The sequence below is a fragment of the Artemia sp. Qi Xiang Cuo genome, chromosome 4 (genome assembly GCF_049724085.1).
Source record: "Artemia sp. Qi Xiang Cuo chromosome 4, ASM4972408v1, whole genome shotgun sequence".
In the NCBI taxonomy this organism is placed as follows: Eukaryota; Metazoa; Arthropoda; class Branchiopoda; order Anostraca; family Artemiidae; genus Artemia; species Artemia sp. Qi Xiang Cuo.
Window position 1 is genome coordinate 39,563,477 of NC_142797.1, and position 144,179 is coordinate 39,707,655.

Here is a 144,179-nt window from a genome sequence, read left to right on the forward strand (position 1 = left end):
GAAAATTTTAAGTTTCTTTGAGTCAAGACTATGCATATTTCACACGACTGTGACAATATGTGGCTGACCCACACTAACAACTAATCCCAATGGAGGGGGGCTACCATTCAATCCGACTGGTTCCCCAGACATCTAATTCCGTCGAGTCCCTAGAAATTAATTCCAGGGGTCCCTAGCAACCTTTCCCATCCGCGGGGGAGGGGGGGCGAGAAAGCAGTTATAGCGGAGAGGGGGTTTGTTATTAGAGATAAATTTAAGCCATATTAAAAATATTTATGTGAGATCTTAATGAAAATGTATCGTTTTCTTGACTTTGTGTTAGATTTCACCCATCCAAAGCCGAAACCTCTCTGCTTAACTTTAAACTGTAGAACATGTTAGTCCGAGCAATTCACTCCACCATGACAATATGTGGCTGGCCAATGTCAGCCCTGTGATACATATTATCATTATAAAGACATTTTTACTAGAAATTATTGATATTACTCATAATTCGACCAATATTCTACAAAAATTCTAACGTAATTCTACCCGAATTCAATAATACTAATCTCTTAAATGAAGACATAATTAGAGTCCTATGTTCCATGTTGGGGCCTTTATGTTCCTTCCTGTGTTATTTGGGGCCTTTACGTTCCTTGGCACCTTTCCAGAGCATGTACTTATGGATTTGCTTGCCTTATGTTCCTTGGTGTCTTTCCAGAGCATGTACTTATGGATTTGGGTGAATTATGTTCCCTCCCATGCTATTCTAGGAGCTTATGTTCCTTCCTATGCTATTACAAGGGCTTATGTTCCCTCCCATGCTATTTTAAGGGCTTATGTTCCCTTCCATGCTATTCTATGTTCCCTGTCATATTATTCTAAGGGTTTATGTTCCCTTCCATGCTATTCTATAGCGCTATGTTCCTTCCATTGTTATTCTATGGGACCTCTACACGTGATTAAACACGTTATGAAACTATTTGCTATTTTTTATGTCCCGTTGGTACCATTCCAAACGAGCGGGGATTCCCCGCCTGTTCCTAAACATTGCAAAAAAGATAGCAGTATGAACGGGGATTCTCCCCACAAATTTGTTTCAACTCCAAGTTTTTCATCCAGGGTGGTTTTTTTTTCGAGCTGACACCTGTTGTTTAGGCAGCCAATCAGAGAACTGCTTACATATGATTTTCCCTTTGCATAACAATTCGTCATTGAAATTTCGTATAAAATGTTCTTGCACTACAATTTAATTTCCATTATGTTTTAACATATCGAGCATAGTACACTGCATATTATTAACTTTGAAAACAATCGATATTTCTATTTTCAATGTGAGTATAGTTTACTGAATTTCTCAGATAAAAAGCATGTATTTCCAGATAAAAAAATCTTTTTTCCAGTCCATTCAAATTTCAGAGGGACTTAGCCCCCCTCCCCCCACCCCCAACAATAAAAAACCCAAACAATAGTATACTCGTTAGAAAACGCTAAGTATGCTTTTTTCTAATATGCAAAACAAAAACCACCCCCACCCTGCTCTGTAGAAATAGTTATTTCGTTTTAAAAAAAAATTCCCTTTTTCCAGTTATCAAAAATCTTTTTCTGATCTAAATAGAAGCTTCTGTGTTACAAGCAACGGTCACTTTTGGAGGACAGTGCTCATTTTATCACAGAGATTAAAACCATATGTGTTTATAATTACAGAAAAGGGTCCTTTTTTGGAACCAAAATTTCAAACGTGTCGTATCTGAAAACAAAAGCTTGGTGATTAAGACGGGCTTTGTCAAATTCTAGCTGGAAACTCAGAATTGATAGGGGGCAAGATAAAAAAAAGGGGTAATTAGTGATTGGATAATTTTTTAACGTGAAATCTCTGAATAGAATATTTTTGGAGAAATTATTGAAAAGGTATAGTTTATTTATTCTAAAGATAATGTCTTAGGCCTCAACAGCAAATCATTTTAATACTTTTCCACAGGGGGATTTCCACTAGGTATGTTAAGATTCAAGCTAATTCTTGTAGGCTACCTTTTAAAATAGCTTTACGGGGGGGGGGGAGGGAGATAAACACTAAACTCTTCTCATAAATTTGACATCGTGTCTGAGCTTTTTCTGAAAGACTTTAGACTACTGTAATTATTTAAAAGGTATTATTTATTTATTCTAAAGATAATGCCTTAGGCCTCAACGGCAAATAATTTTAATACTTTTCCACAGGGGGATTCCCACTAGGTATGTTAAGATTCAAGCTACTTCTTGTAGGCTACCTTTTAAAATAGCTTTACGGGGTTTGAGAGAGACTCTGTTCCCTGATTCCGTGTGGTTAGAGGGGGATTATTTGCGCAGACTAATTTTCTCTTCTGTAAAAAAAAGGGAATTGTTTTTTCCATGCTAAATTTTGCCTTCTTTTTAAGGAAGAGGATTCCTACAATTACTCCCCCCCGGAAAAGAGAGCTAAGACTAACGGCGTTGCTCCAAAACAACAAGTGGAGATAGGCGGTCCATTGGGGGCCACTCACATCCATTCCAGACCGGTGCTGCCTGCCCAAAACCCACCAGTTCGAACTCCTATGCAGCCAGGTAGAAAGCTGAAAAGAGAATGGATGGTTGCTCACATGATGGGGAACCCCACTGGCTCATCTGTACAAGCCAGTGACATCACCGCCACATCTATGCAAGAAGCGGACGGCACTCAACAGAAGTCTGAATTTGGAAATGTGAGTATTTTCACCTCTAGCTTCTACCTATTTCTATCCAGTTTTTTTTTGTTTTTTTAAGTATTTTCTTTTCGTCATTTTTCCACACCGTAAAAGTGTATGTCAGAGATATTAAAATGTTAATCCCCCGCCCCCCGACCATTGTTTTAAATTTCTCTGCTCCCCTCAGAGATAGCTGAATATATTGCATTTTTTTATTAGCAAAGAAAGCATTGTTTTGCGTCTTTCTGAACTTTCTGAGGGTGGGGGGTGGAGGCAAGTATTTATTTTAAATAATTCTTGTAGGATTTGATTTTTGAGGATGGGGTGAAAAAAATTAACATGTTTTTTTTTGTTTTTTTTAACTTTATAAAATAATCGCTATTTCACATAGAAAATAAAACCCTTTTTTTCTATAGGTTAATGAATTAGCCTTTTCGCCATTTTTTTCAACATTGTAAAAGCGTATGTGTGTGCTTGTGTGTGTGTGTGTAAGTGTGAGTGTGTGCGCATGTGTGAGTGTGGCGCAAGTGTGTGTGCGTGTGTGTGTGAGTGTGTGCGCATGTGTGTGTGAGCGCATGTGTGTGTGTGTGTGTGTGTTTGTGTGAGCGATGCATGCGCCGCGTCTACTCGATAATTCATTGAGATAGTGCAAATTCAATATCGATGTAATGATTGAATGGCATATATTTCCATATCATTATTTCTTATGTTTGATCCGAGTGCTGTAATTTTTTCGATATACATATAAACTGAATTGTACTTTAATGCTGATTTTGAATATCTTTAAATTATTTCGTTTACCTTAATCCATCAACAGTTATGAGAAAAATAAGAATGCTTAATTAGAAAATTCTGATATCACGTAATTTGTTTCCGCGGTGCGTTCAGAGACATTGTATCTTACGCTGTTTCCGCAGCGCGTTCTAGGATAATGGAATATAGGCTAAGGGGTTAGAAACATAATTTCAACCTGTAAGAATATTTCAGCGTGTGTGCGCATGTGTGTGTGTGTGTGTGTGCGTGTGTGTTTGTATGTGTGTGTGCGTGCGTGTGTGTGTGTATGTGTATGTGTGTCTGTGTGTGTGTGTGAGCGGTGCATGCGCCGCTTATTTTTCTGTCTACCTGATAATTCATGGAGATAGTATAATGAATATTGCAAATTGAATAACAATGTAATGATTTTCATTATTTTATTGTGTGTGTTTGTGTGTTTGTGTGCATGTTACTAACAAAATTTGTAATTTATTATGCATTTGTTTTGTAAATAATGCTTTAAGCAAAAAAGTATTTAGTTTAAATAATTCTAGGAGGAATTGAGTTTTATGGGATGGTATGGAAAAAAATTAACATGATTTTTCAACTTTATGAAATAATGCTTATTTCACATAGAAAATAAAACTTTTTTTCTATAGATTAATGATATAGCAGCGCCATTGGGTGATGATACATCAGCATTTACTGGACCAATTCTATCACCACCAATGGAGTTCAGTGATGAACCTACATTAGTTCTGGATAATATGGAATGGCATAGGGGTTTTCTTAATGATGTTTTTGGGGAAATGGCTAGCCTAGACGACTTAAATTGTGATATTGACATGATTGAGGACCCGGAATGGGTAGATAGATTTATGCTTGAGCATTTAGGAGGTGTTACTAGTGCATCTGAAACGGGTCCTCATAAAGAAATTATATCACAGGACAATACAGGCTGGCTCGATCAATTGTCTCCAAACACCTTGGAATATGTACTAACAGGCCTAGGGGACCTCATGCCATCTCCAACCAATGTAATTGAACAGACTGGGGGTGATGTTATTGACAATTCTATGTCACCTCCCACCATTCCGCTTATTGATACAGCAACAACAATGCAAATTGTTGGACCTAATTTTTCCGGGGACACTTTTGACGATAGATTTATAATTAGTGAATTGGGACCTGTGAAAATAGGTGCAGGACATAAAAATAGTTTCACCTCCCCGGAACAACGTGAATTTTCTTTGCTAGCGTCTGCTCTAGGTCACTTAAAAACATATAGGGTAGATTTTAACCCCCTCGAGGAAAACGTGATTGACGGTAGAATTATTTTAACAGACCCTGTAAATGTTCTCCACAGCTACATCGACAGAATTCGAGCACAAATTGAGATTCAGATTCAGAAATGGGAGGGTCAAGGGGGGATTAAAGCGTCAGTTAATCAAAAAGTTTATATACAAAAGGGAACATCTGGGGAAATTTTTTATTTTCATTTTTCAACTGGCAACCAGACTTTTTACCCTGGTCTAAATGAATTTGAGAGCAAATTTTTCAACTGGGTAAATAAATTAATATTGACTTTGAACACGTTTAATGAGAGGGGAAGCAGGTCCACCATTTTATACATTTAATACATGGATCTGAATATCAATAGATTTAAAAAAAAACTTTAATTTATAAGAATCGGGTAATCCAAAAAAAATAGCCAACCATTGTGGGTGACTACGGGGAACACTCAGGGTTTCGGTTTCAGAATGGGAATTAACTGTTTTAAGTACGCATTTTTATCAGGCGCCCATTAGATGTTTTGAGGAAGGTCATGAGTAAAAAATATCAATAGTCTTGCACGTAACAGTGGAGAAAATTTCCCTAAAGAAAATTTTTATTGTTTAGAGGGAAGTATCTAGTGTCCTTGAAAGAAATAACCATATTCGAGAAAGCAAATGAAAATCTTGGGGTGGGGGTGGTTGTTCTCCAGTATGACACGGAATTTGTAGATGGGGGAAAGAAACCAAATAAAAAAGGGGTTTTGTATTCAGTTAGGACATCGATGGTGGAAAATGTTAAAAATTGGGTTTGGGTTATTTACGAGCCTCCCAAAGATGTAAATTCCTATGGTAATTTTTCCCCGTTACAGCAATAAGTCGACTCCTATCTCAAGGCGCTCGGAAAGGGAAACGTTTCTATTGCCCCATGTGCCTTTCCCCATTTAGATCTGAGCGAACATTCTCAGATAAAATGAGGCATTGCAAAATTCATGGCAATCAAAGAATTGAAATGCCGGCAGAAGGCAAAGATAATTTACAATTTAAAAATTCCCAAAAGTCCCTGCTCCAAGTTTATAAAGTATGTTCGGACAGTGAATCGAGACTGGTTGAGGTATCAGCCCCATCAAGGTCAAATTTAGACAAGGAACTCAAACTAGTTGCGTGTTACTATGAACTTACTCTTCGCGATTTCAATAATAAAATTCAGTTGGAAGTTTTTGTTTTTGGCTATGGATGAGGAGAAAAAGTAATGGAGTATGGAAAAGTTATTGATATCTTTAATAAAAACTGCAAACACCGCAATTTCACGATTACGTCACACCAACCACCCAATGATATTCTCAGATAAGGAGCAACTGGCACTAGTAAAGGGGAAAATTTGTTGGGTTTGTAGAGGTGTTCTTGCCCCAAAAGACGCTGTCCAGGATCATAATCACCTTATTGATCCCAATTCAACGGGAAAAAGTAACTTTTGGGGGTGGGATCACAATTCATGTAATTTAAAAATGAAACAGCAACTCTTTCTTCCGTTTTTTATACATAACTCTAACTACGATCTGAAGTATGTGCTACCTGCAATGGCACATCTTCAAAGAAATGGAACAGTGGATGATACACGGGTGATAAACAGCTTTTCCTACAAAATCATTCCTAAATCATCGGAAAAGTTGCTTGTTCTGGAATTTATGTGGAAATTTGTTGAAGCTAATGTTGAGTACACGAATAAAATTCGCTTTTTAGATTCCTACAGTTTTTTCCTCAAATTATTGAGCGAATTAATTCAAGTGCAGAAAAACAATGACGGCTGCAACGCTTTCCCCCTTCTCAAGCAGCAATTTCCAAATGATTTATATGATTTGTTGACGGTCAAGGGCATATATCCTTATGATTATTATTGTTCCATGTCGAGATTCGCCGAGGAAACTATTCCTTGTATTGAATCTTTTTACGACAGTCTACACGATCGTAGTTGCACCCCCGATGAATACAGTTTTGCTAAAAAAGTTTGGGCAGAAGGAGGTTCTAAAAATTGGTTTGACTACTGCAAGCTGTATTTCTCGAGTGAAGTGTTAACTCTGTTAGACATTATGTGTAAAATTACGGACAAAATATATGAGGAATTTTAGTATCGATTTGTGCTATTATTTTTGATTTCCTCATCTAGTGATGGACCTCATCCTAAAATTTAGCGGGGAAAAAATTGGGCTAATCAAAGACATTGATCAGCACCTGTTCATCGAAAGGTCAAGTGAGGGGTGGATACGTTTTTCACGGGGATCGTATCTTGGAAAATGATCCAACTGGAGAAAAGACAGGGACAAAATCGGATGCAGTTTTCCTTTATATGAATTCTCTCTACCACTCGGCCATGTCCCATTATGCGCTACCTTGCGTTGACTATAAATGGCTCAAATACCCTCAAGCTCCCCATTTCCCTAACATTGCCAACAACAGTGTTGAGGAGAATGGACCGGTTGGATGGTTTTTTGAAATTGATGGGGAGATACCAGTTGAGCTTCACGATTCAGTAAAGGATTTTGTTTTCCCGTGCATAAATAGAACTGTTACTACGAACCGTTTGATCCCCCAAAATAGGTGTTTAGTCGAGGTGGAAGAATTGTATTGGTAACCATCAAAGCAAAAACTTATGGCTGAACTTCTGTCAAAAATAATTTTTGTTGTGAATTATATTGCTTTAAAATGGATATGCAACAACATTTTCAACGTCACAAAGGTTCATAGAGCGCTCAAACTTAGTCAAAACCCCTATCTGAAAACATTTGTTGACACCTTTGTCAAGAAACGTTTTGAAGTGCAGACGAAAGCCGAAAAAGAAATTTATAAACTCATTTTGAATTCGGCTTTCGGCAAAATGTGTGCGTGTTTACAATAGGAATAGTTGTGACGTCGTGACCCACCCCGAGCAATGTTCTCAAATTATTGCCGATCCAAATTACACTTCCTTCACAAGCATTGGCCCGGACATGGTACTATTGAATAGGAAAAAAAGAAGCATTGTCCCGAATAAAAATATTGCAGCAGGTAGTGCGATCTTGGAGATCTCTAAAAAGCTCATGTTGGAATTCTACTACAATTTGGCTAGGGTACAGTGGCCGGAATAGGGGCAAGTAGAGGTCTGCTACGGGGACACAAATTGTCTACTGTTGAAAGTAAAAACCCCAAATCTACTTGAGGATTTCGTGCTCCTTTAAAGTACTAGGTCAAGCTTCGATTATTCCATTGGGTGGGGTACATACTCAGAGATTTTGACACGTCGGGCGCCAAATCCACTTTTAGTTTTTAAATTAGAAACGGGACGTGAATTAATTTCCAGTTATAAGTTTTTAAGTCTTAATGTGTACTTCATGCAGACACAAGAAGAGGAAATCAAGAACCGTTGCAAAGTACCCACGCGCTATGTGGATAAAAATTTCGACATGGACATCTATAGGAATTGTATTGTTCAAAATACAATTCCACGAGCCAAATTGCTGGCAATTCGTTCTCTCAACTACAGGAACTTTACTGTAAATGTAGAGAAAATTGCCATGAGTACCATCTCCGACAAGGTCTATGTTTGTCAAGACGGTGTGACTACCCTCCCCCTTGGGCACTATTTAACTTCAGACCGGGCTGAATGTGCTATCCATAGGGAAAGTCTCGGTTTGAATAAAGTCCAATAAATTTTTTCCTAAATTTTTTTTTGGGGGGGAGGGGGCCTCGCGGCCTTTGGGGGGGGGGGGGCTCACGGCCCAGGGGGGGGGGGGCCGGCCGCCCGCAGAGGGGCGCACCGCCAGCCACTACCAAAGTTATCTTTTTTTCGGACTTAGAGCAGATTTTTTTTTGTGCTTTTGTACATGTTGCATTCAAATTTTAAAAAGTGATATTATTTTAAGTGCTTTATTCCAATAAATGTTGTGTTTTTTTCTATAAATAAATAAACAAAAAAAGTGGTATTTATTTAAGTGTTTTTTTTTCTCTCTCTGTGCCTATGTAAATGTTGTATTTTTTTTTAAGTTTAATGTGCTTTTTTTTAAATGTAGTATTTTTTTTTTAAGTATTTTTACTTTTTTATGCATATAATAAAAAAAAATATGATCATTTTTTTGTCTTCTTCTTCTTATTATTATTATTATTCTTGAACGGAGTAGTAGTAGGGAAATTATTTAGTCATTAGATAACTACGGTCTACAGTTAGTTGTCCAAGTGAACTGTTGAAGGGAACATGTATCAATTTAAAACACCATTCAGATCGTTTCTGTGTGGGCCGTCAAGGTCAGGCAAAACAACACTCTTAACTAAAATAATTAAAAATTGCGATAAAATGTTTGTGGAAAAGCCGAAAAAATCTACTATTGTTACAGTATTTGGCAGGAGTCATACGATAAAATAAAAGCAATTGCTGCCACCACGGGATCGGTGCAGATACAATTCATACAAGGACTTTATGTTTTCAGTATTATTGAATGACACTCTATGCAGATTATTCAATAATTAGCTGAATCTATTGAACAATAGATTTGGTAAATGATGTATTACGGTCCTCTTCACTCCAATCGCGAATTTATTTCCATTACATTACTGCTGAATAGCGTCTTCTATCAGATCAAATGTATGTAAATATTTGCGTTGAATTGCACAGACTATATCATATACAGGGTTGGTTGTGATTATAGTTCGCTAATAACCCTCAATAAACAAATACATAGGCGCACCTAAACTTTTGCTCTCAGCATACAAACAGGCACCTAATAAACCTCACGGTTATATCCTATTGGATCTTAATCAAAATACACCCGAGGATCTGCGTGTAGTCACAGATATTTTCGACAATGAAATTACAGTATATCTCCCCGTGAACACTAAAAAGACCTATTAGTCGGTATCATGACACTGAAGAAACAACATGAAAATAGACATCTGTTTTCAGTCCTAAGTACTTCAAAACCTCTGCTCAAGAAAGCCATACTCAAGCTTGGTATTGATAATGATTTCATTGATCTAATATCTGAACTTTGTTTAAATTTGACGGAGGGCAAAGTTCAATTGACAGAATTAGATAAGAAATAAGCAAAGAAACATCGTTCCATTGTACGTACATTGGCCTCTAAAAGGAAAGTGAAGAATTTTAAAAAGAAACGACTTCTTCAGGCGGGCGGTAGCTTTTTCACACTCTTACTGCCAATAATCGCAGGACTTGTAAGCAGTTTTCTCTAGGTGGAAAAACCCTATAAATTGACTCCAATAGAACTGGCTCTCTCACCCATGGAACACTTTGAGAAGATGCTGAGTAAATTCCTTGACAATATTAATATTCAGGATGATAAAAAACTACTTTTGATTCAATATGCAATTTACCGAGTTGTAGAAAATAAGCCCCATCATTTGAAGGTCACTGCTGCTGCTGCTATTGATTGCAAAAAATAATCATATCCTCAGGAGTCTGCTGCTGCTGCTGCTGTAACAAAATTAAAGAAGGATTATTTGTTTTAATTTTTTTGGAAAATTTTAATTCTATGTCCCCACTATTTTGTTTAACAAAGAAAACGACTCCTAACCTATCTCTTGGAAAGTGGTCAAGATCATATTCAAGTTGAGAGCAATGGGAATGGGATTATATGTCAGGGCAAGAGCTATAATCTTCTTGATTTAATATATGATATGGTTACAAATCGTAAAGGACTATTATCATTTGACACTCATCTATACAACTTTCTAAATACATTAAACTACCCCAAAAGTCTTATTAGCAATACACAAATTCTAAAAAAAATTAAATGAACATGCATCATTGTCAACACCACCACCACCACCATTAAAATATGAACTTGAAGAAGAAGAAGATTTTAAATCAATTTTGGAAAATACTAGCACACCGATGATAGCTAGACAAAGGCGAAGACGTATCAACTCAAAGTCACCACCACCACCACCAACAGCTAGCATACACAAGGTTAACGGGCATTACACAACGTGTTTAAGTTCAAAGTGGTTGAAGTTCTGAAACATACATTTAGAAATAATTGTGAGGCGGAGAATTTAATTTCACTCGCCACTCTTTCCAAAATCATTGGTATTCAAGCTAAAAGTGTACAAGACTCTCTACAAAATGAATCAAGTTAGACTCTGCATAGAAATCATAGACTTCGTGCCAATCAATATCGAAAAACTAAAGCATTTTTCCGATTGCATATAATGCAAGCAGATCTCCTGACTCTAGATGAGGTTCAACGACGTCACAATACACCGTACAAGTACATTCTTCTTGCAATCAGTGTTTTTAGTCGCTATGCATATGCAATTCCATTGCGATCAACGAGAGGCGTTGAAGTTGCTCAGGCTATTGAAAGTATTCTCTAACAGGATTCATATAAAAAAATTCAAATGGATCGTGGTAGTGAATTTGTTAACCGACATGTTGCAAAAGTTCTAATGACATATAATACACTGCACTATCATAGTCACAGTCCTATAAAGGCTGCATTGGCCGAACGATTGATAAAAACTATTCAACTTTTAATTTTAAGATATTGTACATTAAAAAATTAACATGCTTTTATTCATAATTTAGATAAAATCATGTTGTTCTATAATAAACGACCTCATCGATCATTGTCCAGCTCTACGCCAACGGAAGTTCATCATTCTGATCATGATACAATTGACACCTTTCTTAAACAGTATTCCGTTGTATCGTTTGTCAAGAAGAAAATAAATTCAAGGTCGGCGATACTGTTAGACTTAATAGGACAACTTATGTTTTTGAAAAGGGGAATTACTTGTATTCCACCGATATTTTTAAAGTGGAGAAAATCTTAGACACTAAACCCATAGCTTATCGTTTGCGCAATACCAAAGATGAAGAGATTCTCGGCGGCTCTTATGACTATGAACTACAAAAAGTTAAAAATAATAGTGGAATCTATCAAATTGAAAAGATATTGAAGACTCGTGCTCACAGGGGTAAGAAACAGTTACTTGTTCGGTGAATAGGATACAACTCTGGTTTTGATTCTTGGATTGGTGTTGAAGATATTGACAATGCCCGGTGATCTCTATGTAACTTTTATGTCCAATGTTTCCGATCCTCTATACAACAACTTGAATACGACAAGTGATTTTTGGACAAAACTCTCTCCCGCCATCAAATTTGATGGTGCGTATGAAGTGGCTCTTTTCGACTGTATTCTCAAAAATACCTATGACATCCTGAGAAAGGATCGTGTGTATGATATAAAAGTTATACCATTCGATTGGACACTCTTTATCGACTATGAATGGGTTGAAGCACTTAAATCTAGCGAATATCCACATGCCAAATTGAAATATATTGAATACGATAATATGACAGATTTGTGTCGTACAATCAATAGAAAAATCTCATATCGTAAGAATGGTAAATTCCATTTTAATTATTCATTGGAACACGATAGGATTTACATTACCTCACCTGTTGACACTGAAATAATTATTCTCAATGATAATCTGAAAGAAGTTCTTGGCTTTAAACAGAATACGATCGATGGGAAAAATACTGGCGACGTTTACGGGATGGATCAAGTTATTTTTGCTGATTATCCACCAGGTTTTGCCTCAGACTCTTTCATAATTGTCTATGCATCTTTTGTGGAAACATCGAGAGTCGGTAATTCAAATGTCCCCCTCAAATGAGTTCTTGAACGAAAAACAATTCATGAACTTGTTCATCACTATAATATAAAGCATCTTCAGTATGTTCCTGTAAACACTTCGTATTTGGAACTCTGTCAGTTAACACTAAGAAGTGAATTGGGTGATCCTCTAGCAATAACAAAAAGCTTAATAGTGATTACATGTCATTTTTGACCCATTGTTGGCGACAGCACAATCACCTAAAATGAACAATAGAAGAATTCCATTTGTCTGCCCCGATATCGATTGCTATGTTGATGCTTTGAGTCCTCGTCAAATAGGCAATGGCTTGGACTACTACAAGGGTCATACTACAATGTCTGGCTATGGTAGCTGGTTTGCTAGGCTATTTCGTTCTGCACTACCCCTTGCCAGAAAATATCTTGTGCCTGCTGCATCAAATTTTGCTGCCTCCACACTACAGGACTAGGGGTCGGGCAAGAATTTCAAGGAGAGTGTTAAGAAACATATTAGATCTTCAGCAAGAGCCGTTGGTGAGCAATTAAAATCTCGTCAAAATGGGGAGGGATTGAAAAGGATGCGTGCACGTCATTCACTGATCAGTCTCCACCCAGGCGGGAAGCGAAGGACATCAACAAGAACTTTGAGGAATAAAACAAGGAAGACCAATAAGCAGAAGAAGAAAAAGAAAAATATTGTTAAATCAAAGAAGGATTTTTTCTCTTAAGATGACTTATCTCCCCCACAAGGAAGCATATCCATCAATCAGTTCCTCACTGAATCTATTCAATGCTGAAAATGTTGATGTCAGTGTCAAGCATGGCTACTATGAGCGATTTCATCCCCAACTGCTCCTTTCGGAAAATATACACTTTCAAATATTTTCCAATGAAGACTATTTCATTGATTTGTCATCAATATTTATTGATTTAAATGTAGCGGTGAAGAAAAAGTAAAATAATACAACTCCAACTTTTGGCCAGAGTCTATCTTACGAGAACTGTATTCAACAAAGTCTATTCAAACAAATAAATTTATTTATTACTGGAACATAGGTGAGCCCTAACAATAATTTATCAAAATATGCAAGCTAAATAAAATTTATGATGATGACAAGAAAGGCATACAAGGAGTTGAGAGGACAATCATTGGGCTATGAATATCGATCAGGTGTTGATACTGATGGTGAGTTGACTACTGCAGTGACCCAGGAGTATCATCTGGTTGGAAAATTAAATCATGAGATATTCAATATATCCCAATGGCTACCCCCCAATTTCAAGATTGACATAAAGTTACAGCTGGCCCCATCGAATTTCATTTTGAGAAAAACACTTCCTGCAGAACCCGATGCAAATGTCATTATGAAATTGGTAATTCTCCACGTCCAAAAATAACAGGTTACGAGCTCTGTTGCATTGGCTGGGGAAAAGCTAATAGCCAATGGCAATATCATTAAACTTCTTGTCCCCCAACCGATCAGCAATCCACGTCAAATTGCTACCGGCTCTCGTAACTACAGTGATTCATCATTTATCAATGGGGAAATCCCATAAAAACTGGCTTTGCCCTTTGTGAAGAGTGGCAGTGCCGTTGGATCCTGGACTGAATCTCCCCATGATTTTAATTTTTTCGGTCTATCCAGCCTTGTGTGCAAAGTGAATGGTATTCCACTGTACAGTCTATCGTTTGACAACAAATCCTATAGAACTCTGTACGAGTTGACCATGCAATCCCTAGATCATGACTCTCAACTATTTGAAACTGTAATAACCGATTCAAAGTTTTCAAAAAATCATGGGTTAATTATTTTATACTTGTCGGGGACTCCGGATATGAGCATAATGCGAAAAGGGAATGTAGGTTTAGAGTGTACATCTGCTGATGCTTTGACCGAGTATGTCACGCTAATATCACTGAGTCAATTTGAAACCTATTGGGAAATCACTCCCGACGGCAGTGTTTTACTAGACCTAGCACCATGAACACAAACCAAATAATCAATGTATTTAGTATGGATCCATACATGTCCCAGTACAAGTCCTATTGCATACCTTCGGACTTAATTGAAAAAATTCCCAGTGTTAACAATAACCTAATTATTTTTAATAGCAGTCCATCGACTTTGAAGACCGGCCATTGGCTATGCATCTTTCAAACGGGGAAGAATAATGAAGATGTTTATCCTCTTGGCCTATCGTATAAATTCTACACTCCATACAACAGCAGCTTCGTTGAAAGCAATGGAGATACCATTCAAAATCAACGAAGAGTACAAGATTTAACGACTAAGACATGTGGCTTTCATGCACTACTCTTTTTCATGTTCAGATGTTGTGGCTACACCTACAAGTAGTTTCTTGACATCTACGTTGACTTACCTTGATTGAACGACTTTCTAATGGAAAATATTCTTACAAGCGTGTTTAATATTGATTTTAGTGCCCTACGAATAAAATGTTCTAAACATGTATGTGAAATTGTTTATTAATAAAAATTTATATACATGATAAAACGACCTTTCTACTCTTTAGATTTCATCTTCTACTAGGTATTTGTCGACAACAACTAGTGCAGGTAGATTATCTTAATTCACAGTGTACTGATCCTGATGTACTGCAATGTCAGGGTCACATTTTCTACAATAGAGTGTAACTTCACTCTTGTCATATCTCTTTGTATAGTCAATGATACTATTCTCATTCATTCTATAGAATTCACATATTTCAATTTGTTTATTTGAAGTAATGTCACAAATAGTGTCCTCAAGGGGCGAATCACATTCCGTCACAGCCAAATAATAATCAGTGGGCTTATAATCATAGTAGTCATTGTCTTCACAACGATGACGTAGAAACCAAGTTCTTTTGTTGTTCCAACAGTTGAATCGTTGACCCGTTTTCTCCTCCCAGAACAATCTAAAACCACGACGATACCAATCTCTTAGCAATAAACTAAAATCACGCTTAGGATTCTTTCCAATCATACCGGGATATGTATTCTCCCACTGACTACATTTATCATAATGACAATTGGAACATAGGTGGCCTCTAGGATGAGTCATACACCTCTTCATGACAGGAATTACAACCTTTAATTTGTACAGCATATCCTTTATGCAATTTACACGGGTTGCATAATCTACACTTTTCATCATACTCGTCAATCATTGTGCAATTCTCACATGATGACCAGCTGCCCAGTGTGTATATACATAGGGGACATGTATGGAACATTTTTTCATTTGTTGATAGTCTCACTGCCACAATGAATCTGAGCTAGCAACATAAAAAAATTGAGAGAGAGAGAGAGAGAGAGAGGAGTAAATATTTCCGTTGTCTCTGATTGGCCCCCTAAAAAAACAGTTGTCAGCTCGAAAAAAAAAAACTCTGGTTGAAAAACTTGGAGTTGAAACAAATCTGTGGGGGGAATCCCCGTTCATACTGCTATCTTTTTTGCAATGTTTAGGAACAGGCGGGGAATCCCTGCTCGTTTGGAATGGTACCAACGGGACATAAGCAAATAGCACATAGTTTCATAACATGTTTAATCACGTGTAGAGGTCCCATAGAATAACAATGGAAGGAACATAGAATAGCATAGAAGGGGAACATAGACCCTTATAATAACATGGGAGGGAACATAGAATAGCATGAAAGGGGACATAGAATAACATGGGAGGGAACATAGAATAGCATGGGAAGGAACATAGAATAACATGGGAGGGAACATAGAATAACATGGAAGGGAACATAGAATAACATGGGAGGGAATATAAACCCTTAGAATAACATGGGAGGGAACATAAGCCCTTAAAATAGCATGGGAGGGAACATAGTCGACTAGAATCCATAAGTACATGCTCTGGAAAGACGCCAAGAAACATAAGGTAAGCAAATAACATGGGAATTCCTATGGTAGCAAGCAAATAACATGGAGATTCCTATATGTCTCCGCAAATAGCATGGAGATTCCTATAGGTCTCCGCAAAGTATAAGTTAGCCCTCTACTGATGTAAAAAAAATTATCACCAGAAATTATCGACATTACGCTTAATTCTACCAAAATTCTACCGTAATTCTAACTGACAGCCAATGATACGGATCTCCTAAATGAAGACATAAACAAGTTATCATTAGAAATTATGGACATTACTCGCAACTCTACCCAAATTCTACCAAAATTATACCGTAATTCGAACCAAAGCCAATGATACTAGTCTCTTAAATGAAGACATAAATTATCACCAGAGATTATTAATGTTATTCGTTCTCAAAAATCTCTCAAAGTATCTTAATAGGGCTCAAATTTACCTTTAATATCACCCCCCCCCCCTTCTGGAATTGGCTGCTAGGACCACCCACCTTTCTTTAATCCATGGTTCTTTTTGCTTATATTTTATCCTTTATAAGTTTTTCTCGTTTTGTTTTTCGTTTGTTGGGTTTTTAAGTGTTTTTTTCTCTGTTTTGATAGTGCTTGTAATGTTTTTTATTAATACAACTTTTATTTACAAACGTTTATTTCCTTTAGATTTATTGATCTAGGATAAAACTTTAATGGATTTCAATAGCGAATAAAAACTTCAGCGCCAATGTTATGTAACACCTGGTATGAAACTTAACCTGTCTAGGTCCTTTTGGAACACTAGTAACTCTGTAATAGGCAGGTGTAACTAGTGGAGCAAAAACCAATTTGATTGGAATGCTTTGCCCTCTCTTGTGTAGCTCTCAGGCTATCATGAAGAATGTATTCTTCAAAACAGAATATTTGAAAGGGTTTCAGACTCCAGATGATTAAGGCACAGCTCTATTAGATGGAAATGTCCTTTTGAGTCCTGATGGGGACAGAAATCATTAGAATATAAAAGTTACCTGAGGAAAACATATTAAAAGAAAATGAAATCTCAAAAAGTATTATGTAACACCCCGCGTGTACATCGCCATTACATAACATCTCGCATGTGTGTCCTTCAGAATTAAAAGCGAGGTCCCCTACAGGGCCTGAAGAAACATGTCACGCTAGAGTGTCTTATCCGTAAAACTGCAAAACATTCTCCATTACGTAGCAACTAAAGAAATTTTGAAAAAAAACCTCTTGAAATATTTTGAAATGTCTTGAAACCTCCTGAAAAAAACGTCTTGGAAAAAAGGAAAAACACCTTGAAAGAAAAAAAAAACAACGTCTTGAAAGAAAATGAAATCTCTTGAAGTATTATGTAACGTCCAAGATGTGCGCTGTTTTTAAATACATGTTCTGCTACAGCTGATTCAAACATATCCGGTTTTTGATTATGTCTTAGCGAGCCATCTATGGCTTTTTTTTGTGTTGCTCTAGCCTATTTTCTAAATTCTGCTGTGCTCTTCCTATATAAAATTCATCAAGAGATCTTGGAATTTTGTATTTCAATCTCTGCTTGGAATTTTTGTCCCGCAAGAGCACAGCAAATATTTATATAGAGTGTGTAGAGACCTTATTATGTAGAGCTATAGAAACATATTTTTCTAAACCTAAATTTTGGAGCAGATATATGGATGACAGTTTAGTTATTTGGAATAATGGGGAATCACAAACTGAAGGTTTTCTGGAAGATTTAAATAATTTGGGAGGGGAATTAGCTTTTACAATTGAAAAAGAAACAGAGAATAAGTTACCATTTCTTGATATTTGAATTCATAGAAACAATAATGAACCAGCTTTTTTAATTTACCGTAAACGGAACATCAACAACCGTTTTTCGCATCAAATCATATGATCCAAGTAAAAACTTGGATCTTAAAAACTTGGGTATTAAAATTAGTAGGCCTATCACCAGAATACATGAGTAGTGAACTATTTTTTATTAAGGATATTCTAATAGGTAATGGATATCCCAAAAATATGATTTCTCAAATAATAAAAAAAGTAAAAAACAATCAATGGAACCTGTAACATTAGAAGAAGATGGGTCAACTCAAAAATCAAATTAAATAACTTTGCCTTCCATCCTAATGTTGTCACAGAAATTAAGAAGAGAATTAAAAAAAAAATTGATATAAAAACAGCATCTAAATCAGGACAAACAATAAGCTCTTTGTTAAATAATGGAAAAGACAAGGGACCGAGAAACATACAAAAGAGTATACAAAATTCTATGCTCTTGTGGTAGATTTTATGTAGGAAGGACACAGCAGAATTTAGAAAATAGGCTACAACAACACAAAATGCCATATATTGATCGCTAAAATATAATCAAAAATTGGAAACGTTTGAATAAGCTGTAACAGAACGCGTATTTAATTTCCTCATCATAGTATTTTATTGGCTCAACCTGCTAACCTGCTAGACCTGAAAAAAAGAAAAAAAAAACGGGTGACAGATCAGTGCTATCCATGCAAAAAAGTGATTTTCCTTGTTGTTCAAGGAGGGGGCTGCAATTTCCCCACAGATGGTTTTCGACCATGCTGATTCCAAAGGTGCACTTTTGATTTTGATCTGACAGCTTTTTCGAGGGGTTTCGGTTTTTTTTCGAAATCACCATAAATTTCTTTTCGCAATAAACTTTTACTTTTAAGACAAACCGAAATAATAGTTACCATTCCTGAATCAGTGTCAGATGGCAATTTTTTTCACTAAGCAGTTTTTTTTAATGTGTTTTTTTTAGTTACTATGAACTGTGGTTCGCTTTTTACTAGGTTCCAGCTACTGCTGTAACCATGATAATCAACTTATAGAATATTTTGAGAGGAGCTTTTAGGAAGAGATATTTTGGATTTTAGTGCCATTAAAATAAACAAATAAATAAAGGTTTTGATGATTATGCCGTTTTCAGCAGCAAAACAACAATGTTGGCACAAATACAGGCAAATTCTGTTGAGTAAAAATCCTAAGATTGTGAATCGGTTTAGAACTGTCGAAACACTTTGTAAAAAGCTAAATAAATAAATTCCAAGTCTAAATTCCATTCTTCCTTGGGATGGTGCATTTATCCCTGATAACATATACATTCCAATCAAAGAATGTTTTTTTATATATTTGTCTTTCTGTCCTAAATTATGAAAAATACCTTACTAATACCGTGGAATCAATGAAAAATATCTTTTTTGCAATTTGCAATGCAATTTGCAATTTTCATCGGAGGATTCCATAGGCGCGTTGTTAAATTGTAGTGAGTTTAAAAATATTTTTTTTGCCTTTATTGTTTAGGTACAGATCAAGAAATTTCTTTTCAATGTCTATGGATTCAGAGACTAATATAACAAATTATTGGTAAGAGTTTAAAAATTGTTGTGGTGGGGCAAGGTTGGGCGTCCAAAGTATGACCTAATGTCGTCTTTTTACATGCCAAACTGACGTCTCGTGCATCGTGATTGCCGTCGATACATTGAGGAACTACTAGAATATTGTGATGGTTGGGCTAGTACTCATCTTCTTGACACTACTGGCACTGGAATGACATGTATACACAAATTTGGATGCCCCATTTCGTTGAGAGGGGAAAAGGGGTGTAACCTTCCCTCCGCACTAGATGGGGGAGGGTTGAGATATGTCACTCGTACTGAATAGCCTAGAGATCCAATGTCGAGGCTTGTAAGTATTAAAGAAAAAAAAACATTGGTCTGCAAGGTTTCAAACGCTTTCCCCTCTCCCACTCCTTTTGCACAAACTACGAACATTTTAATTAAATTTTTCGGTTCCTATGCGTAGGCGCTGAATTTTAGTTTCATTAAAATAAAATTATTACCACCAATAAAACAAATTTAGTCAATTTACTGAGTTATGGATAGTCTGTTTTTAGTTCGTATTGTAATATTTTTTTAACAAATTATTGTAAAACAAAATCTAATATCAAAAACCGTAAATTACTTCTAGTTGTAAGGAATTGAATAGTAAAAAACATTCAGTTGATGAATAGTTCTACAAGATAAATATAAATGTCGTTTATTATTTGAAAAAAATATTATTTGTGTAGTCACAAAAGAATCTTAAAATGTCATTGCAAATCATCAATTATCAATCAATGAAAAAATTTGGACGTTGGTCACTCTACACAACTTTGCAAACTACAATTGATTACGTCTTCGGCAAACATTCACCACCAATCCTGTATCTGTAGGCTTAAGTGAACTTGAGCAGATTTCTAAAAAAAACCGGACCAAATTGATTGTTTTTAAATTGTTGAAAGTTACCTTTTCCTAGTAATCGGACGGTATGTTCTACGGGACCTTAATGAAATTTAAATAAAAAATCCCCAATAATATGAAAAAATTGAGAAGATTAAAAAAATAACAATTTTTTTCTTGTCTTAATTATAATCTGCTAGGGTATCACTTGACTCTGAAGATTTAATTAATGGCTAATGGAAAAAAATTAAAAGTAAATGCAATATAGGTCTATATCAACACAAGTCATCTAAACATTCAGCTGGACAGTCGACACGCCGAGAAACAGACGAAGACCAGGTTTAGTATTCCAAGTGCAAGCTTAGTTCTTGATTACGATTCACGATAGTAACTAACACACGAGACGAATAAAAAAGTACCCCATGATGAAGATACTCGATCGGTCTTCCGACCACTTAGGATCCCACAGAAATTGTATTTTACAAAACTTACTTAACTGGCACGATAGCATGTGCAAAATTTTGTATGACCATTCTGTATACATTTATTCATGGACTTTAAATAGGGGACATGTAAAATTTATCTCTTCCATACTAAAATTTAATGAAGGTGCTACTTTTAGAGAATGTCCTTAAAAATATATCAATAATAAAACCCAACACTATAAATTTATATTTTTAAATATAACTTTTTTTAATCTAACTAAATATTGACATCATCGATTTCTATTTTAGCATCCGAAGACGTATAGAAGGGGGGCCGACCGGAGCTACGTATAATCACTTATCACACAACACCCCCGAACCCATAAAGCGATTCTTAAAATCGCTCTATAATGTAGTGAACAAATAGAAAAATTAATTTTAATATGTCGAATTTAGTTGTTTCGTTCATTAAAATTCGTTAGATTGTTACGTATCTGTAAGTATGTTTAAATTGTTTTTGTATTTTCATTTAAAATTATAAGTAGCAAACACACATGAAAAGACAGTAGATGTACTTTCCAATCTATCCAGAACTATTACTAATAGCAAAAAAAAGTATACGACAATGTTTATAACTACTATAATTAAGGTTTTTTTCTGTAAAATTAAAACATTTTGAAAACTTGTATCTATTATCCAAAAATGTTCTTTAAAGGTGAAATTTTTTTATCAATGAAAAAATATAAAACTTTTCTACTGTAATTATCAGACGGTATCCAAATTTAACTTCATCTAGATAATAACTCCTCCTAAAAACTCAGTGACAACCCCACAACGTAGTTATCAATTCATGATAACGCGAAACTAGAAATGTTAACCGTTGGAGTTTGGGGACTCTTTCGTTGATATGTTAGGGGGTGTCTAAATACCCCCCACAGTGATGGGGGAGGGGTGTAGAAACGGCGCTCTGAAACACACTGACATCACTCCAATTGCTCGTAGTTGCATTTTGTAACACATCACAGCAGAGGAAATATAGTGTTAACATGCTGTCCACTTAAGAATGAATCTCTAACAAACTCCGACACTCGTACTGTTTTTAATAATTTAAAAAACGAAAGACTATACCACGATTTAAAAACGTTTAAACATAAAATTACACCTACAAAAAAGTGTTAATATTGACTTAGTTCCTGAGAGACATTTGTTTGCTTGATTTATGCTTTAAATCTGTATCTGCTACTTATAACAATCAAAATCGTTCCAAGTTCATTTCTTCCAGAAATTTGCAATAAAATGAAGAGTAAAAATACTAAGATTACTCTGATAATGGACCGAAAGAGTAGAAAGTCGTTTTTTATGATTGTCAACTCTTTGATTCTATGATAATAGATAATATTAAAATGATTGTTATAAAAATCACTTATAGTTACCGTACACTAATATGTACGTATAAAATAAGGTCAGTAATACAATCTGGCATCTGATATATTCAAAAAAATAAATCATTATCCTGAAATATTGGAATAGGACTTCAAAACACCAACACTTTAGGCCCAAATTACTGCTCACTATCACAGAGAGAAATGATCAAACATGGAAGGTGTGGCTGGGAACAATGGTTGACCAACTGAAAATCCGACTGAACTCAATAGGGATTCGTGTATTGTATCTTGATACTACTCAGATGTCTTTGTAATTTCTGAAGTTGAAGATTTAGAATACAATACAAATGCAGTGAAAAAGATCAATGAATAAACATTAAAGCATGACCATCACTCGCCTTATCACTCCACAGATCAGTCTGAAAAACCTCCCGGGGATAAACAGACAAACACACCATCACCACCCAAACCATACCCGGAAATGGTTAAATCATACGTAGCAGAAACTGCCGAAAACACGGGACTGAAAAGTCTCTATCGAAAAACGGACTTCCGGGCCCATGTTTAGTTCTACAATGATTCAACAGGGTTGAATAGGCACCTTAAGCACGATTTAAAGCGTTGCATTGAACACGTAATGGTTATAAATCCAAAAGGTACTGGCGTAACTGGTTCTTTCAAGCAAGGGTCATTTCTACTAACATATACATTCCAATCAAAGAATGTTTTTTTATATACCTTGTAAATAGCACTACTTACGGTCATAAGGGACTCCATATTTGTGCACCAGCTATTAGGGTAATGTTAAGCAGTATTTTTGTAGCGGGGATTGCTTAAATCTTAAAAAGAAGATTTTCTTATCCAAAATTTCAAGAAGAGATAATTATATAATATAAATATAAAGAAATCCATTTGTCCTAGTTGATTACGTCATTCTATGCCCATAAATGGATTCCCGTCATGATCTTCTGATAGGGTTCTACCGATTATGTAATCAATTTCTCGGGAATTCTCTCCCTTTGATTACACAATCAATATATCTCTTTCCCACCTTTCCCTTAGAAACATCAAATTATTTCCCCTTTCGTGAATCAATAATTCCCCTTAGAAACAACAAATTAATTCCCCTTTCTTGAATCAATAATTCCCCTTAGAAACAACAAATTAATTTCCATTTCGTGACATATCAATCAATCTTGACATCACCTGTCAGACATTATTAAACTTCGCCTGGAAACAATTTGATTAATGATTGACAGTACCTGTCAGACATTATTAAACTTTGCCCGGAAACAATTTGATTAATGACTGACAGCACAGGTGTTCCAAATTCCCAATCGCTTTAATTAACCACGTGTTCTCCCTAATGACTCTATGCACATGGCCAAAACAACAACAACAACAACATCGATCTTGGAAATTTAGGTCATTGACCCCATTAACCGCGTGTTCTCCCTAATGACTCTATGCACATATTTGGTGTTAAAAAAAATTGTAGGTGGCAGCAGGGGTGAGTTTTCGGAGTTATAGGGTCATTTCTACTAACATATACATTCCAATCAAAGAATGTTTTTTTATATACCTTGTAAATAGCACTACTGACGGTCATAAGGGACTCCATATTTGTGCACCAGCTATTAGGGTAATGTTAAGCAGTATTTTTGTAGCGGGGATTGCTTAAATCTTAAAAAGAAGATTTTCTTATCCAAAATTTCAAGAAGAGATAATTAAGGTAAATAGAAACAAAAGTTTTACATATTTTTGGAATAAGGCTAGAGTCCTATTCAACAAGGTTCTTTCTTATCTTATCTTAGTTTGTGCTATATAGATGACTAGGACACGTTCTAAGAATGAAAGATGACAGATTGCCAAAAATAGTCCTTGTCAGCCAATCGTCTAGGGCCAAATAAAAGCAGGTCGTCCTTGTATGGGTTGGGAGGATGTCGCGAGGAAAGATTTAAGGGGAATGGTAACTTCTTGGGAGGTTGTAAAGAGAAAGGCTGTAAATAGATAGGGATGGAGGAGTAGCTTGCGTAGATGTGTTGGCCTCAGGCGGCTTGGTGCTCCAGTGAGTTGTTAGTAGCAGTAGTAGTAGTAGTATATTTCTGCTACACCAGTGAAGAAACTGGAACAGTTATTTCAGTTTCTAGCCATGTGCATAGAGCTTTTACAGACACGTGCAAGGATAATCCGTTCAGGCATTTTACTAAACCAAAGCTAGCAGTTTTTTTTCGTTTTTCGTGTTAAAAATAAAGTACACCTTCAAATTGAATTGAATAATTTATTTAAAACATCTTTGAATTTCTTGTAACGTTTTACCTTTTGTTTCAGGTACATAAGATATCACATAAATCACTGACAACAATGAAAAGGAGCCGAACATCCAAAATACACCAGATTGTCCCATTAATTCAATAAAACTTTCAAAAAAGAAAGTTACCAGAAAAGCTAAGCCCCAACTAAAACCAGATATTATAGAGCTTACTGTTCCTTTTACATGCACTGGTAGTATTTCTCCCATAATTGCCCAGGGCAAAGGACCAAAACCAAATGAATAAAATGTAATATATACAATTAGAGAAGCCAAAGGTAACCATCCTAAAGACAAAATACTCTCCGGATTATGAGAATTTAAGTAGAAATAAGTTCCTAACACTGCATGTGATATGGTCATAAAAACACCGGAGGCAGAGAGAAGAACTTTTCTCCCAACAAGATCGGCAATAAACACTGTTGTTAAGGTAGCAGTGAGCTGGACCAATGCAACAATAACTGATTGAACGTTACTGTTTAAGTCACCACCAGCTGCACTGAATATTGAAGCTAAATTATAAAGGGCGGCATTAATACCACTGAATTGCTGAAAGAACATAAGAGACATGCCTAGAAATAGGGGTTTTAGTACTTCCGCTGAGATTAAATCCCTAAATTTCACTTTTATATTTCTTGTAGCTTCAACACTTTTCCTTATGTCTGAAAGCTCTATTTCATGAGGATATTCTTTTCCCCGTAGCCATATCAGAGAATTTCGTGCTTGAGTGTCTTCATCTTTTATTATTAGGTAGTTTGGTGATTCAGGCACAACTAACATACATACGAAGTTGCATAATGGAAAAACAATAGAAATTAGTGAAAGGGTTGACCAAGACGTGAAAATTCCAACAGTATATGTAACTGTAATGCCCAAGACTATTAATAGCGTAAAACCAGATCCGAATGCACCTCTATATCTTGGCGTTGAAATTTCGGCAACATAAATTGGTGAGGCTACAGATGCAATTCCTCCTCCTACACCCACAAGCAGTCTCCCAGCAACAAACATAGTTAGATTACGGGATAAACCTACAAGCAAAAATCCCGATACAAAAATTGGTGAGGTTGTCATGGAAAGCCTTTTCCGACCCAGTTTATTGACAAGGAAGCCACCCAGGATGGAACCCAAAAAAGCCCCAAAATTTAATAATGAGCTTATTAGTGACAGTTCCAATTTAGTGTAGCTTCCATCCAGCTGGGGTATTGACGGAGAAGACCATCCAATGCCAGCACCAAGTGTGAAAGCTCCAAGGTGGGCTGAAAAATAAGAAAACAATACAATAAACTACTAGATATTCTGCGGTGGAATAATACAACAAGAACAGACAGAGAATCCTTTTTTAAAAGAAAAAACTAAAAACACTGCATTGTAATGTTTATCAATGAGCTACAACAAACGGTCTAGCAACATCTTTTTGTTTGACCATACATTTCAAAAGGCGATGTTAACCATATATCACTGTCGGTCATTTTTTGGTGAAGGAGGTCGGATATATTTCTTCAGAAAGGGTAGGGGGTGGTGTAAGAAACCAAACAAGTGATTTTTTAGCCTAATTATTATCAGTTTCCCTCCCACTAAGTGCAGGTGCAATGTAATATATTTTTAAGATGCACTTACTTAGACTGTGTTACATTTCTGTATAATTTTCTCAAAATATCCCTACCAACACTTCTTTGACCAATTTTGACCCCCCCCCCCCCCAAGGCTTAGACGCATTTACGCTTCTTATTTGCTCAAGTGAACTATCATTTTTATATATCAATAATCTTAAAATATTTATATAATGGAAAACAAAGTTTAGTTGGTAGCTATGACTTCTGGAGATATAATTCTCCTTCGGAAGATTCATTTTTCCTAGTTAAAAAAGAGAAAAAAAAAACTAGGAAGGAAAACAAATGTTTAAATGAAAAACAAGCCTCATCGTAAGACATGAGCCTTGCAGTTTTAATATTATTTGCTTTAGTATTTATGGCTACAGGGTTTCACAAATTCCTATTTTTGCTTGGAAACTCTATCAACAGCCTATTTTGATGAATTTTCAAAAAACCTAGAGTCTATTTCCTGTATGAAATACTAAATTATCTTTCTCCAAATCAAAAGAAAATAAATCGTCTTTTTGCAATACTAGCTTGAGATTTGGTAGCAGTAAGCTCAAAACTGTAGACTGTCAACTTCGATTGAACTACACACCAAATTTGAATTATGTATTTCATGTCTTTTAATTTTGGAATCATTCATCAAAATATCTGCCTCAGATTTGTCATCAGCAGGCCCTATGCTTAAGTACCAACTTCCGTGGAAATTGAGCACCTGTTTTGAAAAATGTACTTAATGTTTTTGATTTGAAACTTCTCGGTTGCAATATTAGCCATAGATTTTAGATCGGTTCATTTCAACAGTGGTCTCAGATTTCTCAGCACCCTTGAAAGCTTCACAATACTTACTATGGGGCCAGATCACGAAAGTGTGGGGGTGTCAGAAATGTATTTTTCAAAATCCAGGGTGGCGGTAATTTTGTTGTTTAATCCATTTTTTTATGAAATAAAAAACAATTTATTTTTAAATAAAAATCCTTTAAAAATAAAATTTTTCAAAATTTAAAGGGAAGGTGCAATTTGTTTTCTTTTTCAATCAAGTTTTTTCGATGAAAATTCCACAGAATTTTTTTTAATTTTAAATATTCTAATCTTTTTCAATGATAACAAAAAAAGGCAATTTTCAAGATCTAAGGGGGTAATTTAGGAAGGTAACATTGTTTTTTTCCTATACGTCTCTGATTAAAATAAAAAGGCCAATATTTATTAGATAGATGTTAAAAAATATGTCTTTAAGTTGTAGTAAGCAATTTGATATCCTTTCTTAATGATTTGCTAATAATTTCTATTTGGTGAATTGGTAGCAAAATAATTTCTATTTCTTTTAAGATTTGGTAACTATCCTTTCAAACATTCTTTTGGGGATTATAAAGTGTAAAGTGTATAAAGAGCATATAGGTGTATTGTCAATGTTAAATAGTCACTAGTAACGCAATTCGAGTAAAGAGGTGCCCGAGGTAATTGTACCCGGAACGACAAAATTGACAATTTTGAATGCAATATACAAATTAAAATGTCACAGTTTCGATGTGTATTAAAGGTACATAAAATTCCTTACGTCTTGGGAGAAGGATTAGCACCACCCTCCTTTAAAACCTTGATTAGCCTTGCAATATTCATTTTGTTGTATTATTGTCGATATTATGACAAATAAGAAGACATTACTCGAAATACAGACCGTTTTCAGTTTTAAACTATTGCAATGCGTTTGTTCAGTGGCTAAGAAAGTGGATAAAATTGAAGCCAAAAATTTAGCATTATTTTAATAGAAAGCAATTTTCGTTGGATGTAAAATAAACAATGATGGCATTAAAACAGATTTGCATACTGGAATTTTTGATTTGATTTTTGAAACAGATTGGATTTTTCGAATTAATTAATTCGAAAAATCTGTTCTTTTCCCACTTACCAGCTAAGGCTGCAAAAAGCTGAGGCGCAAGTTTTGCTTTTGCCTCATTATTTTCGATTCTTTTAACTTGCTTCATTTGGAAGGTTTCATCAATTTTTTCGATGCTTTTCATCTTCAAAATTGATACATCATCCTAGAAAAACCTATAGTTGTTATTACCAAAATACAGAGATAAATTTCAATTAACACTAATCCATATTTACAAATAACTTCTGTGTTGTAAGAAACCCAATTATATATCAGATAAGCCCTCCCTTTTCGTAAATGCCTTATAATTATTTGACAGACTGTTCATAATTACAAAGCTAAGTTACCTATAGCTTGGCTTTGCAAAGTAATTAAATTTCAATGCTTTGACTGCAATAGTATGAGTCACCTTTCCACATTTAAGCCGAATAGTTAATAGACTGACCTTCAAATAATACGTTTTCTTTCTCCAATTGTAATTTTATAGTGAGGGCAAAAAGTGTCAAAAAACAACAGAATACTTCCGTGCTTGAGGAAAGCACCAAAATTGGCTGAGATGTACTTTTGAGCATGCACTTTAATACGACTCAATTACACAAGCGAAATATTTCCTCGGAACGCCACCAGGTGGCTTGAAATCCAAGATGGCTGGCGAAAACACGAGTTTGTAAACATGAGAAAACATGGCCGTTCCGTAGTTGTACGTAGTGCAGCTGGGTGCCTCAAATCCAAAATAACACACGAAAATACGAGTTTGTCAAAATGAAAAGACATTACCGATCAAATAGGCTAGTATGCGTTAATCTATGGCATAAGTTCTGAATATGAACGCAAAAATAACATAAGTTGAATGCTCCAAACCAACAACAACTCCGTTGGTCAAGAATTGCATTGCTATATTTGGGGGGTCTAAGAAGAAAAGACCAACTTCAGCGAAAATTCCGCTCAGCGAAACAAAAAAATATGCATCACTCTTTGGAGCACTTTACGTGGGCTGTGCTGCTCGAGGAGGTGACATAGACGCCTTCTTCAAACACGAAAACAGTCGGTATCCGCCGGCTTTGACGTCAAGTAGCCAGAATCGTGTTGGTAACAACGCTTAACTTGCAGATATCTTAATCAGCTTAACCCCAGCTGCTGAGATTAACTTTCCAAATATGACAGCGAAACTGATTGACAGAGCTGCTCTTGTGCAAATGTTGAACCCAAGTAATTCCAGGATCTTCGGAGAATATGCAGAAAACATGTTTTCCCATGATATACTAGCAGCTCAGATTTGTCGAGAGATTTGACCTCGTATTCGATGTTTACAAATTAGATAGTCTAAAGTCGTCTGTCAGAAGTCAGAGAGGCAAGGGTTCACGACTGAAAGTTGTTCCAAACACACAAATCCCATTGAAGCGGAAAGAATTCCTGCAAGTAGATGCCAACAAAACAGACATGTTTAACCTGCTGTCCCATGCTGTCGTGAAAATGTCTCCAACGTCAAAACGAGTACATTGCACTACTGGAGACACGTGCATAGCTAACCAGGCATTCGAAGAGCAGAACCTCATCCAGTTATGTTCACACGAAGAGGCTGACACCCACTTTTTGCTTCACGCTTGTGACGCAGTCTTACAAGGACATTCTCGATTCTCATACGAACGGTGGACACAGACTTGATTGTGATTGCAATCTCATGCTTTGATCGCACTTGAGTATCTGAACTATTTATTGTGTTTGGTGTCGGTACCAACCTAAACTACGCTCCCATTCACGAAATAGTTCGATCGCTCGGGCCGATGAAATCACAGGAACTTCTGTTCTTCCACGCGCTTACAGGATTTCATACCGTTTCTTCTTTTATTCACCACTCAAAGAGGCAGTTCTTTGCGACTTGACAAAATATGCTAGGACTGAAAAAGACTTTCCTTCAACTGACTAACCAGCCTTCCCAAGTGACATAACTGCTCTTGACCTTTAACGACCTTGAACACTTCCATGACAAAAGACCAAGAACATGCAAAGACTCCCTCCGGCTACTGCTTCACTTTTACAACATATCCTTAGAGCTGCACTACAGTCAGGTCATGACATGACCTGACTGACATGACATGACTCCACACATTGTGTGGAGTTGCAGCCTGAAATCAACACCCACCCTTCCCAGTTTTTCTGACTTTGACTGGGTCAGAGATATCGAGGGAAAGCAGCTTCCCAATTGGGTGGGTTCCCTTCCGCTAGCATCAAATGTCTGTTGTGAGACAGGGCTTTGGGGCTGCAAAGAAGGGTGTGAAAGAAGATGCCGCTGCAGAAAATTTGTACCTTAACTATAGCCCACTATGCAGGTGCAAACCTAAGTGATATAATTGTTGAACATGCGATTTTTTTTTACCAGAAAATTCGATTGATCTCTTTGTGTTACTGATAAAACTATAATTCTTAAATGCTTTAATCTGTCCGTTTAGCTTCTGTTGATTCATTGAAAATAAATATAGAGATAAAGAGTTAACAATTATTTACCTGGTTTTGGTTTAGCAAATGTAAACAAAGGCCATAAATTGGACGCGTCATGGTCTCATACTCAGGCAATTTGTACTGTACCGACTTTACTACTGTAAGGCGTTTTTCGGAATGACAGGACGATATTTAAAACTGCTGCATTAATTACTCCACTCCAGCCTGTTATATCGGGATCATGACCCTCGCGCGATTCGGAAAGCTGACATTTTCTTCTGCCATCTTCGATTTTAGACCCCAAGCCGCTCAACGGTTCAACTAAGCTTAGACCCCAAGAGGATCAACGGTGTAACTAAGGTATATTTATGTACATATACGTGCGTTTTCAGAATCTGAAGTATCGATTGCTCCTAGTCCGCCCGTTTGAAGTTGTTACTTCTTCTTTTAATAAAACTTGTCTTCTTCAACCGCCATCTTGAGCCTGAAGCGCCTGATAACACTACGGTACGATTTTGATTAGTTTTACGTTCAAATTCGGAACTTCTGCCATCGATTACTCCATACTGGCCTATTTGAGTCGTCATATCTTTTTATTTTGACAAACTCATGTTTTCGACCACCATCTTGAATTTTAGGCGCCAAGTCGCGCTACGGTACAATTTCGGTTTTTTTTTAAGCTCATATTTGGAACCTGTGCAATCGATTACCCCATACTAGCCTATTTGAACGGCCATGTTTTCTTATTTGGACAAACTCGTATTTTTCATCCGCCATCTTGAATTTCAAGCCATCTAGCGGCGTTCCGAGGAAAAATTTTGCTTGCGTAACCAATCCATATTAAGCAACATGCTCGAAAGTACATCTCAGCCAATTTTGGTGCTTTCCTCAAACACGGAAGCGTTTTGGTGCTTTTCGCCCGCACTATTAGTAAATCATGTAAAAAGCTCGTGGTCACTCCCGGTTAGTCGCTAGCCTAACATTATGGGCATTGGAGTGTGTAACTAATATCATAGTTGGTAAAATTATACTTTAGCTACGTTTGGCTATCTTGGAAAGGGGTTAGGTTAGGAAACTGAAACTTTTAGGGATGGGACTACTTGCTAAAGTATGTGGCGGGAAGGTATTTTGAAGTACCTACCTCCACCCCATCTCCCTCTAGATGGTTCTGAAATTTTCCGACATGACAGGTCAATTATACCTATTGAAATTTTGACAAAACAGCATTTTACCTTAATTTTCAGTTATCAGTTTTCTTTTCTCTGGCTTTAGTTCTAAAATGCAATTCCTGTTATTTGAGTAGAATTTTAAGCCATATCAATTGTTAGTTTTTTTCCAAAATTTAAGAAATGTATTTGCATATCTTTAAAACCTTACAAATTGGGATTGAGCAAAGTTGTGAAGCTGAAAACAATTCTGTTATACTTGATTTAAGCAGAAGAACTATTCTGAAAGATTTCAATTTTATAACAGACAGATTTTTAAAGGTCATCAAAGGTCAGGACCCTTTTGAGGGAGAAGGAATGGAGGTAAGTACTTCAAAATACTCTCCCGGGACATACTTTAACCTGTAGACCCATAATTGAAAGTTTAATTTTCCTAACCTAACCCTTTTCCAAGATAGCCAAAAGTACCTAAAGTAAAATTTTACCTCTTAGTTTTATACTATGTCAAACAGTTCGTGGTAACGAACTGTAAGTAAGGAGCGACCCGGCTCAATGGTAACCGAAACTGTAGAAAACGGAATTTAGATACCAAGAGATAATCAAAAGAATCAGATTTTAATGCTGATTTCAAATATATAAGTTCATCAAGTTTATTTCTACCTATCAAAAGTTACGCGCCTGAGAAAATTAGGCTGATTTTCGAAAAAAGGGGATAAGACCCCCTAAAAGTTATAGAACCCTAAAAAATCACACCATCATATTCAGCGTATCAGAGAACCTTACTGCGGAGGTTTCAAGCTCCTATCTACAAAAATGTGGAATTTTGCATTTTTTTGCCAGAAGAAAGACCCCGGATGCGTGTTTATTTGTTTGTTTGTTTGTTTTTTTGTTTTTTTCCCCAGGGTTGATCGTATTGACCCAGTGGTCCTAGAGTATCGTGGGAGGGCTCATTCGAACGGAAATTAAAAGTTCTAGTGCCCTTTTTAAGTGACAAATAAAAATGGAAGGCAACTAGGCCCCCTCCCACGCTAATGTTTTTCCCAAAGTCACCCGATCAAAATTTTGAGATAGCCATTTTGTTCAGCATAGTCGAAAATATGATAACTATGTCTTTTAGGATGACTTAATCTCTCAAAGTCCCCGGGGGGAGGGCTGAAAGTTATGAACTTTACCCAATGTTAAGATATAGTATTGGTTATTGGGAAGTATGCAGACGTTTTCAGAGGGGATTTTTTCTGGTAGTGGGGGGGAGTGGATCGGGAGTCATGTGGAAGGATCTTACCATGAAGGAGGTTTTCATGGGAGAAGGGATATTGCTATAAAGGGGGTGTCGGATTTCCCAGCATTATTTTAAAAAAGATCAGAAATTATATGTAAAAAAACAAGATTTTTAACTGAAAGTAAGGAGCAACATCAAAACTTAAAACAACAGACAACATTACGTATATGATTGGGTTCATCCCCTAGTCAATACCTTGCTCTTTAAGCCAAAGATTATTTAGTACTTTCATAAGAGCTATTTATTCTAATTAACGGAATTTGTGATTAAGGGGTCATTTTTAAGGAATTGGAACAAAATTAAAACTTTAGCTTAAAGAGCAAGGTATTGACTAGGGGGCGAACCCTCTATTATATTGATTAAAAATAGAAGACCACTGAGTTCCATTGCGTAAACTAATTTGTAAGTAACGTATATCTATTACAAATAAAAACATTAGTAAATAAATTTAAACAGGTATCGAAAAAGTTATTTAACTAAATAGAATCAAAATTAATATTACAATGTTTTTATTATTCATGCACGGTGAGCCAAAATCAAAACCTGCATTAATTCAAAAACGTTCAAAAATTAAAAAAAAAATCAAGTTTTTTTTAACTGAAAGTAAGGAACGACGTTAAAACTTAAAACGAACAGAAATTATTCTGTATATGAAAGGGGCTGTCCCTTCCTCAACGCCTCGCTCTTTACGCTAAAGTTTGGCTTTCTCACAACTCTATTTTTTTTAAACAATGAAAAACTTCACGGAAATATGGCTCCCCTTTCCTGGAAATGTCCCTTCCCCCAAGGAAACATCCTCCATGGAAATATCCTCCGACGTAACAAAAGTAGAAAGGGGGGTAAAGGTCGTGACGGGAGTCCATATATGGGCATAGAGTCCCTAGGGAGAACACGTGGTAATGTCAGTCGTGATGGGGCACCAAATATGGGCATGGAATCCCCAGGGAGAGCACCTATGCTGTCAGTCCCGACCCCACACCAAATATGGGCAAGGAATCCCCAGGGAGAACAGGTTTCCGAGAAATGTCTCCGGGCAAAGTTAATTAACGTCTGACAGATAATGTCAAGGAGAAATGTCTCGCGGAGAAGTTAATTAACGTCTGACAGATGATGTCAAGGAAAAATGTCTCCGGGCAAAGTTCATTAACGTCTGACAGATGATGTCAAGGAGAATTGTTTCCGGGCGAAGTTCATTAGCGTCTGACAGATTATGTCAAGGTTGATTGTTTCCGGGCGAATGTTTTGATCTTAGAGATGAAGAGATTAACGTGGGAAAGGGTTTCCTAGTAATTTCAAATGTGATAGCGCAGGGATGCCAAAACAAAAGGAACACGCAGAAATTACGTTTAGGGGTTATTTGGGCGAAACCGTTTTAGACATTTTAGGGAATTATTTCGGCAAAACAGTTAGAGACATTTTAAAAGATGATTTTAGAAAATGTTTTAGAAGAGGATTTCAGGGTGAAACTCTGGGGTCGTTATAATACACAAGTTCCATTTGAACAGTGTCGTGAGGTCCCCTACCCCAACCCCAAAGGGCTCCGATCCCCTTACCTTAACCCCAAAGGAAACCCCCGACCCCCAAAGGTCCCCCGGGCTCCCAAAGGGCCCCCGGCGCCCCAAAGGCCCCTGAGCCCCCATTTTTTTATATTTTTTAATTTGTGCATTTTGGGGCACAAAAGGGCACCACCCCCCAACTTTTGACTCCCCCTCACAACATTAGTGTTTTGTCATGGTGTATCGTGTCTCAGTTACATTCTCTTGATTTTTGAATGTTCTGTTTGGATTTTTTTCGTTAAAATGCAAGTGTTGGAATATTTCAGTAGTGGTTTGTCATGGTTTACATTGTCACAGTTACATTCTCTTGATTTTCAAAGTTTATTGTGGATTTCTATCTTTAACATGCAAGAGTTGGATTATGTCATTAGTGTTTTGTCATGGTTTACCTTGTCGCAGTTACATTCTCTTGATTTTCAAGTTTCATTGCGGATTTCTTTCATTGAAATGCAAGAGTTGGAATATTTCATTAGTGTTTTGTTGTAGTTTATCTTGGCACAGTTATATTCTCATAATTTTTAACGTTCATTGCGGATTTCTTTCATTGAAATGCAAGAGTAGGAATATTTCAGTAGTGTTTTGTCGTAGTTTACCTTGTCGCAGTTACATTTTCTTGATTTTTCAAAGTTCATTTTGAATTTCATTCGTTGAAATGCAAGAGTTGGAATAGTTCAGTAGTGTTTTGTCATGGATTACCTTGTCGCACTTTCATTCTCTTGATTTTTAAAGTTCATTTTGGATTTCTTTCATTGAAATGCATGAGTTGGAACATTTCAGTAGTGTATTGTCATGGTTTACCTTGTCATAGTTATATTCTCTTGATTATTCAAAGTTCATTTTGGATTTCTTTCGTTGAAATGCAAGAGTTGGAATAATTCAGTAGTGCTTTGTTGTGGTTTATCGTGTCACAGTTACATTCTCTTAATTTTTGAAAGTTCATTGTGGATTTTTTTTCATTGAAATGCAAGAGTCGGAATATTTCAGTAGTGTTCTGTCATGGTTTACCTTGTCACAGTTACATTCTCTCGATTTTTCAAAGTTCATTTTGAATTTCTTTCGTTGAAATGCAAGAGTTGGAATATGTCAGCAGTGTTTTGTTGTGGTTTATCGTGTCGCAGTTACATTCTCTTGATTTTTCAAAGTTAATTTTCATTTTTTTCATTGAAATGCAAGAGTTGGATTATTTGAATAGTGTTTTACCGTGGTTTACCTTGTCACAGCTACATTCTCTTGATTTTTCAAAGTTCATTTTGGATTTCATTCGTTGAAATGCAAGAGTTGGAATAATTCAGTAGTGTTTTGTCGGGGTTTACCCTGTCACACTTTCATTCTCTTGATTTTTCAAAGTTAATTTGAATTTCTTTCATTGAAATGCAAGAGTTGGATTATTTCAGTAGTGTTTTGTCATGGCTTACCTTGTCGCAGTTACATTCTCTTAGTTTTTCAAAGTTCATTTTGAATTTATTTCATTGAAATGCAAGAGCTGGTATATTTCAGTAGTGTTTTGTTGTGGTTTACCTTGTCACAGTTACATTTTCTTGATTTTTCAAAGTCCATTTTGGATTTCCTTCATTGAAATGCAAGTTTGAATAATTCAGTAGTGTTTTGTCATGATTGACCATGTCGCAGTTAGATTCTCTTGATTTTTCAAAGTTCATTTTGAATTTATTTCATTGAAATGCAAGAGTTTGATTATTTCAGTAGTGTATTTTCGTGGTATACAATGTCAAATTTACCTTCTCTTAATTTTTAAATGTTCAATTTTAATTTATTTAAGTGAAATGAAAGAGTTGGATTATTTAACTAGTGTTTTGTCGTGGTTTACCATTTCAAAGTTACATTCTCTTGATTATTCAAAGTCAATTTTGGATTTCCTTCGTTGAAATGCAAGAGTTTGAATATTTCAGTAGTGTTTTGTCATGATTTACCATTTCGCAGTTAGATTCTCTTAATTTTTCAAAGTTCAATTTGAATTTCTTTAATTGAAATGCAAGAGTTGGAATATTTCACTAGTGTTTTGTTGTGGTTTACCTTGTCACAGTTACATTTTCCTGATTTTTCAAAGTTCATTTTGAATTTCTTTCATTGAAATGCAAGAGTTGGATTATTTTAGTAGTGTTTTGTCGTGGTTTACCTTGTCACAGTTACATTCTCTTGATTTTAAAAGTTCATTGTGGATTTCTTTAATTGAAATGCAAGAGTTGGATTATTTCAGTAGTGTTTTGTCAGGGTTTACCTTGTCACAGTTACATTCTCCTGATTTTCAATGTTCATTGTGTATTTCTTTCATCGAAATGCAAGAGTTTGAATATTTCATTAGTGTTTTTTTTTAGTCTACCTTGTCTCAGTTACATTTTCTTGATTTTTCAAAGTTAATTTTGAATTTCATTCTTTGAAATTCAAGATTTGGAATATTTCAGTAGTGTTTTGTCATGGTTTACCTTTTCGCAGTTACATTCTATCAATTTTAAACGTTCATTGCGGATTTCTTTCATTGAAATGAAAGAGTTGGAATATTTCTGTAGTGTTTTGTTGTAGTTTACCCTGTCGTAGTTACATTTTCTTGATTTTTCAAAGTTCATTTTGAATTTCATTCGTTGAAATTCATGAGTTGGAACATTTCAGTAGTGTTTTGTCGTGGTTTACCTTGTCGCAGTTACATTCTCTTGATTTTCAAACTTCATTTTGAATTTCTTTCATTGAAATGCATGAGTTGGAACATTTCAGTAGTGTTTCGTCGTGGTTTACCTTGTCATAGTTACATTCTCTTTACTTTTCCAAGTTCATTTTGAATTTCTTTAGTTGAAATGCAAGAGTTGTAATATTTCAGTAGTGTTTTATTGTGGTTTATCGTGTCACAGTTACATTCTCTTTATTTTTTAAAGTTCATTGTGGATATTTTTCATTGAAATGCAAGAGTTGGAATATTTCAGTAGTGTTTTGTCATGGTTTACCTTGTCAGAGTTACATTCTCTAAATTTTTAAAAGTTTATTTTGAATTTCATCCATTGAAATGCAAGAGTTGGAATATTTTAGTAGTGTTTTGTTGTAGTTTACCTTGTCGCAGTTACATTATCTTGATTTTTCAAAGTTCATTTTGAATTTCATTAGTTGAAATGCAAGAGTTAGAATATTTCAATAGTGTTTTGTTGTGGTTTACCTTGTCATAGTTACATTCTCTTGATTTTTCAAAGTTCATTTTGAATTTCTTTCATTGAAATGCATAAGTTGTAACATTTCAGTAGTGTTTTCTCGTGGTTTATCTTGTCACAGTTACATTCTCTTGATTTTTCAAAGTTCATTTTGAATTTCGTTCGTTGAAATGCAAGAGTTGGAATATTTCAGTAGTGTTTTGTTGTGGTTTATCATGTCACAGTTACATTCTCTTGATTTTTCAAAGTTTATTTTGATTTTTTCATTGAAATGCAAGAGTTGGATTATTTCAGTAGTGTTCTATCGTGGTTTACCTTGTCACCGCTACATTCTCGTGATTTTTCAAAGTTCATTTTGGATTTCTTTCGTTGAAATGCAAGAGTTGGATTATTTCAGTAGTGTTTTGTCGTGGTTTAACCTGTCTTAGCTACATTCTCTTGATTTTTCAAAGTTCATTTTGAATTTCTTTCGTTGAAATGCAAGAGTTGGAATATTTCAGTAGTGTTTTGTTGTAGTTTACCTTGTCACAGTTACATTCTCTCGATTTTTGAAAGTTCATTTTGAATTTCTTTCATTGAAATGCAAGGGTTGGAATATTTCAGTAGTGGTTTGTTGTGGTTTACCTTGTCACAGTTACATTCTCTCGATTTTTCAAAGTTCATTTTGAATTTCTTTCATTGAAATGCAAGAGCTAGATTATTTCAGTAGTGTTTTGTCATGGTTTACCATTTCACAGTTACATTCTCTTGATTTTTAAAAGCTCATTTTCGATTTCTTTCCTTGAAATGCAAGAGTTGGAATATTTCACTAGTGTTTTGTAGTGGTTTACCTTGTCACAGTTACATTCTCTCGATTTTTCAAAGTTTATTTTGAATTTCTTTCATTGAAATGCAAGAGTTGGATTATTTCACTAGTGTTTTGTTGTGGTATACCTTGTCACAGTTACAACCTCTTGATTTTTCAAAGTTCATTTTGAATTTCTTTCGTTGAAATGCAAAAGTTGGAATATTTCAGTAGTGTTTTGTTGTAGTTTACCTTGTCACAGTTACATTTTCTTAATTTTTCAAAGTTCATTTTGAATATTTTTCGTTGAAATGCAAGAGTTGGAATATTTCAGTAGTGTTTTGTGATACTTTACATTGTCAAAGTTATATTCTCTTAATTTTTCAAAGTTCATTTTGAATGTCTTTCGTTGAAATGCAAGAGTTGGAATATTTCAGCAGTGTATTGTCATTGCTTACCTTGTCAGAGTTACATTTTCATAATTTTTCAAAGTTCATTTCTAATTTCTTTCATTGAAGTGCAAGAGTTGGAATGTGTCAGTAGTGTTTTTTCGTGGTTTACCTTGTTACAGTTACATTTTCTTAATTTTTCAAAGTTCATTTTGATTTTCTTTCGTTGAAATGCAAGAGTTGGAATATTTCAGTAGTGTTTTGTTGTAGTTTACCTTGTCACAGTTACATTCTCTTAATTTTTCAAAGTTCATTTGAATTTCTTTCATTGAAATGCAAGAGTTGGAATATTTCACTAGTGTTTTGTTGTGGTTTACCTTGTCACAGTTACATTTTCTTGATTTTTCAAAGTTCATTTTGAATTTCTTTCATTGAAATGCAAAAGTTGGATTATTTCAGTAGTGTTTTCTCGTGGTGTACCGTGTCAGAGTTAAATTCTAACGATTTTAAAAGATAATTTTGAATTTCTTTCGTTGAAATGTAAGCGTTGGAAGATTTCAGTAGTTTTTTTTCAGTGTTTACCTTGTTGAAGTTACGTTATCCTTATTTTAGGTTTTAGTATATGATTTATTTAATCGAAATTAAAGAGCTACAATATTTCAGTAGTGTTTTTTTGTAGTTTAACCTGTCGGAGTTACAATTTCTTTTTTTTTCAAAGTTCATTTTGAATTTATTTCGTTGAATTGCATGAGTTGGAATATTTCATTAGTGTTTTGTCATGGTTTACCTTTTCGCAGTTACATTCTCTTGATTTTCAACGTTCATTGCGGATTTCTTTCATTGAAATGCAAGAGTTGGAATATTTCAGTAGTGTTTTGTTGTAGTTTACCTTGTCACAGTTACATTTTCTAGATTTTTCAAAGTTCATTTTGAATTTCATTCGTTGAAATGCAAGAGTTGGAATATTTCAGTAGTGTTTTGTCAGGATTTACCTTGTCACAGTTACATTCTCTTGATTTTCAAAGTTAATTGTGAATTTCTTTCATTGAAATGCATGAGTTGGAACATTTCAGTAGTGTTTTGTCATGGTTTACCTTGTCACAGTTATATTCTCGTGATTTTTCAAAGTTAATTTTGAATTTTTTTCGTTGAAATGCAAGAGTTGGAATATTTCAGTAGTGTTTTGTTGTGGTTTACCTTGTCACAGTTACATTCTCTTAATTTTTTAAAGTTCATTGTGGATTTTTTTCATTGAAATGCAAGAGTCGGAATATTTCAGTAGTGTTTTGTCATGGTTTACCTTGTCACAGTTATATTCTCTCGATTTTTCAAAGTTTATTTTGAATTTCTTTCATTGAAATGCAAGAGTTGGAATATTTCAGTAGTGTTCTGTTGCAGTTTACCTTGTCGCAGTTACATTTTCTTGATTTTTCAAAGTTCATTTTGAATTTTATTCGTTGAAATGCAAGAGTTGGAATATTTCAGTAGTGTTTTGTTGTGGTTTACCTTGTCATAGTTACATTCTCTTGATTTTTCAAAGTTCATTTTGAATTTCTTTCATTGAAATGCATAAGTTGTAACATTTCAGTAGTGTTTTCTCGTGGTTTATCTTGTCACAGTTACATTCTCTTGATTTTTCAAAGTTCATTTTGAATTTCGTTCGTTGAAATGCAAGAGTTGGAATATTTCAGTAGTGTTTTGTTGTGGTTTATCATGTCACAGTTACATTCTTTTGATTTTTCAAAGTTCATTTTGATTTTTTCATTGAAATGCAAGAGTTGGAATATTTCAGTAGTGTTTTGTGATGCTTTATATTGTCACAGTTACATTCTCTTAATTTTTCAAAGTTCATTTTGAATTTCTTTCGTTGAAATACAAGAGTTGGAATATTTCAATAGTGTCTTGTCGTGGTTTACCTTGTCACAGTTACATTCTCATAATTTTTCAAAGTTCATTTTGAATTTATTGCGTTGAAATGCAAGAGTTGGAATATTTCAGTAGTGTCTTGTCGTGGTTTAACTTGTTATAGTTACATTGTTTTGATTTTTCAAAATTCATTATGGAATTTCTCTCTTTGAAATGCAAGAGTTGGAATATTTCAGTAGTGTTTTGTCGTGGTTTACCTTGTCACAGTTACATTATCTTAATTTTTCAAAGTTCATTTTGAATTTCTTTCGTTGAAATGCGAGAGTTGGAATATTTCAGTAGTGTTTTGTTGTGCTTTACATAGTCACAGTTACATTTTCTTGATGTTTCAAAGTTCATTTGAATTTCTTACATTGTAATGCAAGAGTTGGATTATTTCAGTAGTGTTTTGTTGTGCTTTACCTTGTCACACTTACATTTTCTTGATGTTTCAAAGTTCATTTTGAATTTCTTTCATTGAAATGCAAGAGTTGGATTATTTCAGTTATGTTTTGTCGTGGTTTACCTTGTCACAGTTACATTCTCTTGATTTCTAAAGTTCATTGTGGATTTCTTTCATTAAAATGCAAGAGTTGGATTATTTCAGTTGTTTTTTGTAGTGGTTTACCTTGTCACAGTTACATTCTCTTAATTTTAAATGTTCAGTGTGGATTTCTTTCATTGACTTACAAGAGATGGAATATTTTAGTAATGTTTTGTTGTAGTTTACCATGTCGCAGTTACATTTTCTAGATTTTTCAAAGTTCATTTTGAATTTCATTCGTTTAAATGCAAGACTTGGAATATTTCAGTTGTGGCTTGTCAGGATTTACCTTCTCAGGTTTACATTCTCTTGATTTTCAAAGTTCATTGTGGATTTTTTTCAATGAAATGCAAGAGTTGGATTATTTCAGTTGTTTTTTATTGTAGTTTACCTTGTAGCAGGTAGATTCTCTTGATTTTTCAAAGTTCATTTTGAATTTCATTCATTGAAATACAAGAGTTGGAATATTTCAGTAGTGTTTTGTTGTAGTTTACCTTGTCGCAGTTACATTTTCTTGATTTTTCAAAGTTCATTTTGAATTTCATTAATTGAGATGCAAGAGTTGGAATAGTTCAATGGTGTTTTGTTGTGATTTACCTTGTCACAGTTACATTCTCTTGATTTTTCAAAGTTCATTTTGATTTTTTCATTGAAATGTATGAGTTGGATTATTTCAGTAGTGTTTTATCGTGGTTTACCCTGTCACAGCTACATTCTCGTGACTTTTCAAAGTTCATTTTGGATTTCTTTCGTTGAAATGCAAGAGTTGGATTATTTCAGTAGTGTTTCGTTTTGGTTTACCCTGTCACAGCTAGATTCTCGTGATTTTTCAAAGTTCATTTTGAATTTCTTTCGTTGAAACACAGCTGTCACACACCTGTCACAGCTAGATTCTCGTGATTTTTCAAAGTTCATTTTGAATTTCTTTCGTTGAAACACAAGAGTTGGAATATTTCAGCAGTGTTTTGTTGTAGTTTACCTTGTCACAGTTACATTCTCTCGATTTTTGAAAGTTCATTTTGAATTTCTTTCATTGAAATGCAAGGGTTGGAATATTTCAGTAGTGTTTTGTTGAGGTTTACCTTGTCACAGTTACATTCTCTCGATTTATCAAAGTTCATTTTGAATTTCTTTCATTGAAATGCAAGAGTTGGATTATTTCAGTAGTGTTTTGTCATGGTTTACCATTTCACAGTTACATTCTCTTGATTTTTAAAAGTTCATTTTCGATTTCTTTCGTTGTGATTTCTTTCACTAGTGTTTTGTAGTGGTTTAGCTTGTCACAGTTACATTCTCTCGATTTTTAAAAGTTTATTTTGAATTTCTTTCATTGAAATGCAAGAGTTGGATTATTTCAGTAGTTTTTTGTCATGGTTTACCATTTCACAGTTACATTCTCTTGATTTTTAAAAGTTCATTTTCGATTTCTTTCGTTGTGATTTCTTTCACTAGTGTTTTGTAGTGGTTTACCTTGTCACAGTTACATTCTCTTGATTTTTCAAAGTTCATTTTGAATTTCTTTCGTTGAAATGCAAGAGTTGGAATATTTCAGTAGTGTTTTGTTGTAGTTTACCTTATCACAGATACATTCTCTTGATTTTTCAAAGTTCAGTTTGAATTTCTTTCGTTGAAATGCAAGAGTTGGAATATTTCAGTAGTGTTTTGTGATGCTTTACATTGTCACAGTTACATTCTCTTAATTTTTCAAAGTTCATTTTGAATTTCTTTCGTTGAAATGCAAGAGTTGGAATATTTTAATAGTGTCTTGTCGTGGTTTACCTTGTCACAGTTACATTCTCTTAATTTTTCAAAGTTCATTTTGAATTTCTTTCATTGAAATGCAAGAGTTGGAATATTTAAGTAGTGTTTTGTTGTGGTTTACCTTGTAAAAGTTAAATTCTCTTGATTTTTCAAAGTTCATTTTGAATTTCTTTCGTTGAAATGCAAGAGTTGGAATATTTCAGTAGTGTTTTGTTGTAGTTTACCTTGTCACAGTTACATTCTCCTAATTTTTCAAAGTTCATTTTGAATTTCTTTCGTTGAAATGCAAGAGTTGGAATATTTCAGTAGTGTTTTGTTGTGCTTTACATTGTCACAGTTACATTCTCTTGATGTTTCAAAGTTCATTTGAATTTCTTACATTGTAATGCAAGAGTTGGATTTTTTCAGTAGTGTTTTGTTGTGCTTTACCTTGTCACACTTACATTTTCTTGATGTTTCAAAGTTCATTTTGAATTTCTTACGTTGAAATGCGAGAGTTGGAATATTTCAGTAGTGTTTTGTCGTGGTTTACCTTCTCAGAGTTACATTCTCTTGATTTTTCAAAGTTCATTTTGAATTTCTTTCATTGAAATGCAAGAGTTGGAATATTTCAGTAGTGTTTTGTTGTGGTTTACCTTGTCACAGTTACATTCTCTTGATTTTTCAAAGTTCATTTTGAATTTCTTTCGTTGAAATGCAAGAGTTGGAATATTTCAGTAGTGTTTTGTTGTAGTTTACCTTGTCACAGCTAAATTCTCTTAATTTCTCAAAGTTAATTTTGAATTTCTTTCGTTGAAATGCAAGAGTTGGAATATTTCAGTAGTGTTTTGTTGTAGTTTATCGTGTCACAGTTACATTCTTTTAATTTTTCAAAGTTCATTTTGAATTTCTTTCGTTGAAATGCAAGAGTTGGAATATTTCAGTAGTGTTTTGTTGTAGTTTACCTTGTCACAGTTACATTCTCTTAATTTTCCAAAGTTCATTTTGATTTTATTTCGTTGAAATGCAAGAGTTGGAATATTTCAGTAGTGTTTTGTTGTGGTTTACCTTGTCACAGTTACATTCTCTTAATTTTTCAAAGTTCATTTTGAATTTCTTTCGTTGAAATGCAAGAGTTGGAATATTTCAGTAGTGTTTTGTTGTGCTTTACATTGTCACAGTTACATTCTCTTTATTTTTCAAAGTTGATTTCGAATTTAATTCATTGAAATGCAAGAGTTGGAATATGTCAGTAATGTTTTGTTGTGCTTTACCTTGTCACACTTACATTTTCTTAATTTTTCAAAGTTAATTTTGAAGTTCTTTCGTTGACATGTGTGAGTTGGAATATTTCAGTAGTGTTTTGTTATGCTTTACCTTGTCACAGTTATATTCTCTCGGTTTTTTAAAGCTCCTGTTGAATTGCTTTCATTGAAAAGCATAAGTTTGATTAATTCACTAGGGTTTCGTTATGGTTTACCTTGTCACAGTTATATTCTCTTGATTTTTCAAAGTTCATTTTGGATTTCTTTCATTGAAATGCAAGAGTTGGAATATTTCAGTAGTGTTTTGTTGTGGTTCACCTTAACACAGTTACATTCTCTTAATTTTTCAAAGTTCATTTTGAATTTATTTCGGTGAAATGCAAGAGTTGGAATATTTCAGTAGTGTTTTTATATGGTTTACCTTATCACAGTTACATTCTCTTGATTTTTCAAAGTTCATTTTGAATTTCTTTCATTGAAATGCAAGAGTTGGAATATTTCACTAGTGTTTTGTAATGGTTCACCATGTCACAGTTACATTCTCTTGATTTTTCAAAGTTCATTTTGAATTTCTTTCGTTGAAATACGAGAGCTGAAATATCTCAGTAATGTTTTTTGCGGTTTACCTTGTCACAGATACATTCTCTTAACTTTTTAAAGTTCATTGTGAATTTTTATCATTGAAATGCGAGAGCTGGAACATTTCAGTAGTGATTTGTCGTGGTTTACTTTGTCACAGTTACATTCTCTTAATTTTTCAAAGTTCATTTTGAATTTCTTTCGATGAAATGAAAGAGTTGGAATATTTCAATAGTGTTTTGTCATGGTTTACCTTTTCAGACTTACTTGCTCTTAATTTTTCAAAGTTCATTTTAAAATTTCTTTCATTGAAATGCAAGAGTTGGATTATTTCAGTAGTGTTTTGTCATGGTTTACCATTTCACAGTTACATTCTCTTGATTTTTAAAAGTTCATTTTCAATTTCTTTCGTTGAAATGGTAGAGTTGGAATATTTCACTAGTGTTTTGTAGTGGTTTACCTTGTCACAGTTACATTTTCTTGATTTTTCAAAATTCATTTTGAATTTCTTTCGTTGAAATGCAAGAGTTGGAATATTTCAGTAGTGTTTTGTTGTAGTTTACCTTATCACAGTTACATTCTCTTGATTTTTCAAAGGTCAGTTTGAATTTCTTTCGTTGAAATGCAAGAGTTGGAATATTTCAGTAGTGTTTTGTGATGCTTTACATTGTCACAGTTACATTCTCTTAATTTTTCAAAGTTCATTTTGAATTTCTTTTGTTGAAATGCAAGAGTTGGAATATTTAAATAGTGTATTGTCGTGGTTTACCTTGTCACAGTTACATTCTCTTAATTTTTCAAAGTTCATTTTGAATTTCTTTCGTTGAAATGCAAGAGTTGGAATATTTCAGTAGTGTTTTGTTGTAGTTTACCTTGTCACAGTTACATTCTCTTGATTTTTCAAAGTTCATTTTGAATTTCTTTCCTTGAAAAGCAAGAGTTGGAATATTTCAGTAGTGTTTTGTCCTGGTTTACCTTGTAACAGTTACATTCTCTTAATTTTTCAAAGTTCATTTTGAATTTCTTTCGTTGAAATGCAAGAGTTGGAATATTTCAGTAGTGTTTTGTTGTGCTTTACATTGTCACAGTTACATTCTCTTAATTTTTCAAAGTTCATTTCGAATTTCTTTCATTGAAATGCAAGAGTTGGAATATGTCAGTAGTGTTTTGTCGTGGTTTACCTTGTCACAGTTACATTCTCTTGATGTTTCAAAGTTCATTTGAATTTCTTACATTGCAATGCAAGAGTTGGATTTTTTCAGTAGTGTTTTGTTGTGCTTTACCTTGTCACACTTACATTTTCTTGATGTTTCAAAGTTCATTTTGAATTTCTTTCATTGAAATGCGAGAGTTGGAATATTTCAGTATTGTTATATCGTGGTTTACCTTCTCAGAGTTACATTCTCTTTATTTTTTAAAGTTCATTTTGAATTTTTTTCATTGAAATGCAAGAGTTGGATTATTTCAGTAGTGTTTTGTTGTGGTTTAGCTTGTCACAGTTACATTCTCTTGATTTTTCAAAGTTCATTTTGAATTTCTTTCGTTGAAATGCAAGAGTTGGAATATTTCAGTAGTGTTTTGTTGTAGTTTACCTTGTCACAGTTACATTCTCTTAATTTTTCAAAGTTCATTTTGAATTTCTTTCGTTGAAATGCAAGAGTTGGAATATTCCAGTAGTGTTTTGTGATGCTTTACATTGTCACAGTTACATTCTCTTAATTTTTCAAAGTTTATTTTGAATTTCTTTCGTTGAAATGCAAGAATTGGAATATTTCAGTAGTGTTTTGTTGTAGTTTACCGTGTCTCAGTTACATTCTCTTAATTTTTCAATGTTCATTTTGAATTTCTTTCGTTGAAATGTAAGAGTTGAATTATTTCAGTAGTGTTTTGTGGTGGTTTACCTTGTCAGAGTTACATTCTCTTGATTTTTCAAAGTTAATTTCGAATTTATTTCATTGAAATGAAAGAGTTGAAATATGTCAGTAGTGTTTTGTCGTGGTTTATCGTGTCACAGTTACATTCTCTTGATTTTTCAAGGTTCATTTGAATTTCTTACATTGTAATGCAAGAGTTGGATTATTTCAGTAGTGTTTTGTTGTGCTTTACCTTGTCACACTTACATTTTCTTGATGTTTCAAAGTTCATTTTGAATTTCGTTCGTTGAAATGCGAGAGTTGGAATATTTCAGTAGTGTTTTGTCGTGGTTTACCTTCTCACAGTTACATTCTCTTGATTTTTGAAAGTTCATTTTGAATTTCTTTCATTGAAATGCAAGAGTTGGAATATTTCACTAGCGTTTTGTCATGGTTCACCATGTCACAGTTATATTCTCTTGATTTTTCAAAGCTCGTTTCGGATTTCTTTCGTTGAAATGCAAGAGTTGGAATATTTCAGTAGTGTTTTGTTGTGGTTCACCTTAACACAGCTACATTCTCTTAATTTTTCAAGGTTCATTTTGAATTTATTTCGGTGAAATGCAAGAGTTGGAATATTTCAGTAGTGTTTTGATATGGTTTACCTTGTCACAGTTACATTCTCTTGATTTTTCAAAGTTCATTTTGAATTTCTTTCATTGAAATGCAAGAGTTGGAATATTTCACTAGTGTTTTGTCATGGTTTACCATGTCACAGTTACATTCTCTTGATTTTTCAAAGTTCATTTGGAATTTCTTTCATTGAAATGCAAGAGTTGGAATATTTCAGTAGTGTTTTGTTGCGGTTTACCTTGTCACTGTTCCATTCTCTTAATTTTACAAAGTTCATTTTGAATTTCTATCATTGAAATGCAAAAGTTGGAATATTTCAATAGTGTTTTGTCATGGTTTACCTTGTCAGACTTACATTCTCTTAATTTTTCAAAGTTCATTTTGGTTTTATTTCGGTAAAATACAAGACTTGGAATATTTCAGTAGTGTTTTGTTGTGGTTTACCTTGTCACAGTTACATTCTCTTGATTTTTCAAAGTTCATTTTGGTTTTATTTCGGTGAAATGCAAGAGTTGGAATATTTCAGTAGTGTTTTGTTGTGGTTTATCATTTCATAGTTACGTTCTCTTAATTTTTAAATGTTAATTTTGAATTTCTTTTGATAAAATGCAGGAGTTGGAATATTTAAGTAGTGTTTTGTCGTGGTTTCCCTTGTCAAAGTTACATTATCTTAGTTTCTCAAAGTTCATTTTGAATTTATTTCTTTGAAATGCAAGAGTTGGAATATTTCAGTAGTGTTCGGCTGTGGTTCACCTTATCACAGTTACATTTTCTTGATTTTTTAAAGTTCAGTGTTTTGTCATGGTTTACCTTGTCACAGATATATTCTCTTGATTTTACAAAGTTCATTTTGAATTTCTTTCGTTGAAAAGCAAGAGTTGGAATATTTCAGTAGTGTTTTGTCGTGGTTTACTTTGTCACAGTTACAATCTCTAGATTTTTCAAAGTTCATTATGGATTTCTTTCGTTGAAATATGTTTTGTTGTGCTTTACCTTGACACAGTTACATTTTCTTGATTTTTGTTAGGTTAGGTTAGACTAGATCAAGTTAGGTTTGGTTAGGTTAAGTTAGGTTAGGTTAGGTTAGCCTACGTACGCGCGCGTACGTAGGCTAACATAACCTAACCTAACTTAACCTAACCTAACTTGATCTAGCCTAACCTAACCTAACAAAAATCAAGAAAATGTAGCTGTGTCATGATAAAGCACAACAAAACATATTTCAACGAAAGAAATCCACAATGAACAGAAAAATCAAGAGATTCTAACTGTGACAAAGTAAACCACGACAAAACACTACTGAAATATTCCAACTCTTGCTTTTCAACGAAAGAAATCCAAAATGAACTTTGAAAAATTAAGAGAATGTAACTTTGACAAAGTAACAATGGCAAAACACTAATGAAATATTCCAAATTTTGCATTTCACGAAAGAAATCCAAAATGAACTTTGAAAAACCAAGAGAATGTAACTGTGACATGGTAAACCACGACAAAACACTACTGAAATATTCCAACTCTTGCATTTCAACGAAAGAAATCCAAAATGAACTTTGAAAAATCAAGAGAATGTAACTGTGACAAGGTAAACCACGACAAAACACTACTGAAATATTCCAACTCTTGCATTTCAACGAATGAAATTCAAAATGAACTTTAGAAAATCAAGAGAATGTATCTGTGACAAGGTAAACCATGACAAAACAATGAACTTTGAAAAATCAAGAAAATGTAACTGTGATAAGGTGAACCACAACAGAACACTACTGAAATATTCCAACTCTTGCATTTCAACGAAAGAAATTCAAAATAAACTTTGAAAAATTAAGAGAATGTAACTGTGACTAGGGAAACCACGACAAAACACTATTGAAATATTCCAACTCTTGCATTTCATTGAAAGAAATCCAAAATCAACTTTGAAAAATTAAGAGAATGTAAGTATGACAAGGTAAACCACAACAAAACACTGCTGAAATATTCCAACTCTTGCATTTCACCGAAATAAAACCAAAAATGAACTTTGTAAAATCAAGAGAATGTAACTGTGACAAGGTAAACCACATCAAAACACTACTGAAATATTCCAACTCTTGCATTTCACCGAAAGAAATCCGCAATGAACTTTGAAAAATTAAGAGAATGTAATTCTGACAAGGTAAACCATGACAAAACACTATTGAAATATTCTAACTCTTTCATTTCATCGAAAAAAATTCAAAATGAACTTTGAAAAATCAAGAGAATGTAACTGTGACAAGGTAAACCACGACAAAACACTACTGAAATATTCCAAATCTTGCATTTCAATGATAGAAATTCAAAATGAACTTTGAAAAATTAAGAGAATGTAACTGTGACAAGGTAAACCATATCAAAACACTACTGAAATATTCCAACTCTTGCATTTCACCGAAAGAAATTCAAAATGAACTTTGAAAAATTAAGAGAATGTAACTGTGTTAAGGTGAACCACAACAAAACAATACTGAAATATTTCAACACTTGCATTTCAACGAAAGAAATCCGAAATGAGCTTTGAAAAATCAAGAGAATATAACTGTGAGATGGTAAACCACGACAAAACACTACTGAAATATTCCAACTCTCGCATTTCAACGAAAGAAATTCAAAATGAACTTTGAAACATCAAGAAAATGTAAGTGTGACAAGGTAAAGCACAACAAAACACTAATGAAAAAATCTAACTCTTGCATTACAATGTAAAAAATTCAAATGAACTTTGAAAAATCAAGAAAATGTAACTGTGACAAGGTAAACCACGACAAAACACTACTGACATATTCCAACTCTTGCATTTCAATTAAAGAAATTCGAAATAAACTTTGAAAAATTAAGAGAATGTAACTGTGACTAGGTAAAGCACGCCAAAACACAACTTAAATATTCCAACTATTGCATTTCAACAAAAGAAATTCAAAATGAACTTTAAAAAATCAAGAGAATGTAACTGTGACATGGTAAACTACAACAAAACACTACTGAAATATTCCAACTCTTGCATTTCAACGAAAGAAATTCAAAATGAACTTTGAAAAATCAAGAGAATGTAACTGTGACACGATAAACTACAACAAAAGACTGCTGAAATATTCCAACTCTTGCATTTCAACGAAAGAAATTCAAAATGAACTTTGAAAAATTAAGAGAATGTAACTGTGAAAATGTAAAGCATCACATAACACTAATGAAATATTCCAACTCTTGCATTTCAACGAAAGAAATTCAAAATGAACTTTGAAAAATAAAGAGAATGTAACTGTGACAGGGTAAACTACAACAAAACACTACTGAAATATTCCAACTCTTGCATTTCAACGAAAGAAATTCAAAATGAACTTTGAAAAATCAAGAGAATGTAACTGTGACAAGGTAAACCACAAAAAAACACTACTGAAATAATCCAACTCTTGCATTTCAATGAAAGAAATTCAAAATGAACTTTGAAAAATCAAGAGAATGTAACTGTGAGAAGGTAAACCACGACAAAACACTACTAAAATATTCCAACTCTCGCATTTCAACTAAAGAAATTCAAAATGAACTTTGAAACATCAAGAAAATGTAAGTGTGACAAGGTAAAGCACAACAAAACACTACTGAAATAATCCATCTCTTGCATTACAATGTAAGAAATTCAAATGAACTTTGAAACATCAAGAAAATGTAACTGTGACAAGGTAAACCATGACAAAACACTACTGACATATTCCAACTCTTGCATTTCAATGAAAGAAATTTGAAATGAACTTTGAAAAATTAAGAGAATGTGTCTGTGACAATGTAAAGCACAACAAAACACTACTGAAATATTCCAACTCTTGCATTTCAACGAAAGAAATTCAAAATGAACTTTGAAAAATTAAGAGAATGTAACTGTGACAAGGTAGACCACAACAAAACACTACTGAAATATTCCAACTCTTGCATTTCAATGAAGGAAATTCAAAATGAACTTTGAAAAATCAAGAGAATGTAACTGTGACAAGGTAAAATACAACAAAACACTACTGAAATATTCCAACTCTTGCATTTCAACGAAAGAAATTCAAAATGAACTTTGAAAAATTAAGAGAATGTAACTGTGACAAGGTAAACCACGACAAGACACTATTGAAATATTCCAACTCTTGCATTTCAACGAAAGAAATTCAAAATGAACTTTGAAAAATTAAGAGAATATAACTTTGACAATGTAAAGCATCACAAAACACTACTGAAATATTCCAACTCTTGCATTTCAACGAAAGAAATTCAAAATGAACTTTGAAAAATAAAGAGAATGTAACTGTGACAAGGTAAACTACAACAAAACACTACTGAAATATTCCAACTCTTGCTTTTCAACGAAAGAAATTCAAAATGAACTTTGAAAAATCAAGAGAAGGTAACTGTGACAAGGTAAACCACAACAAAACACTACTGAAATATTCCAACTCTCGCATTTCAACGAAAGAAATTCAAAATAAACTTTGAAACATCAAGAAAATGTAAGTGTGACAAGGTAAAGCACAACAAAACACTAATGAAAAAATCCAACTCTTGCATTACAATGTAAGAAATTCAAAATGAACTTTGAAACATCAAGAGAATGTAACTGTGACAAGGTAAACCACAACAAAACACTACTGACATATTCCAACTCTTGCATTTCAATGAAAGAAATTCGAAATGAACTTTGAAAAATTAAGAGAATGTAACTGTGACAATGTAAAGCACAACAAAACACTACTGAAATATTCCAACTCTTGCATTTCAACGAAAGAAATTCAAAATGTACTTTGAAAAATCAAGAGAATGTAACTGTGACAAGGTTAACTACAACAAAACACTACTGAAATATTCCAACTCGCGCATTTCAACGAAAGACATTCAAAATGAACTTTGAAAAATTAAGAGAATGTAACTGTGACACGATAAACTACAACAAAAGACTGCTGAAATATTCCAACTCTTGCATTTCAACGAAAGAAATTCAAAATGAACTTTGAAAAATTAAGAGAATGTAACTGTGACAAGGTAAACTACAACAAAACACTACTGAAATATTCCAACTCTTGCATTTCAACGAAAGAAATTCAAAATGAACTTTGAAAAATCAAGAGAATGTAACTGTGACAATGTAAACCACAAAAAAACACTACTGAAATATTCCAACTCATTCATTTCAGAGAAAGAAATTCAAAATGAACTTTGAAAAATCAAGAGAATGTAACTGTGAGAAGGTAAACCATGACATAACACTACTGAAATATTTCAGCTCGCGCATTTCAACGTAAGAAATTCAAAATGAACTTTGAAACATCAAGAGAATGTAAGTGTGACAAGGTAAAGCACAACAAAACACTACTGAAAAAATCCAACTCTTGCATTACAATGTAAGAAATTCAAATGAACTTTGAAACATCAAGAAAATGTAACTGTGACAAGGTAAACCATGACAAAACACTACTGACACATTCCAACTCTTGCATTTCAATGAAAGAAATTTGAAATGAACGTTGAAAAATTAAGGGAATGTGTCTGTGACAATGTAAAGCACAACAAAACACTACTGAAATATTTCAACTCTCGCATTTCAACGAAAGAAATTCAAAATTAACTTTGAAAAATTAAGAGAATGTAACTGTGACAATGTAAACTACAACAAAACACTACTGAAATATTCGAACTCTTGCATTTCAACGAAAGAAATTCAAAATGAACTTTGAAAAATCAAGAGAATGTAACTGTGACAAGGTAAACTACAACAAAACACTACTGAAATATTCCAACTCTTGCATTTCAACGAAAGAAATTCAAAATGAACTTTGAAAAATTAAGAGAATGTAACTGTGACAAGGTAAACCACGACAAGACACTATTGAAATATTCCAACTCTTGCATTTCAACGAAATAAATTCAAAATGAACTTTGAAAAATTAAGAGAATATAACTGTGACAATGTAAAGCATCACAAAACACTACTGAAATATTCCAACTCTTGCATTTCAACGAAAGAAATTCAAAATGAACTTTGAAAAATTAAGAGAATGTAACTGTGACAAGGTAAACCACAACAAAACACTACTGAAATATTCCAACTCTTGAATTTCAACGAAAGAAATCCAAAATGAACTTTAAAAAATCAAGTGAATGTAACTGTGACAAGGTAAACCATAACAAAACACTACTGAAATAATCCAACTCTTGCATTTCAATGAAAGAAATTCAAAATAAACTTTGAAAAATCGAGAGAATGTAACTGTGACAAGGTAAACCACTACAAAACACTAGTGAAATATTCCAACTCTTGCATTTCAACGAAAGAAATCGAAAATGAACTTTTAAAAATCAAGAGAATGTAACTGTGAAATGGTAAACCAAGACAAACCACTACTGAAATAATCCAACTCTTGCATTTCAATGAAAGAAATTCAAAATAAACTTTGAAAAATCGAGAAAATGTAACTGTGACAAGGTAAACCACAACAAACCACTACTGAAATATTCCAACACTTGCATTTCAATGAAAGAAATTCAAAATTAACTTTCAAAAATCGAGAGAATGTAACTCTGACAAGGTAAACTACAACAAAACACTACTGAAATATTCCAACTCTTGGATTTCAACGAAAGAAATTCAAAATGAACTTTGAAAAATCAAGAGAATGTAGCTGTAACAGGGTAAACCACGACAAAAAACTACTGAAATAATCCAACTCTTGCCTTTCAACGAAAGAAATCGAAAATGAACTTTTAAAAATCAAGAGAATGTAACTGTGACATGGTAAACCATGACAAAACACTACTGAAATAATTCAACTCTTACATTTCTATAAAAGAAATTCAAAAAGAACTTGGAAAAATTAAGAGAATATAACTGTGACAATGTAAAGTACAACAAATCACTACTGAAATATTCCAACTCTTGCAATTCAACGAAAGAAATTCAAATGAACTTTGAAAAATCAAGAAAATGTAGCTCTGACAAGGTAAACCACCACAAAACACTACTGAAATAATCCAACTCTTGCATTTCAATTAAAGAAATTCAAAATAAACCTTTAAAAATCTAGAAAATGTAACTGTGACAAGGTAAACCACAACAAAACACTACTGAACTATTCCAACTCTTGCATTTCAAAGAAAGAAATCCAAAATGAACTTTTAAAAATCAAGAGAATGTAACTGTGAAATGGTAAACCATGACAAAACACTACTGAAATAATCCAACTCTTGAATTTCAATGAAAGAAATTCAAAATGAACTTTTAAAAATCGAGAGAATGTAACTGTGACAAGGTAAACCACAACAAACCACTACTGAAATATTCCAACCCTTGCATTTCAATGAAAGAAATTCAAAATGAACTTTCAAAAATCGAGAGAATGTAACTGTGACAAGGTAAACTACAACAAAACACTACTGAAATATTCCAACTCTTGGATTTCAACGAAAGAAATTCAAAATGAACTTTGAAAAATCAAGAGAATGTAGCTGTAACAGGGTAAACCACGACAAAACACTACTGAAATATTCCAACTCTTGCATTTCAACAAAAGTAATCGAAAATGAACTTTGAAAATTCAAGAAAACGTAACTGTTAAATGGTAAACCATGACAAAACACTACTGAAATAATTCAACTCTTGCATTTCAATGAAAGAAATTCAAAATGAACTTTGAAAAATCGAGAGAATGTAACTGTGACAAGGTAAACCACAACAAACCACTACTGAAATATTCCAACCCTTGCATTTCAATGAAAGAAATTCAAAATGAACTTTCAAAAATCAAGAGAATGTAACTGTGACAAGGTAAACTACAACAAAACACTACTGAAATATTCCAACTCTTGCATTTCAATGAAAGAAATTCAAAATGAACTTTGAAAAATCAAGTGAATGTAACTATGACAGGGTAAACCACGACAAAACACTACTGAAATAATCCAACTCTTGCATTTCAACAAAAGAAATGCAAAATGAACTTTGAAAAATCACGAGAATGTAGCTGTGACAAGGTAAACCACTATAAAACACTATTGAAATTATACAACTCATTCATTTAAATGAAAAAAATCAAAAGGAACATTGAAAAATCAGGAGATTGTAACTTTGACAAGGTAAATCCCGAAAAAAATAAGCTGATATATCTCAACTCTTGAATTTCAATAAAAGATATTCAAAATGAACTTTAAAAATTCGCGAAAATTAAGCTGTGACAAGGTAAACCACGACAAAACACTACTGAAATGTTACAACTCATGCATTTCAACGAAAGAAATTCAAATTGAACTTTGAAAAATCAAGAGAATGTAACTGTGACAAGGTAAGCCACAACAAAACACTATTAAAATATTCCAACTCTTGCATCTCTACGAATGAAATTCAAAATGAACTTTGAAAAATCAAGAAAATGTAACTGCGACAAGGTAAACTACAACAAAACACTACTGAAATATTCCAATTCTTGCATTTCAATGAAAGAAATTCAAAATAAACTTTGAAAAATCGAGAGAATGTAACTGTGACAAGGTAAACCATGACAAAACACTACTGAAATATTCCGACTCTTGCATTTCAATGAAAAAAATCCACAATGAACTTTCAAAAATTAAGAGAATATAACTGTGACACGATAAACCACAACAAAACACTACTGAAATATTCCAACTCTTGCATTTCAACGAAAGAAATTCAAAATGAACTTTGAAAAATCACGAGAATGTAACTGTGACAAGGTAAACCACGACAAAACACAACTGAAATGTTCCAACTCTTGCATTTCAATGAAAGAAATTCAAAATGAAGTTTGAAAATCAAGAGAATGTAACTGCGATAAGGTAAACCATGACAAAACACTACTGAAATATTCCAACTCTTGCATTTCAACGAATGAAATTCCAAATGAACTTAGAAAAATAAAGAAAATATAACTGTGACAGGGTAAACTACTACAAAACACTACTGAAATAATCCAACTCTTTCATTTGGATGAAAGAAATCCGCATTGAACATTGAAAATCCAGAGAATGTATCTGAAACAAGGTAAACTGTGAAAAAACACTACTGAAATTATCCAACTCTTGCATTTCAAAGAAAGAAATCCACAATGAACTTTGAAAAATCAAGAAAATGTAACTGCGACAAGGTAAACTACACTAAAACACTACTGAAATATTCCAACTCTTGCATTTCAATGAAAGAAATCCGCAATGAACGTCGAAAATCAGGAGAATGTAAATGCAACAAGGTAAACCATGACAAAACACTACTGAAATAATCCAACTCTTGCATTTCAATGAAAGAAATCCAAAATGAACTTTGAAAAATTATGAGAATTTAACTGTGACAAGGTAAACCACAACAAAACACTACTGAAATAATCCAACTCTTGCGTTTCAATTAAAGAAATTCAAAATGAACTTGAAAAATTAAGAGAATGTAACTGCGACATGGTAAATCATGACAAAACACTACTGAAATATTCCAACTCTTGCATTTCAATGAAAGAAATCCAAAATGGACTTTGAAAAATCAAGAGAATGTAACTGCGACAATGCAAACCACGACAAAACACTACTGAAATAATACGACTCTTGCATTTCAATGAAAGAAATTCAAAATGAACTTTGAAAAATTAAGAGAATGTAACTGCGACATGGTAAACCACGACAATACACTACTGAAATGATCCAACTCTTGCATTTCAATGGAAGAAATTCAAATGAACTTTGAAAAAGCAAGAGAATGAAAGTGTGACATGGTAAACCACGACAAAACACTACTGAATTATTCCAACTCTTGCATTTCAACGAAAGAAATCCAAAATGAACTTTGAAAAATCAAGAGAATGTAGCTGTGACAAGGTAAACCACGATAAAACACTACTGAAATAATTCAACTCTTGCATTTCAATGAAAAAAATGAAAATGAACTTTGAAAAATCAAGAGAATGTAACTGTGACACGATAAACTACAACAAAACACTTCTGAAATATTTCAACTCTTGCATTTCAATGAAAGAAATTCAAAATAAACTTTGAAAAATCGAGAGAATGTAACTGTGACAAGTTAAACCATGACAAAACACTACTGAAATATTCCGACTCTTGCATTTCAATGAAAAAAATCCACAATGAACTTTAAAAAATTAAGAGAATGTAACTGTGACACGATAAACCACAACAAAACACTACTGAAATATTCCAACTCTTGCATTTCAACGAAAGAAATTCAAAATGAACTTTTAAAAATCACGAGAATTTAACTGCGACAAGGTAAACCATGACAAAACACTACTGAAATATTCCAAATCTTGCATTTCAACGAAAGAAATTCAATATGAACTTTAAAAGATCAAGATAATGTAACTGTGAAAAGGTAAACTAAAACGAAACACTAATGAAATATTCCAACTCTTGCATTTCAATGAAAGGAATCCGATATGAACGTTGAAAATCAAGAGAACGTCACTGTGACAAGGTAAACCACAGACAAAACACTACTGAAATAATCCAAATCTTGCATTTCAATGAAAGAAATCCACAATGAACTTTGAAAATCAAGAGAATGTAACTGTGACAATGTTAACCATGACAAACCACTACTGAAATATTCCAACTCTTGCATTTTAACGAAAGAAAACCAAAAAAAACTTACAAAACTTAAGAGAATGTAACTGAGACACGATAAACCATGACAAAACACTAATGTTGTGAGGGGGATTCAAAAGTTCAGGGGTGGTGCCCTTTTGTGTCCCAAAATGCACAAATTAAAAAATATTAAAAAATGGGGACTCAAGGGCCTTTGGGACGGCGGGGGGCCCTTTGGGGGTCGGGGGGGGGAGCCCGGGGGACCCTTGGGGGCCGGGGGCTTCCTTCGGGGTTTGGGTAGGGGGATCGGAGCCCTTTGGGGTTGGGGTAGGGGACCTCACAACACTGTTCAAATGGAACTTGTGTATTATAACAACCCCAGAGTTTCACCCTCAAATCCTCTTCTAAAACATCTTCTAAAATCATCTTTTAAAATGTCTCTAACTGTTTCGCCGAAATAATTTCCTAAAATCTCTAAAACGATTTCGCCCAAATAACCCCTAAACGTAATTTATGCGTGTTCCTTTTGTTTTTGGCATCCCTGCGCTGTTACATTTCACATTAATGAGAAACCCTTTCCCGCGTTAATTTCTTCATCTCTAAGATCAAAACATTCGCCCGGAAACAATTAACCTAGACATAATCTGTCAGACGCTAATCAACTTCGCCCGGAAACAATTCTCCTTGACATCATCTGTCAGACGTTAATGAACTTCGCCCGGAAACAATTTTCCTTGACATCATCTGTCAGACGTTAATTAACTTCGCCCGGAGACATTTCTCCTTGACATCATCTGTCAGACGTTAATTAACTTCGCCCGGAGACATTTCTCGGAAACCTGTTCTCCCTGGGGATTCCATGCCCATATTTGGTGTGGGGCCGGGACTGACAGCACAGGTGTTCTCCCTGGGGATTCCTAGCCATATTGTGTGCCCCGTCACGACTGACATTACCACGTGTTCTCCCTAGGGACTCTATGCCCATATATGGACTCCCGTCACAACCTTTACCCCCCTTTCTACTAACAAAGGGGGCAAAGCTGCCCTCGAATTTTTTCGGTCACTTAAAAAGGGTACTAGAACTTTTAATTCCCGTCCGAATGAGCCGTCTCACGATATTCTACGACTACTGGATCGATACGATGACCCCTGAAAAAAAAAATAAACACGCATCCGTGATCTTTCTTCTGGCGAAAAAATACAGAATTACAAATTTTTGCTGATAGGAGCTTGAAACATCTACAGTAAGGTTTTGTGCTCTGCTGAATCTGAAGGTTTGATTTTCATTAAGTTAATCTTAAAAGCGACCCGGCTCAATGGTAACCGAAACTCTATAAAACGGGATTTTGATACCAATAGATAGATACAAGGAATCAGATTTTAATGCTGATGTTAAATATATAAGTTTCATCAAGTTTAATCCTACCGATCAAAAGTTACGCGCCTGAGAAAAAATTTGGCTGATTTTCAAAAAAAGATAAAAAGAACCCCTAAAAGTTATAAGACCTTAATGAAAATGACACCATCGTATTCAGCGTATCAGAGAAGCCTACTGTAGAGGTTTCAAGCTCTTATCTATAAAAATCAACCCCCAGGGGTGATTGTATCGACCCAGTGGTCCCTGAATATCGTGGGAGGGCTCATTGGAACGGAAATTAAAAGTTCTAGTGCCCTTTTTAAGTGACAAAGAAAATGGAGGGCAACTAGGCCCCCTCCAAAGCTCATTTTTTTCTCAAAGTCACCCGATCAAAATTTTGAGATTGCCGTTTTGTTCAGTATGGTAGAAAATATTATAACTATGTCTTTTAGGATGACTTAGACCCCCGAATTCTCCGGGGGGAGGGCTGAAAGTTATGAACTCTACTCAATGTTAACATATAGTATTGGTTATTAGGAAGTATATAGAAGTTTTCAGGAGGGTTTTTTTCTGGTAGGTGGGGGGGGGGTCGGGGGTTATGTTGGAGGATCTGTCCCTGAAGGAAGCTTTCATGGGGGAAAGGAAATTGCTATGAAGGGGGCGCCAGACTTGCCAGCATTATTTAAAAGAAAGACCAGAAATTAAACATAAAAAAAACAAGTTTTTCAACTGAAAGTAAGAAGCAACATCGAAACTTAATACGAACATAAAATATTAGCTATATGATTAGGTTCACCCCCCTAGTCAATACCTCGCTCTTTAAGCCAAACATTTTTTAGTACTTTCATAAGAGCTATTTAGTCTAATTAACGGCCTTTGTGATTAAGGGGTCATTTTTAAAGAATTGGAACAAAATTCGAACTTTAGCTTAAAGTGTAGGGTATTGACTAGGGAACGAACCTCCTAATATACGCATTAAAAATATATGAATATAGAAGTTCATTACGTAAGTTAATTCGTAAGTTACGTATATTTATTAATAATAAAAACGTTCGTAAATAAAATTAAACAAGTTTCGATAAAGCCATTTAACCAAATAAAAGTAAAATTAATATGCAAATTTTGTTTTAATTATTGGGCCTTTGTGATTAAGAAGTCATTTTTAAAGAATTGGAACAAAATTCGAACTTTGGCTTAAAGAGCAAAGTATTGACTAGGGGGTGAACCCCCTAATATACATATTAAAAATATATGAATATAGATGTTCGAAACGTAAGTTAATTCGTAAGTTACGCACATTTATTACTAATAAAAACGTTTGTAAATAAAATTAAACAAGTTTCGAGAAAGCCATTTAACCAAATAAATGTAAAAATAATATGCAAATTTTGTTTTAATTATTCATGTACGGTGAGCCAAAATCAAAACTTGCATTAATTCAAAAAAGTTCAAAAATTAAATAAAAAAACAAGTTTTTTTAACTGAAAGTAAGGAACGACGTTAAAACTTAAAACGAACAGAAATTATTCCGTATATGAAAGGGGCTGTCCCCTCCTCAATGCCTCGCTCTTTACGCCAAAGTTTAACTTTCTCACAAATCAATTTTTTAAACAATAAAATTGTGTTTTAATTAACTTTAACGAAAATGACACCATCAAATTCAGCTTATCAAAGAACACTATTAAAGAAGTTTCAAACTCCTATCTGTAAGAATGTGGAATTTTGCATTTTTAATTAACTTTAACGAAAATCACACCATCACATTCAGTTTATCAAAGAACCCTATTAAAGAAGTTTCACGCTCCTATCTGCAAAAATTTGGAAATTTAGATTTTTTGCTCGAAAAAAGTTATTTTCGATTTTTAATTTTTGCTCGAAAAATCGTTTCGACCCAGTGGTCATAGAATATTGTGAGAGGACACATTCGAACGGAAATTAAAAGTTCTAGTGTCCTTTTTAAGTGACCAGCCAAAATCAAAGCTGCATTAATTCAAAAACGTTCAGAAATTAACTAAAAAAAACAAGTTTTTATAACTGAAAGTAAGGAGCGACATTAAAACTTAAAACGAACAGAAATTATTCCGTATATGGAAGGGGCTTTCCCTTCCTCAAGACCTCGCTGTTTACGCTAAAGTTTGACTCTGTCTCACAACTTTATTTTTTGAAACAATAAAAACTTTAGCGTAAAGAGCGAGATGTTGAGGTGGGGAATTCCCTTTCATATACGGAATAATTTCTTTTCGTTTTAAGTTTTAATGTCGCTTCTTACTTTCAGTTAAAAAAAACTTGTTTTTTTTAGTTAATCTTGAAAAGAGTTGACTGAGTACTTGGTCGTTTTCTTATCCTACTGTGTGTCTATTTAGATAATGTTCTTTCCAAGGTGGTAAATCAAACAGTTCGTGGTAACGAACTGTAAGTAAGGAGCGACCCGGCTCAATGGTAATCGAAACTCTAAAAAACGGAATTTTGATACCAATAGATACATCAAAAGAATCAAATTTTAATTCAGATTTCAAATATATATATATATACGCGCCTGAGAAAATTTGGCTGATTTTCGAAAAAAGGGGGAAAGACCGCTTAAAAATTATAGAACCTTAATGAAAATCACACCATCATATTCCGCGTATCATAGAACCCTACTGTAGAGGTTTCAAGCTCCTATCTACAAAAATGTGGAATTTTGTTTTTTTTGCCAGAACAATGATCACGGGTGCGTGTTTATTTTTTTTTTTTTCCCCAGGTGTGATTATATCGAACTAGTGGTCCTAGAATATCATGAGAGGGCTCATTAGAATGGAAATTAAATGTTCTAGTGCTCTTTTTAAGTGACAAAAAAATGGAGGGCAACTAGGCCCCCTCCCAAGCTCATTGTTTTCCCAAAGTCACCTGATGAAAATTTGAGATAGCCATTTTGTTCAGCATGTTCGAAAATATTATAAGTATGTCTTTTAGGATGACTTAATCCCCCGAAGTTCCCGAGGGGAGGGCTGAAAGTTATGAACTTTACCCAATGTTAACATATAGGCTAGTATTGGTTATTGGGAAGTATACAGTACAGACGTTTTCAGGGGAGATTTTTCCTGGTAGTGGGGGAGGGGGGGTCAGGCAGGGACGTACGCAGGGGGGGCCTCCGGCCCCCCCCGAAATCTCATGAGTTTTTTCATTTTCCCATAATTTTCTGATTTTTCGCACAGAATAATGGGTTTGAAGGATTTGGCCCCCCCCCGAAACAAATTGGGCCCCCCTAAAAAAAATTCCTGCGTACGTGCCTGGGGTCGGGGGTTATGTAGGAGGATCTTTCCATGAAGGAAGTTTTCATGGGGGAATGGAGATTGCTATGAAGAGGACGCTGGACTTCCCAGCATTATTTAAAAAAAGATCAGAAATTAAATATATAAAAATGTTTTTCAACTGCAACAGCAGCAACATCAAAACTTTAAATGAACAGAAAATATTACATATATATTGGGTTCACCCCATAGTCAATACCTCACTCTTTAAGCCAGAGATTTTTTAGTACTTTCATAAGAGCTATTTATTCTAATTAACGGCCTTTGTGATTAAGCGGTCATTTTTAAAGAATTGGAACAAAATTTGAACTTTTGCTTAAAGAGCACGGTATTGACTAGGGGGCGAACCCCCTTATATACGTATTAAAAATCTATTAATATAGAAGTTCATTACGTAAGTTAATTCGTAAGTTATGTATATTTATTACTAATAAAAACGTTCGTAAAGAAAATTAAACAAGTTTTGAGAAAGCCATTTAACTAGATAAAATTAAATTAATATGCAAATTTGGTTTTAATTATTCATGTACTGTGAGCCAAGATCAAAACCTGAATTTATTCAAAAATATTCAAAAATTAAATAAAAAAACAAGTTTTTTTAACTGAAAGTAAGGAGCGACATTAAAACTTAAAACGAACAGAAATTATTCCGTATATGAAAGGGGCTGTCCCCTCCTCAACGCCTTGCTCTTTACGCTAAAGTTTGACTTTCTCACAACTCTATTTTTTTAAACAATAAAAAACTTGTGTCTCACAACTTTATTTTTTTAAAAATAAAAACTTTAGCATAAAGAGCGAGATGTTGAAGAGGGGAAAGTCCCTTTCATATACGGAATAATTTCTGTTCGTTTTAAGTTTTAATGTCGCTCCTTACTTTCAGTTAAAAAAAACTTGTTTTTTTAGCTAATCTTGAAAAGAGTCGACTGAGTACTTGGTCGTTTTTTTAATCCTACTGTGTGTCAATTTAGATAATTTTCTTTCCAAGGTGGTAAATCAAACAGTTCGTGGTAACGAACTGTAAGTAAGGAGCGACCTGGCTCAATAGTAACCAAAACTCTAAAAAACGGAATTTTGGTACCAATAGATACATCAAAAGAATCGGATTTTAATTCTGATTTCAAATATATATGTTTCATCAAGTTTAATCTTACCTATCAAAAGTTACGCGCCTGAGAAAATTTAGCTGATTTTCGGAAAAAGGGGGAAAGACCCCCTAAAAGTTATAGAACCTTGATGAAAATCACACCATCATATTCCGCGTATCATAGAACCCTACTGTAGAGGTTTCAAGCTCCTATCTACTAAAATGTAAAATTTTGCATTTTTTGAAGTTCCCGGGAGGAGGGCTGAAAGTTATGAACTTTACCCAATGTTAACATATAGTATTGGTTATTGGGAAGTATACAGTACAGACGTTTTCAGGGGAGATTTTTCCTGGTAGTGGGGGGGGGGGGCCAGACAGGGACGTACGCAGGGGTGAGGCCTCCGGGCCCGGGCCCCCTCGAAATCTCACGATTTTTTTCATTTTCCCATAATTTTCTGTTTTTTCTCACAGAATAATGGGTTTGAAGGATTTGCCCCCCCCCCGAAACAAATTGCCCCTCCCGAAACAAATTCCTGCGTACGTGCCTGGGGTCGGGGTTATGTAGGAGTCCATGAAGGACGTTTTCATGGGGGAAGGGACATTGCTATGAAGGGGACGCCGGATTTCCCAGCATTATTTATAAAAGGATCAGCAATTAAATATAAAAAAACAAGTTTTTCAACGGCAACAGCAGCAACATCAAAACTTTAAACGAACAGAAAATATTACATATATGATTGGGTTCAACCCCTAGTCAATACCTCACTCTTTAAGCCAGAGATATTTTAGTACTTTCATAAGAGCTATTTATTCTAATTAACGGCCTTTGTGATTAAGCGGTAATTTTTAAAGAATTGGAACAAAATTCCAACTTTTGCTTAAAGAGCAAGGTATTGACTAGGGGGCGAACACCCTAATATATGTTTTAAAAATATATGAATATAGAAGTTCGTTGCGTAAGTTAATTCGTAAGTTACGTATATTTATTACTAATAAATACGTTCGTAAATAAAATGAAACAAGTTTCGAGAAAGCCATTTAACCAAATAAAAGTAAATTAATATGAAAATTTTGTTTTAATTATTCATGTACTGTGAGCCAAGATCAAAACCCGCATTTATTAAAAAACGTTCAGAAATTAAATAAGAAAAAACAAGTTTTTTTTACTGAAAGTAAGGAGCAATATTAAAACTTAAAACGAACAGAAATTATTACGTATATGAAAGGGGCTGTCCCCTCCTCAATGCCTTGCTCTTTATGCTAAAGTTTGACTTTCTCACAACTCTATTTTTTTTAAACAATAAAAAACTTTAGCGTAAAGAGCGAGGCGTTTTGGAGAGGACAGCTCCTTTCATATACGGAATAATTTCTGTTCGTTTTAAGTTTTAATGTCGCTCCTTACTTTCAGTTAAAAAAAACTTTTTTTTTTATTTAATACTATAAGGATACAAGTGTAACTTGAAAGCGTTGAACTCCCAGCATTAGTTTTGACATTTCTTTTTCAGGGAGGATACTAATAAGCAATCATGCCAGGGTCTAACGTGTTTTCGTCAGTTATAATTTCCACTCGGTTACGCCCATGCACTTAAACCCTACTCCAACCCAACTACACATTGTGGTCGTCAGAGATAGTTATAAGTTATACCAAGGCTTGGTACTGAATTTTGGAAATCATACAAATTTCAAGATTTACCTGACCGTTCTCGGGTATAGGTATTAATCTATGATTAAAGACTAGTTCTCATTAGTATTCTCATTTGGATAGAAGGAAAGCCTACCAGTGGCTTGTTACTTTCATCCAACAGTGGAGCCAGCAGCTGTGTTGTCAGATGGGCTTGTTTTCCACCACTCAGGTTTGTTTTAGCCATCAAAGGTGGGCAGAATTTTGGAGTGGGCTTGAGGACCGTGGGGCGAGAACATGGGCTTTTTTGTACAAAAATGGGCTTATTTTGGGCTTATTTTGACTAAAAGTTTGGACAAAAATTTTAAAAGCATGGTGGCTCAGCCGTGGTTATGCACCAAAAAGACAAAAAGCCCTCCTTTAGCGCGTAAAACGCTTTCTATTTTGAAACGTTTCTCCATTAGGAATTTATTTCTGCATGGCTGAGATGGCTCTGCGTTAGGAGTCTTACATGTACAAGGTATTTTATTGCTGCTCATATTAAGGCAAGACTTGAATTTTATGCAGATCTATCTTTTTTTTATATATTTGACAGATCTGGCCCAATCATTTTGTGGCTTAGGCTTACTCTAGAATTGGGGCTGTTGGTAAAAAATCATGTCAAGAAAACATTATACTTTGTAATATGCATATTTCCCTACTTGTAATGGTATATACCTAGAGAAGGAAACATGCTAAGAAAACAATTCATACTTGATAATTAATATACAGAAATAAGTGTTGCTTATATCTTGCTTGTAGCCCTGCTATACAATACCCCCAGGCCATCCCCCTTAATTTGCAAATACATGGCTGAAATTCATCCATTGTACCAGTAAATTTAATCAACTTTTACAGAACAAAACCAGAAAAACAAGTTACTGATAGAAGGCAGAATGCATTAGAAATATCTAATTTGGGTTATATATTTGCACATTAGGAGAAGGAGTTAGGGATAAAGTATAGCTGAGATACATGCAATATGTTATCTACAATTATTCTGCATATTATGAATTGTTTTCTAAACATGTTTCCTTCTCTACATTTCCTTCTCTAGACTGTTGTAATTAACACTTTTTAACTGCAAGTTTATTATACTTTACCCCCCCCCCCTAATATGCAAACATACATTGGTGCCCATAGGCTGAATCATAGGGGGGGGGGTCTTACCTGGTCTAATTGGAACTTCCAGTGCTGTATAATTAAAATCTCAAGACAAAATATCATAGGCAGCACAATAGTGCTGCCTAAGTAAAGAGCAATGTGGGCACAATATATTGTTGTTGTTTTTTTTTAGACCAGGGCACTTTCTTATAGAAAGAAATGTCACAGGAACTTCAAAAAGAGCTCATGGAGGGCAACCAGCTCCCCTCCCCCATGTCAATCACTTCCCCAAACACATCCAATCAAAATTTTAAGATAGCCATTTTGTTCAGCATAGTTTAAAGGTCCAGAAATTATGACTTTGAGAATGCCCCCCATAACCCTCAGAGCAGTAGTCCAAAGAGAATATAACAACATCCTCAGTAATCAAATAAAAGAAATATTTAGGTAGACTTTGAACTAAATCAAAACAAAATATGAGCATGTGAGCTTTCAAAAAGGTGACAAAGCAATATCTCAAGAACAACTTATATCAATAAGTTAGATCTTTAAGAGTAGATTGTGGGGGATTTTGAACTAGCCAGAAGGCACTATGTGTATACTTTTAGTACTAAAACTACAGTTACTATAACTAAGGATGCTAAGAATACTAAGGTGAAGGTGCCCCCCCCCCTTGTTCCCCCTTATGGGTGCCCATGGAGTATATATTCTGAATTATATATGGTAAAATTATAGACAAGCTATTTGTTGCTATATTGGGAAGGGGTGAGGTTACAAAAATGAAGCTTTCTGGGATGGGTGGTACAGACTAAAGTATGTCCTTGAAAGATATTTTGAAGTAGCCAACCCATCTCTACACCTTTCCCCAATAGAGGGCACTAATATTTAATTACCTTTAACAATTTTTATTTGATAAATGTGAAGCAACGTAAAAGAAATAGTTTGATTTAAAAAATGTACAAAAAAAGGAATTTCATATTTGTAACTTTGCTAAATATAATAAGTTTAATATTCAAAGCTCAGGAAACACAATTCATTATTGTAGGAAAAAAACCCTTGATATGAATTTTGAACCCTTGAAACCGTTTTTATGCTTAAAATTTTGTTCTAACAACAGGAATTGCATTTTCAAACTAAAACCAGGGAAAAAGAAACTCAAAATTAAGATATAATGTTGTTTTGTCAAAATTCCAAGACTTAGAAATCAGAAATGGTTTAACATAGTAGAATGGCAATACCTTCCCAGAGCATGTTTCTGGCCCTGGATACATCACTGAAAGTTTTGTTTTCCTAACCTAACTCATATATGAGTGAAACGAATATATTTAATAGGTAATTGTAGTCTTTTATTTACCGATTGCCTTTTAATGTTTCTCAAAAGTTTCTTAGAAAAAACTCTTTTAAACTTTCGTTTTGTTAATAGACCGAACAATGGTATAAGTGTTGCTCTATTGTTTCTTACAGAAACACAAAGATTATAGTTAGGGAGTAAGCATAAATATGGTGTTAAAAATATTTGTACTTAGTACTTCATAGTTGTTGGTAGCTTTTTCCTGTATTTTGATACAAATTTTATGTATCTTCTCGTATTAATCTGATCATAGGCAGCACAATAGCGCTGCCTAAGTAAAGAAAGATGTTGACACAATGTATTATTTTTTTTCTCCATACCCGGGCACCTCGTATCGAAGCAGTTGTCGTAGAAACTTCGAAAAGGGCTCATTCGATTGGAAATTGCGGTGGCTAGTGCCCTTTTTAATAGTCAAAAGTGATTGGAGGGCAACTAGTCCCCCCCACCCCCATCATTCCCCCAAACACATCCAATCAAAATTTTGAGATAGCCATTTTGTTCACCATAGTTGATTTTCAGATAGAAAATATGTTTTTGAGGAGGACAATCCCCCACAACTCTTAGGTCTAGGGTTTTAAGTTATGCCCTGAGGACATATAAGAATGATGTTGGCGCAATGTATTATTTATTATTTTTTTCCTTTAGAGCAGGGCACTTCGTATAAGTTGTCGTAAAAACTTCGAAAAGGGTAAATTCAATTGGAAATTGGAATGACTTGTGCCCTTTTTAATAGTCGAAAGTGATTGGAAGGCAACTAACACCCCTTCCACGCCCACCATTTCCCGAAACACATCCAATCAACATTTTGAGATAGCTATCAAGTTTTTGTGTGTGTGTGTTAGTTTTTGTGTGTGTGTGTGTGTTAGTTTTTATGTGTGTGTAAGTGTTTCTGTGTGTGTAAGTTTTTGTGTGTGTGTGTAAGTTTTTGTGTATGTGTAAGTTTTTGTGTGTGTTTAAGATTTTGTGTGTGTAAGTTTTTGTGTTTGTTTTAGTTTTTGTGTGTGTGTAAGTTTTTGTTTGTGTTTTTTTTTTTTTGTTTTTGTTAGTTTTTGTTTGTGTGTGTGTGTTTGATTTTTTGTGTGTGTGTAAGTTTTTGTGTGTGTGTAAGTTTTTGTGTGTGTAATTTTTTGTTTGTGTGTGTGAGTTTGTGTGTGTGTTTAATTTTTTGTCTGTGTGTAAGTTTTTTGGTGTGTGTATGTTTTTGTGTGTGTGTGTAAGTTTTTGTGTGTGTGTGTAAGTTTTTGTGTGTGTCTAAGTTTTTTGTGTGTTTCTAAGTTTTTGTGTGGGTGTCTAAGCTTTTGTGTGTGTGCAAGTTTTTGTGTGTGTGTAAGTTTTTGTGTGTGTAAGTTTTTGTGTGTGTGTGTGTATGTTTTTTTGTGTGTGTGTAATTTTTTATGTGTGTGTAAGTTTTTGTGTGTGTGTAAGTTTTTTTTTTTTGTGTGTGTGTGTGTAAGTTTTTGTGTGTGTGTAAGTTTTTGTTTGTGTTTTATTTTTTTTTTGTGTGTTAGTTTTTGTGTGTGTGTCTGTAAGTTTTTGTGTGTGTGTAAGTTTTTGTGTGTGTGTGTGTAATTTTTTTTTTTTTTTTAATTTTTTTTGTGTTTGTGTAAGTTTTTGTGTGTGTGTAAGTTTTTATGTGTGTGTGTAATTTTTTGTGTGTGTGTAAGTTTTTATGTGTGTGTAAGTATTTGTGTGTGTTTTAGTTTTTGTGCGTGTGTCTAAGTTTTTTTTTGTGTGTAAGTTTTTTGTGTTTTTAAGTTTTTTTGTGTTTGTGTGTTTTTGTGTGTGTAAGTATTTGTGTGTGTGTGTAAGTTTTTGTGTGTTTGTTTTTTGTGTGTGTGTGTTATTTTTTGTGTGTGTGTAAGTTTTTGTGTGTGTGTAAGTTTTTGTGTGTGTGTAAGTTTTCGTGTGTGTGTGTAAGTTTTTGTGTGTGTGTAATTTTTTTTATGTGTGTAAGTTTTTGTGTGTGTGTTTAGTTTTTTGTGTGTTTGTAAGTTTTTTTGTTTTTTTTTTTTTTTTTTTGTGTAAGTTTTTTTTTTTGTGTGTTTGTAAGTTTGTGTTTTTATGTAAGTTTTTTTTTTTTCTAATTTTTTTTGTGTGTGTAAGTTTTTTTTTGTGTGTTAGTTTTTGTGTTTTTTTAAGTTTTTTTGTGTGTGTAATTTTTTGTGTGTGTAAGTTTTTTTTGTGTTTGTGTAAGTTTTTGTGTGTGTGTAAGTTTTTGTGTGTGTGTAAGTTTTTGTGTGTGTGTAAGTTTTTTTTTGTGTGTAAGTTTTTTTGTGTGTGTAAGTTTTTTTGTGTGTGTGTAAGTTTTTTTGTGTGTGTAAGTTTTTGTATGAGTGTAAGTTTTATTGTGTTTGTGTAAGTTTCTTTATGTGTGTTAGTTTTTGTGTGTGTGTAAGTTTTTGTGTGTGTTTAAGATTTTTTGTGGGTGTAAGTTTTTGTGTGTGTAAGTTTTTGTGTGTGTGTTAGTTTTTGGTTGTGTGTAAGTTTTTGTGTGTGTGTAAGTTTTTGCGTGTGTGTAAGTTTTTGTGTGTGTGTGTGTGTAAGTTTTTGTGTGTGTGTAATTTTTTATGTGTGTTAGTTTTTGTGTGTGTGTAAGTTTTTGTGTGTGTGTTTAAGTTTTTTTTTGTGTATAATTTTTCTTGTTTGTTTTGGTTTTTTTTTGTGTGTGTGGGTAAGTTTTTGTGTATGTGTAAGTATTTTTGTGTGTGTGTAAGTTTTTTTTTGTGTGTGTAAGTTTTTGTGTGTTATTTTTTTTTTGTGTGCTATTTTTTTTGTGTGTGTGTGTAATTTTGTTTGTTTGTTTTTTTTAGTTTTTGTGTGTGTGTGTAAGTTTTTTTGTGTGTTTATGTTTTTGTGTGTGTTTAAGTTTTTTTTGTGTGTTTGTGTGTGTGTAATTTTTTGTGTGTGTGTGTAAGTTTTTTTGTGTGTGTAAGTTTTTGTGTGTGTGTAAGTTTTTGTGTGTGTGTGTAATTTTTTGTGTGTGTGTAAGTTTTTGTGTGTGTGTAAGTTTTTTTGTGTGTGTAATATTTTTTGTGTGTGTTATTTTTTTTGTGTTTTTTATTTTTTGTTTATATGTTATTTTTTGTGTGTTAGTTTTAGTGTTTGTGTTAGTTTTTTTTTTTGTGTTATTTTTTTTGTGTGTGTGTAAGTTTTTTTTTTTGTGTGTAAGTTTTTGTGTGTGTGTGTGTTTAAGTTTTTTTTTTGTGTGTAAGTTTTTGTGTGTTTGTTATTTTTTTTGTGTGTGTTATTTTTTTTGTGCGTGTGTAAGTTTTTTTGTGTTTTTTAGTGTTTGTGTGTTTGGATTTGTTTGTATTATTTTAATTTTTTATGTGTTATTAAGTTTCTGTTTGTGTGTGTGTAAGTTTTTGTTTATGTAAGAATCTGTGTGTGTATGTGTAAGTTTTTGTGTGTGTGTAATTTTTTGTGTTTTTGTTTTATTTTTTTTGTGTGTGTAAGTTTTTTTTTTTGTGTGTAAGTTTTTTTGTGTGTGTAAGTTTTTCTGTGTGTGTAAGTTTTTGTGTGTGTGTAAGTTTTTTTGTGTGTTTAAGTTTTTTGTGTGTGTGTAAGTTTTTGTGTTTGTGTAAGTTTTTGTGTTTGTGTGTGTGTGTAAGTTTTATGTGTGTTTATGTTTTTTTGTTTGTGTATGTTTTTGTGTGTTTTTTAGTTTTTTTTTTGTGTGTAAGTTTTTTTGTTTTTTTAAGTTTTTGTGTGTGTGTAATTATTTGTTTTTGTGTAAGTTTTTTTTTTGTGTTTGTTATTTTTTTTATGTGTGTAAGTTTATGTGTTTGTGTGTGTAAGTTTTTGTGTGTTTGTGTAAGTTTTTGTGTGTGTGTTATTTTTTTTGTGTGTTTATGTTCTTATGATTTTGTATGTTTATGTGTGTAATTTGTTTTTTGTGTGTAAGTTTTTGTGTGTGTGTAAGTTTGTTTGTTTTTGTTATTTTTTGTATTTGTTTGATATTTTTTTATTTTCTGTAATTTTTTTTATTTTTGTTAGTTTTTGTGTGTGTGTAAGTTTTTTTATGTGTGTGTAAGTTTTTGTGTGTGTGTAAGTTTTTTGTGTGTGTGTAATTTTATTGTGTGTGTAAGTTTTTGTGTGTGTGTGTAAGTTTTTGTGTGTGTGTGAGTTTTTGTGTGTGTGTGTCTGTAAGTTTCTGTGTGTGTGTAAGTTTTTGTGTGTTTGTGTGTAAGTTTTTGTGTGTGTGTAAGTTTTTATGTGTGTGTGTAAGTTATTGTGTGTGTGAAAGTTTTTATGTGTGTGTAAGTTTTTGTGTGTGTGTAAGTTTTTGTGTGTGTGTCTAAGTTTTTTTGTGTGTGTAAGTTTTTGTAGGTGTGTAAGTTTTTTTTTTTGTGTGTTAGTTTTTATGTGTGTGTAAGTTTTTGTTTGTGTGTGTAAGTTTTTTTTTGTGTAAGTTTTTTGTGTGTGTGTGTAAGTTTTTTTGTGTAGTCGTAAGTTTTTGTGTGTGTGTAAGTTTTTGTGTGTGTGTAAGTTTTTGTGTGTGTGTGTGTAAGTTTTTTTGTTTGTGTAATTTTTTTTTTTTTGTTTTATTTTTTATGTGTTTGTTAGTTTTTTTGTGTGTGTGTAAGTTTTTTTTTGTTTGTTAGTTTGGTTGTGTTTGTGTATGTTTTTGTTTGTGTTTGTGTTTTATTTTGTGTGTGTGTGTATGTTTTTGTGTGTGTGTGTAATTTTTTATGTGTGTGTAGGTTTTTTTTATTTTTGTAATTTTTTGTGTGTGTGTGTAAGTTTTTTTGTGTTTGTGTAATTTTTTTTGTGTGTTTAAATTTTTTTGTTTGTTTTATTTTTTTTGTGTTTAAGTTTTTTTTGTGTGTGTGTTTAAGTTTTTTTGTGTGTATGTGTTCATGTTTTTGTTAGTTTTTTTTTTTGTGTAAGTTTTTGTGTGTGTAATTTTCTGTGTGTGTGTAAGTTTTTGTGTTTGTAAGTTTTTTGTGTGTGTGTAAGTTTTTGTGTGTGTGTGTATTCTTTTTTGTGTTTGTAATTTTTTTTGTTTGTTTTTTTTTTTTTTGTTGTTTAATTTTTTTTTTTTGTGTGTATTTTTTTTTTTTTTTTTAATTTTTTTTGTGTGTTTTTAATTTTTTTTTTTTTTTTATGTTTTTTTTTTTTTTTAATTTTTTTTGTTTGTGTTTATATTTTTTTGTGTGTAAATTTTTGTGTGTGTGTTTAATTTTTTTTTTGTTTTTGTAAGTTTTTTTGTGTTTGTAATTTTTTGTGTGTGTGTAAGTTTTTGTGTGTTGTGTAAGTTTTTTTTTGTGTGTGTAAGTTTTTATGTTTGTGTAAGTTTTTGTGTGTGTGTAAGTTTTTGTGTCTGTGTGTAAGTTTTTATGTGTGTGTAAGTTTCTGTGTGTGTGTAAGTTTTTGTGTGTGTAAGTTTTTTGTGTGTGTGTGTTTAAGTTATTGTGTGTGTGAAAGTTTTTATGTGTGTGTAAGTTTTTGTGTGTGTGTTAGTTTTTTTGTGTGTGTCTAAGTTTTTTTGTGTGTGTAAGTTTTTGTGTGTCTGTAAGTTTTTTTGTATGCTTTTTAGTTTTTGTGTGTGTGTAAGTTTTTGTGTGTGTGTGTAATTTTTTATGTGTGTTTAAGTTTTTTGTGTGTGTTTGTAAGTTTTTGTGTGTTTTCGTAAGTTTTTGTGTGTGTGTAAGTTTTTGTGTGTGTGTGTTAGTTTTTTTTTGTGTGTGTGTGTGTGTTTAAGTTTTTTGTGTGTGTAAGTTTTTTTTGTGTGTTTAATTTCTTGTTTGTGTGTAAGTATTTTTTTGTGTGTTTTAGTTTTTGTGTTTGTGTTAGTTTTTGTGTTTGTGTGTATGTTTTTGTGTGTGTTTGTGTGTTAGTTTTTGTGTGTGTGTGTGTGTAAGTTTGTGTGTGTATGTGTAAGTTTTTGTGTGTGTGTGTAAGTTTTTTTGTGTGTGTAGGTTTTTTTATGTGTGTAATTTTTTGTGTGTGTGTTTAAGTTTTTGTGTTTGTGTGTAAGTTTTTGTGTGTGTGTAAGTTTTTGTGTGTGTGTAAGTTTTTTTGTGTGTAAGTTTTTTTTGTGTGTGTGTGTAAGTTTTTGTGTGTGTGTATTTTCTTTTGTTTGTGTTAGTTTACGTGTTTTGTTAATTTTTTTTGTGTATTTTAATTTTTGTTTGTGTAATTTAGTGGTGTGGGTGTTTATTAGTTTTTTTGGCTTGGTAATGTATTTTTTTTGCTTTATTTTTTGTGTGTTTGTTATTTTTTTTTTTTTTTTAAGTTTTTTTTTGTTTTTGTAAGTTTTTGTGTGTGTGTTAGTTTTTGTGCGTGTGTTTAAGTTTTTTTGTGTGTGTAAGTTTTTGTGTGTATGTAAGTTTTTTTGTATGTGTGTATATTTTTGTGTGTGTAAGTTTTTTTGTGTGTGTGTAAGTTTTTGTGTGTGTTTGTCATTTTTTGTGTGTGTGTAAGTTTTTTATTGTGTGTAAGTTTTTTTGTGTGTGTAAGTTTTTGTGTTGTGTGTAAGTTTTTGTGTGTGTGTGTAATTTTTTTTTGTGTGTGTAATTTTTTGTGTGTGTGTTATTTTTTTTGTGTGTGTGTAATTTTTTGTGTGTTTGTAAGTTTTTGTGTGTGTGTGTAAGTTTTTGTGTGTTTAAGTTTTTTTTGTGTGTGTGTGTAATTTTCTTTTTTTGTTTAATTTTGTGTTTTTTTTTTAGTTTTTGTGTGTGTTTAATTTTATGTGTGTGTTTTAGTCTTTTTTTGTGTAATCTTTTTTTGTTGTTATTCTTTTGTTTGTGTTTGGTAGTTTGTGTGTGTGTGTGTAAGTTTTTGTGTGTGTGTAAGTTTTTGTGTGTGTGTAAGTTTTTTTGTGGGTTTGTAAGTTTGTGTGTGTTTGTAAGTTTTTGTGTGTGTAAGTTTTGTGTGTGTGTGTGTGTGTAAGTTTTTTGTGTGTGTAAGTTTTTTTGTGTGTGTGTAAGTTTTTGTGTGTGTGTGTAAGTATTTATGTGTTTGTGTAAGTTTATGTGTGTGTGTAAGTTTTTTTGTGTGTGTAATTTTTTTTTTGTGTGTAGGTTTTTGTTTGTGTGTAAGTTTTTTTTTTGTTGGATAGTATTTTTTTTATTTTTAAGTTTTTTTTTGTGTTTATAAGTTTTTGTGTAAATTTTTGTGTGTGTAAGTTTTTTTGTGTATCTAATTTTTTATGTGTGTGTGTGTAAGTTTTTGTGTGTGTGTGTAAGTTTTTGTTTGTGTTAGTTTTTGTGTGTGTGTAAGTTTTTTTGTTTGTGTGTAAGTTTTTTTGTGTGTTTAAGTTTTTGTGTTTGTGTAAGTTTTCTGTGTGTGTCTGTAAGTTTTTGTGTGTGTGTGTGTAAGTTTTTGTGTGTGTGTAAGTTTTTGTATGTGTGTAAGTTTTTGTGTGTTTGTGTAAATTTTTGTGTGTGTGTAAGTTCTTGTGTGTGTGTGTGTAAGTTTTTGTGTGTGGGTGTAAGTTTGTGTGTGTGTGTAAGGTTTTGTGTTTGTGTGTAAGTTTTTGTTTGTGTGTGTGTAAGTTTTTGTGTTTGTGTGTAAGTTTTTTTGTGTGTGTGTAAGTTTTTGTGTGTGTGTAAGTTTTTGTGCGTGTGTGTAATTTTTTTGTGTGTGTAAGTTTTTGTGTGTATGTTAGTTTTTCTGTATGTGTGTAAGTTTTTTTGTGTGTAAGTTTTTGTGTGTGTCTGTAAGTTTGTGTTTGTGTGTGTTAGTTTCTGTGTGTGTGTTAGTTTTTGTTTGTGTGTAAGTTTTTGTGTGTGTGTAAGTTTTTATGTGTGTGTAAGTTTTTGTGTGTGTGTGTGTAAGTTTTTTTGTGTGTGTAAGTTTGTGTGTGTGTGTAAGTTTTTTTGTGGTTATGTTTTTTGTGTGTGTTTGGTTTTTTTTGTTTGTTTGTGTTTGTTTGTTTGTTTGTTTTTGTGTGTGTGTATTTTTGTTATTTTGTGTTAGTTTCTGTGTGTGTGTAAGTTTTTTTTTTTTTTAATTTTTTTTTTGTGTGTGTAAGTTTTTGTGTGTGTGTGTAATTTTTTGTGTGTGTGAGATTTTGTCTGCGTGTGTAAGTGTTTTTTTGTGTGTGTAAGTTTGTGTGTTTGTGTAAGTTTTTTTGTGTGTTAGTTTTTTGTGTGTATGTGTAAGTTTTTGTGTGTGTGTGTGTAAGTTTTTTTGTGTATTTGTAAGTTTTTGTGTTTGTTTGTATGTTTATTTGTGTGTAAGTTTTTTTTGTTTGTGTAATTTTTTGTGTGTGTGTAAGTTTTTTTGTGTTTGTGTAAGTTTTTATGTATGTGTAAGTTTTGTGTGTGTGTAAGTTTTTGTGTTTGTGTAAGTTTTTGTGTGTGTGTAAGTTTTTTTGTGTGTGTGTAAGTTTTTTTGTAAATTTTTGTGTGTGAGTAAGTTTTTGTGTGTGTGTAAGTTTTTATGTGTTTGTAAGTTTTTGTGTGTGTGTAAGTTTTTGTGTGTGTGTAAGTTTTTGTGTGTGTGTGTTAGTTTTTGTGTGTGTGTAAGTTTTTGTGTGTGTTTAATTTTTTGTGTGTGTGTAAGTTTTTTTGTGTGTGTGTAAGTTTTTTTGTTTTTTTTAGTTTTTGTGTGGGTGTAAGTTTTTGTGTGTCTGTAAGTTTTTGTGTGTGTGTGTGTAAGTTTTTGTGTGTGTGTAAGTTTTTGTGTGTGTGAAAGTTTTTGTGTGTGTGTGTAAATTTTTGTGTGTGTGTAAGTTCTTGTGTGTGTGTGTGTAAGTTTTTGTGTGTGGGTGTAAGTTTGTGTGTGTGTGTTAGTTTTTGTGTTTGTGTGTAGGTTTTTGTTTGTGTGTGTGTAAGTTTTTGTGTGCGTGTAAGTTTTTTGTGTGTGTGTAAGTTTTTGTGTGTGTGTAAGTTTTTGTGCGTGTCTAAGTTTTTTTGTGTGTGTCTAAGTTTTTGTGTGTGTGTGTAAGTTTTTGTGTGTGTGTAAGTTTTGTGTGTGTGTGTGTAAGTTTTTGTGTGTGTGTAAGTTTTTGTGTGTGTGTGTGTAAGTTTTTTTGTGTGTGTAATTTTTTGTGTGTGTGTAAGTTTTTATGTGTGTGTAAGTTTTTGTGTGTGTGTGTAAGTTTTTGTGTGTATGTGTAAGTTTTTGTGTGTGTGTGTAAGTTTTTGTGTGTGTGTGTCTGTGTGTAAGTTTGTGTGTGTGTGTGTGTGTAAGTTTTTGTGTGTGTGTAAGTTTTTGTGTGTGTGTGTGTGTATGTTTGTGTGTGTGTGTGTGTGTGTGTGTGTGTAAGTTTTTGTGTGTCTGCCGATTTTGAAGTTGGAAAAAATTAAATATGAATTTTTTGTGTTTTAAGTGTTTCATGACATTCTGATGTAAAAAAAAGTATTTCTTGGTGTAGAGGCATCCTAAAAGCTTTAAAGTAAAGTTGTGGGTGAAAAGGATGGCTACTTCAAGTTTTAAAATAGGTTAAAGTGGGGCATTAAGAAAAGAACTTGCTCTGAAATGCCTCTTGAAAGTATTGCTTGGTGTTGAGGTATCCAAAAAGCTGTAAAGTAAAGTTTTCGGTGAAAAGGATGGGTACTTCAACTTGTAAAATGGGTTTTGGACGGACATTAAGAAAAGAACTTGCTCTGAAATGTCTTTGAAAAGTATTGCTTGGTTTTGAGTTATCCGCAAAGCTGTAAATTAAAGTTGTGGGTGAAAAGGATAGATTCTTCAACTTTTAAAATTGGTTTAGGAAGGACATTATGAAAAGAACTTGCTCTGAAATGCCTTTTGAAAAGTATAGCTTGGTGTTGAGATATCCAAAAAGCTGTAAAGTAAAGTTGTGGGTGAAAAGGATGGGTACTTCAACTTGTAAAATGGGTTTAGAAGGACATTACGTAAAGAACTTGCTCTGAAATGTCTTTTGAAAATTATTGCTTGATGTTGAGGTATCCAAAAAGCTGTAAAGTAAAGTTGTGGGTGAAAAGACTGGGTACTTCAACTTGTAAAATGGGTTTAGGAGGGACATTATGAAAAGAACTTGCTCTGAAATGCCATTTAAAGAACTTGCTCTGAAATGCCTTTTGAAAAGTATTGCTTGATGTTGAGGTATCCAAAAAGCTGTAAAATAAAGTTGTGGGTGAAAAGGATGGGTACCTCAACTTTTAAAATGGGTTTAAGAGGGACATTAAGAAAGGAACTTGCTCTGAAATGAATTTGAAAACATTACATAGAGTTAGGTTGTACGTAGGCTTAAAACACTTGTGTTTTAAGTGTGTTTCATGACATTCTAAGATGTAAAAAAAAAAAAAAAAGTTAAAAAATTGGTCACTACAAACATTATTTTTCTAATAGTAGAAGTTGCGACACACATATCTTTATCATTCCCATTTTGAATTTGAAAAATATTAAATATGAATTTCTTGTGTTTTAAGTGTGTTTCAAGACATTCTATAAGATGTAAAAAAAAGTTAAAAAAAAAACAAAAAAAAAATTAAAAAAAACTCAAAAAAGAAAAAAAAACTCAAAAAAGTTATGGGGGGGGTTAGGTGGGATGGAGGAGGTGGAGGGGTTGGAGGGAGGGTGGAGGGATAGGGTTGAGGGATAGGGGTAGGACTTGGGGCCCAGAAGCTGTAAAGTAAAGTAGTGGGTGAAAAGGATGGGTACTTCAACTTGTAAAATGGGTTTAGGAAGGACATTACATAAAGAACTTGTTCTGAAAAATATATTTGAGGGGGAGCCAAAAGTTGGGGGGGGGGATGGAGCCCTTTTGTGTCTCAAATCATCTTCTAAAATGCCTCAAACTGTTTCGCCCAAATAATTCCCTAAAATGCCTAAAATGGTTTGGCCCAAATAATCCCTAAAATGCCTAAAACGGTTTCGCCCAAATAATCTCTAAACGTAATTTCAGCGTGTTCCCTTTGTTTTTACATCCCTGCGCTGTCACATTTGAAATTCCTAGGAAACCCTTTCCCGCGCTAATCTCTTCATCTCTAAGATCAAAACATTCGCCCGGAAACAATTCTCCTGGACGAACACCAAAGACATTAATAAACTTCGCCCGGAAACAATTCTCCTGGACGAACACCAAAGATATTAATAAACTTCGCCCGGAGACATTTCTCAGAAACGTGTTCTCCCTGGGGATTCCATGCCCATATATGGTGTCCCCGTCGGACTGACAGCACAGGTGTTCTCCCTGGGGACTCTATGCCCATATATGGAGCCCTGTCACGAGATATTAGGTCATTCCTACTTAAGTATCCCCTCCCAATTTCATATGGATTTGCGGGGACATATAGGAAGCACTGAAGCGTATAAAGTTAAATAAACTTTTTCAAGGTAATTCCCTAGGGCAGTCTCAAGGTTGAACGAACATTGTCAAGGTCGTTCTCTATTATACTTACATGGAGGCTTATGGAAGCAGTGTAGCGAATCAGGTTGAATGAACTTTATATAGGTAATTCCCTAGGGCAGTCTTGAGGTTGAACGAACTTTGTCTAGGTCATTCTCTTTTATACTTCTATAGAGGCCATAGGAACTACTGAAGCATATCAAGTTGAATGAACTTTATCTTGGTCAGCCTCTAGGGCACTCTTGAGGTTGAACGAACTTCATCTAGGTCATTCTCTATTATACTTCTATGAGGCAATAGGAACCACTGAAACGTATCAAGTTGAATGAACTTTATCAAGGTCATCCCCTAGGGCACTCTTTGGGTTGAATGACCTTTATCGTATCAAGTTGAATGAACTTTGTCTAGTTGATTCTCTATTATACTTCTATGGGACGTGTAGGAACCACTGAAGCGTATCAAGTTGAATGAACTTTATCTAGGTCACCCCCCAGGGCACTCTTGAGCTTGAATGACCTTTATCTAGGTCATTCTCTATTATACTTCTATAGAGGCCATAGGAACCACTGAAGCGTATCAAGTTGAATGAACTTTATCTAGGTCACCCCCTAGGGTACTCTCGAGGTTGAATGAACTTTATCGTATCAAGTTGAATGAACTTTATCTAGGTCATTCTCCATTGAGGTTCCGTTTCCATGGAGGCCATAGAAACCACTGAAGCGAATCAATTTGAATGAAGTTTATCAAGGTCATCCCCTAGGGCACCCTTGAGTTGAACGAACAGATTTCTTTGGCCTTGAGTGTCGATATAAATTTCTTCAAATTAAAATTTTTTATAGTTTGAAAAGCTGAACTTCAAGGATGTATAGTGTTTTCAATTGTGAATTGTTTGGCTTGAAAAAGTCATCTTCTGGAGTGATTTTTGTATGTGTGTTTTTTTTGCTTACTACAGATCGTAGAAAAGTCTCTTGTTATCACTGGTACATCAAACCACAATATGTATGCTTACAATAGAGACATGTGGCGCAATACATTATGCGTTATAAACAAACTAGGTTTAGATGATAGAGTGATACCCCCATTCTATGATGGAGGGAAGGATCTATCCATGGTACAAGAGGAAGTTAGAGAAATATGTAGTTTTTTGGTGTAATAGCATTATACACGAAATGGAATGTACCCACCGATAAACTTTTAATCAACAAATGCAAATCTGATATACCTATATTCAACTTGGAAGATTTTAATTGTGAGGTTTTTCCGAGTAAAATACACAACCCAGAGGACGAGGTTCGATTTTTTAGCAGATGGGTGCCGATAAATATTCTTTCTCGTAATATATGTATAAGATATCCTAAGAACAAGAAGAACAACAAAATCCGTGATATAGATTGCGATCACACCAAGTGGATGATTTACGATGATGAATTTTGATTACACCCATCACTCCCATTACTATCCAACGGTCTTTTTAAAGACCATCAAATCTATAAACACTTCGTAACCATGGTCATATGAATCCTTTCTGTGCATTGACAGAAAACAAAACATCGCATCGTACTAGTCTGAAATAGTTTTTTTTTACCATGTAAAAAAATTCACAAAGGGTTTGATGCAATGAGCGGCCAGGTTTTTTTAAGTTTAAACGAAAAGTAGTAAATGCAATTTCATTTTGATTTTGATGCTGGATAAAAATTCATTCATTTTTATAGAAACTGCAATAGTTTCACGAGAACCATCTTTTAGCGTATTTTAAGTTTATATGCAAAGTATTAAATGCAAATTCATCTTGATTTTGAAATTCATTCATTTTTATGGAAACTGCAATTGTTTCACGGGAAGTATCTTTCAGCGTGTTTTAAGTTTAAAGGAAAAGCATTAAATGGAAACTCATTTTGATTCTGATGTTGGATAAAAATTCAGTCATTTTTATTGAAACTGTAATAGTTTCACGGGAAGTATCTTTCAGCTTGTTTTAAGTTTAAATGAAAAGTATTCAATGAAAATTAAATTTTATTTTGATGTTGGGTTAAAATCCATCCATTCTTATAGGAAGTGCAATAGTTTCACGGAAAACATGTTTTTTTTAACTTCTTTTTTTATTATTTTTTTTAACATCATATATTTTTTCATCTTTTTTTTACATCTCTTAGAATAACAAGTAACATACTTAAAACATAAAAAAATCACATTTAATATTTTCCAAATTCAAAATGAGAATGATATAGAAATGGTACTCGTGACTTTTACTGTTAGAAAAATATTGTTTGTAGTAGCACTTTTTTTTTAACTAATTTTTTTTAGACTTTGAAATTATTCAACTTTTTTCAACATCATTTGTCAGATACGTCGGATAACAATGACAAAATCTATGTATTAGAATAAAAAAATTCTTTATCAACATCTTTTGTCGCGTACGTCAGAGAAAATGGATAAAATCTAAGTATCAAAGTGAATAAATTCATTATCAACATCCTTTGTCGGATATGTCAGATAAAATTGACAAAATCTAAGTATCAAAGTGATTAAATTCTATATTAACAGTTCTTTCTTGGATACATGGGATAAAATTGACAAAATGTAAGTATCAGAGTGAATAAATGCTTTATCAACATCCTTTAAATGCATTATCAACATCATTTGTCGGGTATATCGGATAAAATTGACAAAATCTAAGTATCAGATTGAATAAATGCTTTATCTACATCATTTGCCGGATATCTCGAATAAAATGGGCAAAATCTAAGCATCAGAGTGAATAAATTCATTATCAACATCCTTTGTCGGATATGTCGGATAAAATTGACAAAATCTAAGTATCAGAGTGATTAAATTCTATATCAACATCTATTTCTCGCATACATGTGAAAAAATTGACAAAATATAAGTAGAAGAGTGAATAAATGCTTTATCAACATCCTTTAAATGCATTATCAACATCATTTGTCGGATATATCGGATACAATTGACAAAATAAAAGTATCAGATTGATTAAATTCTATATCAACATCCCTTTCTCGAATACATTGGGTAAAATTGACAAAATCGTAAAAAATTGTAATCATAAAATTGTAAAATTGAATAAATGCTTTATCAACATCCTTTGTCAGATATTTCGGATAAAATTGACAAAATCTAAGTGTTAGAGTGAATGAATTTTTTTTATCAACATCCTCTGTCAGATACATCGGATAAAATTTACAAAATCAAAGTAACAACTTAAATAAATGCTTTATCAACATCATTTTTCGGATATGTCGGATAAAATTGACAAAATCTAAGTATCAGAGTGAATAAACGCATTATCAACAACCTTTGTCGGGTATGTCAAATAAAATTAACAAAATCTAAATATCAGAGTCATTAAATTCTATATCAACATTCTTTTCTCGGATACATGGGATAAAATTGACAAAATCTATGTGTCGGAGTGAATAATTTTTTTTACCAACATCTTTGGTAAGATACGTCTAATATTATTGACAAAATTTAACTATCAGAGTGAATAAATGCTTTATCAACATCCTTTGTCGGGTATATCTGATAAAATTGACCAAATCTAAGTTTCAGATTGATTAAATTCTATATCAACATTCCTTTCTCGAATACCTGGCATAAAATTGATAAAATCTAAGTTTCAGAGTGAATAATTTTTTTTATCAACATCTTTTGCCAGATACAACGAATAATTGACAAAATCTAAGTATCAGAGTGAATAATTGCTTTATCAGCATCCTTTGTCGGATATGTCGGATAAAATTGACAAAATCTAAGTATTAGTTTGAATAAATTTTTTTCATCAACATCCTCTGTCAGATACATTGGATAAAATTGACAAAATTTAAGTATCAGATTGAATAAATGCTTTATCAAAATCATTTCTTGGATATCTCAGATAAAATTGACAAAATCTAACTATCAGGGTGAATATATTCATTATCAACATCATTTGTCGGATATGTCGTATAAAATGGACAAAATCTAAGTATCAGAGTGAATAAATGCCTTATCAACATCCTTGAAATGCATAATTTAAGTACCAGAGTGAATAAATGCATTATCGACATCCTTTGTCGGGTATGTCGGATAAAATTGACAAAATCTAAGTATCAGGGTGATTAAATTCTATATCAACATCCTTTTCTCGGACACATGAGATAAAATTTACAAAATCTAAGTGTCAGAGTGAATAATTTATTTTATCATATGAAAAAAAATTGTAAGTAAGTAAGTAACAAACTCTTTCTTGAATTCACCCCTGGGGCCTAGTGAGAGAGACATCCAAAAAGCTAGATTCAGTTTTTTTTTTATTAAAACAAGTGCTACCATTTATTTCAATTAAGGTATAGATGGCAGCACAACTTATTTTCCCTTCACCCGGGCACCCGCAGCCAACTTACAATACCACCCTTTTTTTCAAATAACTGCATTCACGTTATGTTCATTTATTCCCTTAGCGTGGCGCGGATTTTTTTCAAAACTTATTTTGAAAAAAAATTTGTTAAAAAAAAGTGCTACTACAAACAATATTTTTCTAATAGTAAAAGTCACGAGTAACATTTCTATATCATTCTTATTTTGAATTTGGAAAAAATTAAATGTGATTTTTGTATGTTTTAAGTATGTTACATGTCATTCTAAGAGATGTAAAAAAAGTTGAAAAAATAGATCATGTTAAAAAAAATAATAAAAAAGAAGTTAAAAAAACCTGTTTTCCGTGAAACTATTGCAGTTTCTATAAGAATGGATGGATTTTTATCCAACATCAAAATCAAATTTAATTTTCTTTGAATACTTTTCATCTAAACTTAAAACACGCTGACAGATACTTACCGTGAAACTATTGCAGTTTCTATAAACATGACTGAATTTTTGTCCAACATCAAAATCAAAATGAGTTTCCATTTAATGATTTTCTTTTAAACTTAAAACACGCAAAAAGATGCTTCCCGTGAAACTATTGCAGTTTCTATAAAAATGAACAAATTTCAAAATCAAAATGAATTTGCATCTAATATTTTGCATATAAACTTGAAATGCGCTAAAAGATGGTTCTCGTGAAACTATTGCAGTTTCAATAAAAATGAATGAATTTTTATCCAGCATCAAAATCAAAATGAAATTGCATTTACTACTTTTCATTTAAACTTAGAAAAACCTGGCCGCTTATGGCATCAAACCCTTTGTGAATTTTTTCACATGGTACAAAAAAAACTGTTTCAGACTAGTACGATACGATGTTTTTTTTCTGTCAATGCACAGAAAGGATTCATATGACCATGGTTACGAAGTGTTTATAGATTTGATGGTCTTTAAAAAGACCGTTGGATCGTCATGGTGATGGGTGTTATAAAAATTCATCATCGTTCATCATCCACTTGGTGTGATCCCAATCTATATCACGGATTTTGTTGTTCTTCTTCTTCCTAGGATATCTTATACATATATTCCGAGAAGGAATATTTATCGGCACCCATCTGATAAACAATCGAACCTCGTCCTCTGGGTTGTGTATTTTACTCGGAAAAACCTCACAATTAAAATCTTCCAAGTTAAATATTGGTATATCAGATTTGCATTTGTCGATTAAAGGTTTATCAGTGGGTACATTCCCTTTCGCGTATAGTGCTGTTATTCCAAAAGAACTACATATTTCTCTAACTTGCTCTTGTACCATGGATAGATCCTTCCCTCCATCAAAGACTGGGGGTATCACTCTATCATATAAACCTAGTTTGTTTATAACGCATAATGTATTGCGCCACATGTCTATATTGTAAGCACACATATTGTAGTTGATATGCCAGTGATAACAAGAGACTTCTCTACGATCGGTAGTAAGCAATAGAAACACACATTCAAAAATCACCCCAGAAGATGACTTTTTGAAGCCAATCAATTCACAATCGAAAACACTATACATCCTTGAAGTTCAGCTTTTCAAACTATAAAGAATTATAATTTGAAGAAATTTATATCCACACTCAAGGCCAAAGAAATCTGTTCGTTCAACTCAAAGATGCCCTAATGGATGACATTGATAGAGTTCATTACACTTTATATGCTTCAGGGGATTCTATGGTCTCTATAGAAATGGAACCTCAATGTAAAATGGGCTAGATAAAGTTCATTCAACTTGATATACTTCATTTGTTCCTATGGCCTCCATTGAAGTATAATAGAGAATGACCTAGATAGAGTTAATTCAACTTGATACGATAAAGGTCATTCAACCTCAAGAGTGCCCTAGGGGGTGACCTAGATAAAGTTCATTCAACTTGATAGGCTTCAGTGGTTCCTATGGCCTCTATAGAAGTATAATAGAGAATGACCTAAATAAAGGTCATTCAACTTCAAGAGTGCCCTGGGGGGTAACCTAGATAAAATTCATTCAACTTGATACGCTTCAATGGTCCCTATACGTCCCATAGAAGTATAATAGAGAATGACCTAGATAAAGTTCATTCAACTTGATACGATAAAGGTCATTCAACCTCAAGAGTGCCCTAGGGGGTGACCAAGATAAAGTTCATTCAACTTGATACGCTTCACTCGTTCCTTTGTCCTCTATAGACGTATAATAGAGAATGACCTAGATAAAGTTTGTTCAACCTCGAGAGTGCCCTAGGGGGTGACCAAGATAAAGTTTATTCAACTTGATACGCTTCAGTAGTTCCTATGGCCTCTATAGATGCATAATAGAGGACGACCTTGAAATGGTCGTTAAACCTCAACAGTGCCCTGGGGGATGACCTATATAAAGTTCACTCAACTTGATATGCTTCAGTGGTTGCTATGGCCTCTATAGAAGTATAATAGAGAATGACCTAGATAAAGATCGTTCAACCTCAAGAGTGCCTTAGGGAATGACCTAGAAAAATTTCATTCAACTTTATATGCTTCAGTGGTTCCCATACGTCACCGAAAATCCATATTAAATTGGGAGGGGGTACTCACTCTATTGATAACATGTAGAATGACCTAGGGTATAACCTAGATAAATTTCATTCTACTTGATATACTTCAGTGGTTCCTATAGGTCTCTGCAAAGTATAATAGAGAATGACCTAGATAAAGATCGTTCAACCCTAAGAGTGCCCTAGGTGATGACCTAGATAAAGTTCATTCAACTTGATACGCTTCAGTGGTTCCTATACGTCCCATAGAAGTATAATAGAGAATTACCTAGATAATGGTCATTCAACCCCAAGAGTGCCCTAGGGAATAGCCTTGACATCTGCTCTGGAAAGGTACCAAGGAATCTAATGTCACCAAATAGAACGGCAAGGAACGTAATGTCACCAAAGTATTACCTAGATATCTACTCTAACCCCCCTCTCACGCCCACATTTTTCCCAAACACATCCAATCAAAATTTTTAGATAGCCATTTTTTTTTCACGTAGTTTAAAGTTCAGGAAATTATACTTTTGAGCCGGACACTCCCCCCACAGTCTTCAGGGCAAGGGTTATAAGTTATGCCCTGGGGCTTATAAATTTTTAGTGAGACCTTTGTCTTAGAAACTTGAAAAAGAGATCTTTCGATTGGAAATTCAAAGGGCTAGTGCCCTTTTTAATAGTTGAAAGTGATTAGAGGGCAGCTAACCCCCCTCTCAGGCACACTTTTTCCCCAAGCGCATCCAATCAAAATTTTTAGATAGCCATTTTATTCAATGTAGTTGAAAGTTTTGGAAATTAGGTCTTTAAGGATGAGAACCCCTCCCCCAAAAACCCTCAGGGCCCTGGGGGCATGTAAGGTTTTTATAGAAAGCGATGTTGTAAAAACATAAAATAGGGCTCATTCAATTGGAAATTGAAGGGGCTAGTACCCTTTTAATAGTCGAAGTTGATTGAAGGGCAACTAACCTCCCTATCACTAACCTCCAGATATCTATTTTGTTCAACGTAGACGAAAGTTCTGGAAATTAGGTCTTTTAGGATGATAATCCCCTCAGAGCCCTCAGTGCAAAGGTTGTAAGTTATGCCCTGGGGGCATATAAGGTTATTGTAGAAAGTTGTTGTCGAAATTTCAAAAGGGTTCATTTGCTTGAAAATTGAAATTGCCCTTTTTAATAATCGAAAGTAAGTGGAGAGTATTTGACCCCCTCCCACGTCCCACCATTTCCCAAACACATTCAATCAAAGTTTAGATACAGCCATTTTGTTCAACGTAGTTGAAAGTTCTGGAAATTATGTATTTAAGGATGACAAACCCCCCAGAGCCCCCAGGGCAAAGGTTGTAAGTTATGCCCTGGGGGCATATAAGGTTTTTATAGTTAGACCTGTCGTAAAGACTTCAAAAGTGGCTCATTCAATTGGGAATTGAGAGGGCTAGTGCCTTTTTTAATAGTTGAAAGTGATTGGAGGGTAACTAACCACACTTTCACGCCCACCATTCCCCTAAACACATCCATTGAAAATTTTCAGATAGCCATTGTGTTCAACGTACTTGAAAGTTCTTGAAATTAGGTCTTTGAGGGTGATATCCCCCCCCCCCCCCGCCCGCCGGGCTAGGGTTGTAATTTATGCCCTGGGAGCATATAAGGTTGTCATTGAAAGCGTTGTCATAGAAACTTCAAAAGGTCTCATTTAGTTGGAAATTGAAAGGGCTAGTGCATTTTTTAATGGGAGAGCGACTAACAATTTTCGCAACCACATCCAATAAAAATTTTGAGATAGCCATTTTGTTTAACGTCGTTGAAAGTTCGGGAAAATATGTCTTAGAGGAAGACAACCACCCTCACAGCCCTTAGGATAAGGGTTGTAATTTATGCCCTGGGGGCATATAAGGTGTTTATAGAAAGCGTTATCGTAGAAGCGCAAAAAGGGCTCATTCGATTGCAAATCAATAGGCCGAGTGCCCTTTTTAATAGTCGAAAGTGATAGGAAGGCTTGAAATTTTATAGTAACGATAGATGTGGGTATAATGTATGATTTTGTTGTTGTTGTTGTTTTTGTTTAGACCAGGGCACTTCGTATCAAAGGAGTTGTCGTAGGAACTTCGAAAAGGGCTCGTTTGATTGAAAATAGAAAGGGTTGATGCCCTTTTTAATAGTCGAAAGCGATTGGAGAGTAACTAATCCCCTTCCCACGCCCACCCTCCCATTTGCCTTTATGTTTAAAAACTAAATGTTGCCTTAAGACTAATTCAAAATGCATTGTGTTAATGCTAATTCCCAATAAGGTATCTCAGCTGTATCTTAACGACGACTGAGGGTATTATGTTCAAACTTTCGGGGCTAATTCTGCTCTTAAATTTAACAAAGTCAAAATAGCGTAAATGTATCCAACCTATCAAAGAAAGTAAGCAGATTTTTTTGCGAATGGTATTAAGTTTTCCATTTCAGGTCAACTAGAGGAGGTACGAAACGAAATTAAACACTACTGTTTGTGTCCAGATTTTTAAAAGGGTGTATGTTGTTAAAAATTGCTGAAAATTTTTCTCCAGCATACAAATAGCAGACCAAACTATAAAGTCTTAAAAAAACGAAAAGATTTAAAGTATTATTTTTTTCTTCCCTGAAAAGACTATGTCAATATAAAACAAACAGAAATTAATTTAAAAAACTTTTTCCTCGAAATAAATTTTTCAAAGAGGAGTAAAGAATTCTATTAAACAAAAATGAGCAAAAATCAAATCAAATAATCTATGAAGCATGAAACTACCACAAATCAGCAATGATAAATAAATGAAACCCAAAACGAACAAAATTACAATAGATAACCGAGTCAAACTGAAAACGAGCAGAAATTAACATAAGTTGGGCTCAAAACCCAACCTTCCCAAATACCTGAACATAATTTGCACTTTACTGAAACAAATACAAATGAATGTGTATTGTCAGTTTAATATACATATACTGATATTTAGTAATTAAAATGTTAATATTATTTGATTTATTAAATTTATAAAAGTAAGAACAATTATATTTTTTCAGTAAAGTGCAAATTTTGTTCTGGCCTTGGGAAGGCATAGGGGTTCTGCGCCCAACTTATGGTAATTTCTGCTCGTTTTGAGTTTGACTCGCTTATTTATTGTAATTTCTGTTCGTTTTGGGTTTCATTTATTCATCATTGCTGATTTGCGGTAGTTTCACGCTTCATAGATTATTTGATTTTATTTTTGCTCATTTTTTGTTTAATGGAGTTCTTTACTTTTCTTTGAAAAACTTATTTTGTGGAACAAGTTTTTTAATTAATGAATATAAATGAATAAGTACTTTAGCACTCGAAATCGTAGTAATGGACACAAAATATAAAAATTAATTGCTGTACAAACACTTACTGTGCTTTTCCTTAAATAAAGTCCCAAAAATCACGGAAAATACGAAAATTAATAAGAAGATGATGGTCAATCAAATAACACTGTCTTATCTATAATACTAGACTTTACTAGATCTTATTTTATTTGTATGCAATTAATCCTGAGCAAGAGGTCATATTTACAGAAATTGCATAAAACGTGATTTCCCATAAATAATTCACGACACTGCGACAACTATGAAGAATAGACATTGGTACAAGGGTTAAAAAAATCAGTTCTTTTATATATTAATATAAAGAATGAAAAAATACATTTTTTGTTTTTTGTGAAGGGGTCACCTTTAATTCCATACATTATGGAATTTTAATTTTTTGCATAACGATCAGTCAATAAAAAAACTTGTCAGTACCAGCCTTTTAATTGCTAAAGAAAACCTAGATAAAGAACCTCACATTTTGTCCAGAGGATTTAAGGGGGAAGGGTGGGGGATAATAAAAGCCTTAGTCTCTTATTTGTTTCAAACTTACAGCCACAATTCCCTGGGTTAAGGGCACCCAAATGCAAAATATGTTTTAAGTTTGGGGTGCAGGCTCCCTAAAACGGAGCTGAAAAATAGACAGGAAACTTTTCTCCAGTTGGCTCATATCTGACTTTCTTAAGTTTTTGGGCCAAAGGGGTCCCGATGCACAAGTAAAAATGGATGTGTTCTGATTAACCTAAAAATGGAGCCCAAGGAAGACCCAACAACAATTGTTTGACTCAAAAGTATTAAAGCTAACATCATTAGATTCCTAGGCCAAGGGGACATTAACCTAAAAAAAAATGGGTTGGGTGTCTAGCCATTTTCCAAGGTAGACACCGACCAGCATGGTGCTCATATATGTAACTACACGGTCGAACTAGGCTCTAATGCACAAATAAATGAAACAAAAATAACGTGAAAAATTTTTTTTTGTCACAATCGCTGTTCAGAAAAGGGTATAACACTTTTTGTTTTCTCAGTCACTTCAAACCTAGGAGTAGAGAGGGGGGTGCTACTCCGAACAGTACATAATTTATGCATGTTTTTATGGTTTTCTCAGTGAGAATGAAAAAACAGGAATTTTCTCACTTGAAAAACCCTAAACCACGTGGTCCTGTCACGAGTAGCACCTGTGAACTTGATTTACATAATCGCTAGGGGAAATTATTGATTCACGAAGGGGAGAATTAAGAAACATTAAGGCTTCTTTAATCATAGGTCTGAGGGATAAACGTTCTTTAGGTCAGAGAGAAAAATTAATATTCTATTTTTAAATAGGGCTTCATTGATCTTTAGTGTCATGAATTATAAATGACATCACTTGTTATCTTGGAATTATGTGGGAGTCTAAAGAGATAGAAATTATATTTTTAAATACGGCTTCACGGAGCTTTAAGTCAGAGAGATAAATTGATATTCTAACGAAACCATAATAGTTTAGCTAGGAAAATTTATGAGATGAAGAGATTAACGTAGGAAAGGGTTTCCTAGAAATTTGAAATGCGTTAGCGCAGAGATGCCAAAAAAAAGGAACACGCTGAAATTACGTTTAGGGATTATTTGGGCGAAACGGTTTTAGACATTTTAGGGGATTATTTCGGCGAAACAATTAGAAACATTTTGAAAGAAGATTTTAGGAAAGGTTTTAGAAGAGAATTTGAGGGTGAAACTCTGTGGTCATTATAATACACAAGTTCCATTTGAACAGTGTTGTGAGGTCCTCTACCCCAACCCCAAAGGGTTCCGATCCCCCCCCCCCCCCCCGCACGAAGCCCCCGGTACTCAAAGGTGCCCCCAAGCTCCCAAAGAGCCCCCGGCCCCCAAACGCCCTCCTCAGACCCTCAAAGGCCCTCCTCTGGTCCTCAAAGGGCCCCCGGACCCCCAAAGGGCCCTCCACCCCCGGACCCCAGAGGCCCTCCCCCCGGTCCTCAAAGGTCCCCCGGGCCCGAGAAGCGCCGTGGGCCAGGAATGCGCCGCAGGGGGATGCGCTGCAGGGGGATGCGCCGCAGGGGGATGCGCCGCGGGTCGGGGGAAGCGCCGCAGGAATGCGCCGCAGGGATGCGCCGCAGGGATGCGCCGCAGGGATGCGCCGCAGGGATGCGCCGCAGGGAGGCGCCGCTTTTTGTTAGAGTTCTAGTTTAATTTAATTTTAGTTAAGAGTTTGATGTTTTACCTTTGAGTTTCAGTTAGAGTTCTTGTTTAGTTTTAGTTAAGAGTTTAGAGTTTTTAGCTTAGAGTTTTTGTTGAAGTTCTAGTTTAGTTTAGTTTTAGTTAATAGTTTAGAGTTTTATCTTAGTCTTAGATTAGAGTTTTAATTTGAGTTCTAGTTTAGTTTAGTTTTAGTTAAGATTTTAGAATTTTAGATTAGAGTTTTTTTGTTAGAGTTCTAGTTTAGTTTAATTTTAGCTAAGAGTTTGATTTTTTTACCTATGAGTTTCCGTTAGAGTTCTAGTTTAGTTTTAGTTAAGAGTTTAGAGTTTTTAGCTTAGAGTTTTTATTGAAGTTCTAGTTTAGTTTAGTTTTAGTTAATAGTTTAGAGTTTTAGCTTAGAGTCTTAGCTTAAAGTTTTTGTTAGAGTTCTGGTTTAGTTTAATTTTAGTTAAGAGTTTGATGTTTTACCTTTGAGTTTCAGTTAGAGTTCTAGTTTAGTTTAGTTTTAGTTAAGAATTTAGAGTTTTTAGCTTAGAGTCTTAGCTTAGAGATTTTGTTTGTGTGTGTGTGTAAGTTTTTGTGTGTGTGAGAGTTTTTTTTGTGTGTGCACATATCAATTCTATTTTCCTAAAATAATATAAAATTTTCTTGTGTGTATATGTGTGTAATAATTTTTTGTATGTGTGTAAGTTTTTGTGTGTGTGTATGTTTTTGTTTGTGTAAGTTTTTGTATGTGTGTTAGTTTTTTTTGTGAGTGTGTATGTTTTTGTGTGGGTGTATGTTTTTTTTGTGTATGTTAGTTTTTTTGGTTTTTCAGTTTTTTGTGTTCATATTATTTTTTTTGTGTGTGTTATTTTTTTTGTGTGTGTAAGTTTTTGTGTGTGTGTGTAATTTTTTGTGTGTTTTTAAGTTTTTTTGTGTTCGCCTGTAAGTTTTTGTGTGTGTTTAATTTTTTGTTTGCGTGTGAGTTTTTTTGTGTGTGTTTTATTTTTTTTTTTTTTTTTATTGTGTTTGTTTGTTTTTTTGATTTTTTTTGTTTATTTTTTGTTTTTTTTTTGTTTTTTTGTTTTTTTTTTTTAGTTTTTGTGTGTGTGTAAGTGTGTGTGTAATAATTTTTTGGGTGTTTTTAAGTTTTTGTGTGTGTTTCATTTTTTGTTTTTTTAATATTTTTTGTTTGTTTAAGTTTTTTTGTGAGTTTTTTATTTTTTTTTTGTGTTTGTTATTGTTTTTTGTTTGTAAGGTTTTTGTGTGTATGTTGTGTGTGTTTTATTTTTTGTGTGTGTAAGTTTTTTTGTGTGTGTTAGTTTTTTTGTGCTTGTTTAAGTTTTTTTTTGTGTTTAATTTTTTTTTGGTGTTTTAAGTTTTTTGTTTTTTTAAGTTTTTCTATGTTATTTTTTGTTATTTTGGTATTTAATTGTTTTTTTTGGTTTAAGTTTTTGTGTGTTTGTAATTTTGTGTGTTTGTTTTAGTTTTTGTGTGTGTGTGTAAGTTTATTTGTATGTGTAAGTTTTTGTGTGTGTTTGTAAGTTTTTGTGTGTGTGTGTGTGTGTAAGTTATTGTGTGTGTGTAAATTTTCATGTGTTTGTGAGTTTTTGTGTGCATTTGTAAGTTTTTGTCTTTTTGTAAGTTTTTGTGTGTGTGTAAGTTTTTTTTTTTGTTTTAGTTTTTGTGTGTGTGTGTAAGATTTTGTGTTTGCGTAAGTTTTTGTGTGTGTGTAAGTTTTTTTGTTTGTGTCTTTGTGTGTGTGTAAGTTTTTGTGTGTGTGTTAGTTTTTTTGTGTGTGTTTGTTTTTGTGTGTGTGTTAGTTTTTGTGTGTGTAAGTTTTTGTGTGTGTGTAAGTTTTTCTGTGTGTGTAAGTTTTTGTGTGTGTGTAAGATTTTTTGTGTGTGTTTGTTTTTTTGTGTGTGTATGTTTTTTTTTGTGTGTTTATGTTTATGTGTTTGTGTTTGTTTTTTTGTGTGTGTAAGTTTTGTGTGTGTGTGTGTGTAAGTTTTTTTGTGTGTTTGTAAGTTTATGTGTGTGTGTAAGTTTTTGTGTGTGTGTAAGCTTTTGTGTGTGTGTAAGTTTTTGTGTGTGTGTAAGTTTTTTTGTGTGTGTCAGATTTTGTGTGTGTGTAAGTATTTTTTTATGTTTTAGGTTGTGTGTGTGTGTAAGTTTTTTTGTGTGTGTTAGTGTTTGTGTGCGTGTGTATGTTTATGTGTGTGTGTAAGTTTTTATGTGTGTGTAAGTTTTTGTTTGTGTGTGTGTAAGATTTTGTGTGTGTGTGTAAGTTTATGTGTGTGTGTAAGTTTTTGTGTGTTTGTAAGATTTTGTGGGTGTGTAAGTTTTTTTTTGTGTGTGTAATTTTTTGTGTGTGTGTAAGTTTTTTTGTGTGGGTTTTAGTTTTTGTGTGTGTGTAATGTTATGTTTGTGTGTTAGTTTTTGTGTGTTTGTAAGTTTTTTTTGTTTTGTTTAGTTTTTGTGTGTGTTTTAGTTTGTTTTTTTTTGTAAGTTTTTGTTCTGGTGTTAGTTTTTGTGTGTGTGTGTATGTTTTTGTGTGTGTGTAATTATATGTGTGTGTGTGAGTTTTTATGTGCGTGTTATTTTTTTTTTTAGTGTTTAAGATTTTGTGTTTGTTTGAGTTTTTTTGTGTGTTTAATTTTTTTTGTGTGTGTGTGTAAGTTTTTGTGTGTGTGTAAGTTTTTGTGTGTGTACCCATATCAATTCTATTTTCCTAAAATAATATACAAATTTCCACTTCAATTCAGATTTTTCTCAAACAGATGAAAGAATTTAAAATACTGTTCTAAATTTTTCATAGAAGATAGAAAAGTTCAAGTTCACTTCTGAATTTTACCAAAGAACATAATTCAATTCTAATTTCTCCAGAGAAAATGAAAAGCTTCCACTTCAGTTTTAAGTTCACCAAGACATGAAAAATTTAAAGTTCCCTTCTAAATTTTTCCGTAGAAGATAGGAAAAGTTATACTATGATTCTGATTATTTTCCATGAAGATAAAAAGTTTCACTTTAATGCTAAATTTTCTTAAATTCAATTCCGACCTTTCTCAAAGAGATGAAAAAATTTAAACTTCTGTTCCAAATATTTCCCCAGAAGAAGAAAAGTTCAACTTCGATTCTGAATTTTTCTCAATGAAAATGAAATAAGTTATCGATCAATTCTATTTCCCAAAAATAATATAAAAATTTTACACTTCAGTTCAGATTTTTCTCAAAGAGATGAAAAAATTTAAAATACTGATCAAAATTTTTAATATAAGATAGAAAAGTTCAAGTTCTCTTCTTAATTTTACCAAAGAACACAATTCAATTCTAATTTCTCCCGAGAAAATAAAAAGCTTACACAGATTATTTTCCATGAAGATAAAAAGTTTCACTTTAATTCTAAATTTTCTTAAATTCAATTCCGACCTTTCTCAAAGAGATGAAAAAATTTAAAGTTCTGTTCCAAATATTTTCCCGGAAGAAGAAAAGTTCAACTTCGATTTCTGAATTTTCTCAATGAAAATGAAATAAATTATTGATCAATTCTATTTTCCTAAAATAATATAAAATTTTACACTTCAATTCAGATTTTTCTCAAAGAGATGAAAAAATTTAAAATACTGTTCCAAATTTTTCTTACAAGATAGAAAAGTTCAAGTTCTCATCTGAATTCTACCAAAGAACATAATTCAATTCTAATTTCTCCAGAGAAAATAAAAAGCTTCCACTTCAGTTTTAAGTTGACCAAGACATACAAAATTTAAAGTACAGTTCTAAATTTTTCCGTAGAAGATAGGAAAAGTTATACTATGATTGTGAATATTTTCCGTGAAGATGAAAAGTTTCACTTTAATTCAAAATTTTCTTAAATTCAGTTCCGACTTTTCACATAGAGATGAAAAAATTTAAAGTTCTGTTCCAAATTTGTCATTGAAGATAGGAAAAGTTATACTTTGATCGTGAATATTCAAGTTCTCTTCTGAATTTTACCAAAGAACATAATTCAATTCTAATTTCACCAGAGAAAATAAAAAGCTTCCACTTCAGTTTTAAGTTCACCAAGACATAAAAAATTTAAAGTTCAGTTCTAAATTTTTTCGTAGAAGATATGAAAAGTTATACTATGATTGTGATTATTTTCTATGAAGATAAAAAGTTTCACTTTAATTCTAAATTTTCTGAAATTCAATTCCGACTTTTCTTAATGAGATGAAAAAATTTAAAGATCTGTTCCAAATATTGTCCCCAAAAGAAGAAAGGTTCAACATAGATTCTGAATATTCGCGATAAAAATGAAATAAGTTATTGATCAATTCTTTTACCTCAAAATAACATAAAAAGTCGTTACTTCAATTCAGATTTTTTTCAAAGAGATGAAAAATTTTTCTATACTGATTCTAATTTTTTACATAAGATAGAAAAGTTAAATTTCTCTTCGGAATTTACCAAATAAAACCATTCAATTCTAATATCTAAAGAGAAAATAAAAAGCTTCCACAGATTATTTTCCATGAAGATAAAAAAATTCTCCATAGAAGATAGGAAAAGTTATACTATGATTGTGATTATTTTCTATGAAGATGAAAAGTTTCACTTCAATTTTAAATTTTCTCAAAAAAGTGAAGAAAAGTTCAACTTCGATTCTGAATTTTCGTAATGAAAATGAAATAAGCTATTGATCAATTCTATTTCCACAAAATAATATACAAATTTTCCACTTCAGATCAGATTTTTCTCAAACAGATTAAAAAATTTTAAATACAGTTACAAATTTTTTCATAGAAGATAGAAAAGTTCAAATTCTCTTCTGAATTTTACCAAAGATCATAATTCAATTCTAATTTCTTCAGAGAAAATAAAAAGCTTCCACGTCAGTTTTAAGTTCACCAAGACAAAAAATTTAAAGTTCAGTTCTAAATTTTTCCATAGAAGATAAGAAAAGTTATACTCTGATTTTGATTATTTTCATAAAGATAAAAAGTTTCACTTTAATTCTAAATTTTCTTAAATTCAATTCCGACCTTTCTCAAAGAGATGAAAAAATTTAAAGTTCTGTTCCAAATGTTTGTCCGGAAGAAGAAAAGTTCAATTTCGATTCTGAATTTTCTCAATTAAAATGAAATAAATTCTTGATCAATTATATTTTCCTAAAATATTATAAAATTTTCCCCTCCAATTCAGATTTTTCTCAGAGATGAAAAAATTTAATACGTTGTTCCAAATTTTTCATAGAAGATAGGAAAAGTTATACTATGATTGTGAATATTCTTCATGAAGATTTGGAACTCCACTTTAATTCTGAGTTTTCTCGAAGAAGTGCAAAATATAAAAGTTCTCTTCTGAATTTTCTTAGAGAAGAGAAAAAAAGTTAGCTCAAGTCTGAAATTTAACATTTAATATGAAAAACTTGACATTTCACTTCTTAATGTCTCGAAGACATATAAAATTTAATGTTCAATTATAAAATTTTCCTCAGAAGATAGGAATGGCTCTACTATGATTGTGACTATTTACCATGAAGATAAAACTTTCACTTTATTTCTAATTTTTCTTAAATTCAGTTCATTCATCTAACCACCAAAAACAATAGGTTAGGTTAGGTTAGGTATAAATAAATATTAATAAATAATTAGAAACATTTTTCCATGTTTAAGTTAGGTTAGGTTAGGTAAACTTATCACGAGAGCTCATGATAAGCTAACCTAACCTAACTTAAACATGGTAAAAAGATTAAATTAGGTTAGGTTAGGCTAGATTAAGTTAGGTTAGGTTAAGTTAGGTTAGGTTAGGTTAGCCTACGTCCGCGCGCGTACGTAGGCTAACCTAACCTAACCTAAATTAACCTAACCTAAATTAACCTAACCTAACTTAATCTAGCCTAACCTAACCTAATTTAATCTTTTTACCATGTTTAAGTTAGGTTAGGTTAGCTTATCATGAGTGCTCGTGATAAGTTTACCTAACCTAACCTAACTTAAACATGGAGAAATGTTTCTAATTATTTATTAATATTTATTTATACCTAACCTAACCTATTGTTTTTGGTGGTTACATGAATGAACTGAATTTAAGAAAAATTAGAAATAGAGTGAAACTTCTTATCTTCATGGTAAATAATCACAATCATAGTATAGCCATTCCTATCTTCTAAGGAAAAATTTAGAATTGAACTTTAAATTTTTTGTCTTTGAGAAATTAGGAACTGAAATGGAAGCTTTTTCATTTTCAATTGTAAATTTCAGAAGTGAGCTAACTTTTTGTCTCTTCTCTAAAAAAATTCAGAAGAGAACTTGTACATTTTGCACTGCTTCGAGAAAACTCATAATTAAAGTGGAGTTCCATATCTTCATGAAGAATATTCACAATCAGAGTATTTCTTTTACTATCATCTATGAAAAATTTGGAACAATGTTTTAAATTTTTTCATGTCTTTGAGAAAAATCTGAATTGAAGTCGAAAATTTTATATTATTTAGGAAAATAGAATTGATCAATAACTTATTTCATTTTCATTGAGAAAATTCAGAATCGAAATTGAACTTTTCTTCTTCCGGACAAATATTTGGAACAGAACTTTAAATTTTTTCATCTCTTTGAGAAAGGTCGGAATTGAATTTAAGAAAATTTAGAATTAAAGTGAAACTTTTTATCTTCATGAAAATAATCAAAATCATAGTATAACTTTTCTTATCTTCTATGGAAAAATTTAGAACTGAACTTTAAATTTTGTTTGTCTTGGTGAACTTAATACTGACGTGGAAGCTTTTTATTTTCTCTGGAGAAAATAGAATTGAATTATGTTCTTTGGTAAAATTCAGAAGAGAACTTGAACTTTTCTATCTTCTATGAAAAAATTTGGAACTGTATTTAAAAATTTTTCATCTGTTTGAGAAAAATCCGAACTGAAGTGGAAAATTTTTATATTATTTTGTGGACATAGACTTGATCAATAACGTATTTCATTTTCATTGCGAAAATTCAGAATCGAAGTTGAACTTTTCTTCACTTCTTTGAGAGAATTTAAAATTGAAGTGAAACTTTTTATCTTCATAGAAAATAATAAAAATCATACTATAACTTTTCCTATCTTATATTGAAATTTTTTTTTATCTTCATGGAAAATAATCTGTGGACGCTTTTTATTTTATCTGGAGAAATTAGAATTGAATTGTTTTCTTTGCTAAAATTCAGAAGAGAACTTGAACTTTTATATCTTCTATGAAAAATTTGGAACAGTATTTAAAATTTTTTCATCTCTTTGAGAAAAATCTGAACTGAAGTGGAAACTTTATATTATTTTGGGAAAATAGAATTGATCAATAACTTAGGTCATTTTCATTGTGAAAATTCAGAATCGAAGTTGAGCCTTTCTTCGTCCGGGGAATATATCTTGAACAGAACTCAAAATTTGTTCATCTCATTGAGAAAAGTCAAACTTGAATTTATGAAAAAGTAGAATGAAAGTGAAGCCTTTCATCTTAATAGAAAATAATCTCAATCGTAATATAAATTTTCCTATCTTCTACAGAAAAATTTATAACTGAACTTTAAATTTTGTATGTCTTTGTGAACTTAAAACTGAAGTGAAAGCTTTTTATTTTCTCTGGAGAAACTAGAATTGAAGTATGTTCTTTGGTAAAATTCAGAAGAGAACTTGAATATTCACGATCAAAGTATAAATTTTACTATCTTCAATGAAAAATTTGGAACAGAACTTTAAATTTTTTAATCTCTACGTGAAAAGTCGGAACTGAATTTAAGAAATTTAGAATTAAAGTGAAACTTTTCATCTTCACGGAAAATAGTCACAATCATAGTATAACTTTTCCAGTCTTCTACTGAAAAATTTAGAACTGAACTTAAAATTTTTTATGTCTTGGTCAACTTAAAACTGAAGTGGAAACTTTTTATTTTCTTTGGATAAATTAGAATTGAATTATATTCTTTGGTAAAATTAAGATGAGAACTTGAACTTTTCTATCTTGTAAGAAAAATTTGGAACAGTATTTAAAATTTTTTCATCTCTTTGAGAAAAATCTGAATTGAAGTGTAAAATTTTATATTATTTTGGGAAAATAGAATTGATCCATAACTTATTTCATTTTCATTGTGAAAATTCAGAATCAAAGTTGAACTTTTCTTCTTCCGGGAAAATATTTGGAACAGAACTTTAAATTTTTTCATCTCTTTGAGAAAGGTCGGAATTGAATTTAAGAAAATTTAGAATTAAAGTGAAACTTTTTATCTTCATGGAAAATAGTTTGTGGAAGCCTTTTATTTTATCTAGAGAGATTAGAATTGAATTGTGTTCTTTGGTAAAATTCAGAAGAAAACCTGAACATTTTTATCTTCTATTAAAAATTTGGAAGTATTTTAAATTTTTTCATCTCTTTGAGAAAAATCTGTACTGAAGAGGAAACTTTTTACGTTATTTTGGGGAAATGGAATTGATCAATAACTTATTTCTTTTCATTGAGAAAATTCAGAATCTAATTTGAACTTTTCTTCTTCTGGGAAAATATTTGGAACAGAAGTTTAAATTTTTTCATCTCTTTGAGAAACGTCGGAATTGAATTTAAGAAAATTTAGAATTAAAGTGAAACTTTTTATCTTCATGGAAAATAATCAGAATCATAGTATAACCTTTCCTATCTTCTACGGAAAAATTTAGAAGTGAACTTTAAATTTTGCATGTATTGGTGAACTTAAAACTGAAGTGGAAGCTTTTTATTTTCTCTGGAGAAATTAGAATTGAATTATGTTCTTTGGTAAAATTTAGAAGAGAACTTGAACTTTTCTATCTTCTATGAAAAATTTAGAACAGTATTTTAAATTCTTTCATCTGTTTGAGAAAAATCTGAATTGAAGTGGAAATTTGTATATTATTTTAGGAAAATAGAATTGATATGGGTACACACACAAAAACTCACACACACACAAAATCTTACACACACACACATAAAAACTAACACACAAACAAAAAATTACACACACAAACACACTTACACACACACAAAAACTAACACCCACACACAAACTTAAACACACACAAAAACTAAAACACACACAAAAACTTACACACACACAAAAAAACTAACACACACACAAAAACTTACACAAACACAAAAACTTACACAAACACAAAAAATTACACACACCAAAAAAACTTATACAGACAAAAAAACTTAAAAACACACAAAAACTTACACACAAAGAAAAAATTACACACACAAAAAAACGAACACCCAAACAAAAACTTACACAAACAAAAAAAAACTTACACACACACAAAATCTTACACACACACAAAAACTTACACACACACAAAAACTAAAACACACACACAAAATCTTACACACACACACACAAAAACTTACACACACACAAAAACTTACACACATACAAAAAATTACACACACACAAAAAAACTTACAAACGCACACAAAATTACACACAAAAACTAACACACACACAAAAACTTACACAAACAAAAAAATCTTACACACACACAAAAAACATACACAACCACACAAACTTACACACACACAAAAACTTACACACACACAAAAAAACTTACACACACACAAGAACTTACACACACAAAAAAAAACTTACACACACACAAAAGCTTACACACACACAAAAACTTACACACACAAAAAAACTTACACACAAAAAAAATAATACACACACACACAAAAAAATACACACACAAAAAAATAAAAACAAAAAAAAAATTACAGACACAAAAAAAAAAAACTAAAACACAAACACAAACTTGAACAAACAAAAAAAAACTAACACACCCACAAAAAATTACATACACACAAAAACTTACAAAAACAAAAAAACATTACACACACAAAAAACTTACATACACACAAAAAAATTACACACACAAAAAAACTTACAAACGCAAAAAAAAAACTTACACACACACAAAAACTTACACACACAAAAACTTAAACACACACAAAAACTTACACACACACAAAAACTTATTACACACACATACACACACGAAAATTTTATATTATTTTATGAAAATATAATTGATATGTGCACACACAAAAAAAATCGCACACACACAAAAACTTACACACACACACAAACAAAAACTCTAAGCTAAGACTCTAAGCTAAAAACTCTAAATTCTTAACTAAAACTAAACTAAACTAGAACTCTAACGGAAACTCAAAGGTAAAACATTGAACTCTTAACTAAAATTAAACTAAACTAGAACTCTAACAAAAACTTTAAGCTAAGACTCTAAGCTAAAACTCTAAACTATTAACTAAAACTAAACTAAAATAGAACTTCAATAAAAACTCTAAGCTAAAAACTCTAAACTCTTAACTAAAACTAAACTAGAACTCTAACTGAAACTCATAGGTAAAAAAAATAAAACTCTTAGCTAAAATTAAACTAAACTAGAACTCTAACAAAAAAACTCTAAGCTAAAATTCTAAAATCTTAACTAAAACTAAACTAAACTAGAACTCAAATTAAAACTCTAAGCTAAGACTCTAAGCTAAAACTACAAACTATTAAATAAAAATAAAATAAAACTCTAACTGAAACTCAAAGTTAAAAAAATAAAAATATTAACTAAAATTAAACTAAACTAGAACTCTAACAAAAAAAAATCTAAGCTAAGACTAAGCTAAAACTCTAAACTCTTAACTAAAACTAAACTAAACTAGAACTTCAACAAAAAGTCTAAGCTAAAAACTCTAAACTCTTAACTAAAACTAAACAAGAACTCTAACTGAAACTCAATGGTAAAACATCAAACTCTTAAATAAAATTAAAGTAAACTAGAACTCTAACAAAAAGCGGCTCATCCCTATGGCGCATCCCTGCGGCGCATCCCTGTGGCACATCCCTGCGGCGCATCCCTGCGGCGCTCCCCCCGACCCGTGGCGCATCCCTCTGTGGCGCATCCCCATGTGGCGCATTCCTGCCCCGCGGCGCTTCTTGGTCCCGGGGGACCTTTGAGGACTGGGGGGAGGGCCTCTGGGGTCCGGGGGTGGGGGGCCCTTTGGGGGTCCGGGGGCCCTTTGAGGACCAGAGGAGGGCCTTTGAGGGTCTGAGGAGGGCGTTTGGGGGGCTGGGGCTCTTTGGGAGCTGGGGGGACCTTTGAGTACCGGGGGCTTCCTTCGGGGTGGGGGTGGGGGATCGGAACCCTTTGGGGTTGGGGTAGAGGACCTCACAACACTGTTCAAATGGAACTTGTGTATTATAATGACCACAGAGTTTCACCCTCAAATTCTCTTCTAAAACCTTTCCTAAAATCTTCTTTCAAAATGTTTCTAACTGTTTTGCCGAAATAATCCCCTAAAATGTCTAAAACCGTTTCGCCCAAATAATCCCTAAACGTAATTTCAGCGTGTTCCTTTTGTTTGGCATCTCTGCGCTAACGCATTTCAAATTTTTAGGAAACCCTTTCCTACGTTAATCTCTTCATCTCATAAATTTTCCTAGCTAAACTATTATGGTTTCGTTAGAATATCAATTTATCTCTCCGACTTAAAGCTCCGTGAAGCCGTATTTAAAAATATAATTTCTATATCTTTAGACTCCCACATAATTCCAAGATAACAAGTGATGTCATTTATAATTCCTGACACTAAAGATCAATGAAGCCCTATTTAAAAATAGAATATTAATTTTTCTCTCTGACCTAAAGAACGTTTATCCCTCAGACCTATGATTAAAGAAGCCTTAATGTTTCTTAATTCTCCCCTTCGTGAATCAATAATTTCCCCTAGCGATTATATAAATCAAGTTCACAGGTGCTACTCGTGACAGGACCACGTGGTTTAGGGTTTTTCAAGTGAGAAAATTCCTGTTTTTTCATTCTCACTGAGAAAAAAATAAAAACATGCATAATTTATGTACGGTTCGGAGTAGCCCACCCCTCTCTACTCCTAGGCCTCAAGTTCCTTGAAAAGAAAATATAGTATTTAGGGGGGATAAGCCTAGTGAAGATTCACCAAAAATGTTTTCTGATCGGCTTAAATTTAGATTTGGTTCTCAGGAGTGTAATAGACTGCAGTTAATTGTTTGAATAGAAAGAATGCCCTACTAAAGCCCCGGATTATCTGATGGAAGTCATTAACCCTATTTATGAAAGGACGTGTAAAAGTTTTTGAATCAAAGAAGCCCCCGTCATCGTCTCCGTAAACCATGGGTAACAGAGGAGATAATTGACTAAATAGAATTGAGAAATCGGCTTTATGACACATATTTGGATTCCAAAAATGATGAGTCTTTTATTTTATTTACAAAGCAAAGAATATGGTGAATAAACTGAAGTGTAAAGTAATGTCTGATTATTATGGAAATAAGCTGGAGGAAAGTAAAGGTAATATGAAAGAAACATGGAATAGTTTAAATGAGATTATGGGTGGTAAAGGAAAAGAGACCACGGCAGACATTAATTTGGAAGGATGTAATTGTAAATACGTTTGTGAATTTTTTCTAGAATATTGGCTCCGAGGTACAATCTAGTGTTAGCAATAAATATAATGAAATGAACAGCAATACTATTAACGACCGCCGTGGGGAAACATTAAATATGAAATTTCAGCCGCGTACGAGTGAAGAAGTGCGCAAAGTTGTGCAGTCACTGAAGTCTAGTTCTGCCGGTGTTAGTGGTTTGTCTCTTCGAGCTCTTTAAGTGATTTTAGGATATATCCTTCCCTGTCTAGTTTTATCATTAAATTTTTCCTAGAAAATGGAAGTTTTCCGGTGCAGTTTCAGGTGGTGAAGATTATTCCCCTTCACAAAGGTGGTCGCAAGGCAGATATAGAAAAATGGAGACCTATATCAATTCTACCTATCTTTTCAAATATACTGTAGAATATGGCAAATAAACGGCTCTATAATTTCCTTCCGATGAATAGGCTTTTGAGTCAGACACAGTTTGGGTTTCGTAAGGGTTATTCCACGACACATGCCTTACAGCCCCTGGTTTAAAGTTTTAACTGTGTATTAAACTCAGGTACCGTACCTATGTCTATTTTCATTCACATTAGAAAAGCGTTTGACACGGTTGATTACCAAGGGTTGTTTCATCAAATGAGAAGTCTTGGAATAAATGGAGTTTGTCTAATGGTTTGAGAGCTATCTTTACGGTAAATCGCTTAAAGTCGTTTATAATGATATAGTGTCATCGTATTTTCTTGTGAAGTGTGGAAGTGTGGTGTACCTCAGGGCTATTTTCTGTGCCCTTTACTTTATCTAGTTTACGTGAACATGATGTGCTTTTATCTACAGGATATATGTATTACTTCTTTTGCGGATGACACTGCGCTAACAGTATTTGCAAAATCAGTCGATGATTTAATAGCAAAAGCAAATAATACTCTCAGAAGAATAGAGATGTTTACGAGTTTCAGTTTAATGTGTGTGAATGTAAAGAAGACGTTTTTAATGACATTCTGTAGAGTGGGCAATTCTGTTGATGTAAGTGGTAAAGTCCAATTGTGTGAAAAGTCTCTTGTACTAGTTAAGTCACTAAGGTACCTTGGGTTCCGTATTGATTCTTATCTTTCGTGGAAGCATCATACCGACATCATTTCCGCCAAAATTGCACGTGGAGTTGGCATTCTCAGAAAACTAAAGCATATTCAGCAAGAACGTCCTCTTCGTATGATATATTTCAAAATAATCTACCCGCATATATCATACCGATGTTTTGATTGGAGCAGCAATTTTTTTGCTAATTACAAGCGTGTGCAAATTTGACAAAATAAAGCAAAAAGAATAATTGAGAAGTCCGTAAAAATGTGAAACACACCATTGCATGCTTTAATTCTCTAAGGCTACTCAATGTTGGACTCATAAGGGACTATCAAGCGGCGATTTTTGTGTTTAATTGTGTGCATAATCTAGTCCCGGAAACTTTTAATGAGTTTTACGTTTCAGCAGTTCTGTTCATGAGCATGATACAAGAAGATGGAATAACTTGGTTGTGGATATTGCAAATAATGTGAGATGTGGTTTTACTTTGAAGTATCTTGGCTCTTCTGTATGGAATTCACTTCCTGTCAGTGTTAGGGTGGCTGAGCATCTCCCACAGTTTAAAATAGATTAAAAGAGTATTTTGGGGGGAATTACTTTTTTGTTTGTTCTTTTTTTGGCGGGAGGGAAGGGGGCGGGCTTGTAAGTGGGTTATAGGGCAGAAGGGAGGAGTGGGTTAAGGGGGGAGGGTGGATGGAATTGTGTTTGGTCGGTGGTTGTTACTCCTGGGGGTGTTTGAGAGAAGGGGATTGTTTTATTATTATTATTATTATTTTAATTGGTCTAGGATGCTTCTAGTAATATTTATGTAGTTTTATATATTTATTTTTTATAATTTAGCATGCCCTTAGGAATGTTAATGTAGTTAATTGCTACACGTTAGCAAAATTTAATTTTTTCCATAGCGTAGTGATTTATATCTGTAATAGTCTACATCTTTTTATTATGTTAGGCCTAATAAAAGTGACACAAAAATAAAAAATTTAAAGTCAGGGACCTAAATGTTACCCAGGAATGGGCCATAAAAGTTTTCTACGATTGATCTGAAACTTTCATCCTTATGTCCTTTGACCAAGGAAACCTCAAAAAACCTTTAAAACTGGAAAAATAAATGTTGGCCTGAAAATTGGGACAGAAAAATGACAGTTGTTGACGGTAAGGACGAAACTCCTATTTCATTCTACATAAGGGATATGGAGGGAATCTTCGTTCTAAAAAAAATAATTTCCAGGAAAGAAAGAATAACAATTGCCTAAAACTAAATTTTTACCATTTTTTTAACCCTCCCCTTCAAAATAGTAGTTTAAGTGACAAAAACAGTGTAATGAGACACAGACACGCCCAAAAAAGTAGATTAGAGGTTCCATAAAACCATTTCAACATATTATTCTGTGTTTAAAAGAGTCATTGAAAGTCTTTGAACAGATATACTAACTGGCATTTGCAGTAAAGTATTAAACGTACCTAGTTGTCAGTGCTCTTGGACAACGGGACAAGGACGAGGACAACATGTATTGGAAGAATCGGAGGCATTGAATTTTAGGTTGGATTGGAATAGCTTGAGAAGGAATCTGGAATGGATCCTGTGAATTATGTGGGGTATTTTACCTCATTTAAGGGAGAGGAGTACCTTGGGCAGGATCCTCTTTGGGAATTCATGAAGGAGTGCCAGTTCTCTGAAGTCGCAACCGTTGGGCCAGGTGTGATTCTTTCCCGAGGCAAGGCCTTTCCATAACCCTTCTAAATCATTACCCAGTTGCCCCATTCGCTGTTCTTACCCAAAATTGGAATCAACACTCATTTCCTCCAAACCTTATTCCCTGAGCTATATATCCAAGCTTCATTTTCAATTGACATCGAAGTTTGTTCTTCATACGATTATCAGGGATGGGACACAGAAAAATCTTATTCGTGATGTGCTTGGATTTGCACGCCATTCCCCTGTACACCAATCGCTACTGCGAACCTTTGCATCTTGCACCATAGGCAATTTCGAATATTGAAAAGGGGCTATTCGTGTTTAATTGAGATGTGAAGTTGTTTCCACTGTTAGAATTTAAGAGGCTAGTTTAGCTAATCCGTCCTGACGTCTGGCATCGTCGCAAATGCCAGAATCTGATTCCTCGATTCTCTCAAATATAAATTCGTGAGAGCGAGAAAATTCCTGATTTATTGGCACTAATAGACACTTTGATGCGATAATTCAAAAACGTTTAAAAATTAAATAAAAAAACAAGCTTTTTTAACTGAAAGTAAGGAACGACGTTAAAACTTAAAACGAACAGAAATTATTCCGTTTATGAAGGGGGCTGTCCCCTCCTCAACGCCTTGCTCTTTACGCTAAGGTTTCTATTGTTAAAAAAATAGAGTTGTGAGACAGTCAAACTTTAGCGTAAAGCGCGAGGCATTGAGGAGGGGACATCCCCTTTCATATACGGAATAATTTCTGTTCGTTTTAAGTTAATACGTCGTTCCTTATTTTCAGTTAAAAAAACTTGTTTTTTTAATTAAATTTTTGAACATTTTTGAACTAATGCAGGTTTTGATTTTGGATCACCGTACATGAATAATTAAAACAAAATTTTCATATTAATTTGACTTTTATTTGGTTAAATGGCTTTCTCGAAACTTGTTTAATTTTATTACGAACGTTTTTATTAGTAATAAATATACGTAACTTACGAATTAACTTACGTAACGAACTTCTATATTCACAGATTTTTAATACGTATATTAGGGGTTTTGCCCCCGAGTCAATACCTTGCTCTTTAAGCTAAAGTTCGAATTTTATTCCAATTCTTAAAAATGACCCCTTCATCACAATCAGTTGAAATCAGTTGAAAAACTTGTTGTTTTTTGTACTTAATTTCTGATCTTTTTCTTTAATAATGCTGGGAAATCCGGCGCCCCCTTCATAGCAATGTCCCTTCCCCCCATGAAAACTTCCTTCATGGAAAGATCCTCCCGTATAACCAAAGACCCCCCCCCTATCGGAAAAATACCCTCTGAAAACGTCTGTATACTTCCCAATAACCAATACTATATGTTAACATTGGGTAAATTTTATAACTTTCAGCCCTCCCCCTGGGGGCTTTGGGGGATTCAGTCATCCTAAAAGACAATGTTATCATATTTTCGACCATGCTGAACAAAATGGCTATCTCAAAATTTTGATCGGGTGACTTTGGGAAAACAATGAGCGTGGGTGGGGGCCTATTTGCCCTCCATTTTTTTTTTTTCACTTAAAAAGGGCACTAGAAATTTTAATGTCCGTTCTAATAAGCCCTCTCACGATATTCTAGGACCACTTGGTCGATACGATCACCCCTGGGGAAAAAAAACACGCATCTGTGATCTTTCTTCTGGCAAAAAATACAAAATTCCACACTTTTGTAGATAGGTGCTTGAAACCTCTACAGTAGGGATCTCTGAAACGCTGAATATGATGATGTGATTTTCATTAAGGTTCTATAACTTTTAGGGGGTCTTTCCCCCTTGTTTCTAAAATCAGCCAAATTTTTTCAGGCACGTAACTTGTGATGGGTAAGACTAAGCTTGATAAAACTTATCTCTTTTAAATCAGCATTAAAATCTGATTCTTTTGATGTATCCATTGGTATCCGAATTCCGGTTTTTAGAGTTTCGGTTACCATTGAGCCGGGGCGCTCCTTACTTACAGTTTATCACCACGAACTGTTTGATGATCCAGAGCCCATATGATTTCTCTGATTTTTTTTTTCCAATGTGCTGGTCGGCTGTTGGATATATAAATTACCCTTAGGCTGTGCCAGAAAATTACTGGATTAAATTAGCACGATTATGTTCCACAAGCCTCATGGATTTCCTTTCTTAAAAATCACAAATTTGATGTTGAGAACTTCAATTTGTTTAATGGAGACACTGTTTAATGAATGGTAATGTATCTTGAGCCGAGCAGATGGTATGACAGTAGAACCTGTAGCCAAGCTGTAGCTTTGGTGGAAATTGATATATATCAATATTTTATATCAATATTTTAAAATATTGATATAAAAAATATCAATATTTTAATGATCTCTGTTTGGATTTTAATGTTAATCAAACAGTTCATGGTAACGAACTGTAAGTAATGAGAAATTATAAGGCATATGAGGGGGGTTGCCCCCTCCTAAAAACCTCCCTCTTTAAATTTTGTCCCTATTCTTTAAAAACCACTTCTGAAATACAAAGGTCATTTAATTAGAGCAATACATAACTTTTTTTAAAGGGCCGAAAAACTTTAGCGTGAAGATCGAGGTGTTGAAGAGGGGGAACCCCACTCATATACATAATAATTTCTGTTTTTTTTAAGTTTTAATGTTGCTCTTTACTTTCAGTTGAAAAATCTTGTTTTTTTTTATTTAATGATGCTTAGAGACAAACATTTTTCTAAGGCATTGGAAAAAGTATGTCAATTAAAGTAAAAGTATATAAAAATGAAAAAGTAAGTAATTACAAAACAATAGACGGAAAAATAGCCTACTTACAAAAACTAAAATATAAACTCCCAGATGTCTGTTCTGTTGAGCAATGCCAAAGCGTTGGACGGATATTTTTTTTTTAAATATCGACAGTTTTGAATTTGATTATCCAACAGCAAAATATATAATGCCTTTAGACTACTCAGCGTTTATCAAAAACGCATTATCAAAGTAGTTTGGTCAAAGTAAAACGTTAAAACTAAGATTAAGAAGATTAAATCTTTTTCATAGTGGCAACTAGGTAAATACAATCACTCCTGGAAAAGACAAAAAACGTATCTGTTCAGGGGGGGGGAATTCCCAGCATTCCGTTTATGGGAAACATTTCTGACTATAGTGGCTTCATATATCAGCTCATGGGTACTCTTTCAATGCAAGAAAAAGTTGACGGCATATTTTTACCCAAATTACCCCTTATTAAGTTGTTTACTATAATCATAAGAACTTTCTTGTGCATTAATAACTGCACTAATTACTAATTAAAAAATATATATTTAGGATCACCATAAACAGCCGATTATTTTATTTAATGTTATCAATAGTTTGGCTCTTATACTAGTAGAAAGGCCCCTATTGATCCCGGACGACACCCCTGCTGCCACCTACAACTTTTTTACATAATTTATTCAAGGATTATTGATCGAGTCTAATGGGGTCAATGACCTCTTTTTCCAAGGTCGATTGATTGTTGTTGTTGTTTTGGAGAAGTGCATGCTCGGTGCGAATGTTATGATCCAGAAATAGGAAACATTTAGATCACGTGTGACAGATGATGTCATGGTTGATTGATTTGACACGAAAGGGGAATTAATTTGTTGTTTCTAAGGGAAATTATTGATTCACGAAAGGGGAATTAATTTATTGTTTCCAAGGAGAATTGTCTCCTGGACGAAGTTTATTAATATCTTTGAAGCTCGACCAGGAGAATTGCTTCCGGAATTATTGATTCACGAAAGGGGAATTAATTTATTGTTTCCAAGGAGAATTTTCTCCTGGACGAAGTTTATTAATATCTTTGGAGTTCGACCAGAATTGTTTCCGGGGCAAAGTTTATAAATAACTGACAGGTGATGGCAAGGTTAATTGTAACTCCAGCAAATGTTTTGATCTTAGAGATTAACGTGAGAAAAGGTTTCTAAGTAATTTCAAATGTGACAGCGCAGGGATGCCAAAAACAAAAGGAACACAATGAAATTACGTTTTAGAGATTATTTTAGACATTTTAGGGAATTATTTCGGCAAAACAGTTAGAGACATTTTAAAAGATGGTTTTAGAAGATGTTATTAGAAGAGGTTTTGAGTATGGTCGTTATAATAAACCAGTTCTATTTAAACAGTGTGGTGAGATCCCATACCCCAGCCGCAAAGGGGCCCGCACCCCCTACCCCCCCCCAAAGGGCTCTGATCCCCCTACCCCAACCCCGAAGGAACCCACCGGTCCCCAAAGCTCCCCCAGGTTCCCAAAGGGTCCCCCGGGCCCCCATTTTTTAATACTTTTTTAAGGCTTTATTATATCTTTTCAGAACAAGTTATTTTCTTAATGTCCATCCTAAACCCATTTTACAAGTTGAAATGGGCGAAAGCGTTTTAGACATTTTAGGAAATTATTTCAGCGAAACAGTTAGAGACATTTTAAAAGATGATTTTAGAAGATGTTTTAGAAAAGGATTTGAGGGTGAAACTCTGTGGTCGTTATAATACACAAGTTCCATTTGAACAGTGTCGTGAGGTCCCCTACCCCAATCCCCAAGGCCCCCGGTCCCCCTAATGCCCCTCGAGCCCCCAAAGACCACCGGAACCCCATCCCCCCATTTTTTTTAAAATAATTTATGAATTTTTTTAACATGGTATTTTTTTAACTTTTTACGTATCTTAAAATGACATGAAATATGCTTACGGCTCTACCAATCGTACACTGTGCTTGTTCATAGACACGACGCGGCTTTCCCACTGGTACTCTATGGCAGGTTATCGACACTACCTAGTTTATTGCGTGCATTAAATCAGTGTTTTTTACGCATTGGAAGGATAAACACACAATTCATATCTGTAAAAAAGTGAAGATGAATTATTCGACGAAAGTATGTGCACATGAAAAAATCATCGTCGTGTTGAAAACTGACAAGGAGAAATACCTGAACTATGAAACGAGTGCAAGTGGTAACACTATTGGAAATGTATGCATGCGTTGTCATGACAGCGAGAAGTTAGATTTCTTCGGAGTACCCAAGAATTTTAATTGTGTAAACGGTGGATATGCGAGAGTAACATTACCAGAGAAATTAGTGCTCAAAGAGAATGCAAACTTAAAAATAATTGACGATGATCAGGGACAACTCCTTGCTACTGTTACTGGTAACACATTACCTGTTGATACATCCTATCATCATCTTTCCGGTATTAGCATTTTAAAGAGAACAAGAAGAAGACAAGCATACTCCTGTAATAATGTCATTAATCATATCTTGTCAATATGTCAAAACTGCTATCTTTGTAAAAATAATGGGACAATAGACAGTGAAATCGCAGGCAGAATAAAAAGGACATTAGCAGACAATATCATCAATGAATATAAAGATGAATTGACGGAAAGTGAAGCGCAAGTGTACTAATAATGTATAATAATGTATTTAATGTATTTTATATTAATATTCTACATGTCGATATTTCATTAAAAATATCTTATGCATTATTTTGTTAAGTTTTCATTATTTTTAGGGTAAAACAAGACATCAAACATTCAAAATATCTATTAAAAAGGTCAGAAATGTATGAAGAAGAATTTTTAGAGATAAGTATGCTACTGGCAGGCTCAAGTTTGAATAAAAGATAGAAAAGTTTAAGATCTCTTCTGAATTTTACCAAAGAACGCAATTCATTTTTAATTTCACCAGAGAAAATAAGAAGCTTCCACTTCAGTTTTAGGTTCACCAAGACATAAAAAATATAAAGTTCACTTCTAAATTTTTCCGTAGAAGACAGGAAAAGTTATACTATGATTGTGATTATTTTCCATGAAGATAAAAAGTTTCACTTTAATTCTAAATTTTCTTAAATTCAATTCCAACCTTTCTCAAAGAGTCAAATTTAAAGTTCTGTTCCAAATATTTTTCCGGAAGAAGAAAAGTTCAATTTCGATTCTGAATTTTCTCAAGGAAAATGAAATAATTTCTCAAGGAAAATGAAATAATTTCTCAAGGAATATTTTGGGAAAATTCTATTTTCCCAAAATAATATTAAAATTTTCCACTTCAGTTCAGATTTTTCTCAAACAGATGAAAAAATTTAAAATACTGTTCCAAATTTTATATAGAAGATAGAAAAGTTCAAGTTCTCCTCTGAATTTTACCAAAGAACATAATTCAATTCTAATTTCTACAGAGAAAATAAAAAGCTTCCACATCAGTTTTAAGTTCAACAAGACATAAAAAATTTAAGTTCAGTTCTAAATTTTTCCATAGAAGATAGGAAAAGTTATACTATGATTGTGATTATTTTCTATGAAGATAAAAAGTTTCACTTTAATTCTAAATTTTCTTAGATTCAGTTACGACCTTTCTGAAAGAGATGAAAAAATTTTATGTTCTTTTCAAAATATAGTCTCGGAAAAAGAAAATTCCCAAGACATTAGAAATTTAAAGTTCACTCCTAAATTTTTTCTTTGAAGATGTAAAGAATTATACTACGAATGTAGGGATTTTTAGAGAAAATAAAGAGCTTCTCTTTATTTCTAATTTTTCTTATATCTTAAAATGACATGAAATATGCTTACGGCTCTACCAATCGTACTCTGTGCTTGTTCATAGACACGACGCGGCTTTCCCACCGGTACTCTATGGCAGGTTATCGACACTAGCTAGTTTATTGCATGCACTAAATCAGTATTTTTTACGCAATGGAAGGATAAACACACAATTCATATCTGTAAAAAAGTGAAGATGAATTATTCGACGAAAGTATGTGCACATGATAAAATCATCGTCGTGTTGAATGCTGACAAGGAGAAATACCTGAACTATGAAACGAGTGCAAGGGGTAACACTATTGGAAATGTATGCATGGGTTGTCATGACAGCGAGAAGTTAGATTTCTTTGGACTATCGAAATCATTCAACATTGCTCAAGGTGGATATGCGAGAGTGAGAGCACCAGAGATGATAGTGTTAAAGGAGAATGCCAACTTAAAAATAATTGTCGATGATCGGGGACAACTCCTTGCTAATGCTTCTGGTAGCACGATACCTATTGATAGATCCTATTCCCATCGTTCTGGTATTAGCATTCAAATGAAAGCAAAGAGGAAAAGAAAGGCCTACTGCTGCACTAGTGTAATAAATCTTATCATGTCTACCTGCCAGAACTGTTACCTGTGTAAAAATAGTGTGACAATAGACAGTGAAATCGCAGGCAGAATAAAAAGGACATTAGCAGACAATATCATCAATGAATATAAAGATGAATTGACACGACGCGGCTTTCCCACCGGAAAGTTCACCGGAAGTTTGGTTAGGCTAGATTAAGTTAGGTTAGGTTAGCCTACGTACGCGCGCGTACATAGGCTAACCTAACCTAACTTAACCTGACTTAACTTAATCTAACCTAACCTAACCTAATTTAATCTTTTTACCATGTTTAAGTTAGGTTAGGTTAGCTTATCATGAGCGCTCATGATAAGTTAACCTAACCTAGCCTAACTTAAACATGGAGAAATGTTTCTAATTATTGATTAATATTTATTTATACCTAACCTAACCTAAAATTCAGAAGAGATCTTGAACTTTTCTATCTTCTAAGAAAAATTTGGAACAATCTTTTAAATTTTTTCATCTCTTTGAGAAAAATCTGAATTGAAGTGGAAAACTTTATAATATTTTGAGAAAATAGAATTGATCAATAACTTATTTCATTTTCATTGAGAAAATTCAGAATCGAAGTTGAACTTTTCTTCTTCCAGGGAAATATTTGGAACAGAACTTTAAATTTTTCATCTCTTTGAGAAAGGTTTGAACTGAATTTAAGAAAATTTAGAATTAAAGTGAAACTTTTCATCTTCATAGAAAATAATCACAATCATGGTATAACTTTTCCTATCTTTTACGGAAAAATTTAGAAGTGAACTTTACATTTTTTATGGCTTAGGCCTTTTCTTCTTTCTGTAAAATATTTGGAACAGAACTTTAAATTTGACTCATTTAGAAAGGTCGGAATTGAATTTAAGAAAATTTAGAATTAAAGTGAAACTTTTCATCTTCATAGAAAATAATCATAATCATAGTGTAACTTTTCCTATCTTCTACGGAAAAATCTAGAAGTGAACTTTAAATTTTTTATGTCTTGGTGAACTTAAAACTGAAGTGGAAGCTTTTTTTTTCTCTGGTGAAATTAGAATTGAATTGTGTTCTTTGGTAAAATTCAGAAGAGAACTTGAACTTTTCTATCTTCTATGAAAAATTGAGCCTGCTAGTAGTATCATTATCTCTAAAATTCTTTTTCTTACATCTCTGACCTTTTTATCAGATATTCTGAACGTTTGACGTTCTAGCATACCCTAAAAATAATGAACACTTAACAAAGTAATGCATAAGATATTTTTAATGAAATAACGACATGTAGAATATTGATATAAAAATATGTTAAATACATTATTATACATTATTAGTACACTTGCCCTTCACTTTCCGTCAATTCATCTTTATATTCATTGATGATATTGTCTGCTAATGTCCTTTTTATTCTGCCTGCGATTTCACTGTCTATTGTCACATTATTTTTACACAGGTAACAGTTCTGGCAGGTAGACATGATATGATTTATTACACTAGTGCAGCAGTAGGCCTTTCTTTTCCTCTTTGCTTTCATTTGAATGCTAATACCAGAACGATGGGAATAGGATCTAGCAATAGGTATCGTGCTACCAGAAGCATTAGCAAGGAGTTGTCCCCGATCATCGACAATTATTTTTAAGTTGGTATTCTCCTTTAGCACTATCATCTCTGGTGCTCTCACTCTCGCATATCCACCTTGAGCAATGTTGAATGATTTCGATAGTCCAAAAAATCTAACTTCTCGCTGTCATGACAACGCATGCATACATTTCCAATAGTGTTACCACTTGCACTCGTTTCATAGTTCAGGTATTTCTCCTTGTCATCATTCAACACGACGATGATTTTATCATTTGCACATACTTTCGTCGAATAATTCATCTTCACTTTTTTACAGATATGAATTGTGTGTTTATCCTTCCACTGCGTAAAAAATACTGATATAATGCATGCAATAAACTAGCTAGTGTCGATAACCTGCCATAGAGTACCAGTTGGAAAGCCGTGTCGTGTCTATGAACAAGCACAGAGTACTATTGGTAGAGCCGTAAGCATATTTCATGTCATTTTAAGATTTAAGAAAATATAGAATTAAAGTGAAACTTTTTATCTTCATGGAAAATAATCACAATCATAGCATAACTTTTCCTATCTTCTACGGAAAAATTTAGAAGTGAACTTTAAATTTTTATGTCTTGGGACTTTTCTTCTTCCGGGAAAATATTTGGAACAGAACTTTAAATTTGACTCTGAGAAAGGTCGGAATTGAATTTAAGAAAATTTAGAATTAAAGTGAAACTTTTTATCTACATGGAAAATAATCACAATCATAGTATAACTTTTCCTATCTTCTACGGAAAAATTTAGAAGTGAACTTTAAATTTTTCATGTCTTGGTGACCTTCAAACTGAAGTGGAAGCGTTTTATTTTCTCTGGTTAAATAAGAAATAAATTATGTTCTTTGGTAAAATTCAGAAGAGATCTTGAACTTTTCTATCTCCTATGAAAAATTGAGCCTGCCAGTAGTATCTTTATCTCTAAAAATTCTTGTTCTTACATCTCTGACCTTTTTAATAGATATTCTGAACGTTTGACGTTCTAGCATACCCTAAAAATAATGAACACTTAACAAAATAATGCATAAGATATTTTTAATGAAATATCGACATGTAGAATATTAATATAAAAATACGTTAAATACATTATTATACATTATTAGTACACTTGCGCTTCACTTTCCGTCAATTCATCTTTATATTCATTGATGATATTGTCTGCTAATGTCCTTTTTATTCTGCCTGCGATTTCACCGTCTATTGTCACATTATTTTTACAAAGATAGCAGTTTTGACGTATTGACAAGATATGATTAATAACATTAGTGCAGGAGTATGCTTGTCTTCTTCTTGTCCTCTTTAAAATGCTAATCCTAGAAAGATGATGATAGGATGTATCAACAAGTAATGTGTTACCAGCAACAGTAGCAAGGAGTTGTCCCGGATCATCAACAATTATTTTTATGTTTGCATTCTCTTTGAGCAATAATTTCTCTGGTAATGTTACTCTCGCATATCCACCGTTTACACAATTGAAATTCATGGGTACTCCAAAGAAATCTAACTTCTCGCTGTCATGACAACGCATGCATACATTTCCATTAGTGTTACCACTTGCACTCGTTTCATAGTTCAGGTATTTCTCCTTGTCAGCATTCAACACGACGATGATTTCTTCATATGCACATACTTTCGTCGAATAATTCATCTTCACTTTTTTACAGATATAAATTGTGTGTTTATCCTTCAACTGCGTAAAAAATACTGATTTAATGCACGCAATAAACTAGGTAGTGTCGATAACCTGCTATAGAGTACCAGTGGGAAAGCCACGTCGTGTCTCTGAACAAGCACAGTGCACGATTAGTAGAGCCGTAAGCATATTTCATGTCATTTTAAGATACGTAAAAAGTTAAAAAAATACCATGTTAAAAAAATTCAAAATTATTTTTAAAAAATGGGGGGGGGATGGGGTTCCGGTGGTCTTTGGGGGCTCGAGGGGCATTAGGGGGACCGGGGGCCTTGGGGATTGGGGTCGGGGACCTCACGACACTGTTCAAATGGAACTTGTGTATTATAACGACCACAGAGTTTCACCCTCAAATCCTCTTCTAAAACATCTTCTAAAATCATCTTTTAAAATGTCTCTAACTGTTTCGCCGAAATAATTCCCTAAAATGCCTAAAACGGTTTCGCCCATTTCAACTTGTAAAATGGGCTTAGGATGGACATTAAGAAAATAACTTGTTCTGAAAAGATATAATAAAGCCTTAAAAAAGTATTAAAAATGGGGGCCCGGGGGACCCTTTGGGAACCCGGGAGAGCTTTTGGGACCGGGGGGTTCCTTCGGGGTCGGGGTATGGGGATCGGAGCCCTTTGGGTTGGGGTAGGGTGATCGGGGCTCTTTGCGGTTGGGGTATGGGACCTCACGACACTGTTTAAATAGAACTTGTGTATTATAACGACCATACTCAAAACCTCTTCTAAAAACATCTTCTAAAATCATCTTTTAAAATGTCTCTAACTGTTTCGCCGAAATAATTCCCTAAAATATCTAAAACGGTTTCGCCCAAATAATCTCTAAACGTAATTTCATCGTGTTCCCTTTGTTTTTGGCATCCCTGCGCTGTCACATTTGAAATTACTAAGAAATCTTTTCCCGCGGTAAACTCTAAGATCAAAACATTCGCCAGAGTTACAATTAATCTTGCAATCACCTGTCAGTTATTTATAAACTTTGCCCCGGAAACAATTCTGGTCGAACACCAAAGATATTATTAAATTTCGTCCAGGAGACAATTCTCCTTGAAAGCAACAAATTAATTCCCATTTCGTGAATCAAAAATTCCGGAAACAATTCTCCTGGTTGAACTCCAAAGATATTAATAAACTTCGTCCCGGAGACAATTCTCCTTGGAAACAATAAATTAATTCCCCTTTCGTGAATCAATAATTCCCATTAGAAACAACAAATTAATTCCCCTTTCGTGTCAAATCAATCAACCATGACATCATCTGTCACACGTGATCTAACTGTTTCCTATTTCTGGATCATAACATTCGCACCGAGCATGCACTTGACCAAAACAACAACAAAAATCAATCGACCTTGGAAAAAGAGGTCATTGACAGTAGAGAGGGGGGCGCTATTCCGATCAGTACAAAATTCGGTTATCAAAAGAACGTATCTCCGATCAGTACACCAAATACGGGCATAGCCTCCCTAGGGAGAATGATTGTGTAATGGGGTCAATGACCTCTTTTTCCAAGGTCGATTTATTTGATGTTTCTATGTGTAATAACTCCGGGGCGAAGGTTGCACATGCGCATTGAATTCTAACGGGAACAATGTTATTGATCTAGGACTCGAGGGGGAAGTGAATTTTCTCACTTGGATTTACATAATCGCTAGGGGAAATTATTAATTCACGAAGGGGAGAATTATGAAACAAACATGACTTCATTGTTGTTTGGTTAGCTTAACCTGTGAACTTGATTTACATAATCGCTAGGGGAAATTATTGATTCACGAAGGGGAGAATTAAGAAACATTAAGGCTTCTTTAATTGATTTACATAATCGCTAGGGGAAATTATTGATTCACGATGGGGGAATTATGAAACAAACATGACTTCATTATTGTTTGGCTAACCTAACCTGTGAACTTGATTTACATAATCGGCGGGGAAATTGTTGATTCACGAAGAGGGAATTAAGAAACATTAAGGCTTCTTTAATCTTAGGTCTGAGGGATAAAAGTTCTTTAGGACAGAGAGAAAAATTAATATTCTATTTTTAAATAGGGCTTCATTGATCTTTAGTGTCAGGAATCATAAATGACATCACTTGTTATCTTGGAATTATGCGGGAGTCTAAAGAGATAGAAATTCTATTTTTAAATACGGCTTCACGGAGCTTTAAGTCGAAGAGATAAATTGATATTCTAACGAAACCCTAATAGTTTAGCTAGGAAAATTTATGAGATGAAGAGATTAACGTAGGAAAGGGTTTCCTAGAAATTTGAAATGCGTTAGCGCAGAGATGCCAAACAAAAGGAACACGCTGAAATTACGTTTAGGGATTATTTGGGCGAAACGGTTTTAGATATTCTATGGGATTATTTCGACGAAACAGTTAGAGACATTTTGAAAGAAGATTTTAGGAAAGGTTTTAGAAGAGAATTTGAGGGTGAAACTCTGTGGTCGTTATAATACACAAGTTCCATTTGAACAGTGTTGTGAGGTCCTCTACCCCAACCCCAAAGGGTTCCGATCCCCACCCCAACCCCGAAGGAAGCCCCCGGTACTCAAAGGCCCCCCAAGCTCCCATAGAGCCCCAGCCCCCCCCCCCAAACGCCCTCCTCAGACCCTCAAAGGCCCTCCTCTGGTCCTCAAAGGGCCCCCGGATCCCCAAAGGGCACCCCCGGGCCCCCCAAAGGCCCATCGAGCTCCCAAAGGACCAACGGGGTCCCAAAGGCCCTACACCGGTCCCCAAATGTCCTCCAGGCCCCCAACTGTTCCCCCGGACCCCAAAGGCCCTCCCCCGGCCCCCCAAAGGGCCAACCGGCTCCCAACGGACCACTCGGTCCTCAAGTGTCCCCCCGACTCCCCAGGGCCCCCCCTGTGGCCCCAAGAGCCTCCCCCCGGCCGCAATGGTCCCCCCCCCGGGCGCCCCCAGAGAACCCCGCGCCCCCCAAGGTCGAGGTCAATTTAAAAATTTATAAAAGAAGTGAAGAAAAGTTCAAGTTCTCTTCTGAACTTTACTAAAGAACACAATTCAATTCTAATTTCTCCAGAGAAAACAAAAATCTTCCGCTTCAGTTCTTTATTTCACAAAAGACATAAAGAAATTTAAAGTTCAATTCTAAATTTTTCGGTGGAAGATAGAAAAAGTAATACCATACTTGTGAATAATTTCATGGAAGATAAAAGTTCTAGTTTAATTTAAAATTTTTTCAACGAAGTGAAGAAAAGTTCAAGTTCTCTTCTGAACTTTACCAAAGAACACACTTAAATTCTAATTTCTCCAGAAAAAATAAAAATCTTCCACTTCAGTTTTAAGTTCCCCAATGAAATAAAGAAATTTAACTTTCAATTCTAAATTTTTAGGTGGAAGATAGAAAAAGTAATACTATGACAGTGATTGTTTTCCATGAAGATCAAAATTTTCACTTTATTTATAATTTTTCTTAAATTCAGTTCTGATTTTTCTCAGAGATGAAAAATTTAAAGTTCATTTCTAAATTTTTCTCTAGAAGATAGGAAAAGTTATAATACGATTGTGATTATTTTTCAGTGAAGATAAAAAGTTTCACTTTAATTATAATTTTCTTAATTTCCCTTTCTGATTTTTTGCAAAGAGATGAAAAATTTAAATTTCTGTTATATGATGATGAAAAGTTTCACTTTAATTCTAAATTTTCTTAAACTCAGTTCCGACATTTCTCAAAGAGATGAAAAAATCTTAAGTTCTGTTCAATATATTTTATCGGAAGAAGAAAAGTTCAACTTCGATTCTGAATTTTCTCATTGAAAATTAAATAAGTTATTGATCAATTCTATTTTCCCAAAATAATATAAAAAATTTCCACTTCACTTCAGATTTTTCTCGAAGAGATGAAAAATTTAAAATACTATTCCAAATTTTTCATAGAAGATAGAAAAGTTCAAGTTCTCTTCTGAATTTTACCAACAAACACAATTCAATTCTAATTTCTCCAGAGAAAATAAAAAGCTTCCACTTCCGTTTTATGTACACCAAGACATAAAAAATTTAAAGTTCTGTTCTAAATTTTTCTGTAGAAAATAGGAAAAGTTATACTATGTTAGTGATTATTTTCCATGAAGATAAAAAGTTTCACTTTAATTGTAAATTTTCTTAAATTCAGTTCCGACTTTTCACATAGAGATGAAAAAAATTTAAAGTTCTGTTCCAAATTTTTCATAGAATATTGGAAAAGTTATATTTTGATCGTGAATATTCAAGTTCTCTTCTGAATTTTACCAAAGAACACACTTCAATTCTAATTTCTCCAGAGAAAACAAAAATCTTCCACATCACTTCATTATTTCACAAAGACATAAAGAAATTTAAAGTTCAATTCTAATTTTTCGGTGGAAGATGGAAAAAGTAATATCATACTTGTGAATATTTTCACGGAAGATAAAAAGTTTTAGTTCAATTTTAAATTTTCACAACGAAGTCAAGGAAAGTTCAAGTTCTCTTTTGAATTTTCTCAATGAAAAAGAAATTAGTCATTGAACATTTCTATTTTTTTCCAAATAATATAAAAATTTTCCACTTTAGTTCAGATCTGTCTCGAAGAGATGAAAAATTTAAATACTGTTCCAAATTTTTCACTGAAGATAAAAAAGTTCAATCTGGCTCGAAGAGATGAAAAATTTAAAATACTGTTCCAAATTTTTCACTGAAGATAAAAAAGTTCAAGTTCTCTTCGGAATTTTACCAAAGAACACAATTCAATTCTAATTTCTCCAGAGAAAATAAAAATCTTCCACTTCACTTCTTTATTTCACAAAGACATAAAGAAATTTAAAGTTCATTTCTAAATTTTTCGGTGGAAGATAGAAAAAGTAATACCATAATTGTGAATATTTTCACGGAAGATAAAAAGTTCTAGTTCAATTTAAAATTTTCTCAACGAAGTGAAGAAAAGTTCAAGTTCTCTTCTGAACTTTACCAAAGAACACACTTCAATTCTAATTTCTCCAGAGAAAACAAAAATCTTACACTTCAGTTCTGTATTTCACAAAGACATAAAGAAATTTAAAGTTCAATTCTAATTTTTCGGTGGAAGATAGAACAAGTAATACCATACTTGTGAATATTTTCACGGAAGATAAAAAGCTCTAGTTCAATTTAAAATTTTCTCAACGATGTTAATGAAAGTTCAAGTTCTCTTCTGAACTTTACCAAAGAACAGACTTCAATTCTAATGTCCCTAGAGATAAAAAAAATATTCCACTTCAGTTCATTATTTCACAAAGACATAAAGAAATTTAAAGTTCAATTCTAAATTTTTCGGTGGAAGTTAGAAAAAGTAATACCATACTTGTGAATGTTTTCACGGAAGAGAATAAGTTCTAGTTCCATTTAAAATTTTCTCAACGATGTGAAGAAAAGTTCAAGTTCTCTTCTGAACTTTACCAAAGAACACACTTCAATTCTAATTTCTCCAGAGAAAACAAAAATCTTCCACTTCAGTTCTTTATTTCACAAAGACATAAAGAAATTTAAAGTTCAATTCTAATTTTTCGGTGGAAGATAGAAAAAGTAATACCATACTTGTGAATATTTTCACGGATGATAAAAAGTTCTAGTTCAATTTAAAATTTTCTCAACGATGTCAAGGAAAGTTCAAGTTCTCTTCTGAACTTTACCAAAGACCACACTTCAATTCTAATTTCTCCAGAGAAAACGAAAAGCTGCCACTTCAGTTCTTTATTTCACAAAGACATAAAGAAATTTAAAGTTCAATTCTAAATTTTTCGGTGTGAGATAGAAAAATTAATACCATACTTGTGAGACTAAAAGTGAAGATATTTATGCAGAGTTTCAACTAGCTATGGCTAAGTTTGCTAAACACAAGCTATTTTCTTGCGAATACACACAAACTCAGAAAAAATGATCAATGTTCCTTTAGTACCTACGCAATTAGACTAAAAATGAAGATATTTATTCAGAGTTTCAAATAGCTATGGCTAAGTTTGCTAAAGACAAGCTATTTTCGTGCGAAAACACACAAAATCAGAAAAAATGTTCAATGTTCCTTTAGTACCTACGCAATTAGACTAAAAATGAAGATATTTATTCAGAGTTTCAACTAGCTATGGATAAGTTTGCTAAAGACAAGCTATTTTCGTGCAAAAAAACACAAAATCAGAAGTAAAATGTTCAGTGTTCCTTTAGTACCTACGCAATTAGGCTTAAATGAATATATTTATGCAGAGTTTCAACTATCTATGGCTAAGTTTGCTAAATACAAGCTATTTTCTTGCGAAAACACACAAACTCAGAAAAAATGTTCAATGTTCCCTTAGTACCTACACAATTAGACTAAAAATTAAGATATTTATGCAGAATTTCAACTAGCTATGGCTAAGTTTGCTAAAGACAAGCTATTTTCGTGCGAAAACACACAAAATCAGAAAAAATGTTCAATTTTCCTTTAGTACCTATGCAATTATGCTTAAATGAAGATATTTATGCAGAGTTTCAACTAGCTATGGCTAAGTTTGCTAAAGACAAGCTATTTTCTTGCAAAAACACACAAAATCAGAAGTAAAATGTTCAATGTTCCTCTAGTACCTACGCAATTATGCTTAAATGAAGATATTTATGCAGAGTTTTAACTATCTATGGCTCAGTTTGCTAAAGACTAGCTATTTTCTTGCAAAAACACACACAATCAGAAAAAAGGTTCAATGTTCCTTTAGTACCTACACAATTGGACTTAAATGAAGATATTTATGCAGAGTTTCAACTAGCTATGGCTAAGTTTGCTAAAGACAAGCTATTTTCTTGCGAAAACACAAACAAAATCAGAAAATTTGTTAAATATTCATTTAGAACAAAAGAAATTAGAGTAAATTGTTATGTATTTATGATGAGTTTCAACTATATTGGTTTATGTGTGCTAAAGACAAGCTAATTTCTTGCAAAAAAACACAAAATCAGAAAAAATTTTAAGTTTTAATTTTTTAACTACGATTATATGCTTTATTTGAAGATATTTTTGGAGAGTTTCAACTATCTATGGCTAAGTTTTATAAAGACAAGATATTTTCTCGCGAAAACGCAAAAAATCAGAAAAAAATATACAATTTTCCTTTAGTACCTATGCAATTACGCTTATATGAAGATATTTATGCAGAATTTCAACTATATATGGCTAAGTTTGCTAAAGACAAGATATTTTCTTGCTAAAACACACAAAATCAGAAAATATGTTCAGTGTTCCTTTAGTACCTACACAATTAGGCTAAAAATGAAGATATTTATGCAGAGTTTCAACTAGCTATTGCTAAGTTTGCTAAAGACAAGCTATTTTCTAGCGAAAACACACAAAATCAGAAAAAATTTTAAAATTTACTATAGTAACAAAGCAAAAAGGATGAAATTGAGATATTTTTGCAGAGTTTCAACTATATATGGCTAAGTTTGCTAAAGACAAAACTATTTTCTTGCGAAAACACACAAAATCAGAAAAAAGGTTAAATGTTCCTTTAGTACCTAAGCAATTAGGCTATAAATGAAGATATTTATGCCGAGTTTCAACTAGCTATGGCTAAGTTTGCTAAAGACAAGCTATTTTCTTGCGAAAACATACAAAATCAGAAAAAATGTTGAGTGTTCCTTTAGTACATACACAATTAGGCTAAAAATGAAGATATTTATGCACAGTGTCAACTAGCTCTATTTTCTTGCGAAAACTCACAAAATCAGAAAAAAATGTTCAATGTTCCTTTAGTACCTACGCAATTAGACTGAAATGAAGATATTTATGCAGAGTTTCAACTAGCTATGGCTAAGTTTGCTAAAGACAAGCTATTTTTCTTTCGAAAACACATAAAATCAGAAAAAATGTTCAATTTTCCTTTAGTACATACACAATTAGGCTAAAAATGAAGATATTTATGCACAGTTTCAACTAGATATATTTTCTTGCTAAAACACACAAAAACACAAAAAATGTTCAATGTTCCTTTAGTACCTACGCAATTAGGCTGAAATGAAGATATTTATGCAGAGTTTCAACTATCTATGGCTAAGTTTGCTAAAGACAAGCTATTTTCTTGCGAAAACACACAAAATCAGAAAAAATGTTCAATGTTCCTTTAGTACTTACACAATTATACTAAAAATTAAGATATTTATGCATAATTTCAAATAGATATGACTAAGTTTGCTAAAGACAAGCTATTTTCTTGCAACAACACAAACAAAATCAGAAAAAATGTTCAATTTTCCTTTAGTAACTACGCAATTAGCCTAAAAATGAAGGTATTTTTGCAGTGTTTCAACTATCTATGGCTAAGTTTGCTAAAGACAAGCTGTTTTCTTGCGAAAACGCACAAGATCAGAAAAAATGTTCAATGTTCCTCTAGTACCTACGCAATTAGGCTGAAATGAAGATATTTATGCAGAGTTTCAACTATATATGGCTAAGTTTGCTAAAGACAAGCTATTTTCTTGCGAAAACACAAACAAAATCAGAAAGAATGTTCAATGCTCCTTTAGTACCTACTCAATTAGACTAAAAATTAAGATATTTATGCACAGTTTCAACTATCTATGGCTAAGTTTGCTAAAGACAAGCTATTTTCTTGCGAAAACACACAAAATCAGATAAAATGTTCAGTCTTCCTTTAGTACATACACACTTATGCTAAAAATGAAGATATTTATGTAGTGTTTTAACTAGCTAGGTCTAAGTTTGCTGAAGTCAAGCTATTTTCGTGTAAAAACACACAAACTCTGAATATATTTTCAATCTTCCTTTAGCACCTATGAAATTTTAATTAAATGAAGATATTTATGAACAATTTCAACTATATAAGGCTAAGTTTGCTAAAGACAAGCTATTTTCTTGCGAAAACACACAAAATCAGAAAAAATGATCAGTGTTCCTTTAGTACCTACATAATTAGGCTTAAATGAAGATATTTATGCAGAGTTTCAACTAGCTATGGCTAAGTTTGCTAAAGACAAGCTATTTTCTTGCGAAAACACAAACAAACTCAGAAGAAATTATCAATTTTACTTTATTAAAGTCGGAATTGGACTTAAAATGAAGATATCTATTCACAGTTTCAACTAGCTATGGCTAAGTTTGGTAAAGACAAGCTATTTTATTGCGAAAACACACAAAATCAGAAAAAATGTTCAATGTTCCTTTAGTACCTACGCAACTAGACTAAAAATGAAGATATTTATGCACTGTTTCAACTAGCTATGGCTAAGTTTGCTAAAGACAAGCTATTTTCTTGCGAAAACACACAAAATCAGAAAAAATATTGTTAGGTTAGGTTAAGTTAGATTAGGTTAGGGTTAGCCTACGTACGCGCGCATATAGGTTAGGTTAGGTTGGGATTAAGTTAGGTTAGGTTAAGTTAGGTTAGGTTAGATTAAGTTCAGGTTAGGTTAACTTAGGTTAGGCTAGGTTAGCCTACGTACGCGCGTTACGTAGGCTAACCTAGCCTAACCTAACTTAACCTAACCTAACTTAATCTAACCTAACCTAACCTAACTTAACCTAACCTAACTTAATCCAACCTAACCTAACCTATAGGCGCGCGGACGTAGGCTAACCTAACCTAATCTAACCTAACCTAACCTAACAATATTTTTTCTGATTTTGTGTGTTTTCGCATGAAAATAGCTTGTCTTTAGCAAACTTAGCCATAGCTAGTTGAAACAGTAAATAAATATCTTCATTTTTAGCCTAGATGCGTAGGTACTAAAGGAAAATTGAAAATATTTTCTGATTTTGTGTGTGTTTTCGCAAGAAAAGAGCTTGTCTTTAGCAAACTTTGCCATAGCTAGTTGAAACTCTGCATAAATATCTTCATTTAAGCCTAATTGCGTAGGTACTAAAGGAACATTGAACATTTTTTCTGATTTTGTGTGTTTTCACAAGAAAATAGCTTGTCTTTAGCAAACTTAGACATAGATAGTTGAAACTCTGCATAGATATCTTCATTTAATTAAAATTGTTTATGTAATAAAGGAACATTTAACATTTTTTCTGATTTTGTGTGTTTTCACAAGAAAATAGCTTGTCTTTAGCAAACTTAGCCATAGATAGTTGAAACTCTGCATAAATATCTTCATTTCAGCCTAATTGCGTAGGTACTAAAGGAACATTGTACATTTTTTTCTGATTTTGTGTGTTTTCGTGAGAAAATAACTTGTCTTTAGCAAACTTAGCCATAGATAGTTGAAACTCTGCATAAATATCTTCATTTCAGCCTAATTACGTAGGTACTAAAGGAACATTGAACATTTTTTCTGAGTTTGTGTGTTTTCGCAAGAAAATAGCTTGTCTTTAGCAAACTTAGCCATAGCTAGTTGAAACTGTGCATAAATGTCTTCATTTTTAGCCTAATTGTGTATGTACTAAAGGAACACTGAACATTTTTTCTGATTGTGTGTGTTTTCGCAAGAAAATAGCTTGTCTTTAGCAAACTTATCCATAGATAGTTGAAACTCTGCATAAATATCTTCATTTTTAGTCTAATTGCGTAGGTACTAAAGGAACATTGAACATTTTTTCTGATTTTGTTTGTGTTTTCGCAAGAAAATAGCTTGTCTTTAGCAAACTTAGCCATAGTATAGTTGAAACTCTGCATAAATATCTTCATTTTAGCCTAATTGCGTGTGTACTAAAGGAAATTTGAACATTTTTTTCTGATTTTATGTTTTTTCGGAAGAAAATAGCTTGTCTTTAGCAAACTTAGGCATAGCTAGTTGAAACTCTTCATTAATATATCCTTTTTTAGATTAGTTGCGTAGGTACTCAAGGAACACTGAACATTTTTTCTGATTTTGTTTGTGTTTTCGCAAGAAAATATCTTGTCTTTAGCAAACTTAGACATAGCTAGTTGAAACTCTGCATAAATATCTTCATTTTTAGCCTAATTGTGTTTGTAATAGAGTAACAATGGACATTTTACTTCTGATTTTGTGTGTTTTCACAAAAAAATAGATTGTCATTAGCAAACTTAGCCATAGATAGTTGAAACTCTGCATAGATATCTTCATTTCAGCCTAATTGCGTAGGTACTAAAGGAACATTGAACATTTTTTCTGATTTTGTGTGTTTTCACAAGAAAATAGCTTGTCTTTAGAAAACTTAAACTGTGCATAAATATCTTCATTTTTAGCCTAATTGTGTATGTACTAAAGGAACACTGAACATTTTTTCTGATTTTGTATGTTTTCGCAAGAAAATAGCTTGTCTTTAGCAAACTTAGCCATAGCTAGTTGAAACTCTGCTTAAATATCTTCATTTCAGCCTAATTGCGTAGGTACTAAAGGAACATTGAACATTTTTTCTGATTTTGTGTGTTTTCGCAAGAAAATATAGCTAGTTGAAACTGTGCATAAATATCTTCATTTTTAGCCTAATTGTGTATGTACTAAAGGAAAACTGAACATTTTTTCTGATTTTGTATGTTTTCGCAAGAAAATAGCTTGTCTTTAGCAAACTTAGACATAGCTAGTTGAAACTCTGCATAAATATCTTCATTTAAGCCTAATTGCGTAGGTACTAAAGGAACATTGAACATTTTTTCTGATTTTGTGTGTTTTCGCAAGAAAATAGCTTTGTCTTTAGCAAACTTAGCCATAGATAGTTGAAACTCTGCATAAATATCTTCATTTCAGCCTAATTGTGTAGGTACTAAAGGAACATTTAACATTTTTTTATGATTTTGTTTGTTTGTGCAAGAAAATAGCTTGTCTTTAGCAAACTTAGCCATAGCTAGTTGAAACTCTGCATAAATATCTTCATTTTAGTCTAATTGTGTATTTACTAAAGGAAAAATGAACATTTTTTCTGAGTTTGTGTGTTTTCGAAAGAAAATAGCTTGTCTTTAGCAAACTTAACCATAGATAGTTGAAAATTTACATAAATATCTTCATTTTTAGTCTAATTGCTTAGGTACTATAGGAACAATGGACATTTTTTCTTATTTTGTTTGTGTTTTCGCAAGAAAATATCTTGTCTTTAGCAAACTTAGCCATAGCTAGTTGAAACTCTGCATAAATATCTTCATTTAAGTCCAATTGCGTAGGTACTAAAGGAACATTGAACCTTTTTTCTGATTTTGTGTGTTTTTGCAAGAAAATAGCTTGTCTTTAGCAAACTTAGCCATAGATAGTTTGAACTCTGCATAAATATCTTCATTTAAGCCTAATTGAGTAGGTACTGGAGGAACATTGAACATTTTACTTCTGATTTTGTGTGTTTCTGCAAGAAAATGGCTTGTCTTTAGCAAACTTAGCCATAGCTAGTTGAAACTCTTCATAAATATCTTCATTTAAGCATAATTGCATAGGTACTAAATGAACATTGAACATTTTTTCTGATTTTGTGTGTTTTCGCACGAAAATAGCTTGTCTTTAGCAAACTTAGCCATAGCTAGTTGAAATTCTGCATAAATATCTTAATTTTTAGTCTAATTGCGTAGGTACTAAAGGAACATTTTACTTTTTGTGGGATTTTGTTTGTTTACGCAAGAAAATAGCTTGTCTTTAGTAAACTTAGTCATAGCTAGTTGAAACTCTGAATAAATATCTTAGTTTGATCCTAACATAGGATTTACTAAAGTACCATATTCCATTTTTCTGCTGTGGTGATGTGTTTTCGTAAGAAAATAGATTGTCTTTAGCAAACTTAGCCATAGCTAGTTGAAACTCTCAATAAATATCTTCATCTAAGCCTAATTGCATAGGTACTAAAGGAACATTGAACATTTTTTCTGATTTTGTGTGTTTTTGGACGAAAATAGCTTGTCTTTAGCAAACTTAGCCATAGCTAGTTGAAACTCTGCATAAATATCTTCATTTTTAGTCTAATTGCCTAGGTACTAAAGGAACATTGAACATTTTTTCTGAGTTTGAGTGTTTTCGCAAGAAAATAGCTTGTCTTTAGAAAACTTAGCCATAGCTAGTTGAAACTCTGCATAAATATCTTCATTTTTAGTCTCACAAGTATGGTAATAATTTTTCTATCTCCCACCGAAAAATGTAGAATTGAACTTTAAATTTCTTTATGTCTTTGTGAAATAAAGAACTGAAGTGGCAGCTTTTTGTTTTCTCTGGAAAAATTAGAATTGAAGTGTGTTCTTTGGTAAAGTTCAGAAGAGAACTTGAACTTTCCTTGACATCGTTGAGAAAATTTTAAATTGAACTAGAACTTTTTATCTTACGTGAAAATATTCACAAGTATGGTATTACTTTTTCTATCTTCCACCGAAAAATTTAGAGTTGAACTTTAAATTTCTTTATGTCTTTGTGAAATAAAGAACTGAAGTGGAAGATTTTTGTTTTCTCCGGAGAAATTAGAATTGAAGTGTGTTCTTTGGTAAAGTTCAGAAGAGAACTTGAACTTTCCTTGACATCGTTTAGAAAATGTTAAATTGAACTAGAACTTTTTATCTTCCGTAAAAATATTCACAAGTATGGTATTACTTTTTCTATCTTCCTCCGAAAAATTAGAATTGAACTTTAAATTTCTTTATGTCTTTGTGAAATAAAGAACTGAATTGGAAGATTTTTGTTTTCTCTGGAGAAATTAGAATTGAAGTGTGTTCTTTGGTAAAGTTCAGAAGAGAACTTGAACTTTTCTTCACTTCGTTGAGAAAATTTTAAATTGAACTAGAACTTTTTATCTTCCGTGAAAATATTCACAAGTATGGTATTACTTTTTATATCTTCCACCGAAAAATTTAGAATTGAACTTTAAATTTCTTTATGTCTTTGTGAAATAAAGAACTGAAGTGGAAGATTTTATTTTCTCTGGAGAAATTAGAATTGAATTGTGTTCTTTGGTAAAATTCCGAAGAGAACTTGAACTTTCTTATCTTCAGTGAAAAATTTGGAACAGTATTTTAAATTTTTCATCTCTTCGAGCCAGATTGAACTTTTTTATCTTCAGTGAAAAATTTGGAACAGTATTTAAATTTTTCATCTCTTCGAAACAAATCTGAACTAAGGTGGAAAATTTTTATATTATTTGGAAGAAATAGAAATGATCAATGACTAATTTTTTTTTCATTGAGAAAATTCAGAAGAGAACTTGAACTTTCCTTGACTTCGTTGTGAAAATTTAAAATTGAACTAGAACTTTTTATCTTCCGTGAAAATATTCACAAGTATGGTATTACTTTTTCTATCTTCCACCGAAAAATTAGAATTGAACTTTAAATTTCTTTATGTCTTTGTGAAATAAAGAACTGAAGTGGAAGATTTTATTTTCTCTGGAGAAACTAGAATTGAATTGTGTTCTCTGATAAAATTCAGAAGAGAACTTGAATTTTCACGTCATTGTAGAATTTTAATATTCTGAACTATTTGGAACAGAACTCTGTAACTTTTTTTCACCTATTGAGAAATGAACTGAATTTAAAGAAAACTTAAGTGAAAGTGCACCTATTAATTTTTCAATCTTTTCGCTAAATTCAGATTCTGACTTTATCACAAGAGATGAAAAAAATTTAAAGTTCTGTTCCAAATTTTTCATAGAATATTGGAGAAGTTATACTTTGATCGTGAATATTCAAGTTCTCTTCTGAATTTTATCAAAGAACACACTTCAATTCTAATTTCTCCAGATGAAACAAAAATCTTCCACTTCACTTCATTATTTCACAAAGACATAAAGAAATTTAAAGTTCAATTCTAATTTTTCGGTGGAAGATAGAAAAAGTAATACCATACTTGTGAATATTTTCACGGAAGATAAAAAGTTTGAGGTTCAATTTTAAATTTTCACAACGAAGTCAAGGAAAGTTCAAGTTATCTTCTGAATTTTCTCAATGAAAAAGAAATTAGTCATTGATCATTTCTATTTTTTTCCAAATAATATAAAAATTTTCCACTTTAGTTCAGATCTGTCTCGAAGAGATGAAAAATTTAAATACTGTTCCAAATTTTTCACTGAAGATAAAAAAGTTCAATCTGGCTCGAAGAGATGAAAAATTTAAAATACTGTTCCAAATTTTTCAATGAAGATAAAAAAGTTCAAGTTCTCTTCGGAATTTTATCAAAGAAAACACTTCAATTCTAATTTCTCCAGAGAAAATAAAATCTTCCACTTCAGTTCTTTATTTCACAAAGACATAGAGAAATTTAAAGTTCATTCTAAATTTTTTGGTGGAAGATAGATAAAGTAATAGCATACTTATGAATATTTTCCTGGAAGATAAAACGTTCTAGTTCAATTTTAAATTTCCTCAACGAAGTGAAGAAAAGTTCTAGTTCTCTTCTGAACCTTGCCAAAGAACAAATTTTAATTCGAATTTCTCCAGAGAAAACAAAAATCTTCCACTTCAGTTCTTTATTTCACAAAGACATAAAGAAATTTAAAGTTCAATTCTAATTTTTCGGTGGAAGATAGAAAAAGTAATAACATACTTGTGAATATTTTCACGGAAGATAAAAAGTTCTAGTTCAATTTAACATTTTCTCAACGATGTCAAGGAAAGTTCAAGTTCTCTTCTGAACTTTACCAAAGAACACACTTAAATTCTAATTTCTCTGGAGAAAACAAAAATCTTCCACTTCAGTTCTTTATTTCACAAAGACATAAAGAAATTTAAAGTTCAATTCTAAATTTTTCGGTGGCAGTTAGAAAAAGTAATACCATACTTGTGAATATTTTCACAGACGATAAAAAGTTCTAGTTCAATTTAAAATTTTCTCAACGATGTCAAGGAAAGTTCAAGTTCTCTTCTGAACTTTACCAAAGCACACACTTCAATTTTAATTTCTCCAGAGAAAACAAAAAGCTGCCACTTCAGTTCTTTATTTCACAAAGACATAAAGAAATTTAAAGTTCAATTCTAAATTTTTCGGTGGGAGATAGAAAAATTAATACCATACTTGTGAGACTAAAAGTGAAGATATTTATGCAGAGTTTCAACTAGCTATGGCTAAGTTTGCTAAAAACAAGCTATTTTCTTGAGAAAACACACAAAATCAGAAAAAATGATCAATGTTCCTTTAGTACCTACGCAATTAGACTAAAAATGAAGATATTTATTCAGAGTTTCAAATCGCTATGGCTAAGTTTGCTAAAGACAAGCTATTTTCGTGTGAAAACACACAAAATCAGAAAAAATGTTCAATGTTCCTTTAGTACCTATGCAATTAGACTAAAAATGAAGATATTTATGCAGAGTTTCAACTAGCTATGGCTAAGTTTTATAAAGACAATCTATTTTAGTGCGATAAAACACAAAAACAGAAGTAAAATGTTCAATGTTCCTTTAGTACCTACGCAATTAGGCTTAACTGAAGATATTTATTCAGAGTTTCAACTATCTATGTCTACGATTGTTACAGAAAATATATTTTCTGTTGAAAACCCACAACATCAGAAAAATGGTCAATGTTCCTTTAGTACCTAAACAATTAGACGAAAAATGAATTTATTTATGTCTAGTTTAAAGTAGCTATAACTAAGTTTGCTAAAGACAAGCTATTTTCTTGCGAAAACACACAAAATCAGAAAAATTGTTCAATGTTCCTTTATTACCTATGAAATTAGGCTTAAATGAAGATATTTATGTAGAGTTTCAACTAGCTATGGCTAAGTTTGCTAAAGACAAGCTATTTTCTTGCAAAAACACACAAAATCAGAAGTAAACTGTTCTTTGTTCCTCTAGTACCTACGCAATTTGGCTTAAATGAAGATATTTATGCAGAGTTTCAACGATCTATGGCTAAGTTTGCTAAAGACAAGCTATTTTCTTGCGAAAACACACAAAATCAGAAAAAAGGTTCAATGTTCCTTTAGTACCTACGCAATTGGACTTAAATGAAGATATTTAAACAGAGTTTCAACTAGCTATGGCTAAGTTTGCTAAAGACAAGCTATTTTCTTGCGAAAACACAAACAAAATCAGAAAAAATGTTCAATGTTCCTTTAGTACCTACGCAAGTAGACTAAAAATGAATATATTTATGCAGAGTTTCAACTAGCTATGGCTAAGTAAGCTAAAGACAAGCTATTTTCTTGCGAAAACACACAAAATCAGAAAAAATGTTCAGTGTTCCTTTAGTACATACATACACAATTAGGCTAAAAAAGAAGATATTTATGCACAGTTTCAACTAGCTATGGCTAAGTTTGCTAAAGACAAGCTATTTTCTTGCGAAAACACACAAAATCAGAAAAAAATGTTCAATGTTCCTTTAGTACCTACACAATTAGGCTTAAATGAAGATATTTATGCAGAATTTAAACTATCTATGGCTAAGTTTGCTAAAGAAAAGCTATTTTCTTGCGAAAACACACAAAATCAGAACAAATGTTCAATGTTACTTTAGTACATACACAATTAGGCTTAAATGAAGATATTTATTCATAGTTTCAACTAGCTATGGCTAAGTTTGCTAAAGACAAGCTATTTTCTTGAGAAAACAAACAAAATCAGAAAAAATGTTCAGTGTTCCTTTAGTACATACACAATTAGGCTAAAAATGAAGATATTTATGCACAGTGTCAACTAGCTCTATTTTCTTGCGATAAAACACAAACTCTTTCTGATTCTTTCATAAAAAAATGTTCAATGTTCCTTTAGTACCTACGCAATTAGTCTTAAATGAAGATATTTATGCAGAGTTTCAACTATCTAAGGCTAAGTTTACTAAGGACAAGCTATTTTCTTGCAAAAACACACAAAATCAGAAAAAATGTTCAGTGTTCCTTTAGTACATACACAATTAGGCTAAGAATTAAGATATTTATGCACAGTTTCAACTAGCTATATTTTCTTGCTAAAACACACAAAATCAGAAAAAAATATTAAATGTTCCTCTATTACCTCCTAATTTATGATGAAATGAAGATATTTATGCAGAGTTTCAACTATCTATGGCTAAGTTTGATAAAGACAAGCTATTTTCTTGCGAAAACACAAACAAAATCAGAAGTAAAATGTTCAATGTTCCTCTAGTACCTACACAATTAGACTAAAAATGAAGATATTTATGCAGAGTTTCAACTAGCTATGGCTAAGTTTGCTAAAGACAAGCTATTTTCTTGCGAAAACACACAAAATCAGAAAAAATGTTCAATATTCCTCTAGTACCTACACAATTAGACTAAAAATGAATATATTTATGCAGAGTTTCAGCTAGCTATGGCAAGGTTTGCTAAAGACAAGCTATTTTCTTGCGAAAACACACAAAATCAGAAAAAAATGTTCAATGTTCCTTTAGTACCTACTCAATTAGGATTAAATTAAGATATTTATGAAGAGTTTCAACTATATATGTCTATGTTTGCTTTAGACAAGCTATTTTCTTGCGAAAACACAAAAAAAATCAGAAAAAATGTTCAATGTTCCTTTAGTACCTACGCAATTAGACTAAAAATGAAGATATTTATGCAGAGTTTCAACTAGCTATGGCTAAGTTTGCTAAAGACAAGCTATTTTCTTGCGAAAACACACAAAATCAGAAAAATGTTCAGTGTTCCTTTAGTACATACACAATTAGGCTAAAAATGAAGATATTTATGCACAGTTTCAACTAGCTATGGCTAAGTTTGCTAAAGACAAGCTATTTTCTTGCGAAAACACACAAAATCAGAAAAAATGTTCAATGTTCCTTTAGTACCTACGCAATTAGGCTGAAATGAAGATATTTATGCAGAGTTTCAACTATCTATGGCTAAGTTTGCTAAAGACAAGTTATTTTCTCACGAAAACACACAAAATCAGAAAAAAATGTACAATGTTCCTTTAGTACATACGAAATTAGGATGAAATGAAGATATTTATGCAGAGTTTCAACTAGCTATGGCTAAGTTTGCTAAAGACAAGCTATTTTCTTGTGAAAACACACAAAATCAGAAAAAATGTTCAATGTTAATTTAGTAAATACTCAATTAGGCTGAACTGAAGATATCTATGCAGAGTTTCAACTATCTATGGCTAAGTTTGCTAAAGACAAGCTATTTTCTTGCGAAAACACACAAAATCAGAAAAAATGTTCAATGTTCCTTTAGCACCTACGCAATTATGCTTAAATGAAGATATTTATGCAGAGTTTCAACTAGCTATTGCTAAGTTTGCTAAAGACAAGCTATTTTCTTGCGAAAAAATGTTCAAGGTTCCTTTAGTACCTACGCAATTAGACTAAAAATGAAGATATTTATGCACTGTTTCAACTAGCTATGGCTAAGTTTGCTAAAGACGAGCTATTTTCTTGCGAAACCACACAAAATCAGAAAAAATATTGTTAGGTTAGGTTAAGTTAGATTAGGTTAGGTTAGCCTACGTACGCGCGCAGATAGGTTAGGTTAGGTTGGATTAAGTTAGGTTAGGTTAAGTTAGGTTAGGTTAGGTTAGATTAAGTTAGGTTAGGTTAAGTTAGGTTAGGCTAGGTTAGCCTACGGAAGCGCGCGTACGTAGGCTAACCTAGACTAACCTAACTTAACCTAACCTAACTTAATCTAACCTAACCTAACTTAACCTAACCTAACTTAACCTAACCTAACTTAATCCAACCTAACCTAACCTATATGCGCGCGTACATAGGCTAACCTAACCTAATCTAACTTAACCTAACCTAACAATATTTTTTCTGATTTTATGTGTTTTTGCATGAAAATAGCTTGTCTTTAGCAAACATATCCATAGATAGTTGAAACTGTGCATAAATATATACAATTTTATACTAAATTCGTAGGTACAAAATGACCATTGAACATTTTTTATTCGATAGTGTGTTTTCTCAAGAAAATAGATTGTCTTTAGAAATCTTATCCATATCTAGTTGAAACTCTTCATAAATATCTTCATTTAAGACTAATTGCGTATGTACTAAAGGAACATTGAACATTTTTTCTGATTTTGTGTGTTTTCTCTAGAAAATAGCTTATCTTTAGTAAACTTAGACATAGCTAGTTTAAAATATTAATGAATAGCTTCATTTTATCATAATTTTTTAGTTAATAAATGAAAAATTAAAAATTTTTCTGATTTTGTGTGTTTTCGCAAGAAAATAGCTTGTCTTTAGCAAACCTAACCATAGATAGTTGAAACTCTGCATAAATATCTTCCTTTCAGTCTAATTGCATAGGTACAAAAGGAACATTGAAAATTTCTTCTGAGTTTGTATGTTTTCGCAAGAAAATAGCTTATCTTTAGCAAACTTAGCCATAGCTAGTTGAAACTGTGCATAAATATCTTCATTTTTAGCGTAATTGTGTATGTACTAAAGGAACACTGAACATTTTTTCTGATTTTGTGTGTTTTCGCAAGAGAATAGCTTGTCTTTAGCAAACTTAGCCATAGCTAGTTGAAACTCTGCATAAATATCTTCATTTTTAGACTAATTGCGTAGGTACTAAAGGAACATTGAACATTTTTTCTGATTTTGTTTGTGTTTTCGCAAGAAAATAGCTTGTCTTTAGCAAATTTAGCCATATATAGTTGAAACTCTGCATAAATTTCTTCATTTCAGTCTAATTGCGTAGGTACTAGAGGAACATTGAATATTTTTTCTGATTTTGTGTGTTTTCGCAAGAAAATAGCTTGTATATAGCAAACTTAGCCATAGCTATTTGAAACTCATCATAAATACCCTCATATTTAGTATATTTGCGTATTTTCTAAGGTAACAGTGTACATTTATTCTTATTTTATTTTTGTTTTTGCAAGAAAATATCTTGTCTTTAGCAAACTTAGCCTTAGCTCGTTGAAATTGTTCATAAATATCTTCATTTTTAGCCTAATTGTGTATGTAATAAAGGAACATTGAACATTTTTTCTGATTTTGTGTGTTTTCGCAAGAAAATAGCTTGTCATTAACAAACTTAGCCATAGCTAGTTGAAACTCTGCATAAATATCTTCATTTAAGCCTAATTGCGTAGGTACTAATGGAACACTGAACATTTTTTTCTGATTATGTGTGTTTTAGCAAGAAAATATCGCTAGTTGAAACTCTGCATAAATATCATCATTTTTAGCCTAATTGTGTATGTACTAAAGGAACACTGATCATTTTTTCTGATTTTGTATGTTTTCGCAAGAAAATAGCTTGACTTTAGCAAACTTAGCCATATCTTGTTGAAACAATTAATAAATATCTTCATTTAAGCCTAATTGCGTAGGTACTAAAGGAACATTGTACATTTTTTTCTGATTTTGTGTTTTCGCAAGAAAATAGAGCTAGTTGACACTGTGCATAAATATCTTCATTTTTAGCCTAATTGTGTATGTACTAAAGGAACACTGAACATTTTTTCTGATTTTGTATGTTTTCGCAAGAAAATAGCTTGTCTTTAGCAAACTTAGCCATAGCTAGTTGAAACTCTGCATAAATATCTTCATTTAAGCCTAATTGTGTAGGTACTAAAGGAACATTGAAAATTTTTTCTGATTTTGTGTGTTTTCGCAAGAAAATAGCTTTGTCTTTAGCAAACTTAGCCATAGATAGTTGAAACTCTGCATAAATATATTCATTTCAGCCTAATTTTATAGGTACTAAATGAAAATTTAACATTTTTTTTTGATTTTGTGTGTTTTCACAAGAAAATAGCTTGTCTTTAGCAAACTTAGCCATAGCTAGTTGAAACTGTGCATAAATATCTTCATTTTTAGACTAATTGTGTATGTACTAAAGGAACACTGAACATTTTTTCTGATTTTGTGTGTTTTCGCAAGAAAATAGCTTGTCTTTAGCAAACTTAGCCATAGATAGTTGAAACTCTGCATAAATATCTTCATTTCAGCCTAATTGCGTAGGTACTAAAGGAACATTGAACATTTTTTTCTGATTTGTATGTTTTCGCAAGAAAATAGCTTTTCTTTAGCAAACTTAGCCATAGATAGTTGAAACTCTGCATAAATATCTTCATTTTTAGCCTAATTGTGTATGTACTAAAGGAACATTGATTATTTTTTCTGATGTTTTGTGTTTTTGTACGAAAATAGCTTGTCTTCATTAAACTTAGCAATTGATAGTTCAAAATGTGCATAGATACCTTCATTATTGGCATAATTACGAAGGTACTATAGGATAATAGATAATTTTTTATGATTTTGTTTGTGTTTTCTCAAGAAAATAGCTTGTCTTTAGAAAACTTAGCCATAGCTAGCTGAAACTCTGATTAAATATCTTAATTTAAGTCCAATTACGTAGGTACTAAAGGAACTCTTATCCTTTTTTCTGATTTTGTGTGTTTTTGCAATAAAATAGTTTGTCTTTAGCAAACTGAGCCAGAGAAATTTTGAACTCTGCATAAATAACATAATTCCATCATAAATGCGTTTTTAGTGGCTTTAAATTTAGCAGATTTCTTCTGATTGTGTGTGTTTTTGGTCGAAAAGGGCTTGTCCTTAGCACTCTTGTACATAGGTATTTAAAACTATCCATAAATCTATTCATTTAAGAATAATTGAATAGCTACTAAATCAAAATTGAACAGTTTTTCTGATTTTGTGTGTTTTCGCAAGAAAATAGGTTGTCTTTAACAAACTTAGCCATAGCTACTTTAAACTCTGCATAAATATATTCATATTTAGTCTAATTGTGTAGGTACTAAAGGATCATTGAAAATTTTTTCTGATTTTGTGTTTTTTTGCAAGAAAATAGATTGTATTTAGCAAACTTAGCCATAGCTAGTTGAAACTGTGCATAAATATATTCATTTCAGCCCAATTGTGTAGGTTCTAGAGTAACATTGAACATATTACTTCTGATTTTGTGTATTTTTGCAAGAAAATAGCTTGTCTTTAGCAAACTTAGCCATAGGTAGTCAAAACTCTGCATAAATATCTTCATTTTTAGTCTAATTGCGTAGGTACTAAAGTAAAATTGAACATTTTTTCTGATTTTGTTTGTGTTTTCGCACGAAAATAGCTTGTCTTTAGCAAACTTAGCCATAGCTAGTTGAAACTCTGCATAAATATCTTCATTTTTAGTCTAATTGAGTAGGTACTAAAGTAACATTGATCATTTTTTCTGAGTTTGTGTGTTTTCGCAAGAAAATAGCTTGTCTTTAGCAAACTTAGCCATAGCTAGTTGAAACTCTGCATAAATATATTCATTTTTAGTCTCACAAGTATGGTATTAATTTTTCTATCTCCCACCGAAAAATTTAGAATTGAACTTTAAATTTCTTTATGTCTTTGTGAAATAAAGAACTGAAGTGGCAGCTTTTTGTTTTCTCTGGAGAAATTAGAATTGAAGTGTGTTCTTTGGTAAAGTTCAGAAGAGAACTTGAACTTTCCTTGACATCGTTGAGAAAATTTTAAATTGAACTAGAACTTTTTATATTCCGTGAAAATATTCACAAGTATGGTATTTCTTTTTCTATCTTCCACAGAAAAATTAGAATTGAACTTTAAATTTCTTTATGTCTTTGTGAACTAAAGAACTTAAGTGGAAGTTTTTTGTTTTCTCTGGAGAAATTAGAATTGAAGTGTGTTCTATGGTAAACTTCAGAAGAGAACTTGAACTTTTCTTAACTTCGTTGAGAAAATTTTAAATTGAACTAGAACTTTTTATCTTCCTGGAAAATATTCACAAGTATGATATTACTTTTTCTATCTTCAACCGAAAAATTTAGAATTGAACTTTAAATTTCTTTATGTGTTTGTGAAATAAAGAACTGAAGTGTAAGATTTTTGTTTTCTCTTGAGAAATTAGAATTGAAGTGTGTTCTTTGGTAAAGTTCAGAAGAGAACTTTAACTTTCCTTGACTTCGTTGAGAAAATTTTAAATTGAACTAGAACTTGTTATCATCCGTGAAAATATTCACAAGTATGGTATTAATTTTTCTATCTTCCACCGAAAAATTAGAATTGAACTTTAAATTTCTTTACGTCTTTGTGAAATAAAGAACTGAAGTGGAAGATTTTTGTTTTCTCTGGAGAAATTAGAATTGAAGTGTGTTCTTTGGTAAAGTTCAGAAGAGAACTTGAACTTTTCTTCACTTCGTTTAGAAAATGTTAAATTGAAATAGAACTTTTTATGTTCCGTGAAAATATTCACAAGTATGGTATTACTTTTTCTATCTTCCACTGAAAAATTTAGAAGTGAACTTTAAATTTCTTTATGTCTTTTTGAAATAAAGAACTGAAGTGGAAGATTTTATTTTCTCTGGAGAAATTAGAATTGAATTGTGTTCTTTGGTAAAATTCCGAAGAGAACTTGAACTTTCTTATCTTCAGTGAAAAATTTGGAACAGTATTTTAAATTTTTCATCTCTTCGAGCCAGATTGAACTTTTTTATCTTCAGTGAAAAATTTGGAACAGTATTTAAATTTTTCATCTCTTCGAGACAGATCTGAACTAAAGTGGAAAATTTTTATATTATTTGGAAAAAAATAGAAATTATCAATGACTAATTTCTTTTTCATTGAGAAAATTCAGAAGAGAACTTGAACTTTCCTTGACTTCGTTGTGAAAATTTAAAATTGAACTAGAACTTTTTATCTTCCGTGAAAATATTCACAAGTATGGTCTTACTTTTTCCATCTACCACCGAAAAATTAGAATTGAACTTTAAATTTCTTTGTCTTTGTGAAATAATGAAGTGAAGTAGAAGATTTTTGTTTTCTCTGAAGAAATTAGAATTGAAGTGTGTTCTTTGATAAAATTCAGAAGAGAACTTGAATATTCACGATCAAAGTATAACTTTTCCAATATTCTATGAAAAATTTGGAAAAGAACTAAATTTTTTTCATCTCTATGTGAAAAGTCGGAACTGAATTTAAGAAAATTTAGAATTAAAGTGAAACTTTTTATCTTCATGGAAAATAATCACTAACATAGTATAACTTTTCCTATTTTCTACAGAAAAATTTAGAACAGAACTTTAAATTTTTTATGTCTTGGTGTACATAAAACGGAAGTGGAAGCTTTTTATTTTCTCTGGAGAAATTAGAATTGAATTGTGTTTGTTGGTAAAATTCAGAAGAGAACTTGAACTTTTCTATCTTCTATGAAAAATTTGGAATAGTATTTTAAATTTTTCATCTCTTCGAGAAAAATCTGAAGTGTAGTGGAAATTTTTTATATTATTTTGGGAAAATAGAATTGATCAATAACTTATTTCATTTTCAATGAGAAAATTCAGAATCGAAGTTGAACTTTTCTTCTTCCGAGAAAATATATTGAACAGAACTTTAAATTTTTTCATCTCTTTGAGAAATGTCGGAACTGAATTTAAGAAAATTTAGAATTAAAGTGAAACTTTTTATCATCATATAACAGAACTTTAAATTTTTAATCTCTTTGCAAAAAATCGGAAAGTGAACTTAATAAAATTAGAATTAAAGTGAAACTTTTTATCTTCACTGAAAAATAATCACAATCGTAGTATAACTTTTCCTATCTTCTAGAGAAAAATTTAGAAATGAACTTTAAATTTTTCATCTCTGAGAAAAATCAGAACTGAATTTAAGAAAAATTATAAATAAAGTGAAACTTTTGATCTTCATGGAAAACAATCACTGTCATAGTATTACTTTTTCTATCTTCCATCTAAAAATTTAGAATGGAACTTTAAATTTCTTTATTTCATTGGGGAACTTAAAAATGAAGTGGAAGATTTTTATTTTTTCCGGAGAAATTAGAATTGAAGTGTGTTCTTTGGTAAAGTTCAGAAGAGAAATTGAACTTTACTTCACTTCGTTGACAAAATTTTAATTTGAACTAGAACTTTTTATCTTCCGGGAAAATATTCACAAGTATGGTATTACTTTTTCTATCTTCCAACGAAAAATTTGGAATTGAACTTTAAATTTCTTTATGTCTTTTGTGAAATAAAGAACTGAAGCGGAAGATTTTTGTTTTCTCTGGAGAAATTAGAATTGAATTGTGTTCTTTAGTAAAGTTCAGAAGAGAACTTGAACTTTTCTTCACTTCGTTGAGAAAATTTTAAATTGAACTAGAACTTTGGGGGCGCCGGTGGCTCTTTGGGAGCCCGGGGGGGACCTTTGAGGACCGGGGAGGGCCTTTGGGGCACAGGGGGGCCTTTGGGAGTCTGGGGGACACTTGAGGACCGATTGGTCCTTTGGGAGCCGGTTGGCCCTTTGGGGGGCCGGGGGAGGGCCTTTGGGGTCCGGGGGAACAGTTGGGGGCCTGGAGGACATTTGGGGACCGGTGTAGGGCCTTTGGGACCCCGTTGGTCCTTTGGGAGCTCGATGGGCCTTTGGGGGGCCCGGGGGTGCCCTTTGGGGATCCGGGGGCCCTTTGAGGACCAGAGGAGGGCCTTTGAGGGTCTGAGGAGGGCGTTTGGGGGGGGGGGCGGGGGCTCTATGGGAGCTTGGGGGGCCTTTGAGTACCGGGGGCTTCCTTCGGGGTTGGGGTGGGGATCGGAACCCTTTGGGGTTGGGGTAGAGGACCTCACAACACTGTTCAAATGGAACTTGTGTATTATAACGACCACAGAGTTTCACCCTCAAATTCTCTTCTAAAACCTTTCCTAAAATCTTCTTTCAAAATGTCTCTAACTGTTTCGTCGAAATAATCCCATAGAATATCTAAAACCGTTTCGCCCAAATAATCCCTAAACGTAATTTCAGCGTGTTCCTTTTGTTTGGCATCTCTGCGCTAACGCATTTCAAATTTCTAGGAAACCCTTTCCTACGTTAATCTCTTCATCTCATAAATTTTCCTAGCTAAACTATTAGGGTTTCGTTAGAATATCAATTTATCTCTTCGACTTAAAGCTCCGTGAAGCCGTATTTAAAAATAGAATTTCTATCTCTTTAGACTCCCGCATAATTCCAAGATAACAAGTGATGTCATTTATGATTCCTGACACTAAAGATCAATGAAGCCCTATTTAAAAATAGAATATTAATTTTTCTCTCTGTCCTAAAGAACGTTTATCCCTCAGACCTAAGATTAAAGAAGCCTTAATGTTTCTTAATTCCCTCTTCGTGAATCAACAATTTCCCCGCCGATTATGTAAATCAAGTTCACAGGTTAGGTTAGCCAAACAATAATGAAGTCATGTTTGTTTCATAATTCCCCCATCGTGAATCAATAATTTCCCCTAGCGATTATGTAAATCACAGATTAAAGAAGCCTTAATGTTTCTTAA

The 144,179-nt window shown here is 33.0% G+C and overlaps 1 protein-coding gene across 1 annotated transcript; it reads right to left on the minus strand.

Annotated features, from left to right (window-relative positions):
• Nucleotides 1–24,519: 24,519 nt before the first annotated feature.
• Nucleotides 24,520–89,395, minus strand: LOC148953102 (facilitated trehalose transporter Tret1-2 homolog). Its single transcript, XM_089087526.1, has 3 exons — nucleotides 89,320–89,395; nucleotides 28,071–28,203; nucleotides 24,520–25,822 (listed from the first exon to the last, which is right to left on the minus strand). Exons 2-3 carry the CDS (start codon nucleotides 28,180–28,182, stop codon nucleotides 24,534–24,536), a joined length of 1,401 nt encoding a protein of 466 aa, XP_088943652.1. The 5' UTR covers nucleotides 28,183–28,203; nucleotides 89,320–89,395; the 3' UTR covers nucleotides 24,520–24,533.
• Between the last annotated feature and the right edge of the window lie 54,784 nt (nucleotides 89,396–144,179).

Bases quoted from the DNA above. Each gene is read 5' to 3' on its own strand.
- LOC148953102 (XM_089087526.1), bottom strand. From the start codon at position 28,182: ATGAAAAGCATCGAAAAAATTGATGAAACCTTCCAAATGAAGCAAGTT. The intron at 25,823-28,070 runs GTAAGTGGGAAA...CTTATTTTTCAG, and splicing joins GCTTTTTGCAGCCTTAGCTG to CCCACCTTGGAGCTTTCACA.